At 43.1% G+C, this 125,575-nt stretch overlaps 2 protein-coding genes across 5 annotated transcripts; one reads left to right on the top strand and one right to left on the bottom strand.

Moving 5' to 3' along the window:
- Nucleotides 1-4,649: 4,649 nt before the first annotated feature.
- Nucleotides 4,650-56,544, bottom strand: Fam91a1 (family with sequence similarity 91, member A1). Of its 4 annotated transcripts, none has more exons than NM_145959.3 (24): nt 46,674-46,983; nt 42,168-42,252; nt 40,554-40,705; nt 39,073-39,130; nt 38,187-38,254; nt 37,561-37,674; nt 35,767-35,857; nt 35,335-35,397; nt 32,353-32,459; nt 32,234-32,272; nt 31,677-31,789; nt 31,130-31,245; nt 29,824-29,936; nt 29,471-29,557; nt 27,655-27,787; nt 20,725-20,873; nt 19,485-19,619; nt 19,177-19,290; nt 14,793-14,865; nt 13,959-14,108; nt 12,416-12,520; nt 11,790-11,913; nt 9,399-9,468; nt 4,650-7,701 (listed from the first exon to the last, which is right to left on the bottom strand). In NM_145959.3, the coding sequence occupies exons 1-24, from the start codon at nt 46,743-46,745 to the stop codon at nt 7,519-7,521; spliced, it is 2,514 nt and encodes an 837-aa protein (NP_666071.2). In that variant the 5' UTR covers nt 46,746-46,983; the 3' UTR covers nt 4,650-7,518. The 4 variants fall into 4 exon arrangements, with proteins under 4 accessions (NP_666071.2, XP_006520768.1, XP_006520769.1 ...); XM_006520705.3 differs by lacking the exon at nt 46,674-46,983 and adding an exon at nt 56,414-56,544 and having other exon boundaries at nt 4,708-7,701; XM_006520706.2 differs by having other exon boundaries at nt 4,708-7,701; nt 46,188-46,998.
- A 16,632-nt stretch (nt 56,545-73,176) lies between these two features.
- Anxa13 (annexin A13) lies at nt 73,177-120,987 on the top strand (the record flags this gene model as incomplete). Its single annotated transcript, NM_027211.2, is given in 8 exon segments — nt 73,177-73,235; nt 98,303-98,381; nt 106,195-106,289; nt 109,589-109,759; nt 113,506-113,539; nt 113,644-113,726; nt 117,416-117,526; nt 120,458-120,987. Coding segments are annotated over 8 exon segments (708 nt in total), but the record flags the coding sequence as incomplete, so codon positions are not given.
- Between the last annotated feature and the right edge of the window lie 4,588 nt (nt 120,988-125,575).

The following is a 125,575-nucleotide window of genomic DNA, read 5'->3' as shown; positions in this document are numbered from 1 at the left end:
GAAGGAAGGAAGGAAGGAAGGAAGAAAGAAAGAAAGAAAGAAAGAAAGAAAGAAAGAAAGAAAGAAAGAAAGAAAGAAAGAAAGAAGAAAGAAAAGTTTCCCTGGGTCAACATGCCCTTCTGGCATGTGGTTTTACTGCAGTGATGTTCAAAGACCCAAGAGTAAACACTGCATAAACAGATGTGGCTGTCTGGTAATTCTGCCTGGGGCTAAGTAGATGCCTTTTTGGAAAGTGAAAAGCACTCATGGTTTCTGATGGACAAAACAAACAAAAGTTATAAAAACATGTGAAATGACATCTAAAATTTTAAAGACCCCTGTCTTACTTAGGGTTTTAGTGCTGTGAACAGACACCAAGACCAAGGCAACTCTTATGAGGACAACATTTAAATGGGGCTGGCTTACAGGTTCAAAGGTTCAGTCCATTATCATCAAGGTGGGAGCATGGCAGCATCCAGGCAGGCATGGTGCAGGCGGAGCTGAGAGTTCTACAACTTCATCTGAAGGCTGCAAGGAGAAGACTGGCTTCCAGGCAGCTAGGATAAGGATATTAAAGCCTACGCCCACAGTGACAGACCTACTCCAACAAGGCCACACCTCCTAATGGTGCCATGCCCTGGCCAAGACATATACAAACCATCACAAGCCCTTATCTTTTCTCACACTCTTAAGACAATAATCATGATTGTGCTGGCTGGTTTTACCTGTCAACTCCATACAATCTAAAATCACTTGAGAATCTCAGTGCAGTATTGTCTACATCTGGTTGCTCTGTGAGAATATCTGTGGATGATTGTCTTGATCGTTTTAACTGATATCAGAAGACCCAGCCCACTGCCGGTGGCCCCATTCCCTGTGTTTGAATCCTGCATTGTGTCAGAGTGGAGGTGAGTTGAGTAGAAGGCATTCATACATTCATATCTCTCTGTTTTAGACTCTGTGTATGATGTGATTAGTTGTTTTAAGTTCTTCCTTCTTTCAATTCCCTGCTAGAATGGGCTGTGACCTGGATCTATGCATTAAAAATAAGCCCTTCCTCCCCTCGGTTGCTTTTGTTACATTGTTTTATTACAGCAACGGAAATGAAACTAGGTCAATAGGCTTCATTGTCTGGTCTTACTCTTAGGTCTCTTGAGTCTTTTTTTAAGTCTGTTCAAACTAGCACATCTGTCTTTCTCACATTCCAGAGGCTGAGGCAGAAGGCCAGCCTGAACTACATAGCAAGACCATGTCTCAGAAATAAATAAAACTCAAACTTCATCTGGTGGATTGGGCTGGGAAAATGAGCCATTTACCCGTGAATTGTATTTCCAAACAAGCAACTTCTGCTTTAGCCCACTGGTGGTGTGTAGGGACAATTTTGGCTTCTCAAAAATATAAAATAATAATAAAAAACCCATAGACATAGTATACGAATGTTTTCATTTTAATCCCAGGTGTGGTGATGCGAAGCTGCTTCGGACAGCAGCAGCAGCTGACTATGATTTGCCTCGTGCTCCAGCAGAAGCATGGTTTTGCCAGCTGCAGATAGTTTTTGCAACTGTATGACATTTGGAATCCTGGGAAATTTCCAGAGCATATATAAATGCCCAGGGTCCCAAGAGTCAGGGGGTTGGTGGTTGATGGTCATTTTTGGGGGGGGGGGTTGTGATTTGTTAGTGTTATGCTCAAAGAAAGAATAAATTAGATTCAGGGATCTTTATGTTCTCTCTCTGCTCTACCCTTTCTCTCCTATCTAGTGATAGGGGGTGAAACAAAGGGTGGGTGGATAAAAGCTGGGAAAAAGAAGAACCCACAAAGTAGCAAAGGCCACCAGTGACACAGTATTGATGTGTCACTAACAATTTGATCAGGATTTTTTAAAAAAAGATTTATTTACTTTTTATTTGTATGCGTACACTGCAGCTGTCTTCAGACACACACTAGAAGAGTGCATTGGATCCCATTACAGTTGGTTGTGAGCCAACATATGGTTGCTGGGAATTGAACTCAGGACCTCGGGAAGAGCAGTCAGTGTTCTTAACCGCTGAGTCATATTTCCAGCCCTATCAAGATCTTTTGAGACAGTTTATTTGTCTGACACTCACCAACTACAAAGGAAAATGATTAAATTTCCCACTGATATTAAAAGTGCATTTTCAGAGCACATATTAAATAAATGAAAAAAAAAACTTAAGTCTTTTGAACTGACTTCTTTAATTCTGTGGGACGAAAACCAAGACCCCAAGCTCGCATAAACTACAGCTCTGAGTGCTGAGGTGTGTGTTTGAAAGCGTGGCTGGGGAATGTGTGGAAAAACTCACGAGGAAGAGCCTTTGGTTTATCTCTGAGCAGGGAATATCTTCTTCCTCTTTTTCCTCCCTGGGAAAGAGTTGTCTATACCGAATGTCAGAACAAACTTCAATTAAAAACTATTTCCTATGACTGAAGTGCTTTAAATGACTGTTCTGGGAATTACCAACCACCTTGTGATTGGGTTCAAAGCCCACTCCACAGGATTAACTGTTAAAACTGTAAATCTGACCAAGAGTCTATGGCTAGGGAACCCATATGCCTCAGGAATGAAACTATTAGTATTTTGCTCAATGAACATAGTATCAAACTATCTTCCAAATATGTATCTCTGAACCATAGACGGGTGTATCTCTCAGTGTTCATCAGAGAGTCACTGTGAGGCAGATGGTCATTAACAGACACTCACAACTGGTCAAAGTGCAGAAATAAATGTGTGTGGAGTGCTCAGTCATATATGGAGCATTTGAAACACACTCACACACACACGCGCGCGCGCACACACGCACACACACGCCACACACACACACGCACGCGCACACACACGCACACACGCGCGCACACACACACATGCACGTGCACACACACATACACACACACACACACGCGCGCCTCACAGGACATTATGGAAGAAGGCAATGAGAAGCTTCTAAGAGCCATAGGTCAGGGAAGGATGGACGAAAACTGTCTTCTGGATATGACAGAACCACTGCACTCATAAACTCTTAACAGCTGTGAAAGACACTATATATGTGTATGTATTATAAAATTCTCAAAAGAAATTTTAAAATATTTTTTAAAACATCTCTATACAGCCTCTGTCACCCAAGTTTATCAGAATGCTAAGAATTGATGTTAATTAATTACACATATACATTGGGAAACCTGTTCACTAAATAGGATTTCATTAATATGTATAATTTTTACGTGTCAAGTCTATAAAAAACGAATGTAAGACTCCTTTCCCATACCCATGATAAAAAGGTTGTAGGTAAATCATTCCCTAGTATTTTATTCCTAAACTTGTTTCAGTTCATCTTTGAATTTTCCTAGTATACAAACATGTTATTTTAAATTTTCCCATCCCTTTAAATGTGACTACCAGCTGTGCAGTGGTGGTCCACACCTTTAGTCCCAGCACTCCAGAGGCAGAGGAAGGTTGAGTTCAAGGCTAGCCTGGCCTGCAGAGCTAGTTCCAGGATAGCCAGGGCTACACAGTGAGGGCCTGCTTCAAACCCCATCCCTCCCCAAAGTGACTACTTCCCTATTGATGCTTGAGACTGATTTTGCTTGCTTTTAATTCTACTGTTATATGCCATCAGTGGTGGTTTAGTGGAGTACGTGTGCCACTTCTAGCTGTGGGAACTAATTCAATTAATAGTGAGTCTAAATTATAGAATACTGTGTAGTATCCAGGTTTTGGCTGATAGTTTAGAGAAGGGATGGAGTTGTGTGCACATGCACATATAAATCATCTATGTGCTTTGTCTACACGAACCCAAAGGGCTAAGCACTGGCCATGGTCAAAGCAGAACGGTGGTACAAGGCTCCTACCCTAAACCACTCTCCACTTGCGTACACTTGTACACTCCTTAATAAAACACGAGGCTGGAAGAGTTCTGAATGGAAAACTGAATTTTTGCTCACGGGCAGGGACCCACTAAAACCACAAGATGAAAAACAATCCATGAAAAAACTTTGTAATCCACACCACGGATGAATTGGATGACCGGGAGCTGGCAGATGGCTCTACAGAGAGGAGGCAGGAAAAGGAGATCATTTTAAGAAGCAGTGCCAACTTCTTCACCATCCAGCCAGGATATTCCAGTCAAACCACCAGGGGCTGGAGTAAGACAGAGAGCCTATGCTATATGCAACGTTTCCTTCTTAAATTTTAAACATTTCTCTCAGTTGAGAATTTCATGTGCTTTAATCCTACTCCCTCTCCCTCTCCCAACTCTTCCCAGATCTTTGGTATACTAAAGCAGGCTGAGCAAGCTACAAGCAAGCCAGTAAGCTGCACGTCTAGCCTGTGCATCAGTTCTTGCCTCCAGGTTCCTGCCTTCCTAGTTCCTAGTTCCTCCCCTGATTTCTCTCAGTGATGGCCTGAGTTATGATACAGCAGTCTCAGTCACTAAGAAAATGCCCCACAGAGCTGCCCACACCACAGGCCAATCTCATAGGGGCATTTTCTCAACTGAGGTTCTCCTTTCCTCTAGCTTGTATCAAGCTTACTTAAAACTAGCCAGGGCAGAGACAATGAACATCCCTTGCCTAACCTGGTAATTTTCCTGCAAATCTGGTATTAGGACCAAATTTTAAAAGTTGTTGAAAAAACACAGGAAAGCCAGGTTTTTGAAAAGCACAGGTATTTAATATTAAAACAAGTCCCAGAAAATTAGACACTCTCCACAGTAACTTGATCAACACCAGTTTATTTGTAAACATGTTATTTGTGTCAATAATCAAATTGACAACACTTTATACAATTTCCTTGGATAATATTAACATCATAACAGAACACAATCCATTGTACTGAGTTACAGTTTTGGTACTTTAAAATCCTTTAATACAAAGTGTACTTGAAACACTGAACATAAAAAATGAGAATGGCAGAGAAAGCAAACGACCCAGAAAGGGAAATCACATCCCTCAAACAAATGCAAAAGCATCTGGTTACACATGTTACACAAGAGAGGGCTAAGGCAGTGGTTCTCAGCCTTCCTGATGCTGTGACCCTTCAACACAGTTCCTCATGGCACAGCGATCCCCAACCACAATTGTTTTTTACTACTTTGTAACTGTTGTTTTGCTGTTATGAATAATAATAAATATCTGATATGCAGGATATCTGATATATGACCCTGTGAAAGGATGGATCTGAGCCCCCAAAGGGGTTGCAACCCACAGGGTGAGAACGGCTACTGAAAGGAATGGCTGAGCCTAACTTCTTAAGTGATACAAAGTTGCATTTCTTTAGACACATTTGTGAGTCGAAACTAGACCTTTACTAAACTGTACGCCCTTTTTGATATTTAGTAGCTCTTTTTTTCTTGGCTTCTAAATGTCATGGTTCAAGTTATAATAAGTGGTGAGAGAGAGTGGTGCTAAGCCAGATGAAATTAAACATTTGCAAAATAACTGGGCACAACTTTTATCAATCTTCTTTGGCAAAGAACAAAGTCTATAGTTATTTTTTTATTTATTTTTTATCAACTTAATAGAGGCCTCTGCGAGAGCTAACGTGAGTGGAAGGAACCAGACAGTCATAAAGCAAAGCACAAACACACGTCATCCTCTCTAAAATGAACAGGGTTCCTCAGAAGACAGGGACTTCGGCTGGGATTCTGATGGTTTCAATCTTCCTACTAAACAAAAATCAGAGAGGTGTAAAGTGTTGTTCTAATTTAAAGTACTGTCCCTGAAGTTCATGATCACGGTTAGGTCTCATCTCTTCTTCAGTGTTTCTCAAAGGAATTATAGCAGCAAATCACTCCCATATTTTAAGCTTTAAACTCAGCAATAACTGGACTGTCGTAACTACAACTGTTCAATTCTTTATTAGTGTACATGTCATTAGAGTTGGTATTCGACTACTAATACAAAGATAAATACCTACAGTTAACTCAATCAAAGCAAATGAGATTAAGAGCCCTGATCAAAAGAAATACGGACAACTTTCAGTTGAAACTGTAAAAGTTACATACACATATAACTAATAGCACTAGGAATGTACAGTCTCAGTAATTGGAAAAATAAATGAGTAATTCACAGTCATAGAAATTATTTTAATATTACTATGTACTTTTCCTTTTACAGACAAACATGACATACATACAGTTCTACCTTATACAAGACAAAGTAGAAAACTAAACATTACTTCATTTACCCAAACACAGCACTAACTGTGCCACAGGTAACCTGGTCCAAAATAGTCAATTCTACAGATAGGCCATGGTATTAAATGCATGGCCACTTTAACGGTTTCAAGAAAGGCATATACTTGCAGAAGTCTGTTAATTACACAAATATCACTTGTATAAATAACAAAAGCCATCAGCAAAGCTGTTAGGCTCCAATGTTCTCAATCAGTGTAATGCTTGCGTGTTTCAGGTCTGTCGCTTGCCCAATTCAGTTAGGGGAGCTCAACTAAGCACACAAACACCCCAGGGAAGGTGACCTGGACAGCCTAAGTGGCAAATCCAAAGATTCTGACATTTGAGACACTAAAAGACCCAATGCCCACAGCACACGAAGCCAGTCAGTGCCTCTTCACTCCCCAGAGCTGTGTGCCAGTTTCAGGTCCAGATGTTGTGTCTGAGGAATCGTTTCATCATGGAGCTGAGTCCAAGACACGGCCCTGAGGCTGCTGCTGTGCGATTCCAACTTCCACCACAATCCTTAGTTGAAATCAAGGTCAATTACCCTAACAGTTCCTAGGTAAAGCTACAAGATGAGACGTGCAACAGCCTCAACTACACGTGGAAAATAAATTCTATTTTTCCATAAAGACTCTATGAAAATATAAAGCCAAAGGTGAGTGACAACGGGAGTCCACATACAAACATCATTTAAAAATAGAATGTTCTCCATAGCGCTCATGAGATGTCAAAGGATCATCAGTTAAGACCGTAGAAATCAAGGTGAGGTTTATGTAACTATGCTGACCGACATACCCTCAATCATGTTCACTCGGCGTACATAATTTACTGACGTCCACAGTAATCCTTAATGCCCTGGTCTGTACCCCTCACTGCTGGATGCTTGCCACTTCTAGCGTGACTGCCTCAAGAACCAAGAAGCCTTTTGGAGGAAGAAGAGTCCATCTCCTCCCATGATTCCCTCAGTGTAGGTAACAAAATATAAAATTAAACCAGGTTTATGTCTGAGAAACTTACATATAAAACTACCACTGCAATATTCATAGTGACTGCTTATAAACGTAACAGTCATCTACAGCCTATAAAGTGTGTCCTCAGTTTTATAAAAGAAATGCAGATTGTCTCCAGTGCAGTGCTGGCTGCTGAGCAGTACTTGGTTGCAGTAAGATGTGTAACGACAGGCCTCGGGCTTCAGAAAACACGAGCACATTCCGAGCAGTTGGTTCCTACCAGTGAAGCTTGACCTGCACCAAGGTAGCTGGAAGCTTAGTGGCTGACACTGTGAAGCCAGCGTAAGAAAGAAAAAAGGCAGAAAGTGTGAGCAATAAATGCTGTAATCAAATTACTACAAATGGAGACTAGCGATGAGCAGGGAGGAAGGTGAGCGTCCGCTCCACTCTGATAAGACACCATCTTTAAACATTAAGTTTTTGGCCGGAAGTGGAACTCCCATGTCAGCGCAGGGCGACTGTGAAAGCACACTTGAGAAGCCAGGCTCCGCGTGGAGATCCAGAGTAGCAGCACCTTCCTAAAAGCCAAGAATAAGACAACTGTCTCACATGGATTTGCAGCTAAAAAACAGACCTGATGACCCAGCTAACTGGGAAATGTTCATAGCATGCTGCGGGAGACCACAAGGAACAGGTGCGAGCTGACAAGCACTTACAGAAAGTGCTCTGACAACAATCAGAAATGGTCTATGAGAGAGACTAGCTCTCAGCACCCAGATCCAGCTCGAAATACCATAGGAGAAAGCCACAGAAAGCCCCATCACTACACTACACACATCTACAAGGCAGGCACGGTCCCAGGCTCTAAGACTCACATTCCCAAGCATCCCAGTATCTGACATGGTCCCTGCACTACAGAATTACCATGCCCAGCCCCCACTTGCTCCCCATCCTTCCCCATCCAGCTCCTCTGGGTAAACAGAAGAATTGGAGCCAGTCTTGACTTTCTCCTACTCCCTCATTATTAATTCATCAAGTTTCACAAATCTATCTCCAGAATATATGTCAGCAGCTCTGCATTCACCACAGCTACCGTTAGTGGATCCCACAGAGGAGTATGGCACTGCGAATTTCAGAACTTCTCCACCTGTTACTCATTGTATTACACTTTTGTACTGCTGTGATTTACTGGCATGATGGTACGGGTACAATAAACACCCCTTTCCTGGGTGTGCATGCGCACCTCAGTTGTTTCCCAGTGAAAAGTCTCAGTCACAGCATGTCTCCCCAGGCAATTAATTACCAGGGCATCTGACTGTCCCTGCTACTGCCCCTAGCCCACGATTCTCCAACACTAACACCCAATTTAAAGGACTTCATCTGAAACAGTCTCTCCCCTTCTCCAGCCTTCAGCCATGTCTCCTGGCATCTGGTACATTCACAGGGTCTTCCCCATGCCCAGGAAGACTCACTCTCAACCTCACCTGGTCACTTCCTTTTTTCAGGATATTTCTACCATCTTGGCTACCTTTTGCTCCTTGGTGCCCAGTGCTTTCCTGATACTAATGCATGTCCTATCTGTCTGCAATATTCTGCTCCATCCCACAGGCTTGTTCTGTTCTATAGGCTTCAGTCTATATATCAGTCTTTTAAGTCAGGGCTTCCTTCAGAGCCCACCGGAGCCCGGCTCCCTCAAAGCAGTTGTTGAAATCTTACAAACATTAATGTATGACCAGTCTCACAGAGTGTCACATGCTCCACTAGTGGCTTCCACATCAGTTCCCTTGGCACTTGGTATAAAGGGTAGACTCACGTATTTATTGAATGAATGAACTAATTAAGTGAATAAATGAAAACTCTAAAAATGGACTTCATAATGTTGAATTTGAAATTCTGAACAGAAATATTCTATTCTCAAACTTTATTTATGAATCTGGAATCTAGAACATTCTGTCTCCATACCACTGACCCGGCGGGCAGTGAAGCAGCACTGCAGGCATCAGCACCTCAGCCTGGCCTTGGAACTAGCATGCAGGACACATGACACACAACTCATAGTCAAGCCCATTATGCTGAATGAACCCAGGCACAGAACAGAGAGGCCAGGCCCGTGTCTAGGAAAGCCTGACCAGCAACACGTACAAATCAGTTAGCATGCTGAATCTTGCTAGGTACGTATCTGGCTACTGGGGAGATGTGAATTCAGTCAAGAAGCGTTTTCACGCGTTATTAAGCGTTATACAAGCACCATTTGCGCTGTTTTGGATTATGTTACCTGGAATGAATGAACAAAGTTAAGGACTTGCAGGGAGAGTTTTCTACTGGAATGTAAGAGACTTTGAAGGCTGGAAAACAAAAGGGAAGAGAAAACAAATTTTAACCAAATATAGTGGTAAAAGGTAAAACTATTACAAGTTAAATCTTATCAATTTAAATAATTTATGTATGAATATATAACCTAATAAAACAGAAAATTCTTAAGTAACTGAAATGCTTTGTATCAATAAATTTTGTCCTCTTTTGAACAGGAACTTGTATATAAGAAAGAGGCATTTTCAAATAAAATATCATACTTTAAATCCAAATTAAAATATAAGTTTATGTGGCAGTCTACATACAAATGGCCTCCATGGGCTCATATATTTGAGTGCATTATCACTAAGGTATGGCATCATTTGAAGGATTAAAAGTATTAGGAAGCACTGTGTCCCTGGGGACAGGCCCACCCCACGCCCAGGTGTGCTCTCCCCACAGTACCTGAAGACCAGGATGTCCCTCTCAATTCCTTTCAGCACTCAGGCTGTTACCATGATCCCTGACATGAGAATGATGGACTAACCTAAGCCTCTGATACTGGAAGCAGGCCCCCAATTAAATGCTTTCCTTTTTAAGTAAGAGTTGCCTTGGTCATGGTGTCTCTTCACAGCAACAGAATAGCGACCAAGACAGAAGTTGGTACTACGGAGGACAGTTGCTATGACCAAAATTGAAGTTATTTTTTCCAAAAAATTCTATCTATAAACTGATAGTACGTACAAATATAAAATAAAACAAGGTGCTAAACATATCTGATAGATTTAACACAACCTACCATACTAACTTTCCAGATATGTGAATTAAGTACAAATTAGAGTGGCAATCTTTGAAGTTTCATAATAAAAAACTTTAAAAAAAAACAACTATTGCTGGAAATTTTCATATGCATATATAAAACATTCTGATTATTCTCGACTGACACCTCTCTCGTCTCCTTCCCATTCCCCTCTCATCCCTACCGGTTTCTTTCCCAAGCTCATGACTTTGGTGACCCATTTAATTTAGCTAAGGCCATCTGTGTCACCACTGGATTTTAACTATGCACTGGATCCTGGGTGGTGGCAGGGTGTCACCAGTTCCTTCTCCCTATCAACAGTGGAGGGTGGGGTCCCTCATCCCCTATCCATGCATGTGTGCTGACGGGCTGGCCCATCTTTCTGCAGAAACAGTATAGGCATCCACATTGCTCTCAATCGTTTGTGATTACAATAGTGGGGTCTGGCCCAGCAGATGGCATTTTATATTCAGCCTCCCTTTTTCAACATCCCCTGAACTTTCAGAGCATCTCCGTTACTATAAATCTGGTCACACATCCATGGCCGTGGAAAGCACAGGCCTTAGGGAGCAGTGAATACTGTTTAGCAAACCGACAGTGTCCAGATACTCTAAGCATTATGCTCATACCCACAGACATGCTGCTCCTAGCCTTAAAATCACAGAAGCATCTTTCTAGGGAAAAGCAGTGCAGGCCAAGAGTCCTGGCTACAGCGGATGCAGAGAATACGCAACCCCTGAGCCTCAGACCTAACTTAGTGTTTATACTTTCAGTCATACAGAGTCCAGAGAATGGTTGTGGAGATTATCAGTTTAATACTCTTTCCCAAATAATTTAAGTTATCTGTTGTCCAACTTTGTTTTCCTAAGTTTAAAAGACAGAATCTGTGGGCATCTCTCCTCCAAACTACCCTTTGTGGCAACTGGGCCCAGTGAGTCTCTCCTGCCTGCCTCTCTGTAGCCACCCCCAAAGGACGGGAGCTGCCATGAGGTCAAACATGCCTGTCATCTCTGAAAAGCAAATCATGCATTTCAAAAAATATGCAAAGAAGAAAGTCACCAAAACATAACTTTAACTCACAATAAACATTTGAGTGTATATAGTACTCTTGTATAGAGAAATTTTCTAGACATTTTTTTTTAGTGTCTTACTATGTGCCCCTGGCTGGCCTAGAACTATGTAAACCAGGTTGGCCTCCAATTCACAGAGAACTTCCTGCCTCTGTCTCTGGGGTGCTGAGATTAAAGGTGACATTTATATATTTAAAAAACAAAATCAAACAGGCTCATTCTTTATATAAGCATACCCATTTCCCCACTTTCATCATGTCTGACAGACAAGCAAGCTTACAGAAGCTTGAACCACAAATGTTTGCTTTTGAGTAACTTCCAATCTACTGAAATTAATTTCACACATACATGCAGACACACACCCCTCTTAAACTTAAAACCTTTTTCTTTATTCAGTCAACCAATATGTAAGGCAATTGCTATGTTCACATGTTATTTAAAAAAAAAAAAGCAAGCTAGAACGATGTTAGTAACAGCTTAAAATTGAGATGAACACAAGCCTTACCTCTCTTTCCTGCACAGGCCATGGGTAGCTATTTTCTGACAAACTTTCCGGTTTAATTCGGAACTGAACAAAGGAATTCCAAAACACAGCTCAAGAGGAACCCAATCTGCTTCTGCTGTGGCCCCTACAAAAGACACAGCTAGCTTGAAAACCATATACTTACATACTCTATATGAGCAGCAAGATCTTCTAATGTGAGGTTCCTAGATTCCTCTACCCCTGGGGCACCCACTAATAAACTCAACAAGGGAGAGAGTAAAGCAGAATCGTCAATGCCCAAACAGAAGTGCACGTCTTTTGGTTTATGTACATATGTCTGGAGAAAAGAGAGCTTTTCATAAAATGTTGCAGATAGTCATTTGCTCAAAAAGGATGTAACAAGACATCTGCAAGATGATAAAATAAATCTGGTGTTTATCATATGAACAATGAACATTTTAAAATCATTGCACTCTGGCTATAATTTTATAATATTTGAGTTATTCTAAGCACATAAACATATTCTCTAGAACACCCACACTGACACAGAACTCCACTGTAGATAATAAGGCAATATATAAACAGCTTAACAGAAAAGTTAAGCTCCAGAAAGGATTTAATAAAGTTGCAAAGAATTAACATCTTACCAGAGTTTGGTTTTGTCGCCAAATCTGTACTTGCTTCCTCAATGACCATTTCAAACGACTCTGTGCTCCCATTTACATCTGAACTAGAAGCCAAATCAGGCTCGCCTGATAATTTAAAGGATATAAAACACTATGAGGATTCTCCTACGCAGCAGAAACCATCCATTTAAGTCTTAGCACAAAGAGGACTTCAGGAAACAATAATAATGAAGAAAAATTTAAAAGAGAGACAGACAGACAGACGGACGGAGGGGGGAGAGAGAGAAAGAGAGAGAGAGAGAGAGCGCTACACAGACAGTTTCGTACTCTCTCTCCCTTCTCACCACAGCAAAGAGGCTAATGCTCATCTTTGGCTTAAGCAACTGACATCTGAGAACTGTCTCGAGACCAGTTTGTAAATGTGAGAGAGCACCAATGCTAAGTATCACATGTGTGTAAAATCAAAATCAACTACGACCTAAAAACTCCAAACTCATGAGGCAGAACACAAGTTTAGACTTCCATTTCCATCATTCTGAAAGTCATCCCCGTAAGGATAAAATTTTGAGTATCGTTCACAATTCGTTTTGAATCCCTCCACCTTTAGGCAACATGAGATCCCTAGCCACCTTCTGTACTCATCTATTTACCAATAACTCCGTCCTTTTGGCTATTTTCTGCTTTCTAATTCCCTTTGCAAATGAATGAATGAATGAATGAGAAAGCAATCACCTTGATTAACGTCTCACTTTGTAAAGCTCAGTTTCAACTGTGCCTTCTTTAAGAGGCATTCCCTGTGGCCCCTAGTTAATAGGACTTCTACTTCCCATGTTTACTCCAAGCCGTCCACTGTCCGCTCTGAGCCTTTGACTGCACAGTGCAGGCAGATTCACTCACCTTCCCTACTGAGCTTTTACTCTTTGGACTAAAACTGGACTTAAACATTTAATTGCTTCTAGGACTTAAAACAGTTATTTGCTGTTTAAAGGTTTGTGGAATAAAATGACTTAAAAAGTGAACTGCAGTACAGCCAAAACTGGAAGGGAGCCACCCCAATCCTCTGGGTGACTACTAACATACTGTCAGGGTTTCACACTGAAAGGAAGAACTATGGAGCAGGACCGATGAGAGACACTTGACACCTGCACGATCAGTGGAAGAGAGCTGACACCACCATAAGCAAAGCTATCTATGCATCGTCTTGTCAGAGCACGAACAGTTACTGTGTCAGAGCTGACCTGACTGTGAACACACTGGGCAATCTAGAGGCAGAAGGAAGGCTACACGGGAAATGGTATCAAAGTCCAGACTAAACTGAGACTAAACTGAGAATTAAAACAGAAGAGGCGCTAGAGAGAGAAAGTGAACCCAGGTACATGTGTGCAAGAAAAATGTAAGAAAAATGTAGGGTTTTGAAATTATACTCCCTAAAGCTAATTTGATTCAAAGCCTGTGAGCGCAGATGCCATGGTGCAATGCTGAGTGAACACAGTTCTGCACAGGGCCGCACTATTCCAACCAAGGTGAGCAGCTGATCTAACCAGAGACCCAAACAGTGACTGACCTCTCTCATCAGAAGCCTCACTGAGCTTCCTACTTGCAAGCTGGCTAGAAGCATTCAACATGGTGACATAGCCGCAGAAATGCTGCAAGTCCACTCTGCTCCGCAGAATCTGCAGTGCTTTATGAACACCCATACTGGCACGGGTGAACTCTGGGAAAAACCAATAACATTAATGACGTCTTAGCATGTAACACAATACCAAAACCTAACGTCTACTTTCCTATTTTTAAAGTACTGTTACACATTAAGAAAGAGCAATTCCAGTGAAGACATGTCAGAGGACAGCTCCTTTTCTATGGGTCGCTCCACACAAGCTCCACGTCATCAGTTCTTAAGATTCTGTAAACTTAAGATCCTGAAGACAGGATCTGCCATGTTCAGAAGAAGAAACGTTTTGTCCTTAGCATTTAGAAAGATTTAAAGGAGAGAACAAAGCTATTTCACTCACACATGCACACACAAGCAAATACATGCATCACAAACCTTGCCTTGCGTACTATGAAAAAGAATGTTAAACTCTGTAAGCATAAATTGATCTGACGTTCATCTTCTCACTCACACTTCAGATAGACCACCAATCAAGGGAAACTACTAAAAGCACTTACTCTCTTTATCTCTAATGCATACCAGTATTCTTTGAAAGGTTAGAACTGGTTGTCTAACAGTTCACTGGCAGAAAAATCACACAACTGAAAACTATCTTCAGCCAACTCTTTTTATGGCAAAATGGTAAAAACACAGAATTTTAAAATGTTAGGAGCTCACTTCCTGTCATTTCCACCAATCACTGACAGGAATAAGGATAAAAGTCAAATAGATAGAATTCAAATGTACCTCCTTGCAGCTCTGCTTCATCAAATGGAAAGGGTATATGGACAGTCTCTCCTACCCCATGCAAACCATGTCCCTACAAACAGAAGAAATGCAAGTGGAACGATGAGTGAGAACCAACGGTAACTGAAAACACCACGTAAGCATGGGCCACGTCATAGCACACTCTACCATACACCATCAAATGCCCTGGGCAATTTTGCTTTTCTTTTTCATCAAGGAATGACAAATGTTTATTAAATTCTTAGACAATATTTTTCAAGTAGAATATATGAAAAGAAAAAAAATAAGAAGGCTAATTAACAGGCAAACCAGCCAGGCTTGAGCCAAGTGAGGACTTAAGTACATATACTATTAGTTCAGGCACAGTTCTGAGAAAAAAGGAGGGCAAAAAACCTGACTGGGATGCAAAACTCAAACTCCTGCAACAAAAGGGTACGCTTTCAAAGTTACTTGCTGATAATTACATATACCAGAAACAATCAAAATCCCTCACAACACAGGAATGGTTAATAAATGACGGTACATCTTTTCAGTTCAGCTGCAAAAAAAGGAAGAGGACCTTTCTCTATGTTGCAATTGGCTCTCTAATCAACTAACAAAAACGTACAGCAAACATCAAGCTTGCATCTGTGAAAGGACACAACTGAAGCTAAAATGGATGTCATATTTGAAAGACAAGGGTTGGCAACTAGGTAGAGACAATTAAAAGGAAAGAGACTTGCTCCTGTACATCCTTTAGCAGCTTTCCCTCTGAATGTACTACATGAATGTACTATTAATTTAAAACTCATTTCCTCTCTTGGGGCACTGTTTGTGTCCTGTCCACACCCCCTCATCCCATCTCCAGAACCAGAAATAAATTACTTCTTTTTGAGTTGTTGGCTAATGCCATAGACCTCTAAACATAGTAGGCTACTGCCAATGCTTACCCTCCAGAACTGGCAGTGACCCGACTACTGAAGAAACCACTTACTGGAATCAAGGGAAAGCAAGTAGGCACAAACCTAGAAGCTTCAGCTCCATTGGCTAGCTTTCACAGTGCCGGAAAGAACTATGCGACACATTTAAAAGTAAATGCCTACCCCTCACCTAGATGTGAACCCTGTCAGCTACAGCGCCAACCTGCTTGACAAATGCCCACTGGTGCAATAGTGTCCCAGACATTACAGGAGTAGCCAACCATTTTCTCATTGGAGCTAAGGCCTGCTGCATGAAATAGAGCCTATATTTGGCATTGTTGATGTAGCCAAGAGGCTAGAAGATCCCAGACTACTATCTGCTAAATGAACATAGTATTAAAACAACTCCTAATGACTTATGCTACATCTACAGATAGATCAATGCACAGATAGCATCTCATCAGAGAAACTTTCATTGCAGTAGATGGCAACTAGCAATGTAGACTCTCAACTGTCCTGTGTGAGAAAATAAGAGACTTTGAATTGCTCAGTCCTATATGGGACACACATATTACAACCCTCAAGGCCCAGGGACCTATATGGAGAAGCGTTCAGTAAGAGCTAGAGGCGGTGAATGACTTCAAGAAAAGAGTGTTTCCTGATACAGCAGGGCAGTTGCACACACATATGAAGTCACAGCAGTTGTGACAGCAGGCATAAGACCTAATCAAACTTTAGGAAAACAAAATCCCAGCATGAAGGAAAGAAAGTGGGTAAGAAGAGCCACCCCTAGCTGAAGAGCTATTGGCATTTAACAGCTGCTAAGGGAGGGAGAGTTAGTTTTCTCTAATGGTGTGACACCTAGTATACTGACCAAAATCCAGAGCAGGCCCCATGCCTGAGAGTAGTTAGGCAACACAAGCTGGACCTAATGGGTTTGAGGGAAAAGAGAGCAAGAGAAAGAGGAGAAGGAATGGATACAAAGTTTGGTGAGTAGGAAGGTGGATATAGGAGGAGTTGTGGGAGGAGATATTGAAATGTCCAAAATGTATGAGAGTCTCAAAGAATAAAGTATTACTTAAGAAACCTCATTCTCTCACATTACAAAGTATTCATTTATCACATTCAATTAATATTCAGTTAAATTTGCTTGTTCCAAAATTTTTAGTTCCCAAATACAGTTTAAGCATACAGTGATATAAGAACAAAAACCATAAATAATTTAACGTTCACATATAACCAGCATTATTATAATGGAGAACTTAAGTAAATATTGAGGATACATGCATTTTTTTCCTTTAAAGGAGACCTGTTACTCAAACTCAAGAAATACTGATGCATATAAATATGGTATGTTGGTTGTTTTTTATTATCAACCTGATACAACATAAAGTCACCTAGGAAGATGATGCCTCAAGTGAAGGATTGCCTCCATCTGACTGGGGCATTATCTTGACTGCTGATTGATATAGGCAGGCCTAGCCTACTGTGGGTAGCTGGGCTGTGTAAGAGAGCTTGCCAAGTATTTGCTGAGTATAAGACAGTGAGTGAGCAAGCCAGTCCTCGGTGTTCTGCTATGGTGCTTGCCCTGACTTTCCTCAATAATGGACTGTGACCGAGAAGTGCAAACCAAATCAACTCTTGCCTTCCCGACGCTGCTTTTGATCAGTGTGTTTTTATCCCAGGAACAGAAAAGCGAAGTGCACAAGTGCACACACCTGCAATCACAGCATAGAAAAGAGGCTCACATCAAGTTCAAGGCCAGCCTGGGTAAGTAAGAGCCTGCCTCAAAAATGACTCACAGAGAAAGAGAGTCAAAGAGAGGGTAAAGTGAGGAGGGAAAGCCTACAGAGATGAAGAAGAGAATGGATTCATCTAAGAAGTTGCACTCATTATGCACACTAAGCATGAAATCACATTCATTAAGACAGTTTATAAAGTATTTCTGACAGATGTCTCTTCTACTCCAGATATTTATGATTTAATCTAGTACTAGGTAGTTACAAATAAAACGTGGTTTTATTAAAAATCTGAATTATAGTATTTTTCAAATTCTAACAAGGGCAAGTTTTCCTCAAAGGAGGTGGTTTTTCTAGCAAGAATACACCTTGTGAAGGAACGCCTCAGGAGCAGGTGTCCTGCTGATGTACATGATGTGACGGTTTATACCAGCAGCTTGACAGGACTCAGGAGACAAACTTCTAGGCATTCAGTAAGGAATCACATAGCTTAGGGTAACTGGTGGGAAGGCCCACTCTAACTGTGGGAAGTCACATCCCACGAGAACAAGCACACAGCTCCCACTTCCTGGCTACAAGCAGAGTATGGGCAGAGTCCTGCTCCCACACCCCCTCTGTGTTGGACTTCCCTTCAAGCTGCGAGCCTGACCAAACCTCTTCCATAAGCTGCTCCAGCCAGCCTTTTGCTTTAGCAAAGAGGAACAGTAACTAATGCCTCTATCTATTCCTATGCAAATTTTATGATACCAAAACGACGACAACAGAAATGCCCATTATTTGCCTGACTCTGTATGTAAAATGGACCAAGGCAATCACTCAAAGGAGTGAGTGGTCAATTCACAACAGTAACAAGAGAAAGCAGTGAGCACTGCTCTCTCAGGAGCACACAGCCATCCTCACAGCCTGCCCCTGGGTCAGGCACAGTGCAAAGCATTTTATGCCAATTATCCATCTTAGCCAATTTCTTTAGCAAGGAAGGTTTCTATTATCTCCAATTGACAGCTAGAGACACTGAAATTCAAAGAGGTCACTTATCTTGTCCAAGATAACCATCAGTAGTGAAACCAAGATGTGAGTCTGTGTCCAGTACATTCAATGCCTGTCACCTCCTATCACTGTGTACCATATATTGTCCCTGAGTAACTGAATTCTCTCAAGGACTCAGCTACCACCTATGTGCAGAGGCTTCAGTCACCTCACTCCTGTCGTCTCTCATTTGAATTTCAAGATATTTTCAACTACTTCTCTACTACTTGATAACCAACATGTCCAAAACCTAGCACATTCTAGGCTATATATATAATATTTTATTATATATAAAATACAATATATATAGTGTGCAGAATAAGCTATGCAAATGTAGAGACAGTAGTGTTATTGAGGTTTAGGGGGAATGAAAGTGTGGGGAGAAAACAGATAATTAAATAGTACAGGGTTCACTGCTTAGGAGATAAAAATATTCTAGAGCAGGGTATGCTGACAGCTATACAAGTCTGTAAGTAAACTAAAAACCATTGAATTAAACATTTTAAACTGCTCAATCGGTCTCTGATAAATTACAGATCAAAGAAGCTGTTATACAAAACAAAAACAAAATGTTGCACAGTTAACAGTGTGGCTTCTATTCAAATGTGGGTCCAATTCAGTCCCCTTTGTCCTACTACTCCAGACACCCAAGTCATCATAACACAATGTTGAAGTCATCAGTTGCATCTGGACAATGTGATGTGAGTGATGAAAACCCACCTGAATGAGCACTGCTGAGTGGGTTAAAGCATCATTCAGCATCGTGAGAACGTTTGAAGCAGGAACGACCCCAGGGTCATGGCCCCAAGAGGTTATAAGTAACCGATCATAACCCTATTGGAAAGATGAATAACACATGAAACGGCACTTTGAGAGAAGGAGAAATTTACGAAACTGACCTAATTCTGCATAGTAATTTCTGTTTCCCCCCAAAATAGCTCACAGTGTTTGCCCAACATGCATGAGGCCCTGAGGTCAATCCTGAACAGAAGAGACTGGAACACAAGAGGAGAAAGCCTCACACCTACCTGGAATATATCTGGCAGTTTCCGAAGTCTTGTACCTTTGGACAGTAAGAGAGATGGTGGTCCTTGCCCAGTGACATGGTAAATATACAATTTAAACCAGACAGAACTGACTTCTGGGATAGCTGGTCCGATATGCTATAACCACAAATAGGTAAGATAAAGCTATAATAGTTATCTAGTGAAATTTCATAAATGGCCAATATAATCTTCTAAATAGTGAATGCTTCATACATATTTTAATTGCTGTTACCCTTATGAAGGTAAATGCTAATTAATCCAGTAAAATAGTTTTGTTTTCACACTGGGATGAAGATATATGCCCACACTATCGAGAGACTGCACTTTAAAGTGGACTCCTTAGGTGTGAGTCTAGGTTTCATCCCTTCCACCATATCACCTTAACAATGTTTCTTAAACTCTGTGCCTCATTTGCTCCATCAACAAAAGCACGAGAGAGACGTGCCAAGTGAAGATACGTAAAGGGTTGAAAGCAGTGCCTGGCTAGTAACTTCCTCATGCAGCAGCAGTCATTACTACAGTGAGTTGTGCAGGTAGTTCAGATGATTCCTACTGGGCAAAAGCACTGAGTTAAATGGAAGGGGCGTAACATATTGGACAAAAGGTTAAGAAGAAAACCTACAGCCATTCCTGTTAACACAAGACTAGAATTCTGGCAAAGGGACGAATGATCCGAGGCAACTTGAGCCCATGGGTAGCAATAACAAATTTGGTACCTAAATTCCTTCCTCCCTTCTCAATCACCAAGCCCTGCACATTCAGGAATCCAGGCAGGATGGATGACTGCACACAGTATATTCCCTATTCTCTGAAAATGGTACAAGTACATCTTCCTTGCTGGTTATATAAAGACACATCTCTAATTTATTCTTTAAAAGCAAAAGATCAGTAGTCATTTTGACAAATCCTATGGCTAACTATCAAGCTTGCAAAATCCATCTTTTCTTCTCACCTACCTTAGCATCACTATTGTACTTTTTTGAATATCTGCTTTTCTCCTAATTTATCTAAACCTGCATTCTAGAACATTCAAAATGTTCTCTTAAAATATTTCACATGAATACATTTTTAATCTAAAGTGTCACAAGTCACTTAATGATACACAAGCTAAATATACCAATCACACTTACAAGTTGAATGTGACAGCATTTTTCAAGAGAGAATAGACCCGTTCCCTCAATGGAATGAGCACATCCCATCTGGAGCCTCAGTGAGTTCCTACCTGCGGGGTGCAGCTGCTGACTGGCCGGATCTCATTGGTAAGAGGCGCCATGGAAACAAGCAGTGTGTAGTTTTTGTTTAGAACTCTGCTGCAAGTTGCTGGGTCCAAACCAAGAAGGCTTTCGCAGCGTAAGAGATCCAGGGGGAAACCTGAGTTATAATAAACCACACAGGACGTTGAAGATGAGCTGTTGGCCACTGCCTTAAGACTTACTATTCTTGTCTTTAATTATAAACAGATTCTTCTCTCACATAATAAATAGTACAGTTTCTATTCCTGCTCTTCCTCTGACGCTCCTCCCTACCCTCCTCCCATCTGGATTCACTCACTTTCTGTTAGAAAATAGGCTCTGAGTTAAGACAAAAAAAAAGAAGGAAAAGAGCCCAAGAGAAGGCACAAGAATAAAAATCCTCTCATTTGCACACTCAGGAATCCCATAAAAACACTAATACATATGGAAGCCATATGTATCATGCAGAGGACCTGTGCAGACATGCATTGGCCCTGCGCATGCTGTATCAAGACTTACTATTTCTCAAAGGTACCATAACTACTAAGGAGTACAACATTTCCAACAAGATCACCAAGGCATTTTTAAGATTAAATGTTGAAGTTTTGGGTCTAGACTAAAAGCTGTGCTCTCGTGGATCAGCGCTTCTTCTGACTCTCGTTAAGGAACCACGCTTGTTCATTCCATTTCCATCCCAAGTCATTCTGCAGTGCATTCTGACAACCAAATAGCAAGGAAAGATGTGTCCTCCTTTCCCCAAGACAGCAGTCTCCAGATCAGTGGTTTTCAACCTGTGGGTCAAAAGCCCTTGGGGGCTGAATGACTTTCACAGGGGTTGCCTAACACCCCTGGAAAACAGATTTACATTATAATTCATAACAGTAGCAAAATGACAGTTATGAAGTAGCAACAAAAATATTTTTATGGTTGGGGGTCAGCACAGCATGAGGCACGGTACTAAAGGCTCATAGCATTAGATGGTTAAGGTACTAAAGGCTCATAGCATTAGATGGTTAAGGTAGTAAAGGCTCATAGCATTAGATGGTTAAGGTAGTAAAGGCTCATAGCATTAGATGGTTAAGGTACTAAAGGCTCATAGCATTAGATGGTTAAGGTACTAAAGGCTCATAGCATTAGATGGTTAAGGTACTAAAGGCTCATAGCATTAGATGGTTAAGGTACTGAAGGCTCATAGCATTAGATGGTTAAGGTACTAAAGGCTCATAGCATTAGATGGTTAAGGTAGTAAAGGCTCATAGCATTAGATGGTTAAGGTAGTAAAGGCTCATAGCATTAGATGGTTAAGGTACTGAAGGCTCATAGCATTAGATGGTTAAGGTAGTAAAGGCTCATAGCATTAGATGGTTAAGGTAGTAAAGGCTCATAGCATTAGATGGTTAAGGTAGTAAAGGCTCATAGCATTAGATGGTTAAGGTAGTAAAGGCTCATAGCATTAGATGGTTAAGGTAGTAAAGGCTCATAGCATTAGATGGTTAAGGTACTAAAGGCTCATAGCATTAGATGGTTAAGGTACTAAAGGCTCATAGCATTAGATGGTTAAGGTACTGAAGGCTCATAGCATTAGATGGTTAAGGTACTGAAGGCTCATAGCATTAGATGGTTAAGGTACTGAAGGCTCATAGCATTAGATGGTTAAGGTACTGAAGGCTCATAGCATTAGATGGTTAAGGTACTGAAGGCTCATAGCATTAGATGGTTAAGGTAGTAAAGGCTCATAGCATTAGATGGTTAAGGTAGTAAAGGCTCATAGCATTAGATGGTTAAGGTACTAAAGGCTCATAGCATTAGATGGTTAAGGTACTGAAGGCTCATAGCATTAGATGGTTAAGGTACTGAAGGCTCATAGCATTAGATGGTTAAGGTACTGAAGGCTCATAGCATTAGATGGTTAAGGTATTAAAGGCTCATAGCATTAGATGGTTAAGGTAGTAAAGGCTCATAGCATTAGATGGTTAAGGTAGTAAAGGCTCATAGCATTAGATGGTTAAGGTACTGAAGGCTCATAGCATTAGATGGTTAAGGTAGTAAAGGCTCATAGCATTAGATGGTTAAGGTAGTAAAGGCTCATAGCATTAGATGGTTAAGGTAGTAAAGGCTCATAGCATTAGATGGTTAAGGTACTAAAGGCTCATAGCATTAGATGGTTAAGGTACTAAAGGCTCATAGCATTAGATGGTTAAGGTACTGAAGGCTCATAGCATTAGATGGTTAAGGTACTGAAGGCTCATAGCATTAGATGGTTAAGGTACTGAAGGCTCATAGCATTAGATGGTTAAGGTACTGAAGGCTCATAGCATTAGATGGTTAAGGTACTAAAGGCTCATAGCATTAGATGGTTAAGGTACTAAAGGCTCATAGCATTAGATGGTTAAGGTACTGAAGGCTCATAGCATTAGATGGTTAAGGTACTGAAGGCTCATAGCATTAGATGGTTAAGGTATTAAAGGCTCATAGCATTAGATGGTTAAGGTACTGAAGGCTCATAGCATTAGATGGTTAAGGTAGTAAAGGCTCATAGCATTAGATGGTTAAGGTAGTAAAGGCTCATAGCATTAGATGGTTAAGGTACTGAAGGCTCATAGCATTAGATGGTTAAGGTAGTAAAGGCTCATAGCATTAGATGGTTAAGGTAGTAAAGGCTCATAGCATTAGATGGTTAAGGTACTGAAGGCTCATAGCATTAGATGGTTAAGGTACTGAAGGCTCATAGCATTAGATGGTTAAGGTACTGAAGGCTCATAGCATTAGATGGTTAAGGTACTGAAGGCTCATAGCATTAGATGGTTAAGGTACTGAAGGCTCATAGCATTAGATGGTTAAGGTACTGAAGGCTCATAGCATTAGATGGTTAAGGTACTAAAGGCTCATAGCATTAGATGGTTAAGGTACTGAAGGCTCATAGCATTAGATGGTTAAGGTACTAAAGGCTCATAGCATTAGATGGTTAAGGTACTGAAGGCTCATAGCATTAGATGGTTAAGGTACTGAAGGCTCATAGCATTAGATGGTTAAGGTACTGAAGGCTCATAGCATTAGATGGTTAAGGTACTGAAGGCTCATAGCATTAGATGGTTAAGGTACTGAAGGCTCATAGCATTAGATGGTTAAGGTACTGAAGGCTCATAGCATTAGATGGTTAAGGTACTGAAGGCTCATAGCATTAGATGGTTAAGGTACTGAAGGCTCATAGCATTAGATGGTTAAGGTACTGAAGGCTCATAGCATTAGATGGTTAAGGTAGTAAAGGCTCATAGCATTAGATGGTTAAGGTACTAAAGGCTCATAGCATTAGATGGTTAAGGTACTGAAGGCTCATAGCATTAGATGGTTAAGGTACTGAAGGCTCATAGCATTAGATGGTTAAGGTACTGAAGGCTCATAGCATTAGATGGTTAAGGTACTAAAGGCTCATAGCATTAGATGGTTAAGGTACTAAAGGCTCATAGCATTAGATGGTTAAGGTACTGAAGGCTCATAGCATTAGATGGTTAAGGTACTAAAGGCTCATAGCATTAGATGGTTAAGGTACTAAAGGTTCATAGCATTAGATGGTTAAGGTACTGAAGGCTCATAGCATTAGATGGTTAAAGTACTGAAGGCTCATAGCATTAGATGGTTAAGGTACTGAAGGCTCATAGCATTAGATGGTTAAGGTACTGAAGGCTCATAGCATTAGATGGTTAAGGTAGTAAAGGCTCATAGCATTAGATGGTTAAGGTACTGAAGGCTCATAGCATTAGATGGTTAAGGTACTGAAGGCTCATAGCATTAGATGGTTAAGGTAGTAAAGGCTCATAGCATTAGATGGTTAAGGTACTAAAGGCTCATAGCATTAGATGGTTAAGGTACTGAAGGCTCATAGCATTAGATGGTTAAAGTACTGAAGGCTCATAGCATTAGATGGTTAAGAACCACTGTTCAGATCTGATTCTAGCACAGAGGTGAGCAATCCTGTTAGAAATTTGTGCCCTCCCTAAACTGCTGGTCTATAGAGCAAGGATTCAGCATGCATTTTAAACAACTGTGTCCTCAGTCCTCTGGAAAATAGCCCATCCTATTGCTCTGCTCCTGTTGTACAAGGCTAACTACCCGAGTCTGATCCCCAGAGCCCAGAAAGCAAGAACAGAACTGAATCCTGAAAAGTGTCCTCTGACCTCTATGTGTACGACTGACACATTAAGACACACACACAAACACACACACACAAACACACACACACACACTTAAATTCTATTCGTCTGTAAAATGCTCCCAGCATAGCTAGCACCAGGACCATGCTCTCTCATACAGTGCCCAGAAAAACAAAGTCGACTCCTAGGAGACCGCTTAATAAGCACAAGCTAAAGTCAGGTTGTACTATTTAACACAAAATAAAGTATTGTTTGGGGAAAAATGGAGTCAAGTCCCAAGGAGACAGAGAGCAGTTTGAAGGTGACAAGACAACTAGAGCACAGGAACAACTGAGACAGAAATGACAAGTCACTCAAGAGACTGCTAATAATACAGAGGCAATGCTAGAGAAGAGAGCATGGCCAATCTGCAACCACTATAGCTGAGGAAGAGTCACTGCTGATGCTACATCTCAGAGCAAGGTCTTGAAGTATCTCCCACAGATTTCCTCTTAGCTAAGGAAAAAGAACTAGCGGCATCATGAAGAAGTTGTAAAACACATTAACTGTTTGACCAAATTAACATCACCAGCAAGAGGACTATAACAGCACATGGGTCCCGACACCAAAATCTCAGGAAAACAGAGCATCACTTGTATGGTACCCTAGACAGGATCAAGCCAAGGCCTATTTGTAAGGAACAGCATGCAGCCCTAAGATGAGAAATATTCCATGCAAACCAACAAAAGTGGGATATAGTGTTTTTTAAATGTAATGGCACTAAAAACAAACAAGCAGAGCCAGGTGTGGTATCTCACGCCTTTAATCCCAGCACTCGGGAGGCAGAGGCAGGCGGATTTCTGAATTCAAGGCCAGCCTGGTCTACAGAGTGAGTTCTAGGACAGCCAGGACTACACAGAGAAACCCTGTCTCAAAAAACAAAAAACAACAACAAAAAAAAAAAAAAAACAAAAAAAAAACAAAAAAAACAAAACACAAACAAACAGAAAAACAAAACAAAAAACAAACAAGCAACAAACATAAATGTGCTACAGAAAAAAGTGGATAAGAGGAACAAGATTAAACAGAATACTTTTCCTAGTCTGGAGCCCACACTTGGAAGAGTAACGGGTGCCATGTAAGGGAAGGATATTAACATTACTGACCAGCAACAGGCCGGGCAGACATGACAGAAGCTGCTCTGACAGAGCAGCTGCATTTCTGATGAGCCTGATAAGGCCATGATAAACAACTGATTCCCAAATCCTGGGCTGAGAGACTATTTTTATTCTGAAACTTTATAATCCCATTCTAGAGCCTATGGCCTGTGATCTAGTGGAAGGACACAGGATACTGATAGGAGGAACAGTACCTGATCCACAGGTAGGAGAGGAGAGAAGGGAGCAGACTTCCTTATATGATAAAGACCAAAGAGACTCACGCTGCCCAGTGAGAAACTGTACAAAAGACACTTAGGAGAGAACCTAATAAAAACTTCGTTTAGGAGAGATTTTGCTGAAAAGGACTGGGAGGCAGGGCACACAGTTCCAATGGAGAAGAGGACACATGGGCAGAAACAAGCCAGGTGAGAAGTGGCATGATGACACAGGGTACAGAACAGACTGGAGACCATTCGACTGTAAGGTGTCACTCTGTGGGAACTCTGGGAGCCTGGAGTCATCAGAGACTCCTTCCTCCAGCCTGACTAACAAGCACCTTATTCGGACTGATCAGATGAGAGGCAAATTTAACCAATCATTTATGAGGCAAAGAAAGAGAACTCGGAGGATCTTTTCAGCCTTGTCAGTTATGAACAGGGAGGGAACACAGAAATGCCATGAGAAAAACTGTGTGGAAAAAGAATTGTCCTTAAAGTAAGCCATTTTCTAAAACACAAAAGAATGAAGGGCTCCCTAACCTTCAGGCAAAAGTCAGGGCTATCAATGTTAACTATAAAATACACTTAATGTATATTAGGGCAGGGAACTATGAAATCTAAAGTTCACAGTGACTGGAGCACTTTCTAAGACTTTTACAACTGTGATTACTCATCTATAAATGTAGATTAGCTTCTGACTCTTACCAAAGTCTAAGCTACCAAATTTCAGGCTTACACTGATCATAATGGAAAGACGTCCTTTTTTATTATTGAAAGTAGATTGTTTTCATACAATATGTTCTGATTAGTTTGCCTCCCCAACTCTCTACCCACCCAAGCCTACATCTTTTCTTTCTTTCTCTATCTTATTAGTATGCAAACAGGCATCTTAAAATAATGACAAAATAAAATACAATCAAACTGGAATAGGATGAAACAAACAAAAGAAGGAAAAGTATAAAAAACATATACAGACATGGAAAAACACACGTTCACACATTCAGGAAACCCATAAAAATGCAATACCAGACACCATAATACATATGCAAGCGACATGCAAGGGGGAAAAAAATAAATAAATAAAAATCATGTTCATACAAAGGATGTCCAGACAAAGGACTATGAAGTGTCCACTGAGTTGATTTTGTGTTGACCATCTACTGAGCTGTGAAGTCTAACAGCTTCAGGAATAACTACTTCTATAGCCTTTCTGTAAGTCCTAAGCAGATTTAACAAATGTCAGTAATACAGGAGAAGAGAAGAGGAGAGTGAAAGGAGAGAAACAGCTGATAAGGTACTCAGAGAGCAGGCTTCCAGCTACAGGTCCTGTGTGCCAGCGACAGCATGTCTGAAACAGTGTCTGACAAATAAGGAGATGGGGAAGATGATCACTGCTGTGTCTCCTTCCGTACCATAGTTGGGCTGGTCTGGCTGAGAGGTCTGAGCCACCAGATCCTTATTATGACGCAGGAAGAGGATAGTGTTCCTCAGAGTAAGTGCGTGGTCAAAGTATCTCTGTGCTTCTCCTTCACCAGTGCTCTGAACCTAAACCAAGAGAAAACAGATTTTCTTTAAACACCACTCTCATGCTATTCACACTAATAATCATGTAACTAACACAGGTTATTAAATTATTAGATATTAAAAAACAATAACAACAACACCAAAACTAAAACTGTAATTCAAAAACTTGCCCAGGAAATACTGAAGCCAATCACCTCACCCAACTGTGAGTAAGTCCCATCATCTAAAGGATGACTGGGAGGCCTCCAAGTACAACAATTTTAACAACGGAATAAACCAGAGTAGCACAGTTTATAAGCTTTGTGTCCTCTGTATGATTCAAAGAGGGAAAAGTTCCAAAGCCAGTTCTGCTTCATTCAAAAAAAGCATACAAGAATAATCAGATCAGAACATGAAGTGTACAGTAAGAGATAAAAACCATAACTAACAAAACATCTGGAAGAATAAGGAATGGAGATTACAAACACAAAACCAATTGGTAGGTATTATGTTGAGGTTTGGTCTGTTGCTCTTTATTGTACCACTAAATACTGGCCCAAGGGCTGCCCAGGGACAAGAGAATCCACGTGTACACCAAGTGGTGCTATGTGACCTTGCTTCTTAATTGAGAACTACTGACTGAATAAAGATGCCCACAGCCTATTGCTGGGAAGAAGAGAGGGAGGCCGAGTTTGGGTTCCCAGGCTTGGGGTCTGAAGAGAACCATGAGGGGAGGGGGTGCAGGGGAGAGAGAAGGTGGGGAGAGAAGATGCCATGGGACATGTGAGTCATGAACACACCGCCATGAGCACTGGCCAATGGGGGTTAAGAGCTGCCCACATGGAACAAGGCAAGTTATAACTCAGCATTATTAGTGAGGAAGGGGGTTTTAGTAGCTTAGAGGATAGATATATGCCTAGCTCTAATGCGTTAAAGGCTTATTATAAATATAAAAGTTGTATGTCTTTTATCTGGGAACTGAATGATCAAAGGATGGATAGAAACCCCCAACTGACATTAAACATTTATTACAACAGTATTATTTCATATATTTTTTGCACTAATGAATATAAAATTCCTATGGAATAGTAAAAACCTATTTATTTATGACTAAAGGAATTACAAAACCACTACAAATTCTCTAAATTGAACATTTAACATATAAAATTCATAACTAAACCACAAAAATCTACTTAAACTATTAGCCAGGTTGCAGGTCTGACAAAGAGAACACAAAGACCAGGGGCCAGGATGAAAGCAGTGAGAAGCAGCAGCAGCGTGAGGGACTGGGCTCACTCACTCACAGGGAGAGACAATACAGCAGGCATAACTATAACACTCAGGAACACCGCTCCACATTAAAAACAACAGGAACAAAAACTTAAATAACAACAGCCTCAGACCTTACCTCAGTCCTATCAAATTAAAAATAATAAAAGGCTAGATAGAAAAGATTATAGACAGTACACGGGCTAAAATATCTCTACCCTGTTTCTCAGCATATCAAATCATATTAGAAGTTAGTCATGTCACCTTACAAATCACAGAACTCATTCACTCCTTCACTGTGCTGACGTCTAAAGAGCTCCACAGGAGAAGATGGGGTAGAGCAGAGACAGGAAGCAGCAGGAATATCCCAAGCTCCAGGACAAGGAGCATGTACACTGGAGAGCCGCCCTGGTGTGCAGTAGGAAAGGTCCCAGACGGGCAGCCCAGGGCACTCACCTTCTCTAATTCTATAAGGAAGCTGTCCAGAGACTCATCTGAGAGTTTGCCTACTTCAAACATGGTGACTGCGTGGCTTTTCAAGTTCTGCAAAAAGAAGCACATTATTAAACTCTGCTTTTCCTTTTTTTATGCTAACAACATTTACTATGCTTCTACTACATTAAAACTGAAGGACAGGCAACGTGAGCGTGTGCTTCACTCCTCATTGGACACTCACACTGCTCACAGGAATGTAACACAGCTGGCTGCTTTCAGGACCTGTTCTAATCTTAAAGACATTTGCACAGCAGCAAATGACTTTATATCTTATCTTTACTGAAACCTCGTTACACCCACAGCATACCACTCACCGGTGAAAGGTTTCCCATCATTAAGAATGCAGTCAGAGTGGAGTCAAACAGGAATGCAATTCGCTTTGTGTACCCAGTGGACAGACTCAAACTGCTCACACTGGCCGTGTCAGCTGAAAGAAAAAAATGAAATATGGAATCAAGTCAATGAAAGCCTTCTTTGCTTATCTTCTGAACTAAGTTTTTGCTTCAGCTTTATCTGAACAGCCAAACAAACTTAATTAAATATAACCAATACCATAGTCTTAAGATATTCAAGTATTTTGCATCAGGGTCTCACTATGTAGCAAGGACTGGCCTTGAATTCCAATCCTCCTGCATCTAGCTCCCTGGTACAAAGATTACAGATATGTACCATTTCTTTCTTTCTTTTTTTTTTTTTTAAGACATTTAGATTTGTGTTCTTGCGCTAGTTTGTCAAATCAAACTGATACAAGCCAGGATCACTGAAGAAGGGAGAATCTCAATTGAGAAAATATCTCTGAGACACTAGCCTGAAGGCACATAAGTGGGGCATTTTCTTGACTACTGATTGATGTGGGAGGGCCCAGCTCTGTGCAGATGGTCCTGGGAAGTATGAGAAAGAGCTGGAGCCTGGGGAGCAAACCAGTGAGCAGCACTCCTCAGGGGCCTTTGCCTGAACTCCTGCTTGTTTCTGTCTTGGCTTCCCTTCACAACGGGCTGTGAGCTGGAAGCTCAAATAAACCCTTTTCCTCCTCAAGTTGCTTTTGGTCTTGGTGTTTTATCAGAGCAAGAGAAAAGCCTACAAGCACAGTTAATTTCCTTGAAAACCATAAACAAACATCCTTGGTAATCATCAGCTCAATAAGCACTACCAACAGGCTTATGTTCCTGAGTGTGTGGCCCAGGTGACAGGCAGAACAGGAGAAAGGCCAGCCCAGGCTCCGAGTACCCTCAGCGTCTCCCTTTGGCCTTAGCTGGCACTCTCTCTCTGGCTAACATGGCCTTTCCTGTGTGACCAGTGAATTCACAGCCGCTCTAACCACATCCTATTCCTGAAGGCAAAGGTTGGGACTTTGTTTATTTTTGCAGCCCCAGACACTACGACTATTTATGTTGGGGGGCTATACTCCATCCCTTCCTCCCTCAACTTAACTTCCTGACAGTAAATGCCACGTTCTTATTTGTCCTATACCTTCGGTGTTCACAACACTGGTAAGGACTCAGACTGCACACCACATAGGAAGCCAAAAGCAGAGCTATAAAGGAGATGCAGGGCTGTGTCTGGACATAGGGCGCACCGACAGACAGACTGTAAAGCACACTGAGGTGAGCGGCTGCTGACCTGGATCCTCTTGACTATTTGTGTCTGTGTCAGTAGCAGAAGAGGCTTCTTGCACGGGACTCCTACTCTCCCCGCCATCCCACGATAAGAGCATCTTTTGTGGGTCTAATGTGCTCCTATTAATGAAAAATACATTCATGTTTTTAAAAGCACATAAATGATCTCACGTGAACACAGCTACTGAAGTTGGTACTTGCAACTGTGAACAATCCACCCGAACATAAGCCAATGCACACATCTGAGACTGAGACGAGTTCTCAATCTGCTCTGGCCATAAAGAGCACTGTGACTAAAACCCAGGCACACGTTCTTCTCATTTCTTAAGTTTATAAAATAGTGTATGCGCTTTTTTCCTAAACAACGAGTTCTTGCTCTCCATCAGATTATACAGAAGATCCATCATACCCAGATGACTGAGGCACTAGTATACAGGATTCACCTCAATTGGCAGAGTAAATTAATAAAAATAAAAACAAAAACAAAAAAACCTTTCTGCATGTAAAAATTCTTTTCAAAAGGAAACTGTCATAAAGGACAAATGAATTACTTTAGTCTATTCACAGATGGAACATTCTTCCATGACGAATGAAGTTGATCCAAATTTATCACTTGTCCCTTCTTATGGGCAAAGCCCAATCGGCAATACATTGAAACAGCATTCTGAAAGGAACAGAAGGAAAATTAGCATTAAAACAGACATCAGATTATTTGAAGGAAAAAATTACCTTCCAAAACTAAGCCTCTGGTGATGTGCCAGAGTTCCTCCTGTACCGTGCCCACAGAACAGTCTGAGCCAGGACTGCGGTCCCTAGATCCTCTACTAAGGAGGCTGGAGTTACAGCTTTAACAAGATACTGACCAGGCTGCTTCTCGGTGCCCACATTCATGTGAGTGCTCTATTTCATCCCACCTGGTGGAAAACAGACTAAGGGCTTCCACCTTGCCCTTTCTCGCTCTGCAACCATCCCTCTACCATGCAGACTCCCTCAAGCAGCCAATAAGAATCAGTAAGTAATGTATCAAGATGAAAATCAACTAGCAAAATCCACCCAGTACTCACATTACAACGGGTTAAAAAAAAAAAAAACAAAAACAAAAACATACCTTCACCAGCGATAAGTCTATCTCAAGGACATTTGCAAGCTAGAAAACAAAAGTGAAAATTACCGTTCCATCTCAGAATTATCAGTAAGTCCTCTCAAGAATGTTTTTGCCACACTTACCTCTGCAACATTAGTGTGTTCATCTATAGACACAAATATCTTATAGAGTAGGGTTTCAAAATAATCACCTTGTACCCGATTCATTACAAAGCCTTCCAGAGGGGGGACTGAAATAAACAAAACGGACTTTTCTCAGCACTGGGTTTCATAAAACAACAGAGTGTAACTCAAATGCCTGTGCAAAAAGAGAAATCTTTCAGAAATTGAATACAGCTTCTATGCAATTCATCCACTCCATAGCAACCTTTCAGAAGTTCCCACAATTAAGGCCCACACAACATCACCTACACAGAGCTGTCTGAAGGTTCACAAGGAACTCTCAATTACTGAGGCAAAGAGAATACTAGACCGTTCAGCCTTAGTGAAAAGACACGAGCGGGGCTGAGCCTCAGAAGGGTTGAGAGAGCGGTGCTTTTGATGCCTATAGGCCAAGAAAATGTGCAGCAGAAGGAAGACTGACTGTCAGAGAGTTAACAGACGCCTTGGGAACAAGTGGAGGAAGGTTGGCTGCCTCCCCCATCTCTAGTTCACCCTGAGAAGAAACAAGTCCGCAGAGGTCACTAAGGGGCCAAAGGTCAAGACCAGCACACAGCAGCCACTGTGGTAGAGTGTCCATTCATATTCAAGCTCTCTCTCTCTCTCTCTCTCTCTCTCTCTCTCTCTCTGTTTTGTCCAAATGCTTTCATCTGATTTAGCAGCAAACTCTGCCTAGTACAGTAAAGAAGGCGTGTGCTTTTGTTCACATTCTTCCATGTGTACGCATCCCTTCAAAACATCCTGGGAAAGAGCCAGCAAAACAGCACTGGATGGATGGCAAGCCCAACAACCCACACTCAGTCACCCACATGGCAGAGAGAATTAGACTCCTGAAAGGCGCCCTATGACTTCCTTTCACACAAACACAACATGTCCATGGAACATATGCACTCATATACACAAAGGAAAATGTAAAAAAATGAAATCTCACAGAAAAGTGGAGAGCACAGGCCACTACATTTTTTCCAGTAATAAAAACTAAGGGTTCCTTTTTAGAAATGTTTAGCAGGGCTGGAAAGATGGCTCAGCAGTTAAGGGCACTGACTACTACTTCAGAGGTCCTGAGTTCAATTCCCAGCAACGACATGGTGGCTCACAACCATCTGTAATGGGATCTGATGCCCTCTTCTGGTGTGTCTGAAGACAGCAACAGTATATTCACATACATAAAATAAATATATACATCTTTAAAAAAAAAAGAAAAGAAAAAAGAAATGTTTTAGCAATTCCCTACCTAACAAGTTAAAACTTATGCTACAGTACTGCTGTGTCCAAGCATTTCCTGAATGAATACTTGCTAGGTGCTGAACACCTGCCAAATACAATGCATTCACCACTTCATCTTTTAGCCGTACAAGTTGTACAGTATTACAATTATCCCTTCCTTGGTGATACTAAGGTCCTAAGAAGTTAGACATTTCAACATATAATTTATATCTGGATAATAACATGAGAAAACTTACAGAAATATAAAATCAGTTTCTAATGTGTATTAAATTAACATAAAGTATTTAGTAAAATCCAGCTTAAGCTATGGGTCAGAAGCCAGCTGTGCATTTGTCCTTCTAAGACCCTGGCCACTGGGCTGGAGAGATGGCTCAGTGGTTGAGAACATGGTTGTTCTTGCAACTCCAGCTCTAGGTACATATACTGTAGTACATACACGTGTACATGTAAATACATAATAATAAAAACACTTTCTGAAATAAAAGATACTGGTCAGCCAAATACAATAAAAGCATTATTTCATCTCAAATATAAAAACATGTTTCAGACAGACTGCAAATTATTTAGAATTTTGTGTGTATGTATATTATATAATTCTCCAATGAAAATCTTTAAGTACTTTTTAAAGAAATAAAGGAAAATATAGACACTGGAGCAGTAAAACACACATATAGAAAAAAAAGACTGTAAGAGTCAAAAGACCAGGACACCTGCTATGAGACAGGGTCTTCTTTTTGAGAAAAAAAAAAAAAAAAAAGTACAGGAGGGAAAGAGAGGTGATCTTGGGCTACATTAGAACCTCAAAACAAAGAGGTGTTCAAATAGCAGTTAAAACAGACTGAAATGAATAAATCCAATCTAATCCAACTTTTGAGTAAATTTCAAATGAGTTAAGTCAGCTAAGATAAGAATCAGATAAGAATGGGGACTAGAATAAATCTTGCAAATTCCCAAAAGTGAAGAAACCACTACCACAATTTCTGTCCCCAAGGACTCATTTCCCGTTAATGGTCTGCAAATTTAAACCTATTGTTCTACATCACCAACTTCAAACCTAGATTAGATAAGTGACTGTTTTGCTTCTTTTTTAACTGTCTTTCTAAACTTAAAACAGAGTTCACAGAAGCATATGGCCCACAATGGATCACTGGGTTAGGGACAAATCTCACTAACATATGCTACTCAAGAAAAAGTGGAGACTTGCTACAGTGCCAAGACTTGTCAAGAAACAACACTGACAAGAGGAAGTATTTCTGGAATCAGCCACCCACTACCTGTTTCTCAACATCTAGTCACTCCTGGGAATTTGACCCTTTATACTCTTTTTCACACATACTGTTTCATTATGATTTTAACATCATAAATAACTACAGTAGCTAAATAACACCAGAAAAGATATTTACTATAAACAACTAACTGTAAGTTAGTACTTTTATAAAATTTAAAAATTAAAAAGGTGATTTCATTTGTAATTGTAGGACATTTATCCTGAAGTTCTACTATTTTAATATAGCATATATATCAAATAACAGAAAGTGAAATAGTAATAAATAATAATAAAACTACAAGTTGAGTGTAAAAATAGAAATGCTCTCTTTAAATAAAATCTTAATATCTAAAATTACAGAAAGGTTTGTGTCAACTTTATTAGGCTGGTACATAGCATTTAACTTCAAGCAGTCATTCAAAATACAGTGCAAACTGTCAGTGCAGACTTACCAGCTATACAACTGTCATCTGATATGGGCACATCCAGATAAATAAAGCCTTTGTTATACAAACCTACAAAGACAAAAGCACCTAGGTTAGAAGAAACACCATAGGACAGACAGTTTTTCTTCTAACAGCCTGACTGCTAGCCTCCTGTGAAGCCTTCCAACTGAATGCTACATAAAGAAAAGAAAATCATATAGAAAAATAACTACATTTTCTAAATATTTATTTCCTAGATATTTTCAGAACTACAAATCTCTTAGCAACCAGTTGTGTAGGTTTTTAATTACATCTACACCAAAAAATAAAAGACTAAGATCACATTTCAAGTAGCATGACTTAAGAAATAAGACTCAATTGGGACCAGTAATTAATATTAATTATCAACTGTTTAAAACAAGTTTTGAATGACTGTGACCATGTGTACTAAGCACTTACTGTGTACGACATTGTAATCTAGTGACCCAGAGAGCTGAGGACCTGAGTCGATGATCTTATCAATGGCGCCTTTCTCAGGAAAAGTGCATATCTAAGAAAGAGAATATATGTTCAATTAAGTCTGTCCTAATTAACCAATTTGTAAGACTCCTAAGATGTATTCACATTGGAATCCATAAGTAAAAATACACATGGAATGAACCTTACCCTTGCCACTTATTACCTTAGAATTTAGACAATAAGACTATGCACATAACTATCCCCTCAATTGCCAAATTATAATGCCCACAGTTTAGATAGCAAACCCACCATAACTATCATCATCTGTTGGCTAGCAGTGATGCCCACGGATAAACACCAATGCAATGTAACCAGATACAGGAATCCAAATCATTCTTATCAAACGCCTACTGAGAAAAACTCCACATGCACAATGGTGAAATTACGACAGTCTGGCAGCACCCTAAGGAACAGCTTAGAGTGAAGCAAATTTCTAAGGCCTCCTACCTTAAAATGCCCTCCAGAAGAAATACAGACAAAACTAAATAATCGAAAGATGGAAAGGCCACACATCCCTTCAACCACATACAGATATGCCTTGGTCTCTAGGCCCACAGAGTACCGTACTCTTTCTTCAATCACCATCCTTTCAAAATGTGTGTGGTGTGGATCAACTTCTGGAGACATCACTGCTCTTGACCGTGACTGTTTCCATCAGGGCACCTACCCTGATTCAGTGTAATTCAACAGTGACTGGACTACAGATTCCAAACAACTGCCTGAGTATCTATCATTCTTGGACCTCTCATTATAGCTTGAGTTATTTAGTTAACTGTTGTGTGCGCTCACTTTCCTTATCTGTGAACTGGGTGCAAAGGTTGTCATGACTCTTAACGTAGTTATGTTAGTGCATGGCACATGTACACACAGTCAGTGCTCAGAAATGTTAGCCATGTTTATAGAATGTTACACACATATTATGGATACTAAGTGTGACATCATATCACTGTATACTGAGACCACTAATTAAGACCCCAGATTACTATACATAAACCAAATCATGTCTCCTGCACCATTAAAAGGGTCTGGTAAATTCCACCTACTAACCTATTGGGATCATTTCAATGAGCTTGATTTTCTACAGGAAAATCTCATGTTACTTGTAGGGAGTTGTTCTGATGCTTTGATCAGGAATCTGTTTACTGACTCTGAAGGTCCTCGCCCCCATTGGCTTTTGATCTATCAACATGATGCCAGTGGCCAATGACTGGGAGAAAAGAAAGAGTGAGGACTTCCAGGTTCCCGAAGGCTAGGAGAGAGGAAGAGAATAGAGATACCTGGGAGACAGACTACTCAGAGCTACAAGGGAGCTCTTCCAAAATGTAGGCAGAAAAGGAAAGTGGCCCGAAAGCATCTGGGGCGGCAAGACCAATGGGCTTCACAGAAGGTAAGTGAGCAACTAAGCTGAGGGCAGACTTAGAGGTGCTGCTGAGCTGGGAGTGGAATAAGGGCATGTTAGCCATGAGAGGCTTACAAATGCCGGGCGGGTGGGCTATTGAGCATATTAAAAATAAGCAAGTATGTGTGTGTGTTTCATCCATGGATCTAAGATAGCTCCCGGGTGGGTATGTGCATGCGTCCAGTCAGGAACACTGAGCAGTGCGGACAAAACTACATGCAACAGTTACTTTTGAAAACATTATGCAATATAATGAAAAACTTTAAGTTAAAAAAACAGAAATTCTGGTTTTAATTTTTCTTTTTCCTCAGGTTTTGGCCTATAAGGATCTCTACCTTGATGTCATCTTCTGTGATATAGCCAGCCTGCACCACCCACCACGCCTCGATGGCAATTTCCACTGGCTTCATTGGTAGAAGGTCACGGGCAGTTTTCCTTCTGAAGAATTTCTGCAAAAATATAACACTTAAGGACCTGAAGCCAACTCAGATTACCACTGTCTTCTATCATCACAGAAGACATTAAAACAGGCTACATCGCCTCAAATTTTCATAGCTAGAATGCTAACTAGTTATATAGTTAGAATCATTCTTTAATTTATTTTAACATAAATTACTAAACATAGATGTCAGTCCAGAAACAGTTCAAATAAAACCCAAAAGGTTAAAAACCTGTTGTTGAAAATGTGAACTTATTTCACTCATTAAATAAATTCTAGGGCTACATTATCCAAATAAAAAGACAAGCAAAGGAAAGTTAACTTCCAAAAATAAATATTGTAAGCTATAACTCACTAATCGCTTAAGCCATAGCCTGGTGAACACGGAAGATCTGTTCACCATTCCTGTGATCCGCACATTAACTGGTTCCTGTTAGAGTCTGTTACTCCTAGAACTCTAATCAAACTCTGGTTACAACCCAGTTCTGACAAAGAGGCCGTCAGGTGAAGGGGACAACTTACTTTTGAAGATCTGCACTGATTCATCAGGTCAATGTACTGGTTCCTTCCTATGCCAAGAAGTCGCAGACCTGAAAGCAAGTCTTTCCTTTAATACGTCTTGAAATGTGAGTACACTATGCTCAATGACATTAGGAAAAAAATTCCATTTATATTTTTTTAATAATTGATTGATTTGGCCCATCAATATCAAATGAAAAAGAATTCGTTACACAATGCTGATGAAACCTCGACTTCAGAAGAGATGAGCTGAACTTGCCACTTTTGACAATGCTAAAGAGGTCATGGTAAAGAAGCAGAAGTCCTCCCTCCCGGTTTTGAGAAGTAGAACTGCTTTTCAGCAGAGGCTTCTTAGACACAGAGCTCCACAACACGCGGACTGTAAACTTCACTTAGATAAGCACGTGAAACACAGCAGACCATGTTTGTGGCACTCCTCGTGCTACTGTAAGGTAAGGATCCTGTGCACAGGCCACCCTCCTTCCATCAGCAGACACACGGCTCAGACAACGGCCAGAACCTCAGTAGCTAGAGCAGTTACTCTCAACCTTCCAAGCACTGCAGCCCTGTAATGAAGCCACTCAGGTGTGGGACCCGACTATACAATTATTTTGTTTCTACTTCTTAACTGCAATTTTGCTAGTATTATGAATCATTATGTAAATATCTGATCCCAAATGGGTTACAACCCATGGGTGGAGATTTGCTGCTCTAGAATAAAGGTTAGGCCTAAATTTCTGACTCCAATTCTTCCCAATCTCACATCTGATTTTTATTATGCAATAAAATACTCATTGATACATATTCCAGGCCACAAACACACATTCCTAATATATTTATACACAAAGACAAAAATCTAAATGTTACTCCTTCACAACTGGATACTCACAGTCAGCAGCAGTAAAATTAGGCAATGAATCGTAACTTTTCTCACTGTTCATGATGTCCTTTGAAAAAGAAAGAATACAAAATTTGAAATGAAACTTTCCTTAGATGAAAAAAGAGTATATGTATACATTACTACCACTGAACAGAACATTTATTATCATTTCGGGAAACAGTGGATCATAGCTGACACCCCAGATGTGCATGCACCACTGTGGTACTGAGCCATGGCAACAACCTAGTAAAGGAAAGGTAAACTTGGGGTCTGGGTTTCTCAGAACTCTCTGTGAGTCCCAGAGAGCTGCCCTGTCAGTCTCCATTGCAGTGCAGAGTTCTAGATTTTCAACTTCATAGCCAATCCTTCATCCCTCCTCTGAGAGATCTGTCAACTCCATCGGTATGTATCTGAAATACACACTACCAACAATGATTCTAATTACTTCCAAGCCTTTGCTCCTATCTCAGTATCAGATTAGACTTAGGATCTGGCTTTTTCAGCACCAATCTTCTCCAATAATACTATTTATTGTTGGATAAGACCTGTCTTCAACACAATCATTTACAAACAAAACCTGCAGAACAGTGAGCATGTGAATATAATTGTAATGAAAGCTAGCAAATATTATAAAAAATATAAATATCCTAACCCTGTGGATACCAGAAAAAGAATCTGAGACAAGAGGAAGAGGCTGAGCAGCTCCACCTCGTCCTGCCACCCCGTTTCCTCATCAGCTACCTGCAACAGAGCACTTCAAAAACACAGTCTATCAAGTGCCCACAGAAAAGTGGCTTCCAGAGCTAAAGAAGGGAGCTTGAAGTCAAGGGCCCTGGGCACAGCACACAGCATACTTGTGCCCCTGCTACCGCAGGTGCTTAGCAGTGTATGAGTCCCCCTGCTACCGCAGGGGCTTAGCTTTCTTGAGTATATGCTTTTCTCTGCTCTTTCAGTGTCTAGAGAGCCCAAGATAGCAGGACTCCAATATAAACAGTGAATAAATACTAGATATTAATGTCAATTTTTATAGAAAGTTTACTTAACAGAACAGTGTAGAATTACTATTAATGTTACTCAACAAGAACCAAATACAAACTAGCTTTGGAATAAAGTTAAAAGTTAATAAGTACAGCAACTATACAACACTGGGCGTGTGTTTTTGGGGTGAACAGTTAAATACACTAGTCTCCCTGATCTTACTGTTGAAGCCTGAAACCCACATTTTCAATCTTACATATTACAAGCTGTGATAACTGCTGGTGACAATAACTGATTAGTATCATAACTGCACAAAGGGTAAACAGCACCTTCAAGGACAAAGAATACAGCAGACACCTTTACAACCCAAAAGCGTCAGTAATTGCAAGCTCACGCACACATGTGCATCAGCTACCTCGTGAGCAGCATTCCATTTACACATTAACTGGATAGACAACATCAACGATAGCTCCGAGCGGGTAGTTAATGGTTCTCTCCCACTAGACACTAACCTCCATGATCCCAGCATAGTATGAGAATGGGGTTATCCTCAGGCCCTTGACCATGATGTCGGATAAGTGGTAAGGGTACAGCATGAGATGGTCACGACTGTACTTGAGCAGCTCCTCATAGTACTTGCGTTCATCTTTCTTGACATGTTTAACTGCAATAGGAAAAGATCCCGTTTTCTCAGGTTTCTTACAGCTTCACCATAAACACAGCTTGAAATACATACCTTTTAATCTTTGAAACAGTATACAAACTAGACAAGAACAATCAACTGTTAGAACAAAGCAACAACTTTATCTCAAACAAAAAAATGTGAGTCTTCATAGTATAAGTGAGACGAAATTAAGACATATAGAGAGAAGAATTCTTACTAAAACAAGAAACAGTATAAAATCAACATATATAAGCTGTAAGTCTTACACCCTTGATCACATCACTTCATAAGATAGCCAGACCAGACTAGTTTTCAAGGGAAACTTTTAAACATTTTCTGATTTTGTTTTTGCTTTTGTTCTGAGTTATGGATTGAAGCCAGGGCTGTGTCCACCACTAAGCTGTAACAGAACTTGAATTCTCTCAAGTCAGCCTCCCAAGTAGCTGAAATCACAGGCCTTTTCCACCAGGCTTCTTTATTTGTCTGTCCATTCGTGTGGAGGAGGAGGCCGCCCTCCTCCATCACTCCTCAGCATATTCACCGCGTTCATTTTAAATGTGTGTACGCATATGCAGTAAAGAATAACTTGAGAGACTAGCTTTCTCTCGTTACTGTGTAGCTGCTAGGGACTGAACTTAGGCAGTGAGGCTCAGCACCAACTGTCCTTTCTCACAGAGCTCATCCCCCTCACAGACCCTCTACCGACAGACAGGACTTCTTAATGAGATCTAGGCTTCACCACTTAGGCTGAGCACACTAGTCAGGGAGCCACCAGGATCTGCTTGTCTCCACTAACCCAGGGTAAAAATTAGACGCCTGAGACCACATTTATCTTTTTAATGTAGGCACTGAATACTGCATTCAGGTGCCCACATGGAATGCACTTTACTGAACTATCTCCCTTGCTACTTACCACGTTGTTTTTTAAATTTAAAAAGCTTTCGGAATTCAATGGAAAATGCCTGTATAGGAACTCTCCGGAGTATTAATGCTTAAAAGTAACACGTATCATTACAGAAAACAACCAAATTAGTTTGAGAAAAAATAAGTACTTTAAATGGAGGGAGGAAAAAATTAATGCCAGAACTAACTATACTTAAGATTTATTCCACGTATTCTGGAGTTTTCACTGAAGTTACAAAATTCCGGAAAGTCATGGTGACAAAATAAAACTTAAGTCTGAAATGATCAAGAACTCGTGTCCTTTTTCTTCTCTGGCACATTTCCTTACTCAGATAAGATTGAGATTTTTATAGGAAAAATGGACCTATAAAAAGCATTCTAAAAAGGAATTTTCATCACACTTATAAAGAAAAATCCACAATATGAACTGTTATTAGGTAGAATGAAGTAATCTGAAGGTTCTTAAAGTCCGTACATAGAGAAACTTCAGATCTATGCAGAACATACTGAAAACTAAGAGAGATTTATAAAAGTGAAAAGACAGTGAGTCATCACTTACCTAGGTTATTTCTGTAGCGCAACTGATTGCGAATACTGTACAAAACAACCTGCTTTTCATATTCTCTCTGTGAGTTTCCAAGACTCTAAAAGAAAGTGCACATGGCTATCAGAGTTTCCAGATGGTACAATTTTTTTATCATAAAATTAAAAAATAAAAAGACCCCTATTTACCCTGCCATCTCTAATGCCCAGAACTGAATAAGTAAACTTAATTCTTAAGTTTTATTATGTTAACTTTATTATTATGATATTAAAACAAAATCCCACATGTTTCTTTGCAGTTTGCCTTTCTACAATGATTTACTTAAAATTTTGCACAATATGAATATTTACACAAAATTAAAAAACAGTATAAGAATGTAACTTTACTTTGTTAACAAGACTGGTAATAAAAATTTCCTTCCAGATTATCCCAAATTTAAGTGAAATGGATAGATGGGCGCATAGATGGGTGGGTGGGTGGGTGGGTGAGTGGATGCGTCGGGTGGATGAGTGGGTGGATGCTAGGTGGCCTCTCACATCCACCCTTATATAAATTTAAGAATACAACTAAGGAAGGACAGACTGACAACCCAGACCTTCTGGACTGAGCTGAGATTAACAATTCTACAGAACAGACATTTCAGAGTGCTAGGGCTGCTTCTGTGACATGCCATTCCCTCACTGCTGCTTTGGAAACCTGTGGACAGTGCTGCCATTCTCCCACACAGCCCTACATGGGCTCCACGTAGCACTGGTGCCAGGACCCCCATGACACCAAAACCCAGACATGCTCCAGTCCCTTACAGAAAATAGCATCACATGTGCTAAGTATAATCTGCACACACCCTATATTTTCTGCATATTTTTAAGTAGTCTTGAGATTACTTCTAATAGCTACTAACATGTTGTTAGACTATATTATCTATGAATAAAGCTAGAAATAGGTCTGTATACATTCAGGATAAACCCTTTTTTGGCAATATTTTCAGTCAATGGTCCTACAGACAGATATACAGACGAACATAATAAACAAATTTCTTTCTAGCTGGAAACATAATATTTTAAGTTCAAAGTTGGGACTATAAAAACAGAATAAATATGCTTGATCATAGTCAGCCTGACATTCATGTGTGACCACAAAGTTAGTATAGTATCAAAGTGTTCTCTTGCTTCTAATTACTATGTACAGTGGTTTTTTGTTTTATGTTGTTTGTTTTTCTTCTTTCTGGTTCACCATAAAGTTAAACTAGACGTTTTTAATGACAAAATAATTAGAAGATGCAGTTATTTGTATCTTTTATAGGTTTTTAAAAGCCAAAGCCACATACCTATGTTTTGCAATGAGATAAATGGAACACCTACTAAATACCCTGCCCTGTAAGTGGACAGGCTGCAGGGACGGCCATGCTCAGCCAGGACAGACGTGCATGAGCTACTTCCTAGAGGGCAGTGCACTGTGGAGACCCCAACATCCTCTGTGCAGCAGCCAGGCTCCTGGCAGTACCAAAGATTACTGAGGGTTTCAGAATGTCAACATACCTGTCAAGGCTCCCACAGCTGCACTACCACGTCAGAGTCTCCTTGTCAGGAAACACACATGCATTGTACACAATCATGCCATCCTGCTACAATCACCACAAGTTCCAAACTTGAGGCGTTGCCCTTCTGGTTCAAAGCAAGTCCCTTAAGTTAGCATTATGTATCAGTGCGCCTCACTGAAGAACGTGAACTCTATGACCACGTGAGCTCCAGGACTAGGTGTGGAGCGTGTGAACGGCCCCATCAGTGAACATGTTAGGACTCACAAACCCCTAAAACCACAGAGCATGTTTCATTTTCCCTCAAGAAATATATAAAATAAATCTGTTCAGCAACTGCTTGACTCTCCACCCTTCTCCAACTCTCCCATCATTTTAAACCACTGTGCCTGGGCTACAGACTACAGACCCAGAGAACGGGGAAGCCAGCCACCACTAGGACACTGTGGGCTGCACATGGGAAGGCTGCTGGATGTAGCGGGGCTTCACAGAAGAGGAACTAGAACAGGCGAGATGGAAAAGAGCACTAACAGAGCACGCCCTGCGCAGCTGATAACCCTGAAAGCAAACTTCCTACCCCCAAGGCACCTACGAGCCCCAATGTAGACATCCTCAGAGGTACTTTGTCTACAAATAAATATATAAATAGGTAAATAAAAATAACCACATTTTAAAAATTGATCCACCATAGAATTTCACTTTAAATACATTCATTGTGTTAAACAATAAATGCCTGATATTAGTAAACTATAGAAAATTCCTAAAAACAATGGCCTGACCTACATTTTTGTCTTCCCATGCTAGGTATGGAGCCCAAGGCCCAGTACATGCTCAGCCCTCATCTACAGCTTTTTAATTAAAAGGCCCTCTAAAGGCTGGTTGCAACCCATAGAACAAAACAAGTTTTTTCCTCAGCTCATCCACACCAGGGTGGAGGGGAGGGGGAGCTAATAGCTCGTAAGATTTTTTTTTTTTAATCCAAGTCTCCTTCCTTCAGCTTTTCAAAATGTGGAAATGAGTCAGTTCCGAATATTAGCCCACCAAAACTTACTGGAAGTCATATCAACATACTTAGTATTTTCAATATCAAAAGACATATTATTCCTACACGTGTCAAACAATGAATGCCTAATATTAGGAAATTACAGAAAAATCCCGAAAACATCCTTTCTTTACCATAAGGAAATCCCTATTCTTAATATAGCTGTGATTTTTATAGCATTTTAGGAGTCATCTCAAGCCAATGCCTCATTACTTCTGACAAACAGCTACTAAAACCAACAACGTACACAGATGCTTAGGGCACAAAACCTAACTCAGAATCTAAGCAGAAAAGGCAGCTTGGTGGGGTGACAGCTGTGATGTGTGTGAGGGGCGACAGCACAGGGACAACACAGCTGAGGGCTAGAACTTGGGGGTTTATAGACAGTGACAGACAGTAGAAAACTGGGCTTGCCTCAGTCCACACTACTGAGTAGTGTGGAGAGAATGAGAAGGTCCTGTGCTGAAGATAAGAAAGCAGACAGAAGGGTGATGTCATCTAAAGTAGACCTTAACTTCAGGACACCAGGGGAAGGCTGGAGAAGGTCTGCAGAAACAAAGGCCACACTTAGCCTGACTCAGAACTGGGCCTTTCAGTGGTTTCACACGCAGAAACTAATCAGTTTATATTTGAACTTAAGTTTTAGCACTGTCCTATGATTGTATTAATAACAATTAAGTTTGGGAAGGCTTTTGCCAATCCTAATAGAATCAATTATTTAAGTTGGGTATAAGCTATTTAAAAAGGAAATGAACTATTTACTCTAGTTGTCTTCAAATATGTCTCAGAACATATGTATCTAAAGAACAAAAACTATCTGCTAAACTCATTCAAATTTAAGAGGAACTTATTCCCAAAGATTTAGACTTGTTCCTTTTTTCAAGTTTCAGAAACTTGACATCTTTGACAACCTATAGACCTTTGCCCCTGAAACACACCTAGGGTTCTGGTGTCTTAGAAGTATTTTGTCACGTGATGTCCACCAGACCCTTAACTCGTTCTCTAGAACTAGGACTCAAAGTAAATCACAAGAATCATAAAAACATTACCACCACCATTCCATAATTCCAAAAGTATACCTGCTGCCCACCACCAAGAGAAACCAGAAATCAGAGGAACTTAGAAACGGTGGGCAGCGAACCCCTGCATTGCATGTAGTAAACATACTATACATGTAAGCACACACATCAAGGCCTTCGTAAAAGTTCAAACCACCTATCCGTTCTTTTCTTTCACCAGTCCATTTACTCTGTCTCTGACAGAAAAGACTCTCCGTGGAGGCAGGATCCTTAAACTATCTGCATGCTCAGTAAACACGACTGAGTAAAACTACCATTCATTGTAAGCATTCGATTAAAAAACAAAAACAAAACCCCTCGGGTCATGCTCCCGTTGATCCTTTATAAACTCAGGCTGTGTAAAGGACGAAGTCCGACAACACAAACCACACACGTACCCTTCCAAATCAGGCCTGACTGCTCTGTCAGCCTCGGCAGCTATCACCCTCACGCATCCAGCCAACATTTCCAAGTGGATCGGAACACGTCTCCGAACTCTGGTGATTGTTCACAGCTCCGGAGACGTACTCTTCCCTCTTCCCGGGGGTGGAGGGCCTTCGTTCCTCATCTTAGTAACTTTTAGTGGTCTTCCAGGGCCAACTTTAAATGCTTTCAGTTACACATGCAACTCCAAGCAGGCAACCTAACCCCCAGAAACGCTCCAGAGGAGGTACGTGTGATCTGTCGCTTTGCACTCCCTTCTCCCACCACTCTCAAGTTTGGGGGCCCGGGGACTTTATTAAAATAAAGATTGCAGGCCGAGGTACCAGGCGAGTCCGGGGGGACACCCGTCCAGCCTTCTTGGGAGACAGCGCACGCCCAGTTTCCCCGAGCCCCCCGACGGCCCGCAGGTCAGGCGACAGAGAAGCAGGGCGGAGCCATACCTGCTTCACGTTCGTTGGCAACTTGCTCCAAGGATAATTGTGCCGGATGTGGAACTCAACGTCGATGTTCATGATGCCGGAGCCCAGGCCCGCGGCGGCCGCGGCTGCCACGCCGCCTGCCGCCCGCGAGCGCCCGGCCTGTCAGCGGAGCCCGCACGTCTAGGCCGCACGAGCACGGCGCCGCCCCATGGCCAGGCCCCCACAGGTCCGCGCGGCGCCGGCCACGGGGCACGGACGGGAGCGCCAACTACGACCCGCGCCTCGGCAGCTCCAAGTTTCTTCCTAGTTTCGGCCTGCCGGAAATGGCTCTGTGCCGACGTCACTTCCGCTCACTGGCCTAGGTCCGAGCGTGGAGCTCCGCCCCCACCCCACCCCCCGCACGTGGTTGAACGGTGCGAGGAAGGCGGGACTCAGAGACCCTCCGAGCCCAGCCAGCCGCGCCTGCGCATTGGGGTGACAGAGGCTCCCTGGTCTGCACCTCTGGGTTTGTGTGACTCAGTTTCCCGAATGTGTGTCTCCAATGGCTCTGTCGGTTGTCTGAGCAAAAGCGCTTCTAATGAAAGAACCACTCTCGCCACCCTGCCGAACAAGAGAACACCGAGTATGCCTGGGCCCCCCCCACCCATTGGCCTAGAGTCGCTAGCGGCGTCATCCCTTCCAAGCATTCGCTGTATCCTGGGGATGGAGAACGTTGGACTCCTTCCAAGATCCAAATTCTTAAAATGTAGGGATTTGAGGTGCAGAAATGTTAACTTGCTTCGATCGCCTTTTTAAACGCAGAACTGGGATGGTTATCCCTACAGCTCTCCTGAGGTCTTTGGGAACGGTTTCTTCCAGAGTATATTTTATTTCCTAAGCAAACTCATTTAACTGCAAGACTTCAGTGGTTCTTTGTCTATTTTTTCATTTTAAAGCAATGTTTTTAAGTCATGTTTTGTTATACACTACTGATAAGAACTGAAAACATTAAAGACGCTTAATCCATACCTCAACAACTGGCCAGTCTGAGGCATGCCATTATATCTAATTATTTGAAACTATTATGGTACACACTGCTCTTACATAGGTGTATTGGTCTGGTTATCTGATCGCAGTAACTTCCTATCCTGCTGAGATCCTCCTCAACGTAGCTAAAATGTTCTGAACTCCAGTAATGCAACAGTATTCAAAAGTATGATCTGTCTACTATGTATCATTCCCTTGCCTCAACAGTCAGTGAAACATTGCCACAGCGACTAGGCCTATCAGAAGAAGAAAGTGAGGTTGGCAGGGCTACAAGAGCCCTCAGAATGGCAGAGCCCACTGGTTTTCACAATGTATTATTTTATGTATGAGTGTTTTGCCTGCATGTGTGTGTGTGTGTGTGTGTGTGTGTGTGTGTGTGTGCACCACCAGTGTGCCTTGTACCTTCAGAGGCCAGAAGAGAGCATCAGATATCAGGTGCCCAGAAGTTGGATTTCAGATTTTTTTTTGCTAAACAAAAGCAAGTGATTTTAGCTGCTGGGCCAACTGTCCAGGCCCAGCCCAAGGCTGTTTATTGGAACCATCCTGTGAATTCCTCAGGAACACCCTTCATAGAAATATTCTGTCTCCTGCTTTAGTTTAGGAAAGTTCATTTAGAGTTAGTGAAATAAATACCCCCTACATTTTTCATAATTCGCATGTGAACAAACAGTATTCTTCAGAATCGTTTTATCTAGTATAATGTAAGTAACAAAATTAAAGATATCTTCATTTTTAAATCCCTACAAATCTTTATTTCAACTGCTGAAAGCAGTTAACCGGGCATGAATCTATTCATCCTTTTTGTATTTTCAATAATAAATCTAATTTGAACTCAACAGAAGCTAGTAATGGTGAATAGATGCCTGCCAAATCAGTAAAGTACAGACCTTTGAGAAAAATCCCACCATGGTGAATTATAAAGGCTCTCAGTATGTAGCCCCCAAGAGCAGATTTTTAAAGGAGGAGATAACATTAGATCAAAGCTATGTGGACAGGAAGAAGACAGATAGCAATTCCTTCAGAGTGGGAACCTGTATCAGATTGATTTATAAAAATACAAGATGCTTGTGGAAGGACTGACCTGTCTCCATTTCCCTCAAGATGGCCAGGAAGCAAAGCGATTCTGGTCATCCCTCAACTAACCCACAAGGTGCAGGGCCTGCTGGGTGGAAACTCCAGGAACAAGATAGTTCCCTGGGCATCAGAAAGGAGAAAACAACTACCAAATGGATTCCCTGGGCAGCGCTGGTGACCTCCTTGAGACATTTTGGAAAACAATAAATCCCATTCTTTTACATTCCTGACTCAGGTCTCTGCCTTTCACATTCTAGAGAAATCAGAAACTACAAGGTTGTGGCAGGGCCCCACCCAAAGACACCTTCTGAGTAAACAATAGCTTCAGACATGCAAATGCCATGTGCCGCCTTCTCTGCCAACTATACTGGGTCAGATTAGAGAAAATTACCCAGCTGGTTTGAGCAACCTGAGCTTGTTCTTAAAATGTAATGATGATATCATGTAGCCCAGGCTGGCCTTGAACTCACTATGTAGCTGAGGACACTGCTGACTTTCTGATCCTCCTGACTTTATCGCCCCAGTATTAGGATTACAGGCAAGTGACACTGTCCCTGGCTTGGTGATCTACTCTTCAGAAAAACTATCAAACTATTCATCCCCAAAGTGTCAACAGAGATAATGAGAAGCAGCAACTTTTAACTAAGGAGCTGTTGGATAGTTCCACTCACAGAGCCCAGATTAGCATGCCCTATGAGGAGAAGAATTACCGCTCACAATGATTCCCATGGCTAGAACCTAGAAGTGCTTCCTTCAGGGCAGTGTGATTAAGATACCCTGGAGATAGGGACATTATCTAGGGCTATCTAAATGGCATAGGGTAATCATACGGTCCTTAACCAGGGAAACAGGGATGACGATGGAAACTGACGTCAGTGGTTTGGGATCACAGCCAAGGCTGTGGAAAGCTCCTAGGAGCTGAAAAGGGAAATGGATTCCTCCCTAAACCTCAAGAAACACTCCTGCCAAGACATTTGAATTTCTGATTTCCTTGACTGTGAGATAATAAATTCTTAATATTGAGCTTTTAACATGGTGATTTGTCACAAGAGCAATAAGATATTACTATACTATCCCGAAAAAAATATCCCCATACCCAAACAAGTGGTGTATAAATTTATATAATCACGTTCTTCCAGTTCCAAATGCAAATACCCTTTCGGGGAATAATCCTTTCTCAGCATTAGGAACATGTTATGTTAGGAACAAATACGTTATCCTTTTCAGAGAGTAATTTGAAAGAAAAAGAAATGCTCAGAGATTGAAATGCTCAGACATTAAATGGGGACAGAAAATAGTTTCTCAAACAGAGAGAAGGAAATTGCATTTTGAGCTTCACACTTTTTCTGGGCCTGTCCTTGGCCATGGGTTTAATTCAGACAGGCTCATCCCTGTTCTAAGGACTAGTTCATCACCCCACACATTTGGATTCGGTTGATCATACCTCTAAGCTTTTGTCCTGGCTAATTTCTCTGCTGCCTTCCCCATACTTGGAGCAGGAGATTCTGTGTCCCTTACAAATTGCCGTAGTTTATGTTCTTCCTTGCAAGGAATCACTGGCTAGCCATTTGGTGTCTGTGTGTCGTCTGTCTCACTCTAGAGGGAAGGACTTTGTTTCATTCCGAAGTCTCTCTTCAGTACCTTGAGTTAGGCTTCCAGCATAAGTGCTTAATATTACATGTATTGACTGAATGAAGCTATGTCACAGACGAGCCTTGCCTGACATCTTGTTCAGAATTATAACACATCTCCAGCCCCCTGCCACCCAACACACTGCATTATTTTTCTCCGTAGAGGGGGACAGGAACATATTGCCATCTAATGCGGTCAGTAAGGGATTTTACTGTTTTAAAACATCCTATTTAGTTAGAGCAGAAGCTTCCCAAAGTCGGGGACTCTAGTCTGCTTGCTGTTCAAGCTTACATTAGCTCAGGCACTCAGTAAACACTTGGGTGGATGAAAACACAGAGCAGTATTCTCATGAAAATCCAGAGGACTCTCTTGAAACTTTGGAAAGCCCTCAGCATCTCCCATATCAGCCCGTGGAGCTGGGCTAGCACACATGGGCCAGAGACCCCAGCCCACTTCCTTCTACCCTCTGCTATGGTGGCTGCTCATGGTGGAAATCATCAACACCCTATGCTGAAGTGGAGAAATGCTTCAACCTCTGTCTTTGTCAAAGGAACAGAAAACATCATCTAGACAGATCACCCCAGCCGCCATCCTCCCTGTGTAGGCTCTTCAGAAATAGTAACGCAGTTGCAACTCCTTTTACTTGTCTTACCATTTACTGGGATTTGGGGTACAAAATGCTCATCTCTATTCCTCTTCCTGGAAAATTTTGCATACTGGCACTGAATGGAATTATTTTTAATTATTTCTTTATTTTATGTGAGTACATTATTACTTTCTTCAGACACAACAGAAGAGGACATCAGATCCCATGATAGATGGTTGTGAGCCACCATGTGGTTGAACTTGGGACCTCTGGAAGAACAGTCAGTGTTCTTTACTGCTGAGCCATCTCTCCAGCCCCCTGAGTGAAATTCTAAAGAAACCAAATAGACATTGGAGAGGGTGGAAAGAGCAGAGTAATATGGGGTGTTCCTTTTGCACTATGGAGTTTCTGTGAATAGTGGGCACATTGTGATTCACATTTGTAATCCCAGCACTCGGGTTGAGTCAGAGGATTGCTGAAAACTCTAGGCCAGCTTGAGCTACATAATGAGTTCAAGGCGAGGCTACGCTAACGAGGAGACCCTGTCTCAAAAAGAAAAAGCAAAGTAGTTTCTGGGCTGTTTCCTTTGCAAATGGCAAGCTAGTGAAGAGATAAAGCTTATTTTTACAGAGAAGCAGATAGGTGCTCTGCCATACAGCCTTCTAAAAACTCCAATACTCCATATCTATGTGTAAATATAGAATACTCTATGTCTATCTTCTGAAGTCTGTTTGTGTTCCAGTCACCATGTCTAATGTGGAAAGGAAGATTCCAAGTGTCAACCCAAAAGGCCTCCACCCCAAAGCTGGACAATTGTAGTACTGAAGGTGGCCACCAGGGGCTGATCTCATACAACATTTAAAACCTCTAGTGTCTACTGCCATTGTCTCTTATCTAACTCATTCTCATGGGCCTGTCAGTCTTTGAAACTCCTATTCAAATTCGTCTTCAGTGGTCAACAACACCAAATACTGTTGATTGTGCTTTCTAAAGCATGTCACTTGGGTTCACTGGGCAGTGATCCAGCTGAAGTCAGTCCCATCTCAAGGACCCCATTCACACCTTTAAGTAGCTCCCGGTCCACAGAACCACAGGACAGGACAGTCAGCTGTAAAGCTCAAGCTATTATTAATTGAACATTACATTTCACAGTATCTACGACGAAGAGCAAAGTCTGTCTGAAGATGAATCAATGCTCGGAAGTTTTTGCCTGTTTGTTTTAGTCTTCTTTTGGTTCTGTGTTCCAGGGTTGGCTTTGAACTTATAGCAATCCTCCTGCCTCAGTCTTTCAAGTGCTGAAGTTGTGGGTGTAAGCCACTGTGCCGGTAGGCTTGGAAAAATGGAGACAGAAGAGACAAAATGTTGAAAGCCATGACCAAGAGGTCTCTCTGGAAAGTTCCTCTAATTTGTCCCCATTTCTCCAGCAAACTAGCTAATTTAAATATGTAGAGAATATTGAGGGAAAGAGACACAGAATTTTAAAGTGTGGGTACTATTTTTAAATGGAGACATCGTCCTGGTAACACTAGAAGCACTTGAGAAGTTTGTTTTGTTTTGCTTTGCTTTGTTTTTAAATACCAGTGCCCAGATCTCACATCATATCAATCCGACTTCACACCAGAGGGAATATGTCAGAATCTCTGGAGTGGGAAACCAGGTGCTGCCTGCTTATAAAGTATCGCCAGGAACTCTGATGTGCAGGAAGGGCTGACAACTACTTAGAAAATTCTTTAAGCCTCGGTACTCAATAAGCATTCGTTACGTGGATTTCTAAAATGAGAATGGACAAGGATTAATAATATCTAATTCTAATTCTCTAAGCCAATGATTCTGTTGATCAGATACAATAATCAAATCTATTATGTATAATATATAGTAATTGAAAGCATTATGCTTGGGCAAATACAATATTTCATTTGCATGTGCAAGACAGTCAACCCAGTCTGGGTCTCCTGGAATAAGAAATGAATAGCTTCAACACGCTCTGAAGACCAAGGAAATATTTTTTCCCATCCTTTGACAGCAATCAGGAGACTCATAAGTTAAAAAAGCACACACTTCTGAGCCACCGTGGAGACTACCTGAGTTTGTGTTTTACTTCTGAATTGGTCTGCTTTGGTCCTTCTAGCTTATTAGGATGCTCGGTCACAGCCCAGGACTTGGCTGGAATAGATCTTGTTGTTTCCTTCTACATTAAGTCATCCCCTGTTTACATTGTTACCAACAAGGAACTCTGCACCACTGAACAAGAAATACCAGATCATCCGCTAGTGCAAACTGTGATCAGAGATCAAGGTGTGGGAGAGCGGGATGCTCCTATAACCTCTCCAAATGAGATCTGAGGGACAGATAGGGAACGATACTGGCTATGGCTACTGCTGATTCTGGGAAAATGTCAGTGGCTGTGGAAATAGTTCCTCCTCAGTTCACAGAAATGTAAAATTGTCTTTCCTGTAGGTTTAACAAATGACTACGTCTTTTTTTGTTTTGTTTTGTTTTGTTTTTTGTTTTTTGAGACAGGGTTTCTCTGTGTAACCCTGGCTGTCCTGGAACTCACTTTCTAGACCAGGCTGGCCTTGAACTCAGAAATCCGCCTGCCTCTGCCTCCCAAGTGCTGGGATTAAAGGAGTGTGCCACCACACCCAGCATGACTACGTCTTTTAAGAAACTATAAACTCATAGTATACACTTATTTTTTATTCTTTTCTTTTACTTCATTTTTTTTAATATGGCAAATCTTTTGAATCATACCCCTAGTAAAACTGTGCTCAGGGAGGCAAAAAAAAAAAAATCAATTAAAATTAATTTAAAACTCCAGAGATACCTATATTTCCTTGAGAAAATACAAGCTATTATAAAGAAATCCAAGGTTCAACATTGGAACATGAAATAGAGTTTTAGAGTCTCAGCCAACGACTCATGTTGAAAGCTGAGTTTAGCTAACAAGGGGGCTTTCAGAATTCTCTGAGCTCCCATGCCAGGTCTTGAGAGGAAGCAGGGAAGACCACGAAGCCTTCACAGCATCCCAAAACTTCCCAACAGAACTCACTACCCCAGAGAGATGACAGCGTGTTAACATAGAGAGGCCAAATCCAGTCCCTCAGTTAGTGGAATTAAGTCATACACTTATACACACACACACACACACACACACACACACACACACACACACACACACATGCACACACTCATGCATGCACACACACTGATGTGCACTCACCCCTATTATTCTGTGGGGTAAGGGCACAAGGAAAATTATGTCAGCCCCAGAAGATGTAACAGCAGATTTATTTTCTTGTGTATGAGCAACCATCCTCATCACAGCGATAATTAAACGCAAATGACGGGCTGCTTTAATCTGAACTAAGCCCTGTTTCCTGCACAGGAGATAAGAGGTGAGACTGAATTGAAGTGACAGCTAGCTCTTCTATATCTGTGTTCTGAGACATCAGTATGACAGGACAAGACATCAGGGACATCCGGGTATGTCGAGGTTGAACAAGGAAGGTTTCCATGGACACACGGAGGAGTAATAACTCAGAGGACCCCAAGTGTGACTTCTATGTGACAAGACTTTGAATTTCTCAATCTAAAGAGTGTGTGTGGCTCCTTCAGGCACACAAGTCCGACCCATCCTGTGAAGAGGCTAAGGATCAAGGCCATTTCAAAGACCTCATTGGTGAGACGAATGTGAGACACATGATTAACTTCCAACGTAAATGAAGCACATTTATTCTATTTATGGATAAAGGGAAATATCTCATTCTATAAATCGGGGAAAGATAACAAAAGGCTCTAGATGAGACTTCTATGCTAACCCCAAGCCTCACAGACCAACAATAGAAAGAATATTAAAAACTGATTCTTCTTTGCTGGCAGATACTGACTCCTGAGTCTAGAAATGAAATTCAGCTAAGAACTGTCAACTTAATGAATAGACACAGATGGGTCAGCAAATGTGGACCAAATAGTTTGAATGTGCCCGGTGCTATGTTAAGCATTTAGGTAGGGCATGGAGCAAGTAGGATGGAGATTCTAGGTACGTGATTTAATAGGCTGCAGAGTATAAAGTAGGAGTGGATAGAAGATGGTAGAGCACGGAAATAAATCTCATTGAGGACTCCTGGGAGAAGTCGCTCTTGCTGCTGAATGATAATGCTGGGATAGATCGGAACCACGTATGAAAGGAGATTTTGCTGCCAGGGAATTATACCAGGATACCACAAAAGGCAATAGCACATGAAAAAAAAAATGAAAACTAGCCACATGTTTTGGTGCATGCCTATAAGCACACAACTTAAGAGACTGCACCAGAAGGATTATGGGTTTGAACAAGCTGGGGTTACATAATGAGAGGCTGCATCAAGAAAACAAAACAGACAGACAGAGAGATACGAATGCTGACTCAATTCAGTACTTTTAGAATAGAAGCCCAACTGAAGATAATCTGTGATTTTATTTTACTTTTTTCATTAGGTATTTTCTTTATTTTCAGTTCAAATGTTGTCCCCTTTCCTAGTTTCCCCTCTGAAAACCCCCATACCCTCTCCCCTCCCCCTGCTCACCAACCCACTAACTCCTGCTTTCTGGCTCTGGCATTCCCCTATACTGGGGCATAGAACCTTCACAGGACCAAGGGCCTCTCCTCTCATTAATGACTACTAGGCCATCCTCTGCTACATATACAACTAGAGACAAAAGCTCTGGGGTACTGGTTAGTTCATATTGTTGTTCCTCCTATAGGGTTGCAGACCCCTTCAGCTCCTTGGGTATTTTCTCTAGCTCCTTCATTGGGGGCCCTGTGCTCCGTCCATCCACTGTAAGCATCTACTTCTGTATTTGTCAGGCACTGGTGACTTGTTTTTGACAGAGCCTCCCTTTATCAAGGCCAGCTTCCAACAACTGATCCTTCTGCCTCCACATCTCAAATTCAGGAATAATAGGCATACTACTAAGATTGTCTGATTCCTTTAGCAATTCAACTGTATGCACACACACAGACACACGCACACACATGGTGGGGGGAGAGAGAGAGAGGTTGTTTTCCTTTAAAAACCTATGAACATATTAAAATAGACAGAGTGGACCTAGTTTATAATCTGTCCTAGGTTTGCATGGAACTAACAACAACAGAGCCTTGATATGTCCACATACCAAGTCAGGGAAAAAACACACTGCCTTAACTATTTACAGCAATTGATGACACTTTGTTTCTTCACAAGTTGTAATTGCCAAATAATCTTGCTTCTGGTGTGGCCCCTGGATTCTAGAGCAATAAGAAGCTGGCTGTTTAGTTCATTAGTAAGCCACAAAGTTAAAGATTTACTGCATGAAAACCTAGTAGCTGGTACAAGCTGGCACTATTTATTACTGATAGGAGAAACTAGACACGCCTACTAGGAGCAAATAATGATATTGTGGGAATATACCCAAGGAAACATACCTGAGCTGGTTGTTCATGTCACTTCATCATGGTGACAATTATCACTGGGATCCTAAGAGACCACAGTGTTCTCTAGATCAGTATTTCTTCACAGGTGGCAGATTTGTTCCTAGGGCATATTCCACAGTGTCTGAAGATGTTCTGTAGTTGAAACAGAGAAAATAAGTCTGTCTTGGCAGCACTCATCTCAAACCTCAGCACCTGGGAGACAGAGTAAGTGGGGCCATGCATTTAAGCTCCTCCCTGACTACACAGAACATTCAGGTTCAGCCTGAGCTACGTGAGATAGTATCTCAAAAGAATTATGAAGAAGGTGATATTGGTTTTTAGTAGATGCTGACCTACAAGTCGCGGGACAGCTCTCCAAACAAATTTTCTGGCCCTCAACAGTGCCCAATAAGAGCCCTGCTGTAAAAGAATAAAGCCATTGACAATTTGCATGAAAGTGAGGACCCCAAACTCTGACCTTGGTCCAAAATCATTCCTGAAGCTGTGAGGTCAGTCTTCTCCCAGGAAGCCGTGTCCATCTGGTTGTGCAGCTCGGAAGAGTTATGGCTTCAATTCCTATCCTCATTTTAACTTTTTAACTGGGGATAGGAAACATTCAACATTAGGCCTCAGATTCCTCCTATACAAAATGGAAATAGCGCCAGTATCTACCTTAAAAGGTTGGTGTGACATTTAAACAAATGTATCCAAGGTGATGAGAATAGATTCTAGTTTAGAGCTAGAAACCAAGTTCTCTGCAAGAACATTGAGTGCGATTAATAGTTGAACCATTTCTGTAACCTTCCACCTTAGCTTTTGGAGACAGTCTCTCACTGAGACTTGGAACTCACCAAGGAGGCTCGGTTGACTTGCCAGTGAGCCCCCAGACCCTCCTGCTTACCTCTCTCGTGCTAAGCTTTCAAACACACACCACATGTCCAACTTTGTAAAGCCTGAGCTGTGGTTACCATAAGGAAGAAGGGTTGCCATGACCGTAACCCTTTAGTTAGGCTGTTTTGTCTGACTAAAGCCAGACTTCTAGATCCTACTATAAAGTCTCCTCTTCCTGCCCATTCCCCACCCCCACCTATTCTGCCCACTTCATAACACATCCTCGTTAGGTTAGGTAAATTGCACCCAGGGGTAAAAATCCAACAACTTAAAAAACAGCCCCATAGCCTTAGTCTAAAAAAAAAAAAAAAAAAAAAAAGATGGGTAAATTTACATGCTACCTTGATGGGAAGGGAGGGTGGGAGGAAGGTGTGTACACTCCCAGGACAGCAAGAGCAAACAGGAGGAATGTGAGGCAGAGAAGGGCAGAAAGCAAATGTTATGTTACCAAGAAGGCAATAGCTTTTCAGGAGAGATCAGCTACGTGGTCCTGTGTGACATCTCTCAGAGGAGTGTGAAGCCACTGTACCTCAAAAATGGTTACCATAAGGAGGAAGGCCTCTATTGGTTCTTTCCTGCTCTCAACCACCTATTGGTCAAAATTTGATACTGTGACACTAACGTTCTTTGTCCTGATGAATTTCTTGGTGTGCACAGGCTGTCTCTACCACAGCACCACCATGGCCCATGGCAGAATGGCTGTTCAACAATTATCAGTGGATGGTGGAGACACCTCCATCACTGATACATGTGACATCATCTAGTGCCCAGCACAGTGGAGGGAAGGAGGGAGGTAGACTTTCCTTATAGTTCAGCGGGCAGTCAAAGGATGACAGCTGTCAAGAGGCCTGACACAGAGAGATGGGTGTTGGCAACTTTAAAGTACCAACCCCAGCTTTCGGATCAATGCCACACTTTTACCAACCCCAATGGCACGGCTACATCCCAACCCTTCCTGGCTTCTCAGTAAGAGTCACAGGGCAGCCTCGCTCTGGATAAGTGGTGTAGACAAATGGCCTCAAGTGAAATGCTTAGCATGTGTGTGGAATACTTAAAATGTAGGCATCTGGGACGCTGCTGCTGCTGTCTGTCTGTCTGTCTGCCTGTCTGTCTGTCTGTCTTATACTGAGCACTTGAATTTTTGCAAGAAGATTTTCACATATCTCTTCAATCAAAGTGATTCTTTTAACGGTCTCTGCTGTACAGTTCATTTTCCGTAGACCTTGCCACCATAACCCTCTACAATGGAGCCAAGTCAGCAATAAATAAAACTGTATAGAAAAGGACCCAGAGGTGCATAATGGTGCTGTAAACAGCAAGATACCCTTGCTTGTTTTTTGAGTTTGAATGGCACTGCACTATAGATGTAGAAATATTTAATTCATCTTAGGGTTTCTACCTTTGACTATTTAGTTCCCAGATAAAAGGCACATACGGCCTTTATATTTACAATAAGCCTTAAACAGCACAAGAGCTGGGTAGATCCCAACCCCTCTATGTTGCTAGAATCTTCTGTCCTATGATAACTCCAAGCTGTTACTTACTACTTAACTATGTTTCATCTGCGCTGCTCTTAACTCCAACTGCCCAGCCCTCAGGGCCCTGTTTTTTATGGCTGATCTAACCTCTTCTCTTTCCTTATCCTGCACCACCACCACCACCACCACCTTCTCCTTCTCTTCTTCCTCTTCTTTCTCTTCTTCCTCCTCTTTCTTTTCTGACCCCAAGCCCAGGAAATTTAAACCCCACCTATGTTTCTTCTGCTCATCAATTAGCTGTTAGCATCTTTATTTACTAATCAGAGATAACTTGGGGGCAGGATCACAGGTCTACATGCAGACTCCAAGTCTTGGGGCCTGCACTTAGTATTATAATAGACAGCAAGGCCAAATATCAACAATAGATATTTATAAATTTATGTGTGCAATTGTAAATTTCTTTACATTGATACATTGGCAAGTACTGAGGTTGCTCCCCTCCCTTAGATACTGTGAACATGGAAGTGAAGATTTTTCTACATGAAATAGGCCTGACATGGAACAGAAGCACAATGTGTGCTTACTTGTAGGTGTGTGTTTGTGTGTGTGTGTGCTGTACACCAGAGACCAGCATGGTTGAATGTCTTCCTCACTAGTTCTCTACCTTATTTATTTATTTAAAACCATGTCCTTCTGCCTAACTGGAGCTCTCCGACTTATCTCCACTGGAGGGCCGTGAGCTGCAGGGATCCACCTGTCTCTACCTCACCCCCCCTCCCCCGTGCTGGAGCTATAGGCACCCACTGCCACGTCCAGTTTTCGCATGGGTTCTAAATATCCAAGCTCATGTATCACATCCTCTTGCTTATAGAATCTTTTTTTAAAAAAAATCAAATCATTGATTTTTCAACACAGCAGAAACAAAGAATAGAACTCTAGTTATTAAGTTCAAGAGAGCAGAGAGATAAGAGATGTAGGCCAAAGGTTACAAAGTTATAGTTATGTAATATGAATAATCCTAGGGACCTAATTGATGTCTAGCTCAAGAACGGGAACAAATACTACCGTCTCACCCTCTGGAAAACTCGCTAGGAGTCGACTTCAGGAGCTCTAACCACACTCAAATGTGTGGTTTTGTGAGAAGTTGGATGTGTTCACTTGTTTACTGCAGTAGTCGTCTCCCTGGGCTTACGCAGGTCAAAACATACCAATGTAAACTTTAAATATATACCATCACAAACTTTAGATGGGCTGGGGAGATGATGCAGTGGCTGACACTCTAGCCAGACCAATGTGAGGACTACAGATTGGGTCCCCAGAACCCACTTAAATGCCACATGGGTATTGTGGCCAATTTTTAATTTTTAATTTTGGCCACAGGGCATCCATAAAGCAAGCTAGCTAGCAAGACTAGCCAGACTGGCAAGCTCTGGAGCTGAGTGGGAGAGCTTGCCTCAATGAAAAAGGTAGAAGAATGATGGAGGGTGATTCCTAACATCAAACTTGGATCTCTACACATGCATGCGCGCACACACACACACATACACATGAATACATATATACACACACATGAAAGAATACATATACACACATATGAATACATATAAACACACAGATGTAAGAATACATATATACACACCACCATAGAGACATGCACATGAAAAATAGGGAAAAATCTCTAAAAATAAAAAAGCCCCTGTCTATATTCTTATATTTGCTAGGAGGAAAAATGGTCTGGTTTTGACTATTATCTCAAACAACCCTGTAATACAAAAGCATATTTGTCCAAGTGTGTGTTTGTGTGGTCAGCTGCCTGTTAAGCCTTCCCTGGCTGCAAAGCAGCAGCAGGCTCAACATCTTACACTCTCCAACTACTGATGACTTTCAAGAGATTTCATGATTCTAGCTGCTTAGCATGCACTCCGAAGTAAAACCCAAGACTTTGACTCACTCCTTTTAAGGCGAGGACGAGCTTGACAATTGGGTTAAGAGAAGAATTTCTAAAATAAGTTCTCAGAAATGAAATAAACCATGTGATTAATTCCTAGTAATGTTTGCTCCATTTGTTGTTTCGGGCACTCCAACTCTGAAAGCCTCAACAATAAGGAAACGATAGGAAGCCTCGGTTATCTGTAAAAAGTGATGTGTCCCCTCCTCATTGCACCACTTGGCAATGATGTCCCCACTGGCACAAAAGTCAGCAGGTAATTTATTGCTTCCTGTCCTATTAATCATTTGTCTATTATTGCTCAGCATGACTGATATTACAACTTCCTCCAACCTCCATGGAGAGCGCATCCGGAACACACATACCATCTGAAGGAGGCGCCACGGAGTCTTCTTGTTCAGCTATCTGCATGGAGCCCACACAGGCTGTGTGTGTCAGGAGCACGGCAGTAGCCTTGCAGGAAACTTTCAACGTGGGCCTTGTTGACAAAGTGCTGAGGCTGGCTGGGCCAGCAGCACGGAGCCAAAGCATGGGGAAGTACAAAAGACCAGGGACTCTTATCTCAGGCATCCACCCACAAGGTCCCCTCATAAAGTGAAACATTCTGAACATAGATCAAGTTTTGTAAAGCCACAAAAATCACAGGAGTCTGCAGTTGGGGCCATTGTCTCTTGCTGTTGGCATTGCTTTGCATAGAACTGGGGGACTGGGGGGTGTTGGGGGAGACAGTAATAAAAATATTCCTCTGCACAGCGCTGCAGGTGAGAAAGCATAGTTTCTAAACCAAATACAGTTTTGTATTGATGCAAATACTTCTCAGGAAACAGGGGCTCTTGACGAGTGCCCCTAGTTGGGACCACGGAACCCTAAGGACCATGAGATAGAAGTGGTCTCAGATGCTCTCTGGTCCGTTCATTTGCCTTGGGGGTATAAACATGGAAACTGTTAAGTGGAGTAGACTGACTGGTAGTCACTCAGCTAACTACAGAAACTAATGGCAGTGTAATGAGGTGGCCAGAGACAAAGACAGAAAGAGATCTCTCCAGGGACCAGCTGCCTGCTCGTCCTCATGTCCTCATTCCCACCTGTTGTAGAAATTATTTAAATCCCAGCCCAGGGGTTCTACCCCTCCTCAGATTATTTAAATTCCTGGGTGAAAGACACACTCACAGCCTTTATATTTACTATAAGCCTTAATCAGTACAAGAGCTGTGCAGCTGCCCAGCCTCTAAACTGTTAAAATCTACTTTCCTATTGATAACCCCAAGTTATTGCTGACTGCGTTTCACATGGGCTACTCTTAGCTCCACTTAGCTAGCCCACAGGGCCATGGTTTTATGGCTCAGCTCACCCCTGGTGGCTTCTTCTTTTCCCTCCTGCACATTCTTGTTCTCTTCCCCCTCCAACACCAAGCCTGGGAAAACCAAACCCCACCTATGTCTCTTCTACCCAACTAGTAGCTGTTGGCATCCTTATTCACCAATCAGAAATAACTAACTTAGGGCAGGGCCACAGGGGCTGCTTGCAGACTCCAGGTCTTGGGGCCCACACTTAGCATTACGACACAAGCAGCCTTAGGCCAGCCCACTACGCCACCCACCAAGCCAATAGTAATTAATCCTCCTCAAGCCTCTGCCTAACTCAAGTCAAAGTGGTTGATTTTGAAAAATTAAATCAATTAAAAATGTATTTATATTGATTTTAAAAATAAAATAACCTGAGAAGGATAGGCTGCTGTTCAAGAGATACATGTATTTCTAAAGAACAGCAAGGTTAGTTTTCTGAAGTGAAGTATATTCCGGGTGCTTCGCTCTCTTCATAGGACTTGCGAGTACTCAATGCCGAGAGCGACCCCGTCTTCTCTCATTCTCCTATCTTGCTTTCTGGGCTCCACATTCCTCTGCTTTTGCCCATCCCTTGTCCCCTCCCCATCTTCTCTTCTCCCACTCTCCACAGCAAAACCAGCCTGACTTTATAAGCTTATCTCTAAAGCAGGTATCATTCCCACTCAAATGGTCAGCTTGATGTCTCTCTCTGAGTGTCTAATTAAATCCTCAGACTTAATGCAAAATCAAAACTTTCCTCTCCCTGTGCCACACTCTTTTCCTTCGCTGTCTTCCTCACCCCAACTAATGTCATCACCTCCCAGCGATGCCTGAGACAAGATCTGCAGGGACACCCGTGATGTTCTCTGGTTTCTCTTTGACCATTTTGCTAACATCCAAATGGAAGCATTTTTATCTACACAGATCCCTCAACCTCATCCTAACATGGCCTCAAATCCTCTCTCGATACCACCCACAGAACCAGCTCCCCCTCACTTCAGTGGTAGCTGCCATTGCACTAATCTCAAGGTAAGGTCCACACCCCAGGAACCCTTCCTTCTGCTTGGCTACTGTTTCTCCAGCTATGCCTAAAGTTAGCAACCCTTTTGGATTTTAGGAGCCAACAACTGTTTGTTAAGTTATTGAGGTTTATGTTTCTAGTCACATGCAACCACAAGAATCATGCTGAGTGTGCTATCTTCTATAGACCAGGCTGACCTTGAACTCAAACCCTCCTTCCTCAGCTTCGAGTAGCTGCAATGGCAGGCATGCCACCAGACCCAACTCTGATATGGCTTCCAAAACACAAGTTGTTCCTTGTGTTTTAGGCCTGGCAGTAAATGGAGAGATGAAGGAAGTCTAGCTCTTAGGTTCTCACAACAGAAACCTGAGAAGCATGGCAGAAATGACTCTGAGTTCCAGCCCCAGAGGAACATTGTTCTCTCAGTATCTCATTCTGATGCAAAATGAAAACCTGAGCATGTCCTGACACGGATGTATCACCTTCCCTTGGGGAGCACGAGAGTGGCAGAAGCCCTCATGTTCATATCAATTCATCACACATCCAATAGTTTGCCAGTATCCCGCACATAGACCAAGTTCTTGACCATACACCCTAGAGTGGAAGGAAGCACTTCACTATGTGAGACTTGTGGTTGGGTGCTTGGAAGATGCACGTGTGGTTTTCTGAGTCTCTACTGTGGGAAAGCGCAGACCTAGAGACATGATGCTTTCAACAGCTAAAATCCCTTCCTGCCAATGTCAGCTTTTGTGTCTTTGTCACGTAACAGTTTTTACGAAGTAACCTCTACTGGGGTCCAGGAGTCGCCCCACAAACCACACAAACACTGATCTCAGTCAGACAGGGATGGTTTATTGTACACCATAAGACTGATCGATTAGGGCCATAGCTCAGAATTCGGGGGCTGAGGCTACGACTCTGAACATCTCTCAGAGCTGGCTTATAAAGGAAAAAAAAAAAAAAAACACACAGTGAATTCGTGCAGGAAGTGCTGCCCAGTAGTCGGTTCTGACTCAAGCTAATTTTGGCCAGCTAGACAGAACAGTTCTAACTGACCTGCATTCTGATTGGTCCTAAGTGGAGGCTTATCCTTGACAAATTTTTTAAGATTAACAAACCTCAGAACATACAGAATATAGCAGGGTATATGGTTAGCATGACCCTGCTCTGAGTCAGGTTATTTTTCTATGTCAATGACTGGCAGGCATGAAACAAAACGGCTACAGCTATGCTGGGGGTGGGAGCACCTGACACACATACAGACACATAGGTACAGAATGTGTCACACAATAGCCTGTCTCCACTCTGGGGGCTTTATTAATCAGTATAACGGGGGTGGGGGGATGGGGAGCGTAAAATACATGACTTTTTTAGTTAGTTTAGAAACAATATTTTTGCTTTTGTTTATGTGGAGGAATATGTAAGCCCCAAAATCAGCACTGTATAAAGGAAATATTACTTATTTCCTCTGCACTAAGAAAGACTGAGCAAGTGTTCAGCTGTGGAAATTAGAGTCTGTGAATATTTTGCTGATTTAACTACTAGGTTAGGACCCTATAAAGGAGACGGAGACACTTATGGTCTTACTGTGGTAAGTTGAGAACTGTCTATACTTACTGAGAGACAGTTGCTGTCCTAAGTGCTGAGGGTATTCCAGTGAACAACAAATCTCCCAGTCCTCGTGAGGTTCGGCCTAGTGAGGTAGAGGAAAAGAAGGACAAGGATGAAGGAAAATAGTGGGTTCCTTACTTATACCATTGCTATGACTAAAATTCTCCACACAGCACCTTCAAAGGTGGGAGGGTTGGTTGGTCCAGTTTCAGAAGGTTTGTCCCATGACTGCAGCGAGGGCATGGAGGAACAGAGAGCTTCCTTAATGACTGTCTTAATTAGGGTTTTACTGCTGTGAACAGACACGATGACCAAGGCAACTCTTACAAGGCCAACATTTAATTGGGGTTACAGGTTCAGAGGTTCAACCATTATCATCAAGGCAGGAGCTTGGCAGCATCCAGGCAGGCATGGTGCAGGAGGAACTGAGAGTTCTACGTCTTCATCTAAAGGTCACTAGGAGAAGACTGGCTTCCACATGTTCAGGAGGAGCGTCTCATTGCCTATGCCCACCGTGATGCACTTCCTCCAACAAGGCCACACCTCCTAATAGTGCCACTCTCTGGGCCAAGTGTATTCAAACCACCACAGCGGGTGACATGAAGTAGAAAAGGGAGAATGCAGGAAGGAGCAGGGCAGGGCACAGCCCCCTGGACATGCATCCAGTGACCCACCATGTACCTTTAGTCCCTCTCAAGGATCATTTCATGGCTTCCTTAAGGGCCTAACCCACTAATTAGGTCAAAGCCTCACAATCTAATCAGATGTGGAAATTCCCTCACAGACATCCTGAAGCGAGCTTCACTAATCCCCTGTGTGTTTAGGCCATCGTATTTTCTCTTGTATGTATAAAAGGGGTGGAGGGGTGGCAGTGCGAGGATGAATCATGATCTAAAAGGGGGCCAGTATGGATGCATATTGGGGAAGAAGGAGAGTTAATGGAGAGTGAATCAAATCAAAATGTTGTATATGTATCTTTCATAATTAACTCCTTCATTTTAATTAATTAACATATACTTAAATACACTGAGGGCTCATGGGAAGAGCACTTACTTGCCTAGTATGTGAATGGCCCTGGGTTCAATCCCTGGTACCATTTTAGAAAATCAATTAAGGGCTAGAGAGATGGCTCAACGGTTAAGAACTTGTGGCTGCTCTTTCAGAGGTCCTGAGTTCAATTCCCAGGAACCACATGGTGGCTCTCAACCATCTGTAATGGGATCTGATGCCCTCTTCTGGTGTGTCTGAAGACAGCTACAGTGTATTCATATACATAAAATAAATAAATAAATATTTAAAAAAATTTTTTAATTAATGAAAACACAATATACTGATCTGATGATAGTTATGTCCAAGGAAATGAAGAGAAGTCAACAGAGGTGCCCAAGTTTCAAAGGGGCTACGACAGAGAGGCTGCGGGTTTTAAAAGATGATCAGTAAAGACTATTCGGAGGTAGTATCTTAGCAGAGGCCTAGAGGAATGGACGCACAAGCTATAGAGACAATGGCAGGAAGAGTTTACCAAGCAGAAGCAACAGTGTATGCAAAGGTGCTCAGGCCTGGGGGTGGATGCCTCGTTTTAGAAGCAGCTATGCCAGGAACACATAGGACAAGGGGAAGTGAGTAGGAGAGAACCCAGGAGAGGGGATGGGAGTAAGGGGAACTGAGCATGCTAGGGCTTGATATGCAGGGAACTGTAAACACTGGCCTCCCCTGAGAGCAAGGGGAAGACACTGGAGGGCCATAGCTAGGGGAGCAAAATAACCTAGAATGTTCACAGGCTCCTTTAGTGAATAGAGAAACATGGAGACAGGTTAGTGCAATGAGCCGGGAGGACTGCTCTGGCCTTTAGACCGTGGAAGTAGAAAGATGGGCAAATCCCCACCCTACCAGTCACCATGACAACCTAGACACTCCCCCACACTGTTGTGCAACACCGGTTACAATTTATTATGATTAAGTATTTATGATGATAGGAAAGCTAAGCTCCCACCACCAGGCTGGTGGCCTTTACTCCTACAGATCATAGTCCCTAATTCTCTTTCCCAGGTTAGCTCCCTTTCCCTTGGAGCCCAGAAATCACAGAAATGTTTCCTGTCCCCAAGGCTGCAGCTGCTGGGTCTACCCCAGCCATCTCCATCCTTCTGGGAAGGGAGAAGACGCTAGGAGAGTTTAATTTTAGCCAGAGAGAAACCCGACTATGGGCACATTTAGAAAATCAAGATGGTCCTTGGTGGTGATGATCTGGAAAATTAAAAGGCTGAGTTGACTCAGCCCCTTAGTTTTCTATCTTTTACCTCCCCAGGGCCATAAATTCATAACTGCGTATTTACATGCACAGTAACTCAGCACCCTTGAACACAAGTTATCTCCACAGTGAGATGCGTATCTAATCGTTCAGCTCTTTCTTCTGACCTTTGAGTTTCAAAGTCAAAATCGAAAGAGGGAGGGGGCAGAGGGAGCAGGAACCAACACGGATTCTCTGGCAGTTTCTAGGAGGGGTAAATGAAGCCTAGGGTGTGACTTTAAAGCCAGGGCAGAGGTGGGACAGAGGTGACTGAGCCCTGAGAAGCCTGGGGCTGTCAAAGGGGTCAGTGGACAAGGAGGCAGAAATTAGGCACAATTACAACAAAATAACAAAGAACCAATATGTGGGTCATTTTTTTTATTTTGTGTCTTCTTCCCACTATCACCTCAGAGACAGGGGCTTCTGTATTACTCACACATATCCCTAGAACAGTACACTCAGCCTGGAGCCTGGTTAGTCTCCAACCTCTGATTTCCTCCAATCTGTAGACCTCTTGCCTATTGTGAACCTTAGCACAGCTATGACCATCCAGTCAGAAATACTGTATTTTCAAACGAGAATACCCTGTCTTTTAATTCATAGTTTAGATGTTAGCTAACTGGGGAATCCCAGAGCGTGGGAGGTAGAAGCCGGAGGTTTGCAGCTCCAGGTGTCAACAGAAAAGTGCACTCTCGCCTCAGAGGCAGTAAGAGGCACTAACAGATTCTGGAGCCAAATGAATGCCACTAGGGCCCAGGAACACCAATTTAGTGTGCCCCAAATACCGAGTTCTACTGTGGTAAGTGTTCCATGCAGTTTCTATAACTAAAGGACATAAGGAAGTCACCAACAAAGGTGCCTTTGAAGCATGGTGATGAGAACACCCAAGTTTAGCAGGTTACAGCAAAGCAGGAGGTCTCGGCCTCAGGCCTCAGATGTCATTTGATGATGTAGTTCCGAATCTTTGGGTCCGTGGACGAGTCACAAAGACATTAGGTAAGCCACTGAGACGGGCAGTGAATATCTATTAAGGAACCTGAAGGTAGACAGCATGATTTGGCTCCAGATCTGCCACGTTCCAAATCTCCACAAGCATGAAACTCAAACCAGTTGTTCAGCCTCATGGAATCTTTAGCACAGCTGGGGCTTTTTTTTTTTTTTTAAATATTATTCTGGAAACTTCAATTCACAAAATCACCATTGCCTACATGAAAAAAAAAAAAACAACTCTGTCTCAAAATAAAGGTTGATCCCTTGAAAATCCTGTCCCCAAGTAATAAAGGAAATATTAAACACACACACACACACACACACACACACACACACACACGAGAACCCCTCTTATGACATCCTTTCTTTATCTAGACCCTACTTTGTGATATTGGAATATATCAGGGTTTCCTGGGCACCTGCCAAGATTTCCAGGTTCCTGTGACTCGGAGCAAGGAATTGGTCAGAGACACATGGATAGTAGCAAGCAAAGCGAAAGAATTTATTAAGAAAGGACGCTTGGCAGGAAGGAAGCAGGCCAGACAGAGAGGAGTCTGGAAACCCCAGCAGTACAGTGCACAAAGGAACCTGGATTTTCTGCTACAGTTTGCATGCTCTCTGGCCCATCTGCAGGTGAACCTCTCTCAGACCTGCTACATTAGATGTTGGTCTTAGTGGGACGGGGTTTCCAGCCTTCCTCTTTGCCAAGATGTGCTAAGCCTACAGCCTCTGTCTAAGACTTTTGAACCTCACTTCCCAGCTTACCTCCTGCCTCATGTGTGGCCCACACAACCACTTGCTATTTACTTATGTATTCTTCTACAGAAGTATAGCCATACACTGGAAGAAGAAAAAATAAGCCCGTATCCCTCTTCCTAGGTTTATCACCCCAGCACCTAGCATGTCTGTGACCTCAGTCTATAAAAGTTAAATACAAATAACAAAAATGAACCCATTTAGAATCAATATTTAATAAAATTATATGGAACTTTAGTTTTAAGCTATGAGAATTTAGGATAAAATAGAGGTAACAACACCAAGAAAGAGAAAAATGAATTATTTATTAGCTATCTAGTCTCAAATGCTTAACCAAAAACTAACCAATCCCTTTCTTTAATCAGTATCAAAGTCCATTCCTAACAAATCAAAGATTTAGGCCTTGCAAAATGGAAACCATTGCTCCACAGCCAAGCCTGACTCTGCCGGGAGCCTACCCTGACAGCCAGCCCTACCCCGCATATCTACACGAATACACCTACCAATTAGCCATGACCCTTCACTGTGGCCAACATGGGGACTGCTGACTCACTCTGTCCCCAGTGACGCAAGAGGACCCCAGGCACTCAAGTGTTCATGGGTCATTATCCTGACTCTAGAGGCCTGGGCAGGCAGACACTTGCAGTTATCGCCCATGGGTGGCCGAGCTGGACAAAGATCTAGGGCATCTGTCAGAGAGAGACCAGATTTCCCAGTCCATATCTGGTTACCCATTTCTCGCTCACCCCCATTTCTTCTGCCAACATATGAGGTGTCTAATATGAGGATATTGGACTTTGAGAAAAGTGACGCTATGTCTCTTTGGAGTAGCATGCCAAAGAAGGGGGAGTCAGGCTTTTTATTTGGAAGAGGTGGGAAGGGTGCCTGCTTATTAATGAGAATAACAAAGTCTTGCTCTCTTCTCTGTAACATGAAGTAATATTGTAGTAACATGAAGTAACATTGTAATGTCATGGTTTGGATATACATTGTTTATAATTTTTTTAAAAATTGGGGTGGGGGAGCTGGGGGATCTTCAGAACCCTGGCTACCTCGTGGTGTTTCCTGGCTAGCTAATGTTGGGACAAAGTAGGCAGCAAGAGTTGGGGGTAAGTCTTCACACATTCCTGTCCCATCCATGGCTTGAGAATCAGGGTTTTATAGCCTGATACAAATGAGTATTTGGTTTTGGGTTTGTTGTTGTTTGTTTGTTTGTTTGTTTGTTTGTTTTTGAGGCAGCGTGTCATATAGCCAGGGTGTCCTCAAGTGCTGGCCTTGAACTCCTTAACTTCCCACTTCCATCTCCCAAATTCTGGGATTAAAAGCATATGCCATCATGCCCAAGACAGTGTCCTGCACTCTGGGCGTGTAGGGAGGGGATCTAGAGCAGATAACAGTGTCCTTTCCCACAGCTCATGTGAGAGCAATGCTCACTGATGGCTGTTCAAGAATTCCTTTCATAGTTAGCTGTGAGCATCTGATGTGTGCCAAGCTCCAGCCTGGATCTTGGGTATAGCAGTGACCAAATCAACAAGGACGCACCACCCACCTTGTTAGAGCTGGGGAAAAGATAATGAACGTAAATAAACACCAATGGCTGAGTCTGGAGAGATGGCCCAGTGGTTAGGAGCACTTACTGCTCTTCCAGAGAACCCAGGTTTAGTTCTCAGCACCTATTTCAGGTAACTCACAACTGTCCGTAACTCCAGTTCTCCGAGGTCAGATGTCTTCTGACCTCCACAGGCACTGGGCATATACATGGTATACATACATGCAGATAAAAATTAATGCACATAAAAATCAAATATGTATCTTTAAAGATGGTTTTAAAGATAAAAACCTAAACACCCATTTTTGCTTGTTTGTTTGTTTTTTCAAAACAGGGTTTCTCTGTGTAGCTGGCTGTCCTGGAACTCACTCTGTAGACCAGGCTGGCCTCGAACTCAGAAATCCTCCCAAGTACTAGGATTAAAGGTGTGTGCCACCACTGCCCGGCCCTATTTTTTTTAATTAAGCAATTTAAAGAATCTCAAGCTCTGGCTGCTGGTGCAGACCTATAATTACTGTTGTACTGGGGGCCAAGGCAGCCTGGGCCACAGCGTGAGTTCAAGGCCAATTTAGGGAACACAGGAGACTGTCTCAAAATAAAAAGTAAAATAAGAAAATGATCCAGCTCAGCTGTAGGAGGCTGAGCCAGCACCCCAGACCCGCCATTCAATTCCAGTTACTGAAACAAATGGGGGGAAAAAAAAAACTTGGAAAACCACAAGATTTAAGCATCTTAATGTAGAAAAAGGGATTTGTAAGCAAGAAAAGGAAAACACTGACATATTTAAAGATGTTAAAAATTTACAATTTCCTCTTATATATATTTACATGCGCAAAACAAACAAAGCAAAGGCAAAACACAAAACCAAAACAAAAAAAAAACCTGGTGAAAACCAACTATTCTACTTAGCAATGGCCTCCGTTTTACTGACGTGTTTTCTGAATAGAAATGCAAGGACTCAGACAGAAAACAGGAACACACACAAGAAGACAGCAGAAACGGTCATAAGGATTTAAGGGAATTGAATTTATTATTTCAAAGATATTAAGTGAAAGAAATATTAAGTCACTATTCTTCCTCTAAAATTGGCCAGAGTGAAAAGTTGGACAGTGTGGATGCCAGCAGCCAGCGTAAAGAAGCAGTGTGTGCCACCGTCGGGTGTCAGCTCTGTCCTTTAAACCCGGGGCCCACGGGTCAGCTGACCCTTAACGGCAGTCTGGCATTCTGACGCTTATGTAGAAGATAACTTGACAAAAAAACCTTCTAGAATTTTAAGTTTGTGTATTCTTTGATAAGCAACTTTATTTCAAGATTCAACAGATAAAATCAAAGACCTAAGACATTTATGCAGAACATCCCAAAACCATCTAAAAGGACTGTAGTGGTGGCCTTATTAAACAAGGCTGAGTTCCTACCTGTAGCAGATTAGCGTCTCTTTAGTATGGGAAGCATACCACATGGAGCATACAATGGAGCAAACCACATCATGAAATCCTTTGGTTGTAGATACACATACCAAGAATGGAAGACAGGCAGACAGACAGACAGGAGAGGCAAGTGGGGAAATGGACATTGGCACGTATGTATAGACCATTTTTAGAAGGAGTCACAGAAGCAAGCCTCTAGAAGAAGAAACTGAGAACTCAGTAGGCTTACTTTTAATGGTCATCTTTTTGTTGAAAAAAAAAGTTACTCAGACTGGCAGCTATTATTATTATTATTATTATTATTTAAAAACTATTCAGATTGTAAGAATGATGATGACCCTTGGGGGCTGGAGAGATGGCTCAGTGGTTAAGAGCACTGACTGTTCCTCTAGAGGTCCTGAGTTCAATTCCCAGCAACCACATGGTGACTCACAACCATCTGTAATGGGATCCGGTGTCCTCTTTTGGTGTGTCTGAAGAGAGCAACAGTGTATTCATATACATAAACTAAAAAAATAAGTCTTAAAAAAAAAGAATGATGATCCAGTACAACTCCATGTATCATAAAAAATTATCTATAACAAAATAAGAATAGTGATATAAATAAAATGGAGTTTCAGTCTGCTTGGTTAATGCTATGATGCTGATGATGACCATGGGTTTTAAGACAGGTCTCATTATGTAGCACTGGCTAACCTAGAACTCACTGTGTAGACCAAACTGTCTTCAAAGTCACACAGATCTGCCTGCCTCTGCCTCCCAAGTGCTGACATTTAAGGAGTGTACTTTCAGCAATGCTTTTATTATTACACACACACACACACACACACACACACACACACACACACACACACTTGGGGCTATTGAGATGCATCTGCAGGTAAAGGTGCCTGCTGCCAATGCTGACCACCTGAGTTTGATTCCCCCAGACGCACATATCAGGAGAGAGCTGACTTGTCCTCCGACCTTCATGTGTTCTCCATGACGACATGCACACATACACACATGCACACGCACATAGGTAAGATTAAGAAATGATTAAGACCAATTAATTAAGAAAATGATTGTAATGCCAAGAGTGGTAGTAAATGATGATAACATCAACACTCTAGAGCTGAAACAGGAGGCTTTCTTCCAGTTCAAGTCTAGTTTGGGCTATACGATGAGAACCTTTCTCCATCAAGATGGGGAAAAGGCAAAATAATCTTTTCAAATTCTTTCAACTATTAGAAGCAAGTGGAGCTTAGCCCTTTAGTTGTGATAAATTAATTCAACTTTAAAGAGTCTAAGCTCCGGTTCGTTCCCTGGGTGTACGGTCTCTCGGATGGCCTGCCCGTCCAGCGTGCATAGCTAGAGCACATTCAGAGCCATCGCCACTCCCTACCCATCCCCAACAGTGTATTCAAATCCAATGCCAAAAGTTACTTATTAAACGCAGGAGATAGTGTGCCCTGCAAAATCCATTATAAACTTGGTCTGTGGGAGGACTAGTCTCTTCTTGAAGAAACCCAGGGCAGTCATCCCAGAGAAGAGGAAATGGGGAATCGTCATGTAAGTATTAACTAACTGCCTTTGGGACTCCGTTTTCTGTTTGGTTATCTTGTGAAAGAATCCAGCTGTGAGCTCATAGTTGATACCTTCATGCTTTATCGCTTTAATAGTCCCCTCGTGGCTAGTATTAGCAAGAGTGTCCTGTGCTTTTTAAAAAGGTGTTTAATATAACCCAATAAAGATTGCCTCACGGCAGTGAGCAAATGGCTAGCATTTATTTGTAGAATGCATAGGTAAAGCTTTTAACTGTGGCGAAATTGTGCAAATCGTCAGAGACTATTCCTGTTCAGAGTCTGTGGGACAGATGAGGTCCTGTTGGAAATATGAGTACAGCGAGATAAAGACACTCCTGTGAGGCCATCTAGTTTAGACTACAAGGTGAAAATCCTCCAGTGTTATTGCCCAGCACCCAGATATTTGCAATTGTTCACGAAATCGACTAAATGTTTCCTTTTTTACTTCTAAAATGTCTAGGCTTACAAATAGCATGTCTGAATCGACAGAAAAACTGACCAAAACACTCACCATTTGGAATCTTTGTTCCATAAGGTAGATAAGAATTGAATGAGAGTTTTCCCTTGTTTTGAAAACCATTTATTTTAGTAATACTGCTTAACATGGGACCTGCCATCTTAACAAATTTTAAGTGTACAATAACAGTTTTACTGGCTACAAGTATAATATTCAGAAGCAGACCTACAACTTCTGCTTCTTTCTTAAATGAAATTTTGTCTATTGATCAGTAATTCCTCTTTCTCCCACTCACTGCCCTAGCCCATTCCACTCTGATTATCTAGTTTGCATTACTTTATATCCTACACATTAGTGAAATGTGCCTTTGCATCAGATTTTTCTGTGCTGAGATATGAATATCTGAAGCTAGCCAGTAAGAACCTGGATGAGGTCATGTTGCAGCCATGGTAACTTTTTATGGTGATATTTCATATACACAATAAACTTAATATAGATATTTATAGAACATGACACTAGGGGTAAAGGGAGTAAAAATCTAAATTTTTTTTCTGCACACTAGCCTTGTTTATAAGAGTTTGCCTTTACTTGTATTAAAGTACTGTTTTCAGAGGGTTGTTAAGTTTAACTCATATGCAAATAGCCTTTTTCCAGCTAGCCAAGATTATGAGTTATGTATTCACTGCCTTTCCCAGGAATAAAAAACTAATTACATTACAATATAATTCTTTAAATGGACACAAGGGATTTTAGGAGACCACCAGTCCAGCACCTGCATTTTGTCCCTTGAAAAACCACTCCTGATCAGGGCAGTTGCCTTTTGAGACTGGAGCAGAATTTTTGTGGATTTCATTTTTGAATCCCCAGGTCCCTACTTCCTTCTCCCCCTCCCTCTCCCTTCCCCTCTCCCCCTCCCCCAACAACAACTTTCTCCTCCTCCTCCTCCTCTTCCTCCTCCTCCTCCTCTTCTCCTCCTCCTCCTCTCCTCCTCCTCCTCCTCCTCCTCCTCCTCCTCCTCCTCCTCCTCCTCCTCCTCCTCCTCCTCCTCAGAAGGTAGTCAATATTTGACCAAAGGGGACAACCAGCCTTGATAGCCTTCCACCTACAACCATGGCCTGAAGGTACTTCATTGTCCTTTAAAATCATAAGATTTCCCCCAGATATCTATCACCTACCTAGCTCTTTTTCTTCAGGCTGAAAATCTCCTCCTTCCCTCCTTCCTTTCATCTCTCTTCTCTTCTCTTCTCTTCTCTTCTCTTCTCTTCTCTTCTCTTCTCTTCTCTTCTCTTCTCTTCTCTCTCTCTCTCTCTCTCTCTCTCTCTCTTTATTTCCCTCCTCTGACTATGAAACTAAATTTCACACACACACACACACACACACACACACACACAGAGCTTGTTACAATATTTGCAGCTAGTGGGAAAATGTTGCCCTGAAAGAGTTCAGGTTCGAGCCGGGTGTGGTGGCGCACACCTTTAATCCCAGCACTCCGGAGGCAGAGGCAGGCGGATTTCTGAGTTCAAGGCCAGCGTGGTCTACAGAGTGAGTTCCAGGACCACACAGAGAAACCCTGTCTCGAAAAACCAAAAAAAAAAAAAAAAAAAAACCAAAACGAAAGAGTTCAGGTTCCCAGCAGCAACACCCCACCCCCACCCCCACCCCCACCCCCAGGACATATTGCCCAAAGCTAAGTTACAGTGTAGCAAGGAAATGTAACAAGTGCAGGAAGAGGAATTCCACCCCACCCCCACCCCCACCCCCAGGACATATTGCCCAAAGCTAAGTTACAGTGTAGCAAGGAAATGTAACAAGTGCAGGAAGAGGAATTCCATCCCAAGAGAGTGGTGGATGTGAAACCTACTGAAACAACAAAACATTATGCTAGAAACTGTTAGTATTAATTGCCCTACCAAGCTTCTTGAATACATACATACAAACTAAAACCAGAGTGCCAAAACCAATTCACAAATTAAATACTAAGTGGGCAATGCTGTTTTCTTGAGTTCAGTGGTCCTGTGCAATCTCCAATAGCTTTTTTTTTTTTTTTGTCCTACTGTTTGAGTTTCTGCAAGCCTAAAGCATGATGTAGTGACTAGTGACTTCCTGCTATTGTGCTTACTCCAGTCGATCTACTAAGAAAGACTAAGTTTTCATACTTCTTGCAATGTCATTAGGCCTTTCTTTCTGCTCTGATACTTGACTTTCACATTCTCTCTCTCTCTCTCTCTCTCTCTCTCTCTCTCTCTCATTCTCTCTCTCTCTCTCTCTTTCTCTCTCTCTCCCTCCCTCCCTCTCCCTCTCCCTCTCCCTTTCTCCCTCTCCCTCCCTCCTCTTCCCCCCTCCCCTTCCCCTCCTCTCTTTCTCTCTCATCTTTGTTATTTCCTTCCTGTGACTATGAAATGAAATTTGACTCATTAAAATTAAAACTCCATATACAATGGCAGGCACTGAACTCACGTGGCAGTGTTTACTCATCCTTGTGATCGGGGCTAATGTGTACTAAGTTTTAGGGTATAGTCATCATTTAATACCTAGGAAAACCATAACTTCCTAAATACACACACACAGACCACTATCCACATATGACTACTTGGCTAATACTGCAATGGCAGGACATGAATTTTCCAAGTGCTGACATCTGGAACCCTCGCCAGCCCAGACACTGAAGACTTTATGCTTTTCTTTTTCCTCCCCATTAGTGATTTTATTGTTTTTATTTATTCGTATCTTATTTATTCGTATCTATGCATTGTGGGAATGCATGCTGTGGTGCATGTATAGAGGTCTGAGGGTAGCTCTTCCCTTCCACCTTTATATGCCTTCAAAGAATGGAACTCAGGGCTCCAGGCTTTCACTGCAAGCGCCTTTAACCACTGAGCCATCTCACCAGCCCTGAACCCTGAATTTCCCTTCCCTCCTTCCTTCCTTCCTTCCTTCCTTCCTTCCTTCCTTTCTTCCTTCCTTCCTTCCCTCCCTCCCTCCTTCCTTCCTTCCTTCCTTCCTTCCTTCCTTCCTTCCTCCCTCCCTCCCTCTTTCTTTCTTTCTTTCTTTCTTTCTTTCTTTCTTTCTTTCTTTCTTTCCACTAAAGACATAATTCATTGTGACGAACCTGTTTGAATATCAGTAACCAAGATACTGGGTTAGTATTATCACACCATAGTTAAAGAGTTTGCATAGCCTAAGCTGGCCCCTATGCTATAGAACATTACACATAGAAAAATAAGATATTTAGAAAACTATGCTTAGGTTTAGTTCAGTGGTTCATCAGTTCTGTGTTGTCACGAGGGTTATTTTCAAGAGAACTGATATCTAGAGGAAAATAGAAAATTGAGCTGACCACTGAAAAAGTGACAACGTAATAAAGAGAGAGAAAGCAAGACTCGATAGGGACACTGAAACGTGGAAATGCTCACAAACTCAAATTTCTGGGAAATTATTTGTAATGTTGATAAAGAGAGTCTAGACAGACAGATAGCTTTGCTATTCATGGGGCCCCTGACATAGGAGAAAAATCAGCATTGCTGGGATACTTATCAGAAATTCCAAGGCAGGGCTAGCTCAGTGAAGTGCTTGCTACACAAAGTCCCAGCAGCCGGGTAAAATGCCAGGCACAGCACAGCAGCACATGCCTATAACACCAGTACTGCAGAGGCAGAGACGGGAGGATCCCTACAGATTTCTGGCCAGCTGGTGTAGATGAATCGGCAAGTTCCAGATTCAGTGCGAGACCCTGCCTCAAAAATAAGGTGCCAGGCCAGGTGTGATGGCACACCTCTTCAATACCAACACTCAGGAGACAGAGGCAAGGTGGATCTCTGCGAGCTCAAAGCCAGCTTTGTATACATGGCGAATTCCAGGCTAGCCAAGGCTACCTAGTGAGACCCAGTCTCAAACAAAGACAAATGAAGTAGAGAAGTAATTAAAGATGACATTCAGTATCAACCTCTGACCTCCACCAGAGCGCCCATGTGTGAATGCCCCCACACACAAAATTTTTAAAAAAAATCACAGGATCTTAGTGCCACCCAGAGCTACACGGAACTTCTGTCTGTATCTTACACTTCCTCCATGTGTTTTATACATACAGTCTTGGGTACAAGTTCCCAAGATTAAATGAACACTGGATTTACCTGGAGAGTTCTAAAATCCACTGGTGTCTAGGTCCCACCCTAGAGATTTGAAATCAGTTGCTGAAGCTGCTGTCCTGGACATCAGCATTTGTAAGTGTTCCCTCAAGTGACTCTCAAGTCCCACGCACATGCCTAACTTTTAGGGAGAGCTCAGCACACTGCTGAAGAAAGCGGGTATCATCGAGTGTGCCTATGAACGAAAATCAGCTTGTCAATGGCATAGCTGCCCAGCCATCTGCTTCCCTGTCCGTGAACGTGCCAAGTGAATGACTTACTTGTGCTAATATTTAGCCAACATAAACATTATCTAATGTGGAGAGCAGTTTGGGATCAGGTAAACACTGAGTAAACTCAGGTAAAGGTGGACCAGGGGTACGTTGTGGGTACACAACAGGTGGGAAACAGGTCTATATTTCTGGAGAAAAAAAAAAAACCCAAGCTTTAGAGGCGGGTGCAAATATTATGAAGAGCTGCAGGAAAGAAGATATGGTTTTAACCCAGTGTGTCCATTCAATTGTGACCTGTATGCAAATGTACTGCAGTCAATTCCCAGCAGAAACACCCTGAAACCATGCCTTCCTTAGCAGGAAAACATTTATGGTGGAAAGCTAGTCCTTTGGATCATTACCCAGAGTATATATAGGAAGTTATAAGAAGGACCTGTGATAGCAAAATATTCCACGTGCAAAGCATGCCTTCTTCGTTTACACACAAATTTTTGCTTAAGGTCTAGCTATTTTTCAAGTGAAATTATGTGCCCTGGGCTTTAGGGAATTTTCTGTCTATGGCAGATAAAAGAAGCCACATTTAAGAGGTGGTAAGAAGGCTGCCAGGAACAGATAGGGCAGATACTAATATATTCATACAAGGAAGGAATGAAACTTAGAGAATGACATAAAGGAGCCGAGACTGCAGGTACCGGGAGCCGCTTAGTACACGGATGCATTCACACACAGCCTGGCAGCGCACCCTGGTGGCATGGCTTGGCAGCGCACCTTGGCATTGTTCTCAGTTCAGAAGCAAGAACTGAGTGAGACTCTCAGTAATGATAGAGAGAGATAGAAGTGAAATAGGCCCTTAGAAGTGTTGATGATAGCCAATGCCATCGTCTGTCCAGTGCTTACTGGAGTGGGAGTTACGCGAGTGTGCACTGTGATCTGCGAGGTTTGAGCTCTTCATTTTACCTGGTACAGTACCAAGCTCTGTGCAGTCTTTATGACAATCCTGAGGGATACTGGTATGATTCCTCTCAAGAATGGAAAAAACGAGAGGCAAAGGAAAGTGTGGTTGTTTTGGTTATCTATTAAGGAACATCATGCGGGTCTGGGAAGATGGCTCTGTGGGCAAAATGCTTGCCCACCAAATATCTGAGTTCAGATTCCAAGAACCCATGTAATAGCTGGGCATGGCACTGTACCTCTGTAACCCCCAGTTACAGGGATCTGTAGGCAGGAGCTTCCAAGAGCTTGCTGGCCAGCCTAGGCAAAGTAGTGTGCTCCAGACTCAAGAGAGACCTGTAGAGAATGACAGAGGAGACACCTAATATTAACCCCTAACACACACACACACACACACACACACACACACACACACACACACACACACACACATTTATAGATGTCACAAGATAAAGTGTGGATTTGGACTTAGCCATTTTTCACAGTGTCTTGGGCTCATTTAAGTTTTGTACTTAGATTCATGCTATTGTGCTTAGTAGATAACCAGGGTCATTACTCTCTCATCTTCTTTTCTTCCCCTTCCTGAGTCTCTTCCTCCTCTAAGCCGAATTAAATATCATCTTAACATAACATTCTATATCTCTCATTTGCCTGTGGATTTAAACCAACATTTTCAATCTGTGTGTCACAACTCCTCTGGGTGCCAAGCAACCCTTTCACAGGGGTGGCATATCACACATCCTGCATATCAGATATTTATACTATGACTCATAACAATAGCAAAATTATACTTACAAAGCAGCTATGAAAATAACTTTATGGAGGGGGGAGTCACCACAATGTGAAAGGCTGCACTAAAGGGTCACAGCATTAGGAAGGTTAAGGACCACTGATCTAAACTCATCTCTGTTGGATGCTTTCCTCATGCTCTATTGATGGTTCTCTGAGTAGACGATTGCATTTTATTTTGTTTCATAGTATAATCCCCAATACAGTGTCTGCAATACAGCAAATGCTCCAGAATTTTTTAATAAATCCTTTAATTTGCTACTATATTGGCTACTTTCCCTGTTGCTATGATAGAATACATGTCCAAAGCAACTTACAGGAGGAAGTAGTTATTTTGGATTACAGTTCCATAGGATAGGAACTAATCAGGGTGAGGAGGCACAGCCTTGAGGGGCAGGCATAGCAGCAGAGCAGACACAAGCACAACACAGATAAAGTGAACTGGGAATGGCCACACTTTAAACTTTCAAAGCATGCCCTTGTTGATGTACCTCCTCCATCAAGGCCACACCCCCAAGCATCTGCCAACAGCACTACTGTCTTAGTTAGGGTTTGCATTGCTGTGAAAAAAACACCATGACCAAGCCAACTCTTATAAGGACATCATTTAATTGGGGCTGGTTTACAGATGCAGAGGTTCAGTCCATTATAATCAAGGTGGGAGCATCACAGCATCCATGGTGCAGGAGGAGCTGAGAGTTCTACACCTTCATCTGGAAGCTGCTAGGAGAAGACTGGCCTCCAGGAAGCTAGGATGAGGGTCTTAAAGCCCACACCCACAGTGACACACCTATTCCAACAAGGCCACACCTACTCCAACATAGCCATACCTCCAAATAGTGCCACTCCTTGGGCCAAGCATACTCAAACCACCACATATATATATACCTACATATGTACACCTCCTCATGACACAAAAGAGACTCACGACAGACATGGTCAAAGCCACAAGCAAGAAGGAAGAGGAGAGAGGAAAATATGCCTTTCTTCTCGTGTAGCCCTCTCCCACATGAGGAAAATCTTCTAGAAAAGTTCCAAGCAGCCTGTCTCATGAGGCAGACTGGTGGGTAAAGGGAGACTGGAGAGCTGTGAGTCGTCCTTTGTCCCTGGGACAAAGTAAATCTTCCATTTACACAGGGGGCAAATGTTGGGTCAGAAGAAGAGGTGATTCCAAGCTGTTGGAAATGGTGTGATGACAGACAAAGCAAGCTGGTGAAAGGAGGCCTGGCCATACAGCTCCAACCTAGGCAAACAGGGTCTGCTCCTAGAGATCATGAATATTGGCTCTAACACATACATACATACGTACATACACACACACACACACAGAGAGAGAGAGAGAGAGAGAGAGTCAGACAGACAGAGACAGAAAGAGACAGAGACAGAGAGACAGAAAGACACAGAGAGATAGAGACAGAGAGACAGAGACACAGATCAGGATCAAAATATACAGGCTCCCAAGTCCTTCATATAAAACTGCTTAACATTTTTTATGTAACATATGCACATCCTAGACACTAAATCATGTCTAGACTAGTGGCTCTATAGCACTGCATTATATATGCAATGTAAATGGATATTTCACTCTACTGTTCCCAAATGAAAGATGATTAAAAAAAAACTCTACATGTGCTGGACAGATGCAATTATTTTCCAGATAGTTAGTTATCTGTGGTTGCTTGAATCTGAAGAAGCAAAGCCAATGGACCCAAAGGCTGTACGTTATCTTCTTTCACCATTCATGTATAAAATACCAGAGAGGGATGGAGAGAGAGTTCAGTGCCCAGGAGTGCTTACTGAGCCTTTGGGAACAGAGCCATTGCCTTACCGTCGCTGATTTCTTCAAACTGTGGTTTTCACTGATATCATGTCTGATGCCCCCCATCACTCATAGTAACTTTCAGATGACTAGGGGATAATAAAGACTTGAAGAACAGACACGGGAGTGGAATCTGGGTAGTTATAGTGTCGGGGGTGGTTAAAAACACAAAGGGGAATTTTAAAGAAAAGAATTACTAGGCTTGGAGCCAATGCACATTAAAGTCTCTTACCAGGGGAAGAATAACTCTCATTGTTTCGCTGAAGAGCATTCAGATGTTTCGCCTTGCTTCCTTTCTAGCGAATCCGAACATGTCCACACTCTGTTGTTTAGGTCTCACTGTACAGCATGTGTAACAGACACCACAATCATTTGACCCGGCCCCAGTATTTTCTTTCTTCAATTCTGTCTGCTCACTTATCTTTGATCCTGGAGATTTCTAGAATACACCATATACATACATACATACATACATACATACATACATACATACATACATACATATTCTGATAGGAAATGAATCCCAAGTTTTCACCCTGGGTGACTTGGCTAAAGACAGCCTTTGGCAATATAAGAAGGAAATGGATCATTCTTTTCTAATGAAAACATGCTTCATTTGTCTTAACGCCCTGAAGACATGGCTGCTGTCACCACTGAGAAATTCCCTTCATCTCCCAGCAGCCACCATGCCCTCAATGCTTGGTGCAGTACAGTGGTAACTGGATACCTGGAAGCTTCATGCTCTTCCAAGGTCTCTGGCTACCAGAGCACTCTGTGGACAACCCTTGACTAGAACTTTCATTTTCTCTATAACACAAATTTTGTTTCCCGATAATTAATGCTATTTCCCTTTTTTAACAGACCAGCAGTTCTCAACCTGTGGGTCTCGACCCCTTGGGGGGGTCGAGTGACCTTTTCACAGAGTCACCTAAGACCACTGGAAAACCTAGATATTTACACTACAATTCATAACAGTAGCAAAATCACGGTTATGGAGCAGCAATAAAAATAACTTTTTAAAGAATTAATTATTTTATGTATATGTGTACACAGTAGCTGTCTTCAGACACACCAGAAGAGGGCCTTGGATCCCATTATAGATGGTTGTGAGCCGCCATGTGGTTGCTGGGAACTGAACTCAAGACCTCTGGAAGAGCAGTCAGTGTTCTTAACTGCTGATTCATCTCACCAGCCCCCAACAAGGATAACTTTATGGTTGGGGGTCACCATAAGCTGAAGAACTGTAATAAAGGTTTGCAGCATTAAGAAGGTTGAGAACCATTGTATTAAATTAGACACTCCATGTTCTTGGGCCCAACATAGCACTAAAAGACCCTAATATGGGCCAAATGAGAGCTGTCACATAGCTGTGACACCCTGCCATGCCGGCTGTGGTGTCCTCAATGTCAGGATGCAGACAACAGAACCGGAGGCAACAGGTTCTATCTCACTCAGCTTCTCGCTCAGGGTCTGTACTCAGCTCCATTTTTTTTTTATTTCCACATTACTGTATCCTATTACTCATCGTTCAGATTTATGCTCAGAAAGGCACAGCCTGCTTTTAATCCTCCCTTTTATGGAAGCCCAGTTATTTCTTTTAGTGCCTGGAGATCTTTGCCTTGGTCAGAACCCACGCGCCGGCTCACCACTAGAAACTCAGCCTCACACCACCTTCTAAAGGAATGTGTTGACGACATCATGAAATGCACAGGCTGTCTAGACCCTGGGCACGTAGGGCCTTGGTACTATTGACATTAGGGCTCAGGTAGCGCTTTGTCATGAGGGGTTTTCTATGTGCTGAAGGGTGTTTAGTAATCCATGGCTTCTATCCTTGGCTATAAGAGTAAATGTTTCCAGGCAATATTTCCCAGAAGGAGAAATCACTCCTGGTTAGTTAAGATCCAGTGCATTTATCACACACCTATGGGAGAGCGAGACCATGGGCAGATGTCCCCATAAAGCCTTCAGCTCTCCAGACCTGCACCTACGTCTCATCTGTTGCCTTCCCCCTTCACATTGACCCTTGGCCTCCTGAGGAGGGCATCAGCAGCCCTGAGAGGCAGCAGTTTTTCTGTGTTAGTGATTTATGGTGGCCAGGGGAGGGAGACCTCCCTGCACAGCCAGTGACATAGCTGACTGCTAGGCTATAGGTGTCCTGAGAAGAGTGACACTGTAGGGAAAGATACTGCTGTGATCACTCATGAGTCATTTACACACCTCTTCTGCTTGGCTGGAACCCACTGAAGGCTGCCTGGCTATATCCCTGCTCAGTGGCCACACATCTGAATATTTACTGCCACCTCAGGGACAGTGAACAATACCTACCGCTTCAAGGTGCTGGCTGTTGAAGTCTTAGGTCAGGCTTCCTTGCCTCTGGCTGAGTCCACAGTCACCTTTGATAGATAAATGTCACATCAACACATACAACCTAAGAACACTTGTCTCTATAGAAAATATCCTAACTATGCCAATTGGCATTAAAAGGTACCAAAAATGCACCCATTTAATCCCAGCAACCAGAAGGCAGAGACAGGAGGATTTGTGAGTTTGAGGCCAGCCTGGTCTACATGGTGATTTTTAGGACAGCCAACTACACAGAGAGGCTCTGTCTCAAAAAAAAAAAAATCAATTAAAAAAAATGGTACCAACATATAGAATAGATGTAAAAGAAAGGTTATTTCTAATATAAGTTTTACTCATTTATCAAAGCAGTCAGTATATGTAAATCTGCATGTCAGGTTCTGATCCAAGTGGATGTCTTTTTCTTTTCTTCTTTCTCTTTTGCATGTGTTTGAGTGTGTAGTGTGTGTGTGTGGTATATGTGTGTACATGCACGTGTGTGGAGGTTGGAGCTAACATCAGGGCTTCTCCTCAAATGCTCTCCACCCTGTGCAGTAGAGGCACAAGTAAACCCGGAGCTTGCCAGTTCCAGCTCATGTACCTCCTTGGATTGCTCCAGCCCTGGAGTCATAGGAGGACCGCGTCACCTATGATGTACTTACACACATGCTGGAAATCATCACTTAATAATCATAGTGCCACTTCAAAACTGCATCCCGAAAGCCGGAGCCATGGCAACACACGGCTCTGTCACACTTCCAACACCCCTACATGGACAGAGCTCTGGCTGCCATACCCACTCCCCAGAACTCTCTGATCCGTCCCAAGATAATAAATGTCATGGGTACCAATGGCAAGAGCACCGAGACTGGGGAAAGCTCTGCACTTGGCTGGTGTGATCAATGAGAATCCCAGTGGAAATAAAGTTATAATCACAGAGTAGAATACCAAATATTCCTGGAAGATTCAAACTGTACTTAAATGTGCCCAACAGAATGAATATATATATATATATATCTTTCCATTTAGTAGTCTTAGCATTTGTGTTTGCCATCCACACACTTAAGTGCATTTTATTAAATAAAACAAAGCTTTTCATCAGATTGATTAGCCATAGGAAACCATGACCAAGAAACAATCAACTTAATGAAACCAACATGTGCTTAAAATGCAAATGGCCCCGATTGTTTCAGGTTGTCTGTCAGTCTCTACTACCCGTGTCGGTGGAGATGTCCTGAGGATATTTTCTGGCTCTGATTCCATGAACTTTAACTGCAATAATTTGTGTACAAATGACTAGCTACTTAGAGACAGGAGATCATTATTCTAACAGGGACAGGGATCTCTTCCATGAGTAAGTGGTGACCAGAGGCAGGTGACTTAATCACTAGACTGTAGTTTCTTTACCTGGGAAAGGACAGTATTAGAAACAGCATCCTAAGGTTCAAGCTTAAATACAACCTTTGTGATGTTGGCAGGATGCACATGTCACCCGATCTTCTAACTGTTCTAATCACCATCTTTAAATCTGTTTGGTTATATATATATTTTTTTGCATCAGTGAACTTATCTTAAGAGGAAACTCCAGATTAGCACCATGAACGGTGAACTAGTATCAGTGTATATGCAAGAAGGTGAAAACAGAAAACAGTATCAAATTCTAAGTCTGCTGTCGCCCGCTAAAGGCTCTGATCCTGGCACCTGCTCTCGGATTTTAAAGTGAGAGAGGAAAATAGTTTGCATGGACAGAATAGAAATTGACACGGTAAATATCTGAGGCCTTGGGGGCCAGTATGAAATTACTTACATCCTGTTATCATACAGAAGTAGCCATGGACCAGACATAACTGGGTAGACTGAGTGTCACAACTTTATTTCCAAGCACACATGATGGGAGGGGGTGGCTCTCAGCTTATGATGTCCGGTCTGTAGGTTAAAAAGTGTGAAACCCTCATGTTACCAGGCAAAGACAACCAGAAGAATTGAGAAGGACCTTAAAAGGGAATTGCTTTTCTTTTTCTTATTACATCATTTGTTTATTTATTTTGTGGTGTGTGTGTGTGTGTGTGTGTGTGTGTGTGTGTGTGTGTGCGCATTCATATGCCATGGTATACATATGGAGGTCAGAGACACGTGCAGAGTTCAGAAGCCAACTTCTGGGAATCTTTTACCATATGAGTCCCAGGGATCCAACTCAAGCCATTAGGCTTGATGGCAGACACAATCTGCCCACTGAGTCACCTCCCAGGCCTGGGAAGTCCTTTTCCAATGGGAGTTCTAATGACTTCCATGCCTTGGTGTTCCATGTCACCCATTTGAAAAGACTCTAACTGTACTCCACCATAAGAGTCTATGGTAAAAAGTCTTCCCTCTGTGTTTAGCATTTTGGAGAAGGTCCAGGCTTTCTTGCCTACATAAATCCTCAGTACATTTCTACTTTTCCTTTGCCTTCATTGGAATATGAACAGGAAGTGTTTATAACTATTGTTTGATCGACAGCTCTCAACCTTTGGCTGTCCATTAGAATTGTCTGGAGAACTTCAAACCAACACAAGACCTGCCTCTAACTTGCTTCTCCTGGTTTAGTAGGACCAAAGTATAGCTCTGTTCTTTGTATAGTTTAAGCATCCAAAAATGGTTGCAGTCTGCAGCCAGGATTTAAAAACGACTCAACATTATCCTGGTCAGGCCATCTTCCTCAGGGCCCTTTGCCCTTCCATGTGGTGTTAATTCTAAGAGCACTAAGTCTAATTTAGCTCAGATGTGCTCCACATCTGAGTATCTGAGGCCCTCGCTTTCCCGTGACTCCTGTCTGCCTGGGGGACGAAAACTCCACTTACACTTATTTCCTTTCATTTCTTGTGCCCCACTATCCCAGGAAGCTTGATGTCATTTGGAACTCAGCACATCTATCCTGATGGGTGCTCTCTTCCCTTCCTCTGTCCTCACCACTGTCCTTAACCACTGACCATGATACAAAGTAGGACAAGGCCATGCCACAAATTGTATAAGGAAGAGGATCCTCATCTCCTGGACAGACAGAGGAATGTGTCTGCCTAAGAAGAGCCCTCCATTTGTTTCATGCTGGATACTTGGAACTGTCAGCATAGGGTCCCGTCACCTTCACTATTACTTGTACACTGACCAAGGGCCTCAGTGGGGAGCCATTGTGCTGAGTCTTGGGAATGTGACAGTGGACATGAAATGACTTCTACCACCAAAAACTCTACAGTCTAAGGAAAAAGCCAGGCTGGTAAACGTCACAGCGAAGAGAAGATGATAGAAGTCTCTAATGTAGAATGTAAACACAAAAGACAAAGTCAGTGGATATTCTGGAAAGTGAGACCATAATCAAAAGCCTTATTTCTAGGTTTACTAACTATATGGCTGATTTCCAATACTTAATATGACCTCTCTGAGCCCAGAGTTAGGGTGAGATGCTCACAGCCGGCATTTGCAAACTTACCTAGTCAGCCTCAGCTGGGATGATGGATCTACCCCCAAAGCTGTCAGACTAAGTACTGAAAACCTCACGTCCCAGGAAATTCCCGGGGTTCTAGGCAGACAGATAGAGATGGTTTCAAAATAGAATAGAGGCTTTAGTATATGCCCATATACAACTGTATTCTCCATGACTTCCCATGAGATCAATGACAATGACTTGTTTAAAGAAAGAAAGAAAGAAAGAAAGAAAGAAAGAAAGAAAGAAAGAAAGAAAGAAAGAAAGAAAGAAAGAAAGAAGGAAGGAAGGAAGGAAAGAAACAAAAACAAAAACAAAAACAAAAACAAAAGGAGAGTCATGAGGTCCCATCCAGGAAATTACAGGGAAGAATCCACGTCTTTCCTTGTCCTTCTTGCCTCACCATGATGGCCTTTTGGGAATAAAACAAAGCAGGAGCTAATTTAAATATTCTATCAGAGAAGCATGTGACATTTTACCAATGACAATATTTGACAGCTCATCAGGCTGGAAGTCAGTCATCTCTCATCCACCCCCAAATATACACATTAGAAGACATTAGACGTGACCTTCTACTGGTCATACCTTTCCAGTTTTTAGAATGCCTTTGCTAAAATTTCTCTCTCTCTCTCTCTCTCTCTCTCTTTCTCTCTCTCACACACACACACACACACACACACACACACACACACACACACACACACACACACACACAGCATGCTGTAATACTTTCTGTTCTGGAAAATAGTGGAAAGTTTGAAAGTGCGAGGTGAGATGGGAAGAGGAGGAGGAAGTGTCCTCAGAGCTTGTGGTGGACTGAAAAGCTGAGTTCTCCCCTGCCAGCTCTGGGTCGTGATGCCAAAAGGCTAACAGTTAATCTTTCCTCGACTGTTAATCTCAGGCCAGGTGTTAATCTCAGTTTCCAAATAAGAAGCAGAACACACGGTTCTACTCAAATGAAAAGGAACACAGTGGCCGTCCTGCGTGCCCAGCCTGCCTAAGAAGAGATGGCAACCCTATTACCTTGCAAAGAGTGGTACCCAGCCCTCAGTTTTCATTTCACTTTTTATTTTTGCTTCATTAAGCACCTCTTGATCAACAAAAGAAGCTGTTGACTTCTCTGGCCAGGGTACAAGTATCAAACAATGCCTCTTTAAAAGACAATCTTTCAAAGATGTTGACTACAATTTCCATTCTCAAAAATGATTTTCTCGAAAAAAAAAAAGATTTTAATAGGGGCCCAAAGAATCAGTAATGAGAAGTCAGTAGCAGAGTTTCTGGACCCAGAGTGGAGGCGTGCAAATTTACTCCGTTGCTTGACTTGGGTCGGATCATTTACCTCTCTGCCTTGGTCTTCCAACTTGCAGAGTCATGACATCTGTCTCCACAGCTGCTGCAAGGATTAAACATGGTTTTTGTGTAAATCATATAGACTAGCGCCTGCCATGTAATAAGTGATGTGGCTTTGGCTGTCGTTCTTAGTGCTAAGATTTCTTCCCATACATTTCTCTGTGGCTTTCAGTCCTTGCTGCTAATTAAAAGAATAAAGTGGTTTGGACCTAAGACCAAATACACAGTTCACAATTTTGTGTTTATTGTGGTAAAGGTAGATTTTATTTGTGTGTGTGTGTGTGTGTGTGTGTGCTTGTTTGTATGTTAAAGTGCAAGTGTGTGCATATTTGTGTGAAGACCAAACGACACCCAGATAGCCACACATGTCGTTTCTAAGGAGCTCCCCGTATTGTTTTTAGTATTTGCTTGTTTCTTTTTTTTTTTTTTTTTAAAAGATTTATTTATTTATTATATGTAAGTACATTGTAGCTGTCTTCAAACACTCCAGAAGAGGGAGTCAGATCTCGTTATGGATGGTTGTGAGCCACCATGTGGTTGCTGGGATTTGAACTCTGGACCTTCGGAAGAGCAGTCGGGTGCTCTAACCCACTGAGCCATCTCACCAGCCCCTTGCTTGTTTCTTTAGGACAGCATCTTTTCAATCAAACCAGGCTTGGCTGGCAGGCCAGTGAGTACTCAACCTGTCTCTCAGTGCCAAATCACCTGTGTGCAGCACCACACCTAGCCCTTTGTACATGGGTTCTAGGGATTGAGCTCAGACCAATGTGCTTGCCAAACAAGCATTTTACCAAAGGAGCCATCTCAACAGGCCAGGTTCCAATTTCGAAGACTCCATGTTAAGCACCATGGGAGGAATTCACTCTGCCCAGTGCAAACCACGTAAAGATAGATAGAGACAACCAGAATAATCCTGAGGGCTCACCACATGCCAACCATCTGTCAAATGCTCCGTGCCCATGGCCTTACGACAGGCCATAAGAGGTGGAATTCTTTTTTATGTTTTATTTTTTTAAAGATCTATTTATTTTTATTTTGTTTATATGAGTACACTGGAGCTGTCTTCAGACATACTAGAAGAGGGCATCAGATCCCATTACGGATGGTTGTGAGCCACCATGTGGTTGTTGGGAATTGAACTCAGGACCTCTGGAGGAACAGTTTGTGCTCTTAACCACTGAGCCATCTCTCCAGCCCAGGATGGTAGAATTCTTACTAACTTTCAGAAGGAAAAAACAAAAGATAAAAGGGGAAATAGCTTTGTGCCTGGATCAAAGGTAAATATCTTCAAGGGCAGAGAATCTATTCTGTCTCGGAGAAGTCCTTTTCTCACCATTACCACATTCTTAAAATCAGTACAAGGCAATTTTACAGTGGGACACACTTCAGCCTTAACAAAGAAAACAAGCGTGCCAGTTGTGACAACGTTGATGAGTGTAGAAAGCGCTCTGCTAAGTAAAATAAGCCAGCCACTAGAAGACCACCACAGCACCCTTCCACTGATGGGCAGTACCTACAATAGTCAAACTCTTGGGAATGCACACGGAACAGTGGCTACACTGTACCACGTGTCTCGGGTACCTCTTCCCTTCCAGGCAGGGAGGAGTCTGTTCAGCCATACATAATGAACTAGTTCTAGAGATGTGCTATGTGCCATGCAACTACCACTCAACACTACTCTGACACACATCAAAGTAGTCAGCATGCAGATCTAGTGTGGAGTGCTCCCACCACACACTCAAGGGAGCACAGTGACTTGGGGGAGGTGAGGATGTGTCTGGATCCCTGACCGTGGTGACAGTTCCATGGGTTTATTTGTATCACTAAAAGCATCAAGTTGTATGCAGTGTATGGTACCAAGTACATGTCAATCAAATTGTTAATTAAAAAAAATATTGTGTTTTAAAAACAAAACAAACAACAACATCAACAACAACAAAACAGTACAAGATAAACTAATCCTGAATAGCTAACCTTACTTCGTGCACCATGAACGTTGGCGTAACTGTTGTTGCTAAGAAGAATCTAGACGTGTCTGAAGCTATTCCCAGCACAGCCTTTCTCTGCTTTGCCTCTGCTTTATAGACTCAGACAACACCTTCTTCTAATCCTGCCCCTTGTTTGTTGTTGTTGTTATTATTATTCTTTCATCTCTTTTTACAGTCCAGTTATTATCCCCCTCCTAGTTTGCCCTCTGACTGTTCTTCATCCCATACCTCCTCCCCCTCTCCAAGAGGATGTCTGCACCCCTGCCCTGTCCCACCAGACCTCCCCACTCCCTGAGACCTCAAGTCTCTCGAGGGTTAGGTGCTGTATATGTGTCAGGGACCTCATATCAGCTGATGTATGCTGCCTGGTTGGTGGCTCAGTGTCTGAGAGATCTCGGGGGTCCAGGTTAGTTGAGACTGCTGATATTCCTATGGGGTCAACCTCTTCCTCAGCTTCTTCTGGCCTTTCCCTAATTCAACCACAGGGCTCCCCAGCTTTGTCCATTGGTTGGGTGTAAATATCTACATCTGACTCTTTTGGCTGCTTGTTGGGCTTCTCGAAGGGCAGCCATTCTAGGCTCCTGTCTGTAAGCACACCATAGCATCAGTAATAGTGTCAGGCCTTCGAGCCTCCCCTTGAGGTGGATCCCAATTTAGGCCTGTCACTGGACCTCCTTTCCCTCAGTCTTTTCTCCATTTTTGCCCCAGCAATTTTGGATCAGAGTTTTTGACTGTGGGATGGCAACCCCACCCCTCCACCGTGATGTTCTGTCTTTCTACTGGAGGTGGGCTCTACAAGTTCCCTCTCCCCACTGTAGGGCATTTCATCTAAGGTCCCTCCCTTTGAGTCCTGAGAGTTTATCACTTCCCAGGTCTCTGGTACATCCTAGAGGGTCCCCCACCTCCCATCTCCCAAGGTTGCCTGTTTCCATTCTTTCTGCTGGCCCTCAGGGCTTCAGTCCTGTTTCCTCCCCACCCCCACCCCAATACCTGATCATGGTCCCCTTTTCCTCTCCCACCCAGGTCCCTCCCTCCCTCTAACCCTACCCATGATTGTTTTCTTCTTCCTCTCAAGTGGGATTGAGGCATCCTTATTTGAGCCCTTCAGCTTGTTAACCTTCTTGAGTTCTGTGGATTATTGTATCCTGGGTATTCTGTACTTTTCTGGCTAATATCCACTTATTAGTGAGTGCATACCATGCATGTCCTTTTGGGTCTGAGTTACCTCACTCAGGATAATATTTAATATCCTTACCGTCTCATTTACTTCACAGTGGCCCCAGCAGCAGCAGCTGGCAGATCAGTGCACAGCGGCCCTCTGTACTTCCTGATCCCTGCTGGCTCAGAGCCTGAACACCAGGCAACCATTCTCAAATATTTACTAAGCAGAGCGACCCGAGCTGGGACCTCCAGGGACCTGTGGTGGAACTATTAAATCCTAGTACCACTCCCATTACATGTCAACAATACTTGAGAGTTACAAGTAACCCTGACACCCTTATGTCACCAGGCAGCCCACCTCCTACGTGCCACCAACCAAGTGATCACTGTAATCCAGCCTCTTGCTACCCTGTTCCAGACACGACTGCATCTGAATACCTCACTACACATGCGCAAGAGCATGAGTTTTAAAGATGAGCTGGTGACTTTAATTAAATAGATAATGAAATGTTGTTTCTAAGGGGATGGGGGGAAGATTCATGCTTAAGAGCTTCCTAGAGGCTGGGCGGTGGTGATGCACGCCTTTAATCCCAGCACTTGGGAGGCAGAGGCAGGCAGACTTCTGAGTCCGAGGCCAGCTTGGTCTAGAGTTCCAGAACAGCCAGGGCTACACAGAGAAACCCTGACTTGAAAAACAAAACAACAAAACAAAACAAAAACAAACAAAACAAACAAACAAACAAACACCAAGAGCTTCCTGGTCAGGCTGGATTTGAATCCCAGTAACTCAGACTTGTCTACCCTCAGTCCAGATTCTCCGCTCAGATCACACCAGGATTAGAATGTACGAGTATACTGTTATAGAACTGAGCATGCCCAGGGCTCCAGAGAAGCTCCAGAGGCAGGAGGATTGCTCTGACTTTGAGGCCATTCTGTACTACAGAGTGAGTTTTGGGCTAGCCTGAGTTACAGACTGAGACCCTGTTTTAAAAAAGAAAACACCCAACAACAACAAAAGACTCAAAAGACAGTCTAATTGTATAAGAGCCTCATGAATTAATTAAGATAGATCACAGCAAGCGAAGCTCTCCTCTGGAGTGCCTCCCCTTCTCCATCCTTCCTCGCCTTTCTTATTCCTTTTCCTTTCATCTCTTCTTCCTTCTCCTACTCCCCTCTGCAAACAAGTGTTCAGGACCAACGGTGGACCAAGTAGGCATTTGAATATCTATAAGTTTATGTACCACACAAGATCCTGGTGCCTGTGGAGGCCAGAAGAGGGCATCCGAGCCTATGAAACTGGAATTATAGACAATTGTGACCTGCCTTGTGGGTGCTGGGAATCAAATCCAGGTGCCTGGGGAAGCAGCCAGTGCTCTTAACCACTGATCCACCCCTCCAGCCCACTGGGAAAAAAAAATCTAAAGCAAGATGTCAACTTGCAAATAAAAAAAATATTTTTCTTCCTTAAATGTTAGATGATACAATAAAGTCAACTAGGCATGTAGTAAATTATTCCGGTAAGACCCAGAATCTTTGCTAGCAGGTAGATTACACAGCCAGTAATGGGTCACATTTCACAATCTACTTAGCTTAACTAGTAGGTCTTCAGTAGCCAACTACAATAAATAATATTGTTTGGATATTGGGATATATAGACGTATACATAGATGTATGGTAAGCATCTGTGAATCAAAATATACAGAATACAAAACTCAAGTATTCTCATATATGTTCACATAACTTTCCAAACTTGTTGATCAAATATGCGTAACTGAGCCAGGCACGGCATGATGGTGCACATCTGTAACCCCAGCACTTGAAAGTAAAGGCGGGAGTCTCAAGCACCAAGGTCATCTTGGCTACACAGTGAATTCAGGAACATCTCGAGATGCGTAAAGATTCTGTCTCAAAAACATATATGTAATTGATAGCTACATGAATATCACTTCCTGAAATATCATGGACAGAATTAAAGGACAAAAAGGGAAGACAGGGCTGAAGAACCAGGGACTCCACCATGAGTGCTCTGTAACAGAGGGACACTGAATGCTGGCATGAAGCAATGGTGTGGTACAAAGCTGGCATTTGAAGTGTGGTCTCATGCCACTCGGGCCTCGCACGATAGCCACGATTGGCATTTTACAGATCAGGGCACCGATTCAGGTGAAGAGCCAAGTGGCAGAATCACACCTGAGGCGGAATTCCTGTGGCTCAGAGCCCAGGCCTCCACATTGATTATTAAGGGCATTCAATCTCTTGTGCCATCTTTGTTTCCTGAGTTTCACTGGGTGCCAGGGCTGCTCAAGTCAAACACATCAACGCAAAGGATGTCACTCTGCCCCCATGCGCAAAGCAGGAGGAGGGTCTGTGTGCTTGCTCAAAACCTGGGGAAGGTCGTGACCCCAGGCTGGAGTCCCCTGCCACCAGCTCTACATCTGACCCCACATTCCTCCTCTATGTGGAAGTTCTGTGCCATGGCTTTGGTTTTAAGAATGAAATCTCCTTATTGGCAAACAGGAGTAGGCCCCAAAGTCAGCTACCCATTTAACAATGAACAATGTCTATGGCATGCCTGCTCCCTGTGCATTCCAGGGAAGAGCCTGTCCCAGCTCCTCTAAAAGAGCTCCAGGACATCCCAGGATCAACCACGGAGCCTCTGACAAACATAATATGCTCATTGTGGAGACAGACTCAGACACACAGAAGAAAAACCCAAACAGGCTGATCCCTCTCCCTCTCCCCCTCCCCCTCCCTCAAAATCATGACATGGGACAATTCCTTCACTCCGAGACTACAGGCCCCACTGTTACAAAGAACAAGACCTCATTCTCTTCTCAAATGGTTGGAAAGGGTAACCAGCAAGGCTAATAGTGGTTTCTACCAGGAGCCAGTGCCTTGTGTCCTTATCCTTCTCTGCCAGTGATAGTGTTTCTGATATGGACTCCACCCTACATTATATGCCAGGCATACACAATCATAAAGAAGGCCCAGAGTCTTACTCACTGTTCTATTGCTGTGAGGAGACACCACGACAATAGAACTCATAAAGGTAAGCATTATAGTTTCAGAGGTTCAGTTCATTATCATCCTGGCAGGAAGCATGGGGACATGCAGGCAGATGCTGGAGCAGTAACTGAGACCTACGTCCTGACCCCATAGGCAATGAGAAACAGAGAGACTGAGCCTGGCTTGGGCTTTTGAAACCTCAAAGTCCACACCCAATGACACACTTCCTCTAACAAGGCCTCACCTCCTGAACCTTCTCTCTCTCTCTCTCTCTCTCTCTCTCTCTCTCTCTCTCTCTCTCTCTCTGTCTTCCCTTCCTCCTTCCTTTCTTCCTTTCCTTTCTTTCTTTCCTTCTTTTTTGTTATTGTTGTTATTTTCGGTTTTTCAAGACAGGGTTTCTCTGTGTAGTTCTGCTGTCCCGGAACTCTGTAGACCAGACTGGAGTTGAACTCAAAGCTCTGCCTGCCTCTGCCTCCCGAGTGCTGGGATTAAAGGCGTGCGCCACCACTGCAGTCCCTACACCTTTTCAAATAGTGCTACTCTCTGATGACCAAACACTGAAATCTATGAGCTCGAGGACCTGGGTTCAAATCAGCATAATCTACATAACACTGGATGCAGTCACACACACCTGTAGCACTAGAGTTCCAACAGCAAGATAGGAGGCAGTAAAGGAAGCATCCAGGAAAGTTCCCAGGCTGGCTAGCCTGGTGGGTGTGCACAATGGCAAACAACAAGAGACCTTGTCTCAAACAAGATGAGAACTGACGTCCAGGGCTGACAAGATGGCAAGTCTACGCCTATACTCACATACAAGCAGGCACATGCATACACACATGCATGCTTGTGCAGCCTCAAGGGTCCCATGCTCAAAGGGCCCCATGTTTGCCTGAGCACTCTGACATCACTGTGAGGGGAATGTTTCAATTTCCAAGCATCACTTGGTAATGAGCCCTGAAAACAATATGGCAGCTCTTACCAACAAGCCTCCAAAAGCAGCACTCCTCCAACCCACGTGAGACCTTGGTGAGGAGCTTGGGAAAGCCATTCCTCTGCCTAAGCAGAAGGCCTGTGGCATAAGCGGGGTGAGGAACGTGATGGTGCATAACCTAAAGCCAGGAGTTCTTACCTACAAGACAGGCTATGAGCGCTCCGTTTTCTCTGTGGATAGCAAAGCTCTATAAATTGACTGGTGTGCAGCAGGTGTTCTAAAAATGCCAGCCCATCTCCTGGCTTGTTTCAAATAAGTACAGTTCATGTCAGGCTAGCAAGATGTTTCAGTGGATAAAAACACCTGCCACCGAGTTCGATCCTCAAGACCTACATGGTAGAAGGAGAGAACACTGCAAGTTATCCTCTCACCTCTACAGATCTACAGATACTGTTGCATGCACACACCCACAGGCATGTACAAACCAGATCAATCAATCAGTACATAAATATTATAACTTTTTTTAAGGAATTGCTTTTTTAAAACTGATGGTCCATGCCTTCATAATCCAAAAATGGTGATGGGGGGGTACCCAAGACCCCCCTCCCTACCTCTGACTTTCAGAACCTATGGTTCTCCACTCATGGAAACCTTCTTCGGACCACAGACTTAGTCAGGACACTCAGGGTCTTGAGGGCAGAAACCCAAGTCATAATCTCTTAGCTAAAGGGGAGTTTTGTGATTGTTAGGAATGAAACAGAAAGTCAAGGATCCAGATACTGCCATGACGGGATATTTTTATCCCTACCCTCCTCCTCTTCTGCCTCCTCTTCCTCCTCCCCCTTCCTCTTCCTCCTCCTCCTTTCTTGCCCACTCTCCTCTCTCCCCACTGTCTCTCGCTCTCATCTTCTCTCTTCTCTCTTCTCTCTTCTTTCTCACACTTCTCTCTGTGGCATGCAATGGACAAAATGGCCACCAACAGCTTTAACCTAAGAGCCACTAAGCTCCTCAGGACCAGTAGATGACCTCTTACAATTCTACCAGTCAACCAAGGGAAAGACTGCATTCTGAACAAATCATGATAGCCAAAGTGATGGGGCTGGTGTCCACATTGCTGATCAACGATGATGAGAACCAGGCCTCATGACTGACAGCCCCATTTGGGTCACCAAGAATGTAGGAGGGGCAAGCCACCAAAGAAATAGTGATGTGAACTAGACAAATGCTACATGGCCATTGTACTGTGTGTGGTTTGTTTTTTGCTTCCTCTGTTGCAAGTAGAGGAGGTGGAGTGAAGGGGATGTGGCCTTAAGCCAGCTTCACTGAAGGAAACACATAGACGCATCATTTGGTGAAGAAAAGCAAAGAGTTGAGAGAACTCAGGGGTCCTCCAAGCTACCAGCTTGAGAATTTGATTTGGCCTCCTACCTATACAGTTTTAATCCTGATCTGTTACTTTGATGTTTATCTGTTATGTATGCAAACATATTGTCTTTCCAGTTTAGTGCTAATGAAAGTGTCTTTTTTAAAAAAGATTTATTTATTTTACATATATGAGTACACAGTACCTGTCTCTAAACACACCAGAAGAGGGTATCGGATCCTATTACAGATGGTTGTGAGCCACCATGTGGTTGTTGGAAACTGAACTCAGGACCTCTGGAAGAGCAGTCAGTGCTCTTAACTGCTGAGCCATCTCTCCAGCCCTGAAAGTGTATTTTTAAAACAACTGAGGAAAAACAAAATTTATTGACTGAGTGAAGGAAAACCTTCACACTTAGATTATTATTATTATTATTATTATCATCATCATTATTAAAATAATAAGGAGATTGGCATGCATAAGAGAACCCATCATTTGGTGATTAAATCAAGGACTGAAACACAAGGCAGCTCAATAAATAAGCAGGACCTTTCTCTTGCAGAGAACTAAAAGCTAAAAACTACTCCCTTGTCAATTCACATAGAATCTCTGACAAACTAAATGATGTCTCTCCTGTATGGATGGCACTGATCTAGGCCAGCAAGAGAATTTAATGAGGTTCCCTCAGCTTTGACAAATCCTGCTCCTTGGATCTACTTGGCCTATCCATCATGGAGGACATATATTCCAGAGACACTGGCTTTGTTTGAGAGAAAAGGACACACAAGATGGGTTGCTATGAAAATCACTTATAGAGTTAGCCAGAGCAATCAATTGTCCTTAAGAACAGAGAAGACCCTTCTCCCATGACCACCCAAGGCCATCTGGCCCCATGGAGTACCAGCCATCTCTCTGGGGACCAAGTTTCCCCAGCTGATTTCCATAAACATCCACTCGTAGAGCGGCATCTGCCCTGTGTGTGGACAAAGGTGTGATCTTCTAGTTGGTTGTCAGATCCAGCAAAACTAACTTAAGAACAACTGTATTATCCACCTCACCCTTCGCATTATTTCCTCTCTAGGCCAAAGAGAGAAGCCATCACCACGGCTTTGATGCAGACCGAGATGCCAAAAAGCTGTACAAAGCCTGCAAAGGAATGGGTAGGAAGATCATTTTCTTCACTTATTTTATTTTGAAATTGATTAAGCTTGATGTCATAACCAACTTTCCCATAGCGACAGGAAGGTGACCTGCCTGTCATATGGATTCTGATCTCTTCCAGGGATTTATTTGAGGTCCCCAAGTTATCAAAGGGGCTCCTTACTTTTTCTTTTGAGGCTATTGGAAGCTAAACCTGTGATATTTAATTAGACCTTGAAGTTATGGGGAACTTCATTAGAAGTGAAGTTTATTCCATCTTAATCTTCTCTAAATTTCTTTGGCCTTTTCCATGGGAGGATGTGAGGAATCAGATCTGGCCAGAGCTGTATTCATGGTGAGGGAGAGGCAGCTAACAGACAAGCCCTGCTTGGCAGTGGCAGCTCCGGGGAATCAGAGGGAAAGACCAGGGGTTGTGGCTTCCTGCTCACCTCCTGCTCTGACTCATCTCTGGCTTACTCCTGGCAGACAGCTGTCAAGGGAAGGCCTTGTGTGGAAGCCTCAGGATGTTTATGCCTGAGGTTTGCTGAGTGGAAGAGAACTCCAGGGTACTTTCCAGGAAGCTGAGACGTCCCTGATGCTCTGTGGTGAGGTCCAGATACCTAGCCATGGGTTGCAGACCTGGGTTGGGTGTGGTAATGATGTAGCATGCTTAATATGAACTTCTGTTTTTTGGTTTTTTGTTTTGTTTTGTTTTGACCTAGAGTTTATTTTTAAAAACACTTGGGCTGAGTACCTACTGAGTGCCAGAATCAGAGTTCTCATGCCCCTCTTGCATGTGACCACAGAATGGAGCCAACATGCTTGTTCCTCTGTAGAGTGCCTGCGTGACCACTGTCCAGCTCAGTGTCACACATCCATCATCATTCTGCTCACTCTTCCCAGCAAGCCTGTAAAATCGATGAGATCATAAGGACTATCAGATGGGAATAAAAGGCTCGGTGTAAAACATTTGCCCCAAATCATAAAATTATGAAACAAAGGGTGAAGCTGTTAGACACTTGGCCACCTGAGAGATCTCTGACTTGGTAGAAAATATAGAATCTTGCCTCTGTGGACAAGGACACACTGAAGCAAACCTAGATCACAGACATAATTTGACTTGAAGACTTTGTATGACATCCCTGCTGGGGCAGAATTTAAAGGTCTAAAGGGAAGCTCTCCAACAGTCACAATGGTCACTTTACTACTTAAAATATTGCTTTGAGATAAGGACTTGCTTTATAGTGCAGGCTAGCCTCAATAACGGCAATCCTCCTTCCTCAGTGCTGGGATTATAGGTATGGGCCACCTCATACAGCTTTGCAAATTACGCTGCAGCTCTATGTGGTCGTGAACGTGCAAAGCAAAATCTGTTGTCAGGGGGCTTCTACCATCACTTTCTACCTTGTTTAGCCCAGGGTACCTTCAGTTTCTGAGCACCTATGTTTCAGGTGTAGACCACTTTTTACATAGGTGCCAGGGATCTGAACTCACACCCTCTTGCCTCCGCAGCAAATCATTTACTCACTGAACAATCTTCCCAGCTCTGTTTTGTTTGAAGACAGGGTAGTCTAGGCTAGCCTTGGACTTGTGTACCTGAGGCTGGCCTGAACCGATCCTACTGCCTCCATCTCCCAAGGGCTGGAGCCAAAGGCAAGTGCCGCCACACCCAATTTCACTTCAGTTTTTAAGAAGCTAAATTTTAAAAGAGAAAAATATACAAGTTATATTGTTTTGATGATACACTTTTGTTACCCCCAATTTATACAAAATATCATTTTATCTCACTATGGACATAAAATTATAGATGAAGTATTTTACATTCTAGTTTATTTTTATTTGCACTAAGCAGCCATGACAGGTTAGAAACTGAGGGGTTGGATGAAGGAGGGCTGGAAGGTCCAAGCACAGGAAAGATTAAATGTACTCCTACCCCTCACCACCAATGCAAGTCAAATTTATAATGTCCCACAATAAAATGATAGTTTGTTCCTCCAAAATGATGCAGAACTTAGATGCTAGCTAGAAGCATTTCTGTTCCCCTGGTACCTTATGATGCCCTAAGTATGTGGATGACCTGGGTCCTGGGAAACCCTACATGGTCCCCAGCCTCTCCCTAACGTGGACACTCTCAGCCTAGGCATCTCTGCTGCCCCAGTCGCAGTTCCAAAGCCCTGCACATCCATCATCTTCTGCCTAGACTTATCCTTTGGAGTGATCCCTACCAACTGACCCATCACAGAATAGGCTCCAACGAAGAGTCCATGGACCAGCAGCCTCTTAGACCTCAGAGCCACTGGAGATCATCTAATACATGGCTTCTCAAATGTTCAAAGGCATACTAGCCATCAAAGGCTCTTGGGGAGATGCGGAGCATTGCTAATAGGTCTCAGTAAGAACTCTGCAGAGCCTGGGACCACACCTTAGGGTCAAGCTCAGGTCTGCTGAGGTGTGCGGAAACTAAACTGCTCAGCCACTTCAGAGAATGCTTCTTACCTAGAGCTCAGATCCTAACTTCCAGCTCAGCACCCTTTCCCCACACTCTCTGCACACTGTGCACAGCATTCCATTGGTAACCATTAAGCCACTCCTTAACCACAATCTCAGTTCCAATTAGATCAGATCCAACTAGATCACTAAGCAGGTCCAACCTGCTCTCCATCACAAAAGGTTGAACGGAGGCAGCTAGAAGGTTTAGGCCCCCAGGATCTGGGAGAATGGCCCTGTCCTTATTTGGAAAGGGGGTCTTTGCAGATGTGATTAAGTTAAGGATGCTAGGACGAAAGTCCCCTGGGATACCTGGGTAGGTGTGAAATCCAATGACAGGTGTTCTTAAGAAAGACAGAAGAGGGCTGAAGAGACGGCTCAGGGGTTAAGAGCACTGGCTGTTCTTCCAGAGGTCCTGAGTTCAATTCCCAGCAACCACATGGTGGCTCACAACCATCTTTGATGGCATCTGATTCCCTCTTCGGGTATGCATGAAGATAGAGCATACACATATACATCTTTTTTTAAAAAGACAGAAGAGAAAGATGGCGTGGCGACCAGGTTGGGGACACATGAAGACAGGTAGAGACTGCTCTCATGTATCACTGTCAAAGAACACCCACGAGGTGGGAAAACACAGTGACTTCAGACTTCCAGTAGCAGAGCTGTGGTAGTATAGGTTGTGTTGTTTGAAGCCACAGAATTTGGGGTAACGGACACAGCCACCTCTGGAGAAGAATATAGACAGAGAGCAAGTGTGAGCCCGTGATCCCTTCAGGCAGATGGAATTCAGCCCTAGTCATAATTTCGCTTGCCTTCCCTGTGCCCTTCTTTCAGGAGACTTTAGAGGGCAGGGCATCCCAGTGAGAGAATGTGGGCCATGGCTTCCAGTACCTGATCTAAGAACCCAGCTATCTGTGGTCGGTCAGGTCAGTGTGGACAGAAGTACTGCTAGAGGCTCAGTTTAGCCATGTTTATCTGCCACACGGGATTGTGTGGCCTTCAAACGCTGTGGCTCCATCCTGCCAACACTCTACCACCACCACCCAGTTGCTTTCCAGAAAATTGCTGGGAAGGCAGACCACAGATGCGCTGGGATGCTTCCAGGCTGTGACCATTCTGGCTCTGACAGTGCAGTGTAATTATCCCCCTCCAGTGTCTAATGCACAGCTAGTACGGAGGGTCTTTTTTTTTCTTCCAGTTTTAAAGTCTTTTCCAGAACCACTGGGGACCGCCCTGAGTGCCTTAAGCCATTGTACATGTTTGCAAGAAAAGGCTCAGCCGCACAGACTGCTTATAAGACACATGGACCGTGAAATGTGGTGTGAGGTCACCTTCAGCAAATCGCTTCTTTGTTGGGTTGTAAAACCAAATAGTAGCTGCAAATTCCCTCTAGAGTGGATGAGAAGGGCTTGGAAGGGGGTGAGCAATACGATGTACACTAAAAGACCTTGCCGTATATGAAGGGACCAGGTTGAAATGTTGGAGCAGAGGGCTATTTGGACACACAGCGAAAGGAGAAAGTTCCAGGGATGAAAGCCTGGTTTTCACTGGCCTCCAACAACGCATATACCAATCAAAGGGAACAGGCATGGGAGGGTCTAGGATCTAAGCCTGAAATACTGAGGCCTTTGACAAGGATAAGAGTAGTCCTAACTGTAGTGGAAAGACAGTTCACTACACTGAAAGGGAACACTCTATGATATTTAAAGGGGAATGAAATCTTGTCTGGGGGGTGAGATTTCTGGCACCCAGACATTTAAAAGTTAATCATGAAAGCACCACAAAGTAAGCAGATACACATCACCTGGGAGAAAGCCCTGGAGGAAATGAACGGGGGACACCGTGAATAACAGTGTGGGAACCCAACCAGGAAGAGGCAGGCAACTCACTCCTGCTATTTTTGCAAGTGAGCTCGTCCTAGGATTCTCTCTGTCTCTACTTGGACTCAAATGGCTAAAGTCTTCCCAGAATTACAGAGGTGGAGATAATCCTTGAGATGAAGTGAACAGCCCACCTCAAGAACACAAAGCTAGTGGCTATCCCAGGACTTTCTATCCTCTCGGCTGGGCCTCTCCTTCTAAGTTCTGGCTGGGTCTTTCCAAAGACAGTTTTCAGAGCTGATGCAAAGCCAAAGTGAAGGGGAAACGTGTCTATCAGGCTCCATCTTTTCCTTCCTCATCTCCAGAAGTTCCTTTCCATCTCCTGTCACTGACCACAGTCTGATTTTTCTTTTGCTCCCAACTCCCATCAAAATATGCCAGCTCCATTTATTGATTCCCCCAAGATTCCAGTCTCTGAGCAAGGTGGTGCTCATCCAGTGAGTTCATTCATTCAGTTCTTCAGTGGCCATTGAATTGCAACGCAAAGTAGGGCCACCAGCAAATTCAGGACTCTCCAGGTTTGGGGTCGTGGGGAGAGGTCTTGGTTCCTGTAGCAAAGTCTGGAGACACTGCTGAGGAGAGCAGTCACACTCGTGTCTTAGAATCTCAGAATGACTCAACAAAAACCAAGTGGCTTAAAGCAATGGAAAGGTGTTGATATTTCCATTCTGGACACCAGAAGCCCACCATTAAAGGGTTTGTGGGTCACAGTCTATTTCTATGGGCTGTGGCCATTTCTGAAAGGCAATGGAATGCGTGGAAGATGTGTTAGCCAAAGGCACAGGAGCTCAGCTTTGCGTCACAGCATCTTTCTTTGAGTGAATCATCACAGGCCAACGCAACCCATTCTTACACAGAATACGCTAGCACCGCCATAATCCACTGTGTGAAGAGACTCAAGTCTATGTCTGACTCATCCACATCCCTGAAGAGTCAATAATCTATATACAGCAAGGTATCTGGATCTCCAACTTTTGTCTCCCCCAAGTTTTGCCAATGCAAATAGTCTTAGTAGCTCTTTCTCGTTCAATTTATTTTTAGCCCTTATTCTTTCACAAAACACAAGTTCACATTAAGTCGTAATTATTAAATGTAAAAATGGTTATATGTCAACCTTTCTAAATCAGTTTTATCCTTCCAGTAATATGGCCCAGTAAACAACAGATTGGGGGGACTTGGCAGAACCTTCAACTCTCCCGAGCTCCTGGCTATGGCCCAAGTAAGATGCATATAACTGACACTGTAACAGTGCCCGCTACCACTGAGTGACCACTGCCCAGGGCCCAGCCACTAGGCTCATATCATGGCATTATAAATCCTATAATAACTGGTCCTCACACTGACTGCATAACTGGCTGTGCAAGAACAGAGTAAACAGGAATTTGACTCTTCAAGGCTTATGAAAGTAACTGGTCTACAGACAAAGGTCACTATGAGAAGCTAAGTGAGCTCTGTGTTAGTCATCACAGAGATGTGTCTAGAAGAGCAGCTTGAGACCGAATGTCAGGAAGTCTCATTTCATTTTGGGATTCTGATCCAATCCTAGGAGTCATAAAGACTCATTAACAGCATTTAGATTATGAGGTGAGTGAGGCCAACATGGCAGAGATCAGTGCCTTGTATCAGGGAGACTAAAACCAATCAGGACTTGGCAATGGCAGCAGAAGCACGGGAGAGGCTCAGATGAAAGAGCTATTAGCCTATCTGTAGGTGAGACTGGTATGGTTAAGCGGCATTAGAAAGCAAAGGAAACAGGGATGGATCCCTTAGGTGACGTTGGATTTTCTAACTAAGGTGATGCCATGCATGCATGGAAACGAAGGAACACTGCAGAGAACAGACTTTAAAAATTTTTTACCAAATGAACCTATCTAAGCTACACTCCAAGCAGAACTGCCTTGGAGGGCCATGTAAATGTAGCTACAGGCAGCTAGAAGTAAGACAGGAAGTCAGAGGAAGGAGCTGGGCTAGAGGGTTGGTCCAGAGCTCAGCTGAACACAAGAAAGAGCTGTGATCATCTGGCCAGGAAGGCCACAACCAGAACAGCAGATTGGAACTGAGGTTGGAGGGCTGGGAATAGAAAAGCCAGCCAGCATATGAAGCTGAGAAGAAAGCGGGGAAGGGGGAGGGAAGAGACTAATGGGAATCTAGGGGCAAACAAGTTACAGTGTTTGGAGCATAGAAAAGAATATGCAGGAACCAATCAAATGTTCTCCCGTAAGTTTCCTCATCTGTTATTAAGAACTAGGTGTCCTCCAAAGTCCTGTGTAGAGCTCACAGTTGCTGAGTGAGCGTCCCCTGCAGGGTGGCCTGGACACAAGCTCTCCGTGGACTCAGGGAAGTGCCAGGGCCTTGGGCATTTATGCTGCTTGTTGTCTGTGGTATGACAGTTTATTGCTGCATGCACCACGGTCCCTCTTTGGATTCTGTCTTTTCATTCTTACATGCCCTTGAACATGACCCCAGCTTGTGGGTGAGGAACTAGGGGTGCCAAAGTAATTTACACACATACAGAGAGGGGGGAGAGGGAGGGAGGGAGGGAGGGAGGGAGGGAGGGAGGGAGGGAGGGAGGGAGGGAGGGAGGGAGAGAGAGAGAGATTATGAATGAGATCAATATTCAGTAAATTTGGGTTTCAATCTTACCTGTTCAGCTATAAGTACCCAGAAGAAAAGGCACAAGCCCCATAACTTGAGATATAATTCACATACTATATAACTTACTCATTGGAAATATACAGTTCAATGTTTACTGTATTCATAGACATACGTAGCCTTGCCACAGTTGATTTTAGATGAGATTGGGTATGTCCAGGGTGGTGTGGTCATAGACAGGTGCTTGGTTTTAGAATACTTTATATTCTTACATTCCTGTCTACTCTATCCAGGCCCCTAATCCACTTTCTGCCCTATGAAATACCTTGCTCTCGTTTGCATATGAATAGAATCATGCAATACGTGTTCTTTTGTGATTGGCTCTTTTCACTTAGTATACCATTTCTAAGGTTCATTCATATTTTTCTGTACTCTAGCTGTTCTTGTGACCCACAAGAGGATAATTGTATGGATATTTATATTTCGATTAGCCATTTGCCTCCTGGTGGTCTTTGGGATATTTCTACCATTGACTGATTTTGGCCAATATTTCTTTGAACATTCATGCTCAGGTCTCATGCTGATTTCTTTACTCCCCTAGGAATTAAGTTAGGGACCCTGCCTGCCATAGGCATTTCGCTATGAGTGACTCTCACTGCCCCTCACACAAGGTGAGGTCTCCATAGATACTTGTCTGGAGTGACAAGAACATGGTTTTCAGCAGAAAACAGTAAGCACTAAGTCCTTCTAGTTCTATTCTAGCCTCTGACGCCTTTTAACCCAGAGATGTGGCTTCTCCAGACCTGAATTACAATAACCTCCATATCTTTTCTTGATCACTGTGACTCTGTTTCTGTCTCCTGAACTTCAGGAACGGATGAAGCAGCCATCATTGAAGTCTTATCCAGCAGGACATCGGAGGAGAGGCAACAGATAAAGCAGAAGTACAAGGAGAAGTATGGCAAGGTAGGCGGGGATGTGCCAGCCTCAGCCTCTGTTACACATCCCGGGAGGGAGAACACAGTTAAAGTCAGAGCACAGTCTGAGGAAAGGGCATTTGGAACTTCTAATTGACTAGACAAAAGATTAATGTTGCTATGTCAACTTAACGCTGATATGTCAGTACTCCTAAACTCATTGGTTTTTTTAAAATCGATTTCATTTTTCTACTCCAGTTGCTCATTTTTCATTCATTTTGGACTAATTATGCATGATAACTTATAGATGGGACAGTGATTTGAAAACCGATTTCCACAAATGGGGCTTTGTATAGAAATTTTTGTGTATTCAGCTATCTGCAAGGTCCATATTTCTTTATAAATCGTTTGTACAGAAAACTTTTTTTAAATTATTGCTTTTAGTTTTTGAGATGATAATATAATTTCATCATTCCCCTTTCCTTCCTCCCCTCCAAGCCCTTTTATATAACTCAGTGCTCTCTTTCCAACTCATGGCCTCTTTTTTCATTGTTGTCACACACACACACACACACACACACACACACACACTATATATATATATATATATATATATATATATATATATACACATAAATATTATATTACATTTCTGAATATGCTACTAAATATATTGCTAAATATTCTCTATTTTTAAATATTACTAACCACATAATGTGACTGTTGAGTCTATATAATGTTACTCTGTCTATGCATGATTTCAGGGCTAACTATTTGGTATTGGATAACCAGTTGGTGTGCTCTTCCCTGAGGAAGAGTGTTTCCCCCACTCCCAGCCTTCACTGGGTTCCTGTGGAGCTGAGACTTACTTGAATTTAGAACTCAATTGAACTTAGAACCTCCCTCATGCTAAGCCTACAAAACTGCCTATGGCGCCTCGGTGTGGCTATTCCCAGAGCTGCGCTGACGTGTGGACTTAGGGATGGTTGTTTCTAAGCCTCTCTACCACTGGGCTATGTCCCGCCCCCTTTTGATTTTTATTTTGGAAAAGAATCTCCATGATTTTCCCAGACAGACTTTGAACTTGAGATCCTCCTGCCTCAGTCCCCAGTAGTGGGGGGATCATAACCCCGAGACACTGGAATGATTACACAAAATGAAAATCGTCATGGTAAATTCTCATTCCTATCGATAAAGGTTTCAGAGTAGTTTCTTCAGGCTTTGGTCTCCTCAGAGACAGAATGACAAGGGTCACTTACTGTTTTTCTTGGGTTTCAAACCGAATAATTCCAGCACAAACCAGTAAATAGAAATTATGACAGATTATTTCAGTTTTACAGACAGGAAAGGCAGAGCACATATGGTCAAATATTTATATGTTAAAGTAATGTATTTAGTGGGCTTTTAAAGAACTATTTCTTTCACAATTTAACACATATATCTTGATTATAACCAACCTAACTTCTACTCCTGCTAAGTATCACACACACCTCCTCCTCCATATTGAAGTTTTGTTAAAAAGAAAAGAAAGGACATAAAACAGGACCCATGCCCAAGTCTACAGTAGCCAAGTCAACTTCTATTCCCAGAAGACCAGGGCCACAAGGGGCCTGTTTACTTATAAAACAAATGGTCAATGGCTGTGATGTTGCAGTGGTGAGTCTGTGTGTGCATCTCTTTGTCTGTGTGTGTGTTATGTATGTGTGTGTTATGCATGTGTGTGCTATGTATGTGTGTGCTATGTGTATGTGTGTTATATGTGTGTATGTGTGTTATGTATGTGTGTGTTATTTGTGTGTGCATGTTACATATATGTGCTATGTGTGTGCACATTGTGTGTGTGTGTTATGTGTGTGTGCACATGTGAGTGCACTTGTGTGCATGCTTATGTGTCATAATAACCAGGCAAAAAAGTGCGTCTCCGGTTTTCCTGCATAGGGTTGAACAGTGGAATTCTCATCTGTTTCTACATGCATAACTCCAACTGAGCATCCCCCAACTTATGTCTATTTCTAGCTCAACAAAATCGAAAAGTCAGACACAGATGTCTTAAACGCTTGTCCAGAACAAAAGTAAATATGGGCCTAGGGACTCTGCTGAAAAAGAGAGAACTTTCTAGCACAAAGCTCGGGAGACTTTCCTGTGCCAAGTGTTTGCTGATCTCCTGGGAGCTAAGACCAGGGTGCTAAAAGAAAAAGAAAAAAAAAAAAGAAAAGAAAAGAAAAGAAAAGAAAAAAGAAAACACCCTGAAAACCTAGAGGAGCTGAAATAAACATCCCAGAGCCCACATATGAACCGAGCTCGAGACTGGCCATACCAAGGCACCACAGGTAGTTGTTAGAGAAGCCAGGACAAGAGTCCAGGTTTCTTGACGCTGCTTCTTGGGCTCAGGAACACATAAAAACTCCAGATTTGCTTTCGTGGTCATAGATCAAAAGACTGAGAGGATTGACTGCATTTCTAAACAATACCTGAATTTTTTTCAATGACCTGAAAAAATTTTTTTTCAAATGTTTCCATGCACCCACCCATGCTGGATAGTTTTGAGAAAGGGATTTGATGTGAGATGAAGTGCCCTGAGCTTGAGAGACAAAGGCAGGAAGACATCACACGCCCTTTGACTCAGCAGATCCCCTTATGTAAAATCTTCTGCTTTCCCCCCTACCCTCTGTCCCAAACCCAGAGCTCAGAGATCTATCAGAGAAACAGTTGGCTGCTTTTTTCTCAGAAAATTCTTTTTAGGATGGAATAATAATATTCTTGCATATCATATATTACCATGAGTATTTTTTGAGCATTGAATGTGGGCACTATGCAGAGGTTTTCATGGATTCTCATTCCCTATGCAGCCCTATGACATAAATAAGTCTTGCTGTCCTCCCGTACAGAAACGCTGACCTTCCGTGGAAAGTGCCGAGCCTTTTCTAGCTGAATGTCTGGTGACAAATTCTTCATTTTCTGAGACTTACTAGGTGGAGATAACGCGATTCATCTGCCTGTCAGCGTTGCAGGGCTGTGATGAGCTTCAGCAGGAAAAAAAAAAAAAAAAAAAAAAAAAGCTCTCTGAACTCTAAACTGTTCTGTAAATGTTCTAGCTTTTTATATTCATGGGGGGGGGGGGGGCTCCATCCCTGAGCGAGATGCCTCTCAGCCAGACTTAGGGGTAGGGGAGAAACGAACAGGCAATTATGGTGACCACTGTCCTCAGAATCAATCGACTCCTGCTCAGACCATCCCTATGCATGTCTAGGGCAGGTATCCCGTCCCTGAAACTCACGTAGCGATGTAGGCAGACACCCACTCCTCTCCCCGAGACTCTCCCAGCCAACTGCTCTGTGCTTCCTGCAGGACTTAGAGGAGGTGCTTAACAGTGAACTGAGTGGAAACTTCAAGAAGACAGCTTTGGCCCTTCTGGATCGGCCCAATGAGTACGCCGCACGGCAGCTGCAGAAAGCTATGAAGGGCGTAGGCACCGACGAGGCCATGCTCATAGAGATCCTATGCACACGAAGCAACAAGGTTAGTCTAGCTTGAGCCCCTGGTCCCAGCTCCTGGGGGACAGGTTATTTATGCATCACACGTGGCTGAGCCCTGCCGGTGCATCAGACGTGGCTGAGCCGTGCCGGAGGAAGCTAATGCCCTACATGGTAACCACGAGTGGACAAGATTCTGGGCAGAAACGTACCTGCTAAGCTTATGCAGGAAGAACAACTCTTCGGAATCCTCTAGAGGTCTCTACGTTGCTGCCCCTGGCTTGGTGGAAGAGCTATGCCAATCCAGGTTTTGTTTTTCTAATGGATGCACTTGTCACACAGAAGGCAGAACTCTGTTGTATCTGCTCTCAGTCTGACTTCATAGGCCCTCTGCTGTGAAAATCAATAAGTAGCCAAGTATGTTTGCAGTCACTGCCTTGTACATGGCCGTTACCTAGCATAGAGCAGAATGTTTCAATAATGGCCCAGGTGTGTGGAACCAAGGATTCCAGTGAGCAGCCTCTGAGGGACTAGCATCTCCCTGGCAATTTTGTAACAGTAGTTTTTTGTTGATTTATTTGGGGGTGGGGGAGGTTGGAGCTTGGGGTTTTCAATGTTGCTGTTTGGCTTATTCTCTTTTTTTCTTTTTCCTTTTTCTGTTTCCTTTTCTTTTTTGAGACAGAGGCTCGTGTAACCAAGACTGGCTTTAAATTCATTGGGTAGCTAAGGATGACCTTGAACTCCTAATCCCCCTGCCTCCATCTCTGAGTATGAAGATTACAGGCATGCACCACCAAACTCAGTTTTATGTGGTACTAGAGATCAAGCTGAGGGCTTCTCCCAAGTTAGGCAAGCACTCTACCAACTGAGCCATACCCCCAACCCTGATCCTGCGTCAGCAGATCTCCCCAGGTATCCCTTGAGAGTACACTGCCCTTTTGGCAGTTGTTCCGGTGGGGGCATAGCCAACTTGTCTATGGTTCCCCAAGCCAGGAAAGTTGAGAGTAAAGTCCACAAATCATTTCTAGAGATCCCCAGCCTTCTCCACAACCACCAGAGTGGGAGGCACAGTCAAGAAAGTGCTAGAAATGCTCCACATTCTGAGGCTCCCAGGAGGAGGCCCTGCCTCCATGCTCCATGTAATGTTGTGACCCCCTAAAGCTGGCCACCGGCTTCCTCTGCTGGACTGAAACGTAGACTCAGTCAAGTCCCCACAGCACCACTAGGAACCAAGCCATGACAGCAATCTCTAGTCCTTTGAATCTCTGGGATTAATAAGGCTTTCCCATTTCTTTTTCCTTTTTCAGTGCTGGGTGTAGCATGTAGTTTTATCTACCCCACTTTATGATCCTGGGCAGGCCACGCTTCCAGCCACCCACTCAGGGAATCTTTGGATCCTCGGGTGAAAGATGCGTACGCACACACACACACATATTAGCCTATCTTTAAGATGCCTTATTGGCTCAGTGGCTGGGCACTTCTAAGCCTCCCGCAGCTAGAATGCCCTTCCCTTCGGTACTCCTGGATAAACACCTTCCAACTCTACCTTTAGCTTTGCTGTCCTGATATCTTCTGTGATGCCCATTGCTCTTTGCTACCCAGGATGCTTCCGGGTTGCCCTTCCGAGGACCATTTTCCCTTTCTCCCTACATCTTGGATGATCTCTCCTGCAGCTCTGAGTCTGTTCCATCTCTCTCCCCCAAGTATGGGGTCTCCTTCCAGTCCTCTCTGTGTCCTGCCCTGTGCCCAGCCATTGGCTGCTGGCATCTTTATCGATAGATCGAAAACCAGTTGGGGATAAGGACCTTCAGCAGATTCCCGACTAAATCAAGGCATCAGAACTACTCCCCTACAGCTGGGAATTGAACTCAAAGCCTACATCTACCAGGCAAATGCCCTACCAATGAGCTTAATGCCCAGCCTCTAAGCCTTCCATCTCCAGGAGATAGAGTAGAAGCTCAGAAGAGGAGTAGCACAAACCCCACCTGATGTCACTTCATATTCTTCATGCATGCCCACCCTTCCCAGAGATGCCAAGGTCCCTGCAATGGAGGATTCGATGTCAAGAGCAAGCAATACTTGCTTTTGCGACCCATTGCTTTCCTTATTCTTTTCTTAATCTTAGCAGGGCTCCTTTAAGATCTAAGCCACCAGCAAAGCTTTTCTTTCAAACAAATAGACTTGGTGGCTTAAAAAGAAAAATACACACAAAGTGAAGGTGGGGGGCCGGGTTCAGACAGATCCCAGGGGTAGGTGGAGAAAACAAAGGGGGGGGAGCTGCAAAAACAAAGGTGGTGAGCAGCTCCTACCACCTAGTTTGCCTTCCCTCCCCCATCACAGCCCACATCTGCCCACTTGGTGCCCTCCCCACACCTGGCCCTCTCTTTCTTTTTAACTCACTTAAGAGCAGGGGAAATGCCAGTTTTTAATCACTGCTGGCTCAAGCAAAAGTTGAGACGACTCAGAGGTGGGCGACTTGACACAGAGGGTGTAAAACAATTCCTGACAGGACACATTCTAGAGGGAGACTTGGCCTGCTGACCTAGAGAGTTGTTTACAGCACAGGCAAACTGGAAACCACCTAAGCAGCCACCCAGAGGAGCCTAGATAAATCAACTGTGGCTTACGAAGAATAGGATACTGTCTATCCCTTCCAAAAAACACATCCATGATCTGTCAGAGGATAGCTCGGGTCGCCAAGACAACATAGAGTTAAAAATAAGCCACAGAACAATAAGCACCATTTCCCACTGCCTAAAGGTCTGATGCAGACAACAGTTCTAGAAGTCCTGTTGCTAAGATTCCTTTCCTAGGGGAGATATAACAATGTCTTCCCCTAAGGCCCCAATGACAAACCACGTACAGTTCCACAAAACTCACTCTGGGGAAACCACTGAATTACTAGGCTTACTTATAGATCAGTTGGTGAGGGGCTACAGACATGAATGTGGGTGGCCTTAAAGCATCCTCATTGGAAGGTCTGCACCCAGCATAGATGTCCACTCCCCCATGGCTCCATAGATGCAGCTCCCTTCCCTAGTCCCCCTCAGCTTATATACCTCTAGCCTCTCCTTGATATTACCGTTACAGTTAGGGCAGAATTACCTATAACTAGTTGGGAGGAGTAGCTGTATATTTAGGTAAGGATCCTAGGACCCTCTACACTCCCATAAGAGAAGGTCAATAGTCAACAAACTCAGCGGAGATGATCTTTTGCAAGCGGACATAGCCGAACTTACAAAGATGGTTGATGCTTGGCTTGGAGGATAGTACACTAGGCATATATACAAGTATTCAGGACAGTGTTAGACAGCAAGGAGACACACACTGAACTTTAACCTTGGTTGTATGGGTGGGGATAAGGGAATGAGACTGGGTTAAGAGACGGATAAAAGTAGTAGCTATTAGTTTAGCCATAATTCATCTACCTTCCTATTTTCTTATTGACACATCATCGTGGTAGCTATGTCTGGGCTAAGGTGCGATTTTTTTGATACATATAGACAAAGTGTTATGGTCAAGTTTGAGTTGACCAGTGGTTCCATCACCTTAAATATTTACTATGCCTTTATGGTGAGAACACTCAAAATTCTCTCTTCTAGCCATGCTGGAATATACAATAAATTCTTATTAACTGTTCTACTGTGTAGACTAGAACTCTTTATGCCTATCTCACTGTGTATTGGTTACCTTTCTGTGGCTGTGAAAAGATACCATGACCAAGGGCTACTCATAGCAGGAAGAGGATACAGTGGCCCCCAGCATAGACACTAATGGTTTCAATCATCCTAGGAAATTGTCGCCATCAAAGAAGCTTACCAAAGGCGTAAGTAGCTTTTATTCTGGCTTTGGGTTGAGTATGTTTCTTTTGAAATACCACTGGGGACTCAGTCATCCCCTTTCCCCTTTCCTTTTTTTCTTCCTCAAAAGTATTTGGCAGGAGCCTTGAATCTGATGTCAAAGAAGACACAAGTGGAAACCTGAGAAAGATTCTGGTGTCCCTGTTACAGGTGAGAATAAGCAGGCTTGCCTATTTCATGATCTCGGGAAGGAACGCTTTGGGCATGTGCTATTGTTACACACACACACACACACACACACACACACACACACACACACACACACACACATCCATTATCCCTCCATTTCCTCACTTTACAGATGACAAAACAGCAGCTAAAGAAATGGCATTGCTGGAGTCAACATAGTCAACTCCCAGCAGTGAGAGTCCCCTCTTGAGTAGGGGGATGACTATCCCGCCTTGCGATGCAAGAGGCAGGACTGGCACCCTTAAGGTCCTGGCACTCAATCTGGCACCTTTTCTAAAGGAAGCTGAGGCTAACAGCAACCCGTGCAGTAATGCCTGGAATTTGTTTGTCTCTTCAGCTCATTGGCAAAGACATGGAAGAAACCATTGAAGAAGAGACATCGGGAGACTTGAAGAAGGCCTATTTAACTATAGGTAAAGGAAAATTAGGAGAGTGCTGTCCCAGAGTGGGCTCCTTGGAACCTTTCAGAGAGATGGGGGTGGGGCGGGGTGGTCTTTTGACTTGAGTCACTTTGGAAGCACCACATATGAGCAGCCCTGGGCACGGCAGAAGGTGGATGTGATGTAGTTTTTGTTCTCTGGGGGAGCTCTGAAGGTGGGAGTGTCCCAAGTGAAGCAGGGAGGCACGGCTCTGCACTGTTAATGACTGTACTTACACCAACCAGTCACTGGACACAGGCTGTGCCCCAGGACCATCTGCAACACAGTGCAGCCAGCTCTCTCACTTGGAAGGTGACTTCTGAGAAGAGACCTAGCTGTTTGTGATTGTACCAAGAGTACAGGTCCCTTAGAGCATCTGACCAAGGCCTAAGCCTATTATCCCAGCTCAGCGAGCAGTTTGCAGCTTACATGACACACACTGAAAAGTGCCCACAGTTAGGACCTATGAGCAAGTTTCTGCAGCATGCCTAACATGGCCAGAGGGTTTCCTCTTCCCACTGGATTCCCTTCAGTGTTCTCAAAGAATGAGGTCTGTTTAGAACCAGAGGGGAGGGAGGCTAGATCTTGGCCATGGCCAAGCCAACCCCAGCACCTTTTCTTCAGATGTTGCCCAAAGACAGGAAATAGCAGAGAGATGGGCACGAGTCCATGTCTGGCATGCCCCTTTTTCCCTTTTGCAAGTCTATGGAATGAAGACATTGTCCATTGTCCGCTTTGCTGTGGTAGGGAGTTCAGGGAACCATCGCAAATGGCACAGGAATGGAGGGACATGTCCCCTCGAAAGAAAAAGACCCAAACAAGCAGCTCTGGAACCTAAACTATGTGCTTCTGCTGCCAAAGCCCTTTGTGGGGTTCGGAGGATGCTTTGTCCTCGCTGTTTTATTTTAAACAATGCCAGCAGTTGACCTTTTCTCGTCTATGCTCATTTCACATTCAAATTAGCAAACATCGATTTGACGTACAGAACTCTAAATGTTACCCACACTACCCATGCCCCACACGGAACACACATGAGCCCTGTGTGGACAGCTGTCCTCCAGGCTTCATGAAGGACCTATCCACTGACTTGTTGTTCTGAGAGTCCAGACCTTTTCCTGTACTGTGACACGAGGACCAGGAAGACCTCAGAGCACAATCAGAGAACACCAGTGCTACCATTCAATGACAGTGTTTTCCTAGTACCTGCCTAGCCCAGAGTTGTGTTCAGTGTAGGATCAGAGGCATGAAAGACACAGGTCTTTCTCATAAGGAGCTGAATGTCAACAAAGAACACACACACACACCAATATATTAAGCAACAGTGAAGACAGAAAACAGACATATGATTAGGAGAAGGGACAAGCCAGGCTCTGGAGTTTGGAGCCGTGAAACACAGGAGCCAATTAGACTCACAGTTTCAATGGTAAAGTGCTTAGAAAAGACTCTGAGAGTCAACCTCACAAAGAAATGGCTTCATGGCTGTGTTTCCTAGATATCCCCAACCCTACTCCACTTACCTCATAAAGACATCACCTCACCCCTCAGATCTATAGGGGCTGAGGTCACATGATCACCACCATGAGCATTTCTTCAATGGAGCCCATGAACCATCTTGCCTCAAAAGCTTTTCCTGGACCTAGCCCAGGTTTACCACAAAGAAACCAGAAGTGGGACAGAGCCTGGATAGCCACCATTGCAAGCTCCCTGTGATGGTCTTATGCTTAGTAAAGTTTGCGAAGCCCCACTCCTTGAAGGCAAGAAGATCAGGGGATGGTGATAAGCCATAGCTGCCACAGTGTCCACTCAGCGTGAACAGATATCCCCTAGCTATCCTGGCCCAACCTTCTGAGGGATCCCTGCTACTTGCTACTGAAAGGGAGCTGGCCTTTGGACATCCATCAGTGCTGTGTGTCATAGGAAAACTTTGTGGAAGCCAGAAGGTCATACAGCCTGAGGACCACAATGAGTCTCAACTACACACTTGCTATGATAGCATGGGGTTTCCTACCCACCTCAAACCAGGAGTTTGGGGATAGAGAGATGACACACCTGACCCTCGACTGACAAATAGTGGCTGTATGGCCTGAAAAAAAAAAGGGGGAGACTGGCTCCTGACCTGGGTTCTGCTCCTCTTCCGTGCTCAGAAACATCAGCCACACAGACAGTGACCTTGGAAATGAAAGCCCTGCTCTGGTAGAGATGAAGGTTCCCGTCACACACTTAAGTTGAATTTATTACTATTGCTAACACTGAAAAACTGTTGTAATTCTAGCACTGTAACTCTTGTCTGAGGCAGGGGGATTGGTTGAGTTTGAGGCTAGCCTGGGCTATGGAATAAACCCCTATCTCAAATAAAACCCAAATTAAAAAAAGTAATATCAGTAGGCTTTCTAGGAAACAGTCAACAACCTAACAAGTAAATGGTTCATTCCTTTTCAGCATTTATAGAGTGAATGCCTATGAGCCTGGAAGAAGCGGCTGGGAGTGCTGACTTTCCTCAGTGTGGGGGAAACCCAGTTGTCTACCCAGTTGCCAGGTTGATGAGCACACACCAAACTTCGTCAGCTTGTAAACAGAGCAAAGACAGCAGGCAAAGGGAGGGCCAGAAAGTAGTTCATAGCAACAACACAGAGAAGGGATCTTTATCAGTAGGGTCAAGCATCTTTGTCCCATATACAAGATGAAGGATGCTGGGGACCTGCAGATGGTAATGCAGAAGGTATCCAAACAAATGTAGCAAGGAAAACAAAGGGTGTAGAGGTTGCAGAACACAAGAAAGCAGGGTGTGGTCCAGCTGAGCAAACCTCCATATGAGGTTCTATTATGGAAGACTACTGGCCAAGCAGTGTTCCCATGGAGCCCTGCTCTAGCCCTGGAGGTTCCACTGGGTAGCATCATCTATGCCCATGAGTGAGACTCCATACCTCTACAATATGACAATATGAGCGCAAGGAGGACCCACACTCCTCCCCCAGGCCTTGTAGAGAATACAGGCTATTCTCATTCTGCAGTGGTTTCAACTCAGCTCTGGTTGGAGAGGCATACTATACTGACCCAGAGAACCTTCTAGATCTCATTTCACAACAGTTAAAAAGTCAGATCCTTCCAAACCTCTGCCTGTCAAGTCCAGAAGTCCCACAAGTAGCTGGGACATGCTGTGCCTGTGCAGGTTCCCTGTGTTGTCCCACAAACTATGAGAACATTTCACATCCTCCTTTTCCCTCCCTCCTAGTGAGATGTGCCCAGGACCTTGAGGGCTATTTTGCTGACCTACTATACAAGGCCATGAAGGGTATGGGGACAGATGAGGAGACATTAATTCGCATCATTGTGACCAGAGCAGAGGTAAGAAACACTTGACTCTAAAAAAGGGGACTCCAACATCTTTTCCTCCCACTGATGTCATTGGTTACTGTTGTTGTCGTTGGACTATTTCTCAAAACCCCGTAAGACAAAGACAGCCCTTCCCTTCCCAGAATATGCAGACCACATTGGACTCTACTTCAGCCTTCTCCTTGTCTTTTATTAAGATACAATACTGAGAGCTGCTTCTATTCTTGTCATCGGTGGCTCCAGAGAGCTGGTGGCGCAGTAAAGAGGAACTGCTGGAGCTGTTCCGAGGTAGCACAGCTACACCCAGCTCTATTTTAAGGAAAACAATCCAGAGCCTTGGAAAGGGGTCACCCCGCAGCAAGCAGAGATAGGACACAAGTGACTTCCTCACTCTCTTTATCTAACGGAGCACACCTTACAAGGATGAGTTTTTTTCAGAATAACAAAACAAACAAACAAACAAAAAAAAATCAACCCCACCCCCCAACTAAAATTTCAACAAAACAGTTTCTTGGCTTCTTTTTTTCCAATCCAGACCCTCTCAAAGAGCTATTTTAGACACTTATTTTTTTTCAAATTACTATCTTTCCTCACCCAAACTTAACAGCACAGAGAATACTGAATATCTGCTTATGAGCTCCAATGCAAATACTAGTACTTCATATATAAAAAGACTGGGGCTTCTTTTGCTCCCTAAGGAGCAGTCTGCACCCCCTCTCAGAGAAGAATGTGAGTCTTGGAAAGAGAAGGGCCGGAGTAGGCAGAAACTTGGAAGCAGCCAGCAAGCAAGTGTCACAGAGAGCGCCTGGGGCTGTCAGGCCTTGGTGAGCAGAAGTGAGGTGAAGGGGAAGTGGCAGGCTTGTCCCCGCTGCTGTGGCAGAAGCCTTGGCGAAATGAAAGGAGTCAAGCAGCTGAAAACCACAGACATCTTTTTTAAAAAGTGTTCAGTGGAGAGGGAGCGGTACCAACCCAAATTCTGACCCATGCCTTTCGACAAGCGCTTAACAGCTGACGTTGTTCTTAAATATAGCTTCACAGCAGCAAGGCAGTTCTTTCGTTTTTTTATTTCTGTGCCTGGAATTTCTCCCCCTCCTCCATGCCCCCCTTATTCATGTGAGCAGCTTCTTTGCTATTCTGCTAGAGTTTGCTTTCTCTCCTCAGTTCTGAGTCTCTCTCCCTCCCTTCAGGTGCTCTGCCTTCTTTGTCTCTCCAGCTCTCAGCCACTCAGCCCCTGCTGAAGTTCCAGGGAACTCTTGAGAGCAGCAGAGTTCTATAGACCCTGTGAGAGATTGGGTCCCATCAGATGGGTTGTCAGCATTCCATGTTCAATTCCATCTCCAAACGGACCACATGTGAGTGTGGGTCATCTCCATATGTGGTCAGTCTCTCTGAACCGCTTTGGGCCCAGCACATATATGTTTAGGGGATCCTCTAATCTTCCACTTGGACTAGAAAAAAATGCCAGCTGCTCCATCCTGCCCCTCCCCCAGGGCTGGGCATCCAGCCAGCCAGAGGACGCCCAGCAGGGCAGCATCTGTCCTCCAGTAGTCTCTTGATGGAGAGCAGTATCCACAGCAAACAACTCCTTACTCCCTGACCCTCTCCTACCTTTCGCTCTTCTCTTTCTCAGTACAACCACACACAGGAGAAGGGGAGCCTGATGCTTCTCTATGGTTTCTAGGCCTGCTGTGCAAGGCAGAGCTCAAACCAAAACCAAAATCAAAACCAAACAGAAAACTAAACTTTGTTTCTCTATAAGACTTGTTTTGTCCAGTCTGGAAGGTTTTTTTTTGTTTTGTTTTGTTTTTGTTTTTTTTTTTTTTGTTTTTTTTTTTCTGGTGTAGCTCTCCTCTTTGCAGCTGAAAGAGGCTGAAGCAGGACAATGTTTTGTCTGTTTTCCTCCCCATGTCCCTTCTGCCCCGAGTTCTTAAGCTTTCTATGAATTAGACTCAGAAGAAGTCCTACAAATGGTGATCAGTTTGAAATGTGATAACTGGAACCATTATTCCTCCTGATGTGGTACAAGGAAGAAATCATTTCTTTTTAATATATATATAATTTAATGTGTGTGGGTGTTTTGCCTGTATATCAATCCATGCAACATGTATGCTTGATGCCCAGGAAGAGGGCATTGGATTCCTTGGGTGTCTATCTGGAACTGCAGATACAGTTATGAGCTGCCATGTGGGTGCTGAAAATCAAACTGGGTCTTCTGGAAGAGCAGTCAGTGTTCTTAATGGCTGAGCCAGCTCCCTGGCCCCCCGGCTCCCCAGCTCCCCAGCCCCCCATGCTTAATTTTAAACCTCTGGAAAATCATCTTACCTTCTACCAAACACTGTCAAACTATGATTTGGAAAACCACCTACCTGTTTGTATATAGCTCTGTGGCCCAGAATGACTCCTTTTCAAACACCTATAAGACATTCAAAAGAAAAATGTTTTGTAACAATGAAAATATATGCAGTTTAGGAGGCTCAGAGGTTAAGAGCCCTGGCTGTTCTTCCAAAGGACCCAGATTTAATTCTCAGCACCCACATGGCAGCTTACAAATCTCTGTAACTCCAGTTCCAGGGGATCTGACACCCTCACACACATGTGCAAGCAGTCAAAACACTAGTATACACAAAATAAAAATAAATAAGCCATTTTTTAAAACTTTAAAAAGTATGCAGTTTAAATTTTAGCTCCCATAAATAAAATTTGAATGGAATATGTGCATGAGTAAGTGTATACATACACACATAAAGAAACACATATTTTTAGGGAGCTAAAGTAGGCTTTCTTTTTCTTATCCTCCAAATGTAAATATAATGCCAGCCTAGCTCCTGATGGCTGTTTAAAGATATAATTAATGAGTATGGTGGCGTAGGAGAGTGTTTGCCATTTACAACGCACGTACCATGGATGCTGTCACCTACGTAGTTGTCGTCATCCTTCCCACAGGTGGACCTGCAGGGGATAAAGGCCAAGTTCCAGGAGAAGTATCAGAAGTCTCTCTCTGACATGGTTCACTCAGATACCTCTGGGGACTTCCGGAAACTGCTGGTAGCTCTCTTGCACTGATCCAAGCCTGAGGAGAAACCCCCATAGCAGGATTCTTCCTCGGAACAAATCAAATTTGGAAATGGGTGAAAACCCTTCACCCCCTGGATTGTTTATTCATGGATTTAAAAGGAGCCCCAAGGCTAAATTGTCGAAGTCGGGAGCAGCCTCCTCCAAGGGCTTGAACAGTTCACCTTGAATGCTGGCTTAGCAGGAACCTGAACTGCCTGCCTTCCAGTCTCCCTTTAGCATTTGAAGCGAATGCTTTCTAAGCACAAATGGAATCAGCAGTTGGTGGGGGGAAGAACCCGAACATTTATAATAAAATGTTTAGAAAATTATATGCCTCCCAGATGTACAGAGCCAAAGCAGAGGTTAAATGGCTAATGCGGCGTAAAGACAAGATTAAACGGTTTGCTCATTTCCCCTTCTGTGTGCTCAGTTTCAAAGCCTTTCTGTTAATTACAGTTATGGTTTATGCCTCCATCAGCGGCTTTGCCAAATTGGCTTGATGAACTTGGGTTCTTGCCTGGGAAGTAGAGACCTTGTGAAATCCAAATGAACTGGGAGATTGCGAACATTTATTAACAATCACCGAGGATGGCAGTCAAGACCTGCATCGAGAAAAGAGACAGCCTTCCTATGTGAAATGCAATGAGATGTAAAACTCACTAACTGTGCCTTGTTCTATTGAGTTTTCTTGTTTCTCTACACATGTGGCTTGCCTGAGTCTTCCGATTTTTACATACAGTTAGGCTAAGCACAGTGCCAATGGGATTACCGTCAATGCCCTGTCTCTCAGGTGTATTGATTCTGCAATAATAAAATCTCTGGTCTTGTAGTCACATGGAGTCATTCAGAGACTATCAAGTTAACTTGGACACCTCAGGCAAGCCACCATAACTATTCTGTCCTAGATGAGATCTGCACCTGGCACTGCTGAGTACCACAGTTTTATACTGAATTCATAACCCTACAAGGTTCATGTGACCTCTGATGATGAGTAGAAGATATTAAGTAACCTGACTAAAATCCATTTGTAAGCAACACAGTAAGGATTCCTCTCACAAGCTGGATGGCTGACCAGGTTTCTCAGAAATGTGGCTTGCAGGATGTGTGTGAGAATGAGTCAGTAGTCATTCGTTGCTTCTTCTTCCGTTTACTATGGTGGGCTCCACTGACACAAAAGTCACCAGAATGTGGGCTGCTTCTAATGTAGTATCTTTCCAAGCCAGTCTTGAAATGAGATGTCTCCATCAGTGCGTGGAACGTTGTCAGTACACTAAAGAGTCAAAGTGCAGAGAATGCATGTCTACAGAGTGCTCAGATGTAAACGGGTTATCTGTATCACACCTCCTCCCATCGGGGCTCAGGGAACATCCCAGACAGGGAGAAGGAAAGACTAAAGGCCACTGTGGCAGAACAGCGTCTTCCAAACGTGGCATAACATTGAGCTCATGAGCTCGTAGCAGTTACGGTTGCCTGTGTAAGATCCACACGTGATCAAGGCAGTCAGCTCTCCAGCACAGGTAGGGTAGAAGCGCAGGAGGCCCATCCCTAGCGAGGAACTACTGACATCTTCTTCAGGGCTGTGGCCCCTAGTAGGTTGAGAGGCCAAGAAACAGTAATGGACAAATGATTTGAGACATGGGCATTATGGAGAGGACAGGCTAGCAAGGCTATATCGCTCAGTTTATATTTTGACCCCAGGAGCAATGGATGTTCTCCCAAGGTAGGGCTCTATGTTTTGAACACTGGCGGTCATTCGTGATAGCTACATGAACAAAGAACATGATCATGTGTAGATCTTTGGGAATCATTTGGATAGTATTATAGCAAATAGCCCAAATGTTCAGTGCAAGGATAGATGTCTTGCCATGGTATGTGTGAGACCCCGACTTAGAGCGTTTCTCCCTGGAAGGTGAAGCCCCTGGATGTTCCCCAAGCTTGTTTTCCCTGATCTTTAAAAATATAGCTAGAAAGAAGCTCTTTGTTCTCTATAGCCAGCAAAAAGTCTTTTTTGTTTCTATACTGTACAACCAGAGATGCCTGCCTTCCTGTGCCGAAGACATGGAGATAGACGCCGGAGAGGAGGCTGCAGCTCACTCCCCCCCCTCACCAGAAAGGAGCTGTAGCCAACTCTCCTCCCAACTCCTCCCAACTCCTCCCAACTCTCCTCCCAACTCCTCCCAACTCCTCAGCTAGCTGTTAAAAGCCCCCTACTGTCACCGCTCGGCTCACAGGGTTGAACTCCCCTGCCCTGCACGAAACCTCTTGCAGTTTGCATCAGGTGTGGTTTTCTCTCGAGATGTTGGGGTGTTGGCCAGCTCATCCCGGGACTTGAGCGGTGGCCCAGCATCGGGGGTCTTACAGTATGTCCTTTTTAGTAATTAGAAAATGGTGACCCACAAGTTATGGAGTTCTGTGAACACTGCTACATACCTAACAGTCATTGTCAAAGCTGAGCTTTTACACATAAAATGTTTTTTTTTTAAAACCAGGACCAAGTCTAGTAACATAACATATGAAATCTATGTGTCACCAAACAAAAGCAAAGCAACCCATCCTTGGGCTCTGAACTCAGCAAGGACAGGAAAACAAAAGAGTGGATTAAAAAGAGACTGGGCCAGAATTAGCCTTGTTTGAGGGGCATGATTCACAGATAGAGGAGACCTCCAAGGATTACATCAAAGCCTACTTCCAGTGTTACAAGCCAATAGCTCATTCCTCCAAGCCTATGCTATCCCAACATGCATTTCCTCCAGCAAGGCTCTGATGACACTCTGCACGGCTACTTGCCCCAGTGAGATTCTTGAGGCATTGTGGGTAAGTAATCTGGGAGTCTAGCCTGGGCAAACCAAATAGACATACACCCCAAAGAACTAAGGAGTCTCACCATCAGCTCTGGGAACATTAGCCTTGCACTGCAAATTCCTTTCAATAGCTTTGAGGGTTCCAGGTAGTCCTTCCATGCGTGCCTACCCCTCGCCCCATTTCACCCACTGTGTTTGAGAGGTGGAAACCCTACATGCTGATGTACTGTTGCTTATTGTTCCCGACTCATATTCCATGATGTCATGACAGCACCTTGAAGCAGGCTGTGATATTTACAGCATGGGAACTGGTGGATGCTGCAGATCAGGCCTTATTGCTGAGTATTTACACTTGCAGTCCCACGCATTTCAGTCTGTACACATGTGTATGCATGATACACATGTAGGCATAAAGAGAGCAGAATCCATTTGTGTTTCTGTTAAGTGCATTTATAGGATGTCTTCAGCTATGGTCAATGCCCATGGTTCTTGCTAGGATGCAAATGCTGACTCTAGAAAGCAACACAATGGGGCAAGAGAGGAGGCGGTCATAATAGCAATAGAGTAAGTAATAAGGACTGAGGGCATCCATGGTGTCCTGCCATTGCCACAAACTGTTTCCATTTCCGGTGTCAGGATTTCTTTTGACTTAGTTCAAGTCGTTGTGTGAGTACGCAGGACTCTGTAGGAACCTGAGAAGTGCAATAGGACTGTGGAACAAGATAAGTGTGGTAGGACTGCATCACAACAAAGCAGAGACACAGAAGGGAAAGTGGTCACCACAGGAGGGTTATACATGCTTGAGCCAAGAGATAAGAGAGATGCCAGGCTCGCTTACAGCAATCTGGTCACCTAGGACTTCTCATGAGAAGAAGCCTTAGTCTTTACAAGGCAGACGACCCCTTTGACCCAATCATCTTTCACATTTTAAAAATCCTAACAGGTTATAAATCCATATTACGGATCAAGACTCTCATACGTGAGGTTTGGGGAAGCACATCAACAATCAGTATAGCTGAACACATGCGCACAAACAGAGGAGCCAATGTGCAATGATACATTTCATTTGCGTGGATTAAATGAATGGTGCACTATTTTATTTGTGGACATCAGAATTTGTAACAGAAAGGATGGAGGGGTGAGTTGCTGGGTGGTCCTCAGAGTCCATCCCCATATGCCTAAGGGATTACTGACCGTAGGCTCTGAAGAGAAGGTTTCGTGGCTTCTTTGTAACAAAAGTAAAGACGTTGATATCTTTTGTTTGTAAAGTAACCAACCCCAGGAATTCAAAACCTGGTCAATCAATACTGACTCCACACAGAAGGCACAGGGAATCAGAGACATAGTACACACTGGAGAAATCAGGAAAGCTCAAACTCAGGCCAAACCCTGGACAGTTTACGCTTCTGGAGTGGACTGAGCCTCTTTCCACCAAAACAAACCCAGAGCTGGGAGGAACCATCTGTTTTGTGAGCACCTGGATGATAAGAGTTATTGATTTATGTGGAGCATCCATACGATCAGGTGCCAATCTTTGTCAGCTTCAATGAGTTTAGGGGTCACTTTGCCACTTAGTAATATTTGGTATCCAGTGTCACATTTGGATTGCTGAGAATACAGACACCTCAGGACAAAAGAGATGAGGCATTTTTAGGCTCCAAACTAGAAAACAAGTACTGATTTTGAATCATTCTTCACAGGGAGGCGTAATGTGGACCAGGGTAATATGACTCACCAACCAAATTGGACAACACTAATTATCCAAACTCCAAACCCAACCCAGTATTAATTTTTTTTTTTTACTGCCTGGAAAACAATATCAATGTTGTTGTTTTTTCAAATCCTACTGAACCAGTTGAAATTAGAACCAGTCTTTTGAAAAGGTTGGGCCAGGAAAAAGAAAAGAACCAGAAAAAGCAAAATCATTTCAACACAAGGATTGTGTTCAGTTCACATGTTTGTCAAGCACCAGTGTGAACTGAGCGCACGTGTTTCTGTCCAGAGTTCTTCTCTTTCAACCCCTTAGCCTATTTGTCAGAACAACTATTGACCTATTCTCTCTGCAAAACCTGTTGGCGGGTCCACGGTTGCCTTATGGGCTGTCAGCTTGTGGGGTGTGAGTGGGAGGTCCCCTGTCTTCTGGAGGACTGTGAACTTTGCAACAGCAGATCCTATTTGTGTCCCAACCTATTTATATCTGTGTTTT

Source organism: Mus musculus, chromosome 15, assembly GCF_000001635.26.
Source record: "Mus musculus strain C57BL/6J chromosome 15, GRCm38.p6 C57BL/6J".
NCBI classification, from domain to species: Eukaryota; Metazoa; Chordata; class Mammalia; order Rodentia; family Muridae; genus Mus; species Mus musculus.
Note: the sequence above shows the minus strand (reverse complement) of the source record. Positions and strands in the feature narration are given on the sequence as shown.

Excerpts from the sequence above, each read along its gene's own strand:
- Fam91a1 (NM_145959.3), bottom strand. The coding sequence starts at position 46,745 with ATGAACATCGACGTTGAGTTCCACATCCGGCACAATTATCCTTGGAGC. Across the intron at positions 38,255-39,072 it reads TAATTTTACTGCTGCTGACT|GTCTGCGACTTCTTGGCATA; the intron begins GTGAGTATCCAG and ends ACTTGCTTTCAG. Across the intron at positions 27,788-29,470 it reads TCCTTATAGAATTAGAGAAG|GTTCAGAGCACTGGTGAAGG; the intron begins GTGAGTGCCCTG and ends CTCTTGGTTTAG.